The 121896-nt window shown below is 33.6% G+C and overlaps 5 protein-coding genes across 15 annotated transcripts in view; 3 read left to right on the plus strand and 2 right to left on the minus strand.

Annotated features, from left to right (window-relative positions):
- LOC140447388 (cyclic GMP-AMP synthase-like receptor) overlaps positions 1-6484 on the minus strand; it is a 73823-nt gene extending 67339 nt beyond the window's left edge. Inside the window, exon 1 of one of the 2 annotated variants that reach the window (XM_072540003.1) lies at positions 6314-6484. The gene's annotated coding sequence lies outside the window, so the exon portion shown is untranslated. The remainder of the gene's footprint in view (positions 1-6313) is intronic. The other variant, XM_072540004.1, reaches the window with a different exon arrangement.
- Positions 6485-33047: 26563 nt separating this feature from the next.
- Positions 33048-72956, plus strand: LOC140447389 (dehydrogenase/reductase SDR family member 7-like). Of its 3 annotated transcripts, XR_011951592.1 has the most exons (8): positions 33054-33271; positions 43305-43454; positions 53931-54283; positions 54567-54686; positions 58649-58815; positions 61492-61549; positions 61694-61839; positions 72560-72683. XR_011951592.1 is itself a non-coding variant. In XM_072540005.1 (7 exons), the coding sequence occupies exons 1-7, from the start codon at positions 33151-33153 to the stop codon at positions 72761-72763; spliced, it is 1173 nt and encodes a 390-aa protein (XP_072396106.1). In that variant the 5' UTR covers positions 33048-33150; the 3' UTR covers positions 72764-72956. The 3 variants fall into 3 exon arrangements, 2 of the variants coding, with proteins under 2 accessions (XP_072396106.1, XP_072396107.1); XM_072540005.1 differs by lacking the exon at positions 61694-61839 and having other exon boundaries at positions 33048-33271; positions 72560-72956; XM_072540006.1 differs by lacking the exon at positions 72560-72683 and having other exon boundaries at positions 61694-64372.
- Positions 72957-73094: 138 nt separating this feature from the next.
- Positions 73095-74029, minus strand: LOC140447391 (small ribosomal subunit protein uS2m-like). Its single transcript, XM_072540009.1, has 2 exons — positions 73859-74029; positions 73095-73805 (listed from the first exon to the last, which is right to left on the minus strand). Exons 1-2 carry the CDS (start codon positions 73953-73955, stop codon positions 73156-73158), a joined length of 747 nt encoding a protein of 248 aa, XP_072396110.1. The 5' UTR covers positions 73956-74029; the 3' UTR covers positions 73095-73155.
- A 224-nt stretch (positions 74030-74253) lies between these two features.
- Positions 74254-81864, plus strand: LOC140447390 (uncharacterized). 2 transcript variants are annotated; one of them, XM_072540008.1, is made up of 4 exons: positions 74254-74492; positions 77858-78053; positions 78331-78649; positions 80529-81864. In XM_072540008.1, the coding sequence occupies exons 1-4, from the start codon at positions 74361-74363 to the stop codon at positions 80641-80643; spliced, it is 762 nt and encodes a 253-aa protein (XP_072396109.1). In that variant the 5' UTR covers positions 74254-74360; the 3' UTR covers positions 80644-81864. The 2 variants fall into 2 exon arrangements, with proteins under 2 accessions (XP_072396109.1, XP_072396108.1); XM_072540007.1 differs by having other exon boundaries at positions 74263-74492; positions 80506-81864.
- A 1087-nt stretch (positions 81865-82951) lies between these two features.
- LOC140447392 (uncharacterized) lies at positions 82952-121689 on the plus strand. 7 transcript variants are annotated; one of them, XR_011951593.1, is made up of 11 exons: positions 82952-83242; positions 83346-83435; positions 83489-83611; positions 88739-88909; positions 100747-101240; positions 112585-113028; positions 115670-115864; positions 115983-117287; positions 117480-117618; positions 119284-119412; positions 119545-121689. XR_011951593.1 is itself a non-coding variant. In XM_072540013.1 (10 exons), the coding sequence occupies exons 1-10, from the start codon at positions 83231-83233 to the stop codon at positions 119285-119287; spliced, it is 2982 nt and encodes a 993-aa protein (XP_072396114.1). In that variant the 5' UTR covers positions 82952-83230; the 3' UTR covers positions 119288-121689. The 7 variants fall into 7 exon arrangements, 5 of the variants coding, with proteins under 5 accessions (XP_072396114.1, XP_072396111.1, XP_072396113.1 ...); XM_072540013.1 differs by having other exon boundaries at positions 117480-117623; positions 119284-121689; XM_072540010.1 differs by having other exon boundaries at positions 119284-121689.
- The last annotated feature ends 207 nt before the right edge of the window (positions 121690-121896 follow it).

Genomic DNA, 121896 nt, shown 5'->3' on the forward strand with positions numbered 1-121896 from the left:
GTTCTTGATATTTTGTATAAAGTACTAGTTAATAATTAATCACATTTTTGTTTTGGCCATTCTTTAAATATGTACTATTTGCCATTTTTCTTGATGTAACAACAGCAGTTTTTTGCGTTTAAAAATATGATTTATGCTTTTTTTATAATAAAGCTACTTTATTTGTATACAAAATGAAGTTTCAGTCAGCTTATAAAAAAATTTTGGTGCATGTTGAACTGAATAAATTTAGTGGTAACTGCTTTCCTTTAGAAGATTTAAATATTTTAAAATGCAATCCCACCGATCACATTAATATCACTTCCAGAGAATATAGATTGAGTAATAGTTGTGATACTGATGTGTCAGTAGATATAATTCATGATCACAGCTATATCAATCCTTTCTCTCAATACTCTAAAAGCATAACTACATACATTGCTGGTTATGTTGTGTTTTACTTACAAAAAAGATTAGTATGTAGTGAATGTTTAAGCGCCTCAGTAAGTGTCACTCGGAACAACTTTTTATTTTCATTTATTGATAAAAAGAATAAAAAAGGATTGCAATATCCATCTGAAAGTGTAATTGATATATGCTTTATGGCTGAGACAATTTTAAAAGAAATCCCTTCTCCAACTTGTATGAGTACCAACGATTTAGTTACAAAAGTTTTACGGAGGTACATAAACAAAGACATCTTTTTAAATTTACTTAGTCATAGCATTGATCAACAATTCTCAGATAATCACAGAATACTTCTAATAAAGGCTGTAGCAAGCCGCTATATTGATATTAGGATGTTCTATATGTGCAAGAGTAAGACTGACAAATCTCTCAGTATGAGACCTCTTATTAATAAAGTGGTATTATTTAGTGGACACTTTAGTGGAATTCAAATTGTTAAAAAAAAAAAAAAAAAAAAAAAAAAAAAAAAAAAAAAAAAAAAAAAAAAAAAAAAAAATATTTGTTTAAAAATTCTTGTAAACATTGTTAACATCAATATAATAAAGCTCTTTCATTTTTCTAATTTTTATTCGAGGGCTCGATATACCATCATATTGTGAGCTAGTTTTTGTACCAGCTTTATACATAGGATGAGTGTCTCAAACTTTATATGTTACGGAAAATAAACGAAAAGCCGGTGAATATCGACAATCGCCTGTTGAGTTAGTTATTGTTGACAGTTGCAACAGCTAAAAAGTAGTATTTTCAACCGTTTAAAATATCCCGCGACTTTGACACTAGCTATAATATCCCTTATCATAGGCTCGCATTACTGGAAAAGGGATCTTTATATGCAGATATAACAATTCCATAGAAACCACAATAAGTTAAAAAAGGATAAAGAACACGGCATATTTTTTATATAAATTTATAAAATAATTATATATAAATATATAATTTATATTAATAGTACATGGAACTAACATATCTAAATGTATATAAACTTATGTAAGTGCACTTGCTAATTGTTGTTTTTTACTTGTATGTAAATGTTATAATTTTAAAACCATATCATTGACTGGTTTTGTACATTTTTTTAAACTTTATGTATGTAATAAATTTTATAATTAATATTAAAGTGTACTTGAAGAGTACTAAAAATGAAAGTAATTTTATTCCAAATAACTATTATTAATCTAACTCAATGCTTATTCCCAAACTAAACAGTAAATCGTAAATACAGTTTGAATTAATTTGAATCAGGACCTGCCCGTCGCCATATTGGAGAGTACATCCTGTCAAATTAAGTGGTCCCATTTAGTAGATACAGAAATATCGTTTGTGTCATATCCCCTCTCTTACATATCTCTGGGTACAGTTATTACTAATATTTGTTAAACTACACCACTGTTTTTTATCTTGTCATTCTTACATCGATTACGGAATGTTTGAAATCAGTAAAACTGACCCACATTTGTTTTTTGATATTGCAAATATGTCATTGGCCCTTTTATAATATAAAAAAAAGAGAACGATTTCCGAAGTGGAAATTGAAACGTCAATAAACGTATTTTAACCTTTAATTGTGGCTTATTCCCATTTAAATAGTAATGAATAAAAAAAAAATAAACGAACATGTGACTTTGGCGCAATTAAGGAATAATAAAACTGCAATAATTTGAAGGGATTCATTTTTATTTTATAAAAACATGGTCGCAATTAGTAGGATTACAATGCTAATATTATATCTCACCATGATCTTGATCGTACTCGTTATCTGTTGCAGTTGGTGATTAGTCAAAGTATTGAGAAACTGAAGGTAATACGGACAACTACTACTCATTAACGTAAGGTAACATGTCTTTGAGATGTTGTGATTTATTCGCTGGTATGTCCAATGGTTTATAGGAAATTGGTAAAAAAGGAGTAGTTCCAGTATTTCTAGTTCTTGTTCTTAATAAGCTCAATGTTTTGTAAGACTCATCGTCGGTAAAGGAGTTTTTGTATTTCATCACGCCAAGATTTTCACTTGAATAGTAAATAAGCCTTGTTTTAGACCACACTACCGGTTGTCCTTGACTATTGGTTTTTGCATGCTGAAATTTGCCAGATAATAGTGATTTAAAACAAAGAAATTCCTCTTGCTTCATTTCATGAACAAAAATTGGTGGTTTTCTGGGTATTAGACGAATAAAGTTAGCATAGTCTCTAGGAATATATATCCTTGCAGCAGTAGAATTTTTAGTTTTTTCTATTGCAGCATGTATAGTGTCATGCTTCCATGTGAGTGTGTCCGAGGACAAGAAATTTGTAATAAATATCAATCTCCCTTTCTTGGTGTTTGAAATGTTCAATAACGGTTCAAGAAGCGTAACTGATATAAAATATTTCGATTTTGCCCTTGGCAGCAGTCGCTATACATAACGATTTTATTTATATGAGAGGGAATACTATTTAGGTAGGTCTATAGACAAAAAGGAATTTCTTGCCAGCCTCTTTGAGCTATAGTTTCTTTCCGTAGATAGCATTTAGCCGAGTTTGTAGTTCCTTGCGTCTTAAAAATGGTAAGGTTCAGAGTCCACAATCTTCTTTTATAGAATTAAATGCTGCTTTTTAAGTAGGGAGTGGGTAAACATTTTTGTAGGTTAAAAGTGAAACTACCAAATTTGGATTAAGTTTGTAAGCCAGTTTATCTTTCTTTTTCTGATCATAAGCGAACTCTGCTAATTGTTAATTTTCGAGTTTTTCACTTTCAAGGTGGACTCTTTCATTTTCATCTGTAACAGATTTAAGGAGTAATGAAAGCTTATCGCAAGTAGTACACGTATCATTATACGGTTTTTTTTAAACACAAGTTAAATTCTTCTACGAAAATTTGTCTGTACAGTGATTCGTTTCTAGGTGTTATGTTGTTTTTTATTGTCTTGTATTGTATTGTCTTGGCAATACTCACAATATAGCATATACATTTTTGAAATATAAAGATCGGGAGACAAATATTTCTTTGCAGTTTTCTCTCGAGAGTTATGACTTTGAAATGAAAGAAACATAAGAATTTGTTGCCTTATTATATCTGTCTGCTCTTTCTTTATTTTTGGATAGTTCATACGTTTTCCACGATCGTTGCTTGAGCAAATATTTGATGTTGAGGAACGTTTTTTGTTAACTATTACCCGAACTTTTTTTAAGGTTACATCTAACGTTGGTAAAAACATAACTTGGCAAACTTCAATTCTTGGTCAGTTACAATCTAAATAATATTGTCTGGTATACTTTCTTCTACTGGTTTCATTACGGCCTCTTATTCTTTGTAAGGCTTTGTATTCTCTCTTTCTTAGATGTGACTGATTTTGAGCTTCTGTTGTTGAATGTTCTGCCTTTTTTCATTTGATAATTTCTCAAAACATTTCTTTCTGCATTGACATGGACTTTTTAATGATTTCTCTGAAACCTTTTTATCTTTAATTGTAACATATTCTTTTCCAAGTGTTTTTAAGCACTTCCTTTTATTCTTTTCCCAATTATTTAGAAATTAGAAAAAGGAAACGTCACCTTTTTCTAATTTTTTCTCCGTCCAGAACATTTTTCCTCCTCTTCTATAAGAAGTTTCATTCCAGGCATCCATTGTATTTGCTAATTCTGCAGTAATATAATTGTCTTTTTGTATTTTACTAGGTTCTGAATTATCTGAGTCAGAAGGGTCACTATAATAAGGTTGAAATTCATCACTTGAACTTCCATCAAAAATATTAAATCATTTTGAGTTATCATCTGCTTCTTTATACGTCACAGAAGATTTCGATCTCAGTTTACTCTTTGTTGTATTTTGGTCTAACTTACACAAGTTAACAAGTTTCTTGCCACGGTATAACTGCTCCATCACTTTTTGTATTTTAAAACACACACTCAGAGGCACTGTTGATTTTGTAATACAAAGATTACTATTCTGTATCTGTAGATTATTGCAGTCACAATAATGTACACACAGAAATCTAACCTAGAAATCATGGACCAATGTCAAATCAAATCGAAGGAAGTTCTGTTAAAAAAGGTTAAAGAAGGGGCCAATGTCAACATTGGCCTCTATAGAAATAAAAGTTTTTACAAGCATTGGGGCTGAAGTTTACATTGGTCCTTTTTGCTTTAAAAATTAGTGTTCTTTAGACATAAACATTGGCCAAAAGTAATGCTGTAAGTCTGTTGATACTCAATCTGGACATTAGCCACTTTTACACAGTATTGTTTATTTGAAATCTAAGACAAAAATGCACATAAGCCCAAACAGTCTAAAACTGACACTGGCCCTTTTAGAACCAAGCTCCTGAATTAATCACCTGTTAAATTCAACTCAGAAGACATTGTCTGTGGTGTAACAGTCAATATAGACAGAGGTCGTCCAGAAAATCTCCTTGTTGCATCCGCAGCTTTTGTTGTGATGAGCTCTGCTTATTTAATTAAATTTAAAAAAAAAAAGAAGAAAATATCAGGTGCTTTTCTGAACTGCCATAACAGATGTCAATGGACCCGTATTATTTTTTTCCAAATTGAAATAATTTTCGACATTCAGAACTAAACGCCGTTCTTCTGACGGTAACACTCTACGTTTCGACTGTATTTTATTTTCTTCCAAATTACTCATTTTACTTTAAAGTACCGCTTCACTACACTACTATAAAAAAAATAGGTACTTATATACAACTACTACACCCCAAAAAGGTGGAGGGTGGTACAACAGACGAAACAATCGAACACAAATTATTTAACAGCCAATGCTAAACAAGCATAAACGCTGCATTGATTGTGGTTGCAAAAACTGTTCGCATGTTTTAAAAAGATTTTTGCTGATTATGTATTTTGCTATTCACTGTTTAAATAAATATTCCGTACTCGTACTATTGCAATAAAATATTAAAACCAATAAACGATAACTTGTTGAGCAGTGCTGATTGAAACAAAAAAGCAGTAAAATGTTATTCATAAAGGTAGTGTACAATATATCGCCGCTTATCTGGCTCGCTAGTAATAAAGTTACCAGCATTTAATTGCAAAGCGGTCTTCTTAGGTGGAAAATACTTTATATAGTAAATATAGTAGTTATGAATAAAAATTGTATTTTATTTATTTTTTACAGGTTGTGTTCACGAATAAGTCACGTGAAAATTCACGTTTTACGGATAATCAGCCTTAAAACATTGTGGAGGAATATTATCAGATTATTAATGTAGCAGTAGTAACAAAAATATGGCAAATTTGTCATAAAAAAACTGTGTACTTTGCAACTACTTGTGTCAAACAAATCTTCTGCAAGTTTGGTATATCAACATTGTATATTCTTTATAAAAACAAACTTCAGCAAGTTTGTCTCATTGCAACTATTAGTAAGTTTGATTTAAACTTGCTGCAAGTGTGCACAGTTGACATGGCAAACTTCTTTTTTGATATCAAACTTGTTGCAAGTCTGAATCAAGATCAAGTTTATATTTTTATTTGGGATATGACAAATTTGATAGGGAGTTTTTGAATGAAGGTATTAACTGATCGCCGCGTCATATGAACACAGTTATATTTTTTGTTGCTACATATATTATTTTGCAATATTTTGACCTGTTATGTCTTTATTTATTACTGATAAAAACCCTTTTGGTATTACGTCAAAAATTATTTAAAACAAAAATGTATCGATTAATATTTTCATAAACATTAAACAATCAATACCTTTATAGTATTTAAAAAATTTTACAATAATCAAAACATCCCATATTTATAGCTTTGTTTATAAACAGTTTTTTAATACCACACATTGAAATAACTGTTCCAAGAAGAAATATGTTTATTGAAGAAGAAAGCAATAAGTACCTATATTATATTAAAATAATTTAAAACTTACCTATTATCCACTTTAAACAAAAACAATGGCAATCGAATATGTCTGTATTATGTGCAACAATCAAGATCTGACGTTAATATAATATCTAAAGTTATTACACACTTATATAGGATAAAAAAATCAAACGATAAGAGGGAACCACTTCCAATGTTCCAATAGATAATTTGAATTTGATGTACGAGTACGAACGGAACGGCGACCGGCGACGGCGGGTGGTAATGCAACATGCAACCGCAGCGTATTCTAAAAATACGTATTGGCGTATTTGTTATTGGATCATTGGATGTGTTAGTACTTCCCAGAGACATTGTAGCAAAATGTGCAGGACTGTCTTTAGCCGGTTGAGAATTTTAATGTACGATACGCGTTGGGTTATTAAAAATAAGGCAGCTATAGAGCTATAATATGTAATAAAATGAAATAGAACTAAAAGCCTTTTTGGGATTGCTTTTATACTCATCAGCTTTCAAATCCAATGACGAAGATATAAATTCTATATTTGCTACAGATGGCACTGGTAGAGATATATTCAGATGTGTTATGTCAAAAGAAAGATTTGCAATATTTCTAAAATGTTTACGTTTTGATAACCCTCTGGATAGAGAAGAAAGAAAAAAGATAGATCCAACAGCAGCCATTAGTAACATATTTAATATATTCATATCAAATTGTCAAAAACTGTATTCCGTAGGCACATGTGTTTGTATTGATGAAATGTTGGTCGGCTTTAGGGGAAGGTGTAGGTTTAAAATGTATATGCCTAATAAGCCTGTGAAATATGGCATTAAAATAATGTGCCTGACTGATGCACGAACAAGTTACTTATACAATGCCTATATATATGGAGGCAAGGACACTGACGGAACTGGGTTATCTGAGGAAGAAAAGAAGATGAATAAACCAACTCAATCTGTTAACTTAAAGAAGTTAACGTATGTAGGAACCCTCAAGAAAAATAAACGGGAAATCCCTCCGGAATTCCAGCCACACCGATGTAGGCAAGTAAATTCAACTACTTACGGATTTACGAAAAGTTTATCCCTAATTTCCCATGTGCCAAAAAAATCGAGGGCTGTTTTACTTATTTCTTCGATGCACCATTCAATAGGCACGGATCAGATTACTGGAAAACCAGAAATTATAGCTCATTATAATCGTACGAAAGGCGGTGTCGATACTTTAGATGCCAAGTGTACCAAATATTCTGTAAAACGTCGTTCTCGCCGATGGCCACTTACTATTTTTTACCGCATCATTGATATAGCTGCTGTTAATTCGCATGTTGTGTACCAATCACTACAAGAAGATAATATGGAAAGGCTAAACTACACAAAGGAGTTGGCGAAACAATTAGTTTTACCTCATCTACAAAGAAGACTCGAAAATCCCAGAATCCCGAGAGAATTATTATGTGGCATTGAACGAATACTAGGACAAAAACGCCAAAAAGAAGCAGATTTTGAAGAAAGGCTTGAGAAAAAGAAGACATGTTACTTATGCCCAAGTGCATTAAAGCGAAAGACTTTTTATGTGTGCTTTTCTTGTGGAAAACCAGTGTGCTTACAGTGTACAAAGAAAAATTGCGGACCTTGCGCGCAAAATGACTAGTTATTTTATTGTAATTTTTGGTTATTGTCAGAATTTTGTATTTTAGTTTCTCATTAAATTTAAATCATTAGTCTGTTTCTTTTAACATTATTTTACCATTTGTTAGTCACAAGTAATCAATTTTTCTTCTAATTTAGTTTATAGACGATTTTGTAGTAACGTCCACCATTTTTTTAAATATTATGCATGCATTCATAATATTCTTGAAAAAGTAAAGTTTATTTTACTTGTAGCAGTATATTATGCTACAGCAATGTGATGAATCATTCCGTAGTTGATATAAAAAACAAATACAGTGATATAAGATAAATTCATATTAAAAACAAAGGAGAATAGGTAACGGTATGACATACCGCATGTCAGAGTCTACGTCCTAAAACATCCACGTCAGTAGTTAAGGGTAAAGAACGAAATTTAAGTAATTTTGTCAATCACGAACAAGTTTTTTAAGCATTAAGGTATTCATAAATATAGACGTAGTGCTCTCGGCTGTGGATATCAATAATAGTAAAGAAAAAAATATAATCCACAAGTAAAATGAAATTCCTGTAGTTGGCTGTATACCATGAATCATAAAAACTTTTATTTAAAAAATCCTTTATGAAGTGTAAACTTAAATAAAAAATTAAACAGCCAAGTGAAAGACACTCTGACGAAAACGTGACATTGGACGTTACAACCATTCGAATATTGAGTCGTTAGAAGATGATAAAAAATCAAATATAATTCAGAGAAGAATATATGAGTCCGCCAGATGCAAAACTTTGTATTTACCGTATATCCGTATAAGTCAAACTGAGTTATTTGCAAAAAACTGATAATTTTGCAAAAAATCCCTTACGATTTATTAAATGGCACTTTTTTGTGATAGATAAATGCTTTATTAGGTAAAATATAATATTTTTTTCCTAGAAAGGTATTGTGTTTACTAGGAAAGAAAGAAAAATTTTAAAATACCGATTTTTGCAAGTGAACTAACTATGTAAATACAGATTTCTGCAACCATTTGCAAATTCATTATAATAGTCACCCATTAAAGATATTAGTGGTTCTTGGATTAGTCTGTTTTCCAAACCTAGTGTGTTACAAATAAGGAAGAAAGCACGTGGAAGTAAATTTTTAGTCAACAGTTTATTGTTATCCAAAGTACAAAAGGTCTTACAAATTATGTGTATATATTTATACTAATTCCTAAACTCTAAGTTCCTCTGAGTCCTTATCATCAATATGATCATTTTCTGCAGCACTGGTTATTATTTGTCTGTACGCCAGTACAGACCGGACAGAATGTGAGATCCGGCTGGTCTCTCCAATTTTCATCAAAATGTTTTCTATGGACGATTTATCTCCTTTCAATGAACATCCACTATGTTGTAACTTAGGTTTCAATAAAGAAATATTTTTCCCTTTTCATATTATAAACTTGCTGAACCCTATGTCAGAACGATCAAATATTTCCCCCCTTACCGTGGCCATATGATCTTTGTCCTTAGAAAATATAAATCTTCTCGATGCATTACATTTAAAAAAATGCCACTGGGAAGGTTTTTTAACAACAACGTCACTCGTCTTTCTCCAGTCTGATATCTGCCAGTCTTTACAAGTCTCAGCACCTTTGAGTATTTTCCAATTATGTCTTCATATTCTTTTTTGTTTATTACAACGTTCTTTTTTTATCTCTCTTTCTATCATACCGAAAATCCTATCTGGTGTCAAAAAGGAATGACCAACAACAGGAAACGTAACTCCACTTCCTTGATGTATCCGGGTGCTTCATAAACCAACCAGAAGATTATCATAGACATCATTGTGCTATTTTTGTTCTGTCCACTACATCCATAATATGCAAATAGGTGAACATTTTCGATTTGATTTTTAAAGTTGACTTTTATGAGAGTATCATGTACAGCAGAGGCAACAGCATTTAAATCTTTTAGATGTTCATACTCCAGCTATACATATGATGTCACATTTGCAGAAGAAAGATGTGATTTCGAATTTCCAGCCACGATTATAAAAGTATAAAAATTATATTATAAAAATTTATATACTGCGTGAAATAAGCCGCCTGGTCGGGAAGCTTTGTTAAGAAAAGATTTTTTTGACAATCAAAAGAAAATGTTTGTATATTATGATATTATTCGTTTTTTAACAAAGAATAAAAAGCTTTAGCTCTTAACGTATGAACTCTCTGCTCTGTTATAACCTTTAACTTTTCTTCTTCTGAATTTTCTTTTCTCAAACTTTAATTCTTTTTGAGACACGCAGAACAAGCCTCTATTAACCCTCCATCGCTCGCACCGTTAGAAAATAACATTTTTAAATATTTCGCCATAATTTTCGAAATATTGCTTCTTTTGGGTTCTGCAACCAGGAGTACTCCTATGAAGACTCGTATAAGATTATATTAAATAATGGTGGGAGTACCTATTATCTTATAGCCGACTGCAGTTGTTTTTGTTAGTTCAAATCTAACACGCGAGCGATCGCGTTCGTCGGAGCGTTAGAAAAAATCTAACTACGCGAGTGTTGGCGTGTGTTGATTTTTAGAGAGATCACTTAAGAAAAGTTATAATATTATCATAAAAGGTAAGATTTTTTAGTGAAATACCTATAGATTGTTGAACATCCGTTATTATAAGCGATATTTTGGTTTATTGCAGGTAAATATGGACAATAAAATGGAAAACCAGTTACTAAAATGGTATGAAGAGATAGACAGCGATGTGGAACCACTAGATTCTGATAAGGACTTAAGTGATGTTCGTTTTGAACACAGTATCCACAATACAGATTCTGAGCAGTCCACACAAGATCTACCCAGTGATCCTGAAGATGCCATGGAAGAAAGCGGCCAAGACGATGGTTATCAAAGATTTTAAGTCAAAGATAAAACACCATGGTTGAAACATAAGAAACACACTCCCAAAGGTAAGACCAAAGCTTGTAATATTGTTACGAACTTACCTGGGGTAAAAGCAAAAGCAAAAGGCGCCAAAATCATATTAGAATGCTGGAAATTGTTTTTCTCGGATGGTATGAACGATAATATTGTAAAATATACAAATCAAAAACTGGATATGATGAGAGTGTTTTATACTCGCCCTAGGGTTTGTCCTGCTGTTGACTATGAGGAAATGCAAACATTTATCGGACTTTTGTTCCTTGCTGGGGTAAAGAGAGCGCAACATTTAAATACTGATGAACTCTGGAAATTATCACTAACTGTTTATTTGCATACACTCCTGGATTCTATGTGACCATAGATGAAATGTTGGAACGTTCCATGGTCGATGCAAATTTAGGCAGTATATAGCCAATAAGCCAGCGAAATACAGAATCAAGATTTATGCCTTGGTGGACGCTAGAACATTTTTCACACAAAATCTCGAAATTTACCCCTGCAAACAACCTGAAGGACCATATCAACTACCCAACGATGCATCTAGTGTAGTAAAAAGACTTATACGACCAATAAGTGGAACCCGTCCAAATGTAACTACGGATAATTACTTTTCCTCTGTACCCTTAGCCAACTCTTTATTGAACGATCATTGCTTGACAACGATAGGTACTTTGCGTAAAAACAAACAACAAATTCCCTCTGATTTGACAAACGTAAAAGGAAGACCCATGTTTGCATATGGTGACGATGGAAACAAGTGTGTACTGGTATCATATGTGCCAAAAAAAATAAGAATGTACTGATACTTTCAACACTACACAGCGATGGTTTCATTGATCAAAACACCAAAGAGCATACCATGAAGCTAGAGATTATTACTGATTACAACCTCACAAAAGGCGGAGTGGGTGTTGTTGATAAAATGAAGGCAGAATACTCGGTGATTCGATTTAGCAATCGCTGGCCGTTTACTGTTTTTTGCAGCCTATTAAATATTTCAACTATAAACAGCCAAATCATTTACAACAATAACACTAATATTGTAACATCTCGAAGAAGCTACATTGCGGAGCTTGGCAAGCAACTTTTAATGTCCCATCTTCAACGAAGTTCCAATATCCCAAATCTACCTTTTCAGTTGAGATTCAGAATCCGAAATGTAACCGGAGAAAAGGCATCAGTTTCTCAAGGGGCAACTCCAACTATAAAACCAAAATGTTCTTTTTGCCCTGTAAGGAAGAACAGGTTTACCCAATATTATTGTACTAACTGTAAGTTGCCGATATGTAAAGAGCACACTGGTTTAACAAATTTTACTTGCCACCACTGCCTAGAAGAGGAGGAAATCTAATTTTATACGTAATGGGTACATTTTTTTTGGAATAAATCCCCTTATTTGTTTTGTTCTAGGGTAATGTGTATATTTTTTTAGTTTACCTAGTAGTTTTTTTGCAGTTTTGTTTTAAAAAAATATGAGTTTATCGTTTTTTGTGAGTTAATAGCCAATAAACTTAACCAATAAGTACTAATGACTCATTTATTCGACCTATACCCATATGTTAGATAAAATCTAACAAGCGAGTGATGGCGTAATTTTTTAAGGTGCGAATGATGGAGGGTTAAGGGAGTGCCTAATGATAATGATATGTTGTAGTGTTCATTAACATATTCTCGTAAATATGATAACTTTACGGAATAATGTTGATAACGTTGACAGTACATTCTGTAAAGCTTAGTAAACTTTCGATCACATAGTAAATACAATCTAGTTGATCGTCCTCTATTATAATGACTCTTGGCACAGTTCATACGCCCCATAAATGATTGGATAGATAATTTTATTGGATCAAATCTACCTTTTGTTGTATCTCCCCCTCTTCTCTCTTTTGGTATGTCACTCCGGATAATAAACCTTCTTACAACACGCTCTATTCTGTCAGAACTTAAATGAGTTATTCCAAGAAATGCTAACTTTCATACTCTTAAAAGTTCATCCTCTACTGTAGGAACAAAATATTTAATTTAAATTCCATATAGGTTTGTATTTGATCTCTTGGGATTTTGACCTTCACAATATCCAGCAAAAAAATATCTTGTTTTATTTTGTCAGTGGTTGAATACATATTATTATGGAACAGCTGAATGTCTCGCATCTTAAAATCATTACAATAATACACTTTCTTTGTATGATTATAGGTGGGAAACCTGGGTAAATCCTTAGGTTTATGCTTAAAAATATTGACAATAAGTCCCGAACCTATCTAGTTAATTGTAGACACCTCTTACTTCTTAAGTTTTATTACATTTCGTTTCCATTTTTCTGTTTGTACAACTCGTTCTCTCCCTTTTGCTTTTTCACAATGTCTAATATGCACATGAAGATCCATAATCTCAATTATTTGCAATATATTATGAGAGTATATATATATATATATATATATATATATATATATATATATATATATATATATATATATATATATATATATATATATATATATATATTCAGGGATTCTACAGCATTCACTGCCTTCCCTCGCTCAACCGTTTCCATCTCTCTCTGTTGTCCCATTCTTCATGGTTTAGGCCTCTGTTACGATAAATATGAGTCATAAAACTGTAAACATATTATTTCTAATTCTATTCTATTCTAGCAAGTTCGCCGCTCAGCTGAAAAACCTGTTTGCCAACCTGACTTTTCGGGAAGGTCGCCGTCTGAATTCGAAGCGATTCTCGATTAATTGTATTTTATATTTAAGAAGGGAATTTTGTTGAAAACCGTTAGTTCTAGTTCTAGTTTTGAATATCGGGTTTAAATTGTAAGCCGGAAATAAATATAAATAAATATTGTGAAATAAATTAGTGAATATTGTAATAAAGACTTTAATAAACTTGTAAGTGTTATAAATGTAGAACCTTTGATAATAAATAAAGACAATAAATTATATTTAATAAAAATACTACACCTCTCTTACTCATGACGTCGTCTACTTCGTTCCTCCAGAATTTTCGGGGTCGTCCTCTTTTCCTCCTTCCTATGGGGCTCCATTCGGTTATTCTCTTTATCCATCTACTCTCGCTAGTTCTTCTTACATGTCCATACCACTTTAGTCTTTTTTGTTCTATATATGTTAGTATGTCTGTTTCTATTGATGTTCTTTGCTTTATTTCGTCATTACTTCTCCTATCCATTCTTGTTACTCTGCAGCATCTTCGCAGGCATTCCATCTCTGTTGCTACTATCTTACTGCTGTTTTTCTTGTTTATGATCCAATTTTCAGCCCCATATGTCATAATACTTCGCACTAATGTTTTATAAATCTGTGTTTTTGTCTTCATATTTAGGTGTCTATCCCACCATACTGAGTTAAGTTGTCGGATTGCTGTTCTTGTTTGTCCTAATCTTTTTGTAATTTCTTCCTCTCTTGTTGCCTTTTTCGTGATTATAAACCCCAAGTATTTGAATTTATCCTTTCCTTTGATTGTTACGTTGTCATCAATCTGTAGATCTTCTATGTCTTCTTAACTTGTAGATAGGTACTCTGTTTTCGCGAGGTTAATATAAAGGCCAGCCTTGGTATATTCTTCTTGTAGTTTCTTCATCATGTAGCTGAGGTCGTCTTGGTCTTGTGCAATTACTACTTGATCGTCTGCAAAGCTTAACCTATATAGGTATTCGTTCCGTACCGGTACTTCCATGCCTTCGCATTTTCTTTTCCATGTAGTCAAGGCTTTCTCTAAGTATATTTTGAATAGGGTTAGAGATTTGGAACAACCCTGCAGGAGCCCTTTTGTTGTGGTGAAGACTCCTATGATTCTTGTTCCCATTTTAATGGACACTTTATTTTCTTTATACAAAGCTTTTGTAGCTTCTATGAGTTCCGTCTGTATTTCTAATTTGTACATTGCCTCCCATAGTTCTGATCTTATATATAATCCCCCATATATTCTTCCTATTGATGATATTACGCTTATTCCTCTGTAGTTTTCGCATCGTTTTCTATCTCCTTTCTTAAATATAGATCTCATATATGCCTCCGTCTATTGCTTTGGGAGCTGTTCTCCATTTATGGCTTTCCGAAATATCCATTGTATCATCCGGTGTAATTTTTTTTGATCCATATTTTATAAGCTCAGGTGAGATGCCTCCAGGTCCCGGTGCTTTCTTATTTTTGATTGCTGTTATGGCCGTTTTCATTTCCCTATCTGTTATTTCTATTTCTTGTTGTGGGATCTGCTTCGTCTTCGCCTGTTTTCTTTTCCAATGAATTGTGGTCTTTGTTCTGTTAATAGTTCCTTGTAATAGTCCTTCCATTCTCTGTCCTGTATATTTCCCAATTTAATTTTTTCTTTTGAGTTTTGTTTCAATCCTCTCAGTACTTTCCATGACTCCGCAGTTCTTGTACCTCCTATGTATGTTTCAATATTTAAGCAGGTTCTTTCCCATTCTTCATTTTTTTTGTTGTGTTATTTGTTTTTTCACCTCTCTATCTTTTTCTCTATATTCTTTATAAACTTCATCGTTGTTTGTAATCAGCCATTTTCTGTATCGTTGCTTTTTTTCTTCAATTATTCTTTTTGTTGGTTCATTTATTTCATAATAGTGCTGTTTATTTGTTATATGTTCTTTTTCTCCAAGGGCTTCGAATGCTGCTTGCTTTATACTCGCCTTTATATGCTCGTATATTTCTTCGACGTTGCCGTATCTAAATTCTATTAATTTTTGGTCTACACGTTGTTGGTATAGTTCTCTTATTGATTGTTCTTGGAGTAGTTCTATATTGTATTGTTTTTCTCTTATAGTGTTCAACGGTTCTTCTGTAGAGAGGGTCTTGTTATGTTTCCAATTAATGCTCATTTTTGCTGTCAGTAGTCTATGGTCCGTTCCACATTCTGCTCCTCTTCTAACTCGCACATCTTTGATCTTTATTGTGGTATCTTGTTTGATTATTATGTAGTCTATTATCGATTTCAGCTTTCCTGTTTCTTGCGTCCACGTATATTTATGAATATTTTTATGTCTGAAGAATCTGTTGGTGATTTTTAGGTTGTTTAGTTCGCATAATTCAATCAGACGTTCTCCGTTATCGTTTTGTTCATATATATATATATATATATATATATATATATATATATATATATATATATATATATATATATATATATATATATATTATAACACTTATTATTTTTACGTGAGATATCCAAATAGACGAAAAAAATGATTAAATAAGGCAGATAACAGTATCAATATAACTTGTTTTTGTCCGTCTAATCTACATCAAAAATGATTGTGATAAATAAATATACATTTTTAATGAAAACAAAGTAAGTATGAAAAAGACGAATTTTTCAACGCTTGAAGCGACCAGTGGTAATTTTAAATGTCGGTTACCCGCGAAAAATCAATTTTTTAAATAAAATTTGTATCAATTCGACGGTAAAAATTCCATATCTTTTGATTAGAGTGTCCAATCGACATGTATTTTAAATGTGAAGAAAGCAACTTTCGTATGGAATCTTTGTAGTTTGCCGCAAATGAAGTCAGTTTCTATAAAGGTGTTAAATAAATAATCGTTTAGCGATTTTTATTATTTTTTATGATTCTCATGAAATCAATAAAATTTACCACTGCCATTGTCGGGTTGCAATGGAATTTCCATTGTTAGAGCTTCAAAACCTATAACATTTTATTTGGATTTTGAGTTTTGAAAACAAATATGAGAAATTTGAAATATGGCTAAAACCGAAGATTTTGTGTAATCGAAAAGCAGCAGTTTTAAACGCTTTCAGGCTTTTAATCTTAAATAATGGAAATTCCTTAGTGTCCCTTTATTTATTTAACAGTTTTATATAAACTGACTTCATTTGCAGCAAAATTCAAAAATTGCATATGAAAGCGACATTCTTCATATTGTTTTGAAGCTATTTTCTTGTGACATTTTAAAGTAATTACTATTTAAATGGGAATAAGCCACAATTAAAGGATAAAGTAAGTTTATTGACGTTTCAATTTCCGCTTCGGAAATCGTTCTTTCTTTCGGAAATTCGGAGAACGATTCCCATTTAAATAGTTATTACTGCATTATTCACTTTTAAAACCCATTTTGATTTTTGTCGATTGGATACTCTGATCAAGAGATATCGAATTTTTAATGCGCGTCAATAGTCAATCAAAATAGCCGGTCACCAAAAGCGTTTTTTCGAATAGAACGGAAGTAGCAAACTTTTTGCATCTTACAAATATGACATTCTCAGCAAAATTCGGCCTGTTCGAATGATTTTTAACCCTTAAGTACTACCATCTTAAATCAATGGCGTAAACACTAACTAACCGCCTGACAGACGGGTTTAACATTTTAGTAGATAGTTTTTTTTGTTAAATATTTTAAAGCAAAAAATATTGCGATGACTTACTGAAAGTATTAATTATCCAAAACCACAGCAGTTAATATAGTTAATCTGTATTTATTAAAATAAAAAACATTATATCAAGAATGGATCGATTTTTTTTGTACATTTTTACGCCTAAAAAAAAGTGTGATAAAAAAACCGGTGTGGCAGTCCAGTGGGACTGCCGGTAGAAGTTATACTTCTATACACGCTTTTGTCTTTACAAATTTATATGGGAGTCAATCTGCACAATCATTACATATGTAATGGTATAGGTAAGAGAGAGCAGAAAGAGAAAAAGAATTAGGAATACAGGTATATGGTGCATCGTTTGCTGTATATAAACATTTGACCTGTAATGGGAGTATAGTAACTAAATGAAGGATTGAATCAATATTTTAATGAAAATATATATTTTTATTTGCATATATGCGTTTCTAAAAGGAGTTGAATGCAAAAAAAAAATTTTACACATACTCTGCAGTAAAATTCATTGTTCATTTTGTTATAAATATAAAAATACAATACAATACACTGCTACATAATTCTATATTATAATACAATACAAATTAATATGCAATATTCATAAGTATTTAAAAATGACAATATACATAACTTACGCATATGTTTAATTTACCATGATAATAATATTAATAAAAAAATAATAATATTAATAAATATTAAATATGTTTACAAAAAGAACATTTTTATTCTCGAGAGAGAAAGGGAGAGAAAATATATCTTCTGTCTCTCTCTTACCTTTATCCTACATATGTAATGATTTTGCCGATTCACTCAATATATATGAATACACACAAATTTCCAACGTCGTACGCGCGTATAGAAGTATAACTTCAAAAAACGTTTGTGGAAGATAAAAATAAAAAACCAACAACTCGGATTATGTTGTAAATTTTCATTTTATTTTAAAATTTAGCATTTTTGCGTATATTACATATATTTAATAAGACTAACGTGGGGTTGTTTAAATATTTCAAAAATAAAAAAGGAAATTCATATTGGGATTCGAACTCACGTACACCAGCGTATGAACCAAACACGTAAAATATTTGCCAATTATAGACATGACACAAACGTATTTCAAAATTGACAGTTCTCGGTCATACAGTGATTTATTGAGATTATTATTTTGAAATACAAAAGACTAAAATAATTATGAACATTTAATAAATAATACAAAACATATCACATAAATAATAATAATAAATATTACATTATATATATAATATATATAATATTATATATAATATATATATATATATATATATATATATATATATATAATATTAAATATATATACAAAAGGAAAATTTTTATTCTCGAGGGAGGAAGAGAGAGAAAATATACCTTCTGTCTCTCTTTTACTCATTATCTTACATATGTAATGATTTCACGGATTCACTCCCGTACAAATTTCCAACATGGAGCGCGCGTATAGAAGTATAACTTCAATTAAACAAATTAAAGAAAAGATAAAAATGTATAATCGGGTTAAGCAAAGAGCAAGAAACATTAAAATAATAAGATTTTTAAAAAATGTTAACACAAAAAAAAACTGACAGTCACTAAAGTTGGTAGAGTGTAGCGCACTCCAAACAAATCTTTTTCACACTTTCCAAGCAAATTGGTTTTTGACAATGAAAGCATACATAAGCTGTTCTTCTTTTCTTTTTATAGTGACAGTAAGAACAGTCCTTTCTTCTGTCTAATTTTCCACTCTTACTTCTGGACGCCGTTAAGGTTCATCTATACCCAGTATCTCGCATATGCTCAACTTTAGTTTGCTAGGTAAAGAGGAACTTTCTAGTCTTCTGTTTACCTGAGGTTGGATAAGTTGAAATGCCAGTTTTTCAATAAAATTGGTCCTTTCTAAATAAGTATTATTTTTAAAAGACTCATAAAGAATATAAGCATTTACTGTACTTATATCAAACATTCTGAAAAATATAGCCATAGGCCAACGGAGAGTTCGACAACTACTGCTTGTAAATTTGGCACATTTTTCGTCCATTGAATCGACACCACACTTTGTTGAATTATAGTCCATTATTATGTGTGGTTTTTTAGTGTCTGTATCCTCAGTAGCTGAGTGATGAGATGATGATACCAAAATTACGGCTTTATTTTATGTGTTATGTGTGAAAGTAAACTAATGTGTTTTGTAAAACCGTAAATTGCCGTTCCCACTTCTCATCGTCTGGTGAGTAAGAAGATAGCAGGAATTTCTTTATGATTCTTGAAGAGAGTTCCAATGCAAGTTCGACCTTTACTTCTCAATACCTCTACTAGCTCTATAGATGTAAACCAGTTGTTAAAGGTTATAGATCTGTTGGTCCCATAGAGAGTAGTTAAGCGCATAACAGCCTGTGTCGGCTTACTGTATCTTTTCTGTTCCTCTGTAAGTCCAGTACCGTCAGAATTTTTTAAGAGTAAGAAAAAAGAAGTACTTGTGACTCGTTTGGAACAAATACATAAATGTTTTGGATGGGTTGGAGGCAATAAAATGGGCAATTGGTTAACTATTTATTATCTCGAGCTTTCAATTGTGTTTACAATTATTATCAAGAGCTGCTAAAAAAGACAAAATATCTTACAAAGTTGAACTAGAAAGAAAAAATTTTTTTGTTAACTCACCAAATAAAATTAGTTTGGTTAATAAAATTGCTGCTAATACATTTCAAAAAGAATTACTACAAAAATGTCCTTATCTAATTGTTTCTACTTAATTTTTCTCTGAAATTTTAATATAATTTTGAAAACATTTTCTTAACACAAAAACAATTGAATTTATAAATTAGTTAAAATAGCGACCAATTACAAATAAGCCTCAATGCCATAAATGCCAACTTAAAAATTTTTATTTTTGACAATTATATTGCCAAAAATAAAATAAAGATATATGTAAAATTAAATCAAGATGTGATATTTTACAAGTTTCATATATAAATTATAAAGAAATAATATAATTATAAATTTTGCTTAGATTTTGAATTTCTGATCTTTTGTTTAAATTATTATCACTTTTGCTAATACAAACCATTTCCAAGAAAGTCCTTTAGAATTTATTACTTTCACTACATAAAATTTTAATGTTATCAAAATCCACAATATGGTCTTTATCAATTACATGCTCTGCCAAAGCACAAGCTGGTTTTTTAATTCTGCAATCACTTTTGTGAGAAATAATGTGATTTGAAAGATTTCTTCCGGTCTCACCAACATACTCAGCTTCACACTGAGTACAACTAATGTCTATAGGATATAATTATCTATAGGATATTTAGTTTTGGAATATAAAGATGAAATAGTTTTGATGTTCTTTGTTGCTATTTTTATATTGTCAATAACCTTTAGTGTTTGTATTAATTTAGGTGTTAATGATGGTATAAAAGGTAGTGAATGATAATAGATGTTCTGATTGTTAGATACAATGTTTTGAGATTTGGCAAAAAATGGTGTTAAGTTATTTATATTAACAATATTAGAAAAAAGCTTCCTATGTAGCATATCTGGAGGATAAGAGTTTTCAATTAAAATATTTTTTTGACAATTGAACATCTTCTTGTAGATAATCTGGATGAGAAAGCTTTAAAACATGTTCTTTTAATCCTGTTATAAGGTTCATTTTCATCTTATTTGGATGATGAGAGTAATAGCTTATAAATCTATTACTACATATGGGTTTTCTGAACCATCTGGTTTTCAACATATTGTCTGTATTTCTTACCATTTCATGTCAAGGAATGGTAGAGAATTATCTACCTCTTCCACAACTGTAAATTGTATATGTTGATTATGATTGTTGAAAATGTTGACTGTTTCAGGAATTTTGTGTTTAGTAAGTGCTAAAACTAAATCATCTACATATCTTTTAATAAAAGGAATGAAAAAAGTGCAATTGTTGATACAATCACTGATAACATCATCCATGACATAGCTACCAATAGCTACTTAGAATGGGTGAAAGACTAGATCCCATAGGACTACCAAAAATTTGTTTATAAAAGACACCATTAAATATAAAAATATTAGAATCAAAAACAAAGTTGATAAGTGTTTTGAAATGTAATAAGTCAATATTAGTGTGTTGCGAAATCTCATTCCAATGTTTTTCAACACTACTTATGATTAAATCTAAAGGTAAATTGGTAAAAAGAGATGTTACATCAAAACTAACTAAAACATGATTTTGTGGTAATTGGAAATTATTAATGAAAGAACTAAAATCAAATGAATCTTTAATGTAAAAATTGTTGTTTAAATTATAAGCATTAGTTAAGATGTCAGTGAGGAGCTGTGCTATTGGTCCATAAGAGGGCATCATTTTCATCTTTATGTGTTCGTAGTTCTCTGCCATATAGTATAGTTTAAATAGGATCTTATTGTGCTATCCCGTGGGAACTTTGTTGCTAAAATGTAAAACCCATTTTTTTTTGTTTCTAATATTTTTGTAAGACAAAATCACTTGGTCGTCCAAAAATCGTAGTGGGAGGGGAGCGGTGGGGAGCCTTACAAAAAAAAAATTTTTTTTTTTCATCGTTTTTCGAATGTACAATATCCGAAAATTCATTCGTCAAATTTGCATACCCATCAGGACATTAGAAATATTTTTTTTTTATTTTTAAAAATACGTCATACCATTATTGTATACGGAGCGCCTTCATACAAAATCACTTGCCCTGAAAACCCATATTTTTAAAATCGTTTACCTCGCTCTACCTCGAAAAATATTGGGTTTAGCAAAAAATTGCTTTTTATAAACGTTATAGGCCAAAAATCAGAGAACATGCTGGTTTTTTTAGAATCTTGATTGGATAATTAGTTTAAGAAAAAATTAAATAAATCGAACGGCATGTCACGACGGACAGTGCTGAACGCAGAGATGCGAGGAAGGGCGAGATTCCTATGCCATAGTCAACCGCAAATCGACTCTACTGATGGCGACGTTGTTATGGTCGTTTTTTCATTGTGATGCTGATTTTAAGGAGGATGAATAATACTCTTCTTAGCGTAAATAGTGACTTCTTTGGCTCGTTTTGTTGTCAGATTATTAACAGTTTTAAAATACTGTATTTGTTAAGTGATAGTAGTATTTATATTATCATAATAGGTATTGTTGTATATCTTTAAGGTTGTATACTTATTATTATTAAATTATTAATATTATCCAGATTTAGCCATACGGCTCGCACTCCCTCAAAGGGGAAAATTCACTCATCTCAGATACTTACGATATTAAAAGGATTGAGCTCTGGTGGGACTCTTTCCGTGTTATCGAGCCCTAGGTGACTTGATATGTAGGAGTATCCCGTATCCCCAAAAATGTTCTTACAGATTATTGTTATTATTATAAAGCTTACTAAGGACGTAGTAAAGTGGTTAAATTTCAAAAGCTTGGGATATACATATCTAAAATGGCAAATTCTAATAGAATATCTACCATTTCCAAGTATGCATTCCAGTATTTGCCTGTGGCAGTTTGAGCTGCAATGAATTCTGGAAACTCTGTCAAAAGTTCACGAGTTAAAGTTGAGATTTTATCGGAGAGTTGCATAACGTCTTCTTTTCTCCTGAAAGTATCGATGATTTCCGATGTACAAAGATGAATTAAGTACAGAATGTACTGTGTTACAATATAATGTACAATATAATGTACAGAAGAAGTGCCACACTCTAAAAGCCACTTCTTATAAAGATTTATTAATAATCTTGACAGAGCTTCGTACGTCAACTTATGGGCTCGTATAGCTTTATTGTATTTTTTGCCAGATAAAATACCATCAATTGTGGACTGAGGATAGAGACCACTGTCCAACCATACATCAGCAAGTCCAGAATCTGTCATGAACTGACCAATTATTTTGAGGAAGTTCATAACCATGTGAAATCCACCTAGACGAATGACTACGTTTTTTGTGTCTTCTGACTGGGACCATTGGAGCTCTTTAGCTTTATAATAGATCGCTTGATCAAACGTCAGTACGGTGTATCTGTTATTTAGCTTCTTAGCAATTTCATTGCACTTTATGATAACAGTCCAAACGGTATCATATTCTGACGAGACATGGAGTAGCACAGGTAAGTAGCCATAGGTCGTTACATGTGATTTATCCTCTACAGTCCGTTTATGAAATCCTGACCACTGTGGATAACGGTTTCATCCCTAACAGAGTCCCTCATTTTGCAAATGCACCATGCCATGTTACGATATCTTATGTTATTATTAAGATTCTGACCCTTTTCAATGAAGCTCAGTTTATTTTCCTCAGATTGTACTTTTCTTTTTGATTTGTCAAAATAAATTTTGTGAAGGGAATGAAAATCATTCGGTATTACCAGCTTCTGATTATACGGCAAAAATTTAAATTGTCCAGGTATATTTTCATTAAATGGTTCTCTCTGGAAGGCGGCAATTTGGGTTCCGTGAAAAGTAGGTGTTTTGTCCAAAGTCTCTTCCAAAATGTCAATGTTGTCAGCAGCAAATTGAACGAATCGATTGGGTACCAATTGTCTCGGTATGGTCACATGATTATTCTCCAAGTAAAGTTCCTAAGAGTACCGATGTATGAAATTGAATGACCGCAAGCGTGTATTGCTTCAATGAGTTTTTTCGACCTTGTTTCCTGGTGAACTAAAAGTCCTAGTCCAATATGCTTTGGAGTTTTTATTTTTCCATTCGAACAGGCAAAAATAATGTCTTGGAAAATGCTTACAGTTTCAATTTTCTTTTCATTATCGCTTTCATTGCGGACAATAAGATTAACAAGAGAATACAAGCTTTCAGGAATAGACTTTTTGTAGTCTCTAACAATCATTCTTTTTTAAATCGGACTCAGTTGACATCTTGTTTATCTTGCTTCGGATAGTTTGGCACATTTTGACTAGAATGTGTTGCTCCGATGCCCCGAAACTAAAACTGTCAGATTCGTCGTGGTTATTTTTTCTTGCATATTATTAGTCATAACTTGGCATAGTTTTTGATTCGGTGAGTGCTTTTGACAAAAGCTGCACTTTTGTAAATTAAAGGGCTGTTCAAGGGCCGTTTTTGAAAAATATCGTCTCTACGAAAATCAAATGGCAGTTTAGTATTTTTTGACTTGTACGAGGCAATGTTCTTTGAGCTTGTATAAGATTTATAACAGTTTTTGTGCAATTTTAAAAAATCTTGATTTTTTAGATCATCAAACTTTGAGAATATATGCCGCATGTATTTATTCTCATGACAATTTTTCATACGTTCGCTCGTGCATTCAATAAAAGTTTTTTTTGATCTTTCTTGAGAGTAAACCAGCCTTCCTCCTTCCAAACAAATAAGACACACATTTTGAATAAAAACGTCTTGTTCGGCATCAGATTTATGGAAAGAAACATGCCTTAATCTGATTTTTGACTCAAGTTACTCAAAAATACTAACTGTAATAATAAGTAAGTACTAAAATATTGTTAACTTACCAATAAGTTTAATTAATCACTGTTAATAATATAATTAACACATAAGAACTTTATTATGTCTCACTTATAATAATCTTAGTGGATTTCGCGCTAAAAACAAAGCTTATGAAAAAGAATGCACATATGCAAAACAATACACTTGTTGCGCTAGAATATATTATACAACCATATAACACAACAGCGTCTCGAGGTAAAAACGACCGTAACAACATCACCTTCAGTAGAGTCGATTTGCGGTTGACTATGGCATAGGAATCTCGCCCTCCCTCGCATATCTGCGTTCGCCTCTGTCCGTCGTGACATAACATTCGATTTATTTAATTTTTTTTTTAAACTAATTATCCAATCAACATTTTAAAAAAACCCACATGTTCTCTGATGTTTGGTCTATAACGTTTATAGGAAGCCATTTTTTGCTAAACCCAATATTTTTCGAGGTAGAGCGAGGTAAACGATTTTAAAAATATGGGTTTTCAGGGCAAGTGATTTTGTATGAAGGCGCTCCGTATACAACAATGGTTTAACGTATTTTTATAAATAAAAAAACAATATTTCTAATGTCCGGATAGGTATGCAAATTTGAGGACTGAATTTTCGGATATTGTTCATCCGAAAAATGATGAAAAAAAAAATTGCATTTTTTTTTGTAAGGCTCGCCACCACTCTCCTCCCACTACGATTTTTGGACGACCAAGTGATTTTGCATTACAAAAATATTAGAAACCAAAAAAAATGGGTTTTACATTTTAGCAACAAAGTGCCCACGAAAATCTATTCTAGAAGCCTTTTGCCAGTCTAGTTACTCTACTAATAGGTAATATCCCACTTTCGACAAGCGATGCCGTCTGAGAGACGGGAGACGGGGCGTTGGTACTTAGGGCTAGGGTTAAGTTAAAGGTTAAGCAAAGTTCAAGGGCATTTTAGTGTCTGACGACTGGACTATTTGTGGGACTATTTAGTAAAGAATTTTTTGGGTTTGCTATCAGTTTGTCACAGCATATTAACGTTTCTGTTTGTTTGCTTGGTATAATTCTGGCATTGCGCCTCAAACTTGATACATGAAACACGGTCGGAAAGCAGATCACAATGACGAAACATCATAGAACTAGAAATAATCAAAACTCACAAAGAATTGTCGAGCTAATGGTGATGATAAGCCACCACTGAAAAGAACTAAATTAAACTACAAAACCAATTTCTAAAAAGGCGAAAAGTATTATTTTCCAACACAAACATTTTGAATTCGATAATACAATTATTAACATTATCAAACAAGCAATTATTCCAATTGTTTTTTATTTTTATTCTTGTGTTATTAACTTTATAATCTCATAGGAAAACTATCCCCTACGAATAATAGATTTTTATTGTATGTCACGTCAAAAAACTTTATCGGCAAAAATAAAACTATATAGGATGACGGATGAAAGGATTTTAGAGATAAACCCACTGCTAATATACAATCATTTATTTTATGACTAACCCAGTTTATTGTATATGTTAAAAAAAGTATGTAATATGATACCAGATAATATAACCCAGACTGTACAGGCCCGGATTAGAATTTTTAACCACATTTATTCCCGTAACAGTATCACAAAAGAGAAAAATATTTTAAACACTGTATGTGTCTCCAAGAGCAAAATAAAAAAATATTAATGCATGATTTTTTTTTTAAATAAATTGCTATTAAGATATTTATTAATAATATATTCTGATCTCATTCTTGTCCCAATGAGAAAATAGAGCACGACTTCGAGAATAGGGATTACAAAATTCTAGCAGCTTCTAGCTAAAATACAAAAACAAACACGCATTAAATATATTCATGCTGACGTTTAGACAATACGAAGATGTCAATAAAATATTTAGCATTACAGACATTATGGAAATGAGAGTGCTAAATTATTGTTCCTCGAAAGAATAATAAATTAATCCCCCAATGTAAAAATTGCCAAGCCTATGCGAAGCAACTTCGATGCGAGATTTGTACGGAAACCCAAAGCAACAGAGATTGTGATAAGAAAAAAATGCCACTCTAAAATGCGTCCACTTTATGCGTTTATTTCATAACTCGTTAAATACCCTGTATAGTAGTGTCAAACTCCACATTGCAAGAACAGGGAACTAAATATGAGAAAATATACAGGGTGTTCTATTTAAAAAATTGTATGCTTATTTTACCACGTAGTTATTAATCTCTCTTCTTCTTAATGTGCCATCTCCTTTCGAAGGTTCTTCTTCTTCTTCTTAAAGTGCCCTCTCCTCAATGGAGGTTGGCTACTACAATTTTAAACTCTTCTCTATCTTCAGCTGTTCTTATTAGCTGTTCAAAATTTAGTCCTGTCCATTTTCGGATGTTTCTGAGCCACGATAGTCTTTTCCTTCCTAGGCCTCTCTTTCCCTCGATTTTTCCTCTTTCACTATAAGTTGGGCATATTGGTACTTATTATTTCTCAGTATGTGGCCTAGGTATGATGTTTTTCTAACTTTTACTGTGCTAAAAAGTTCTCTTTCCTTGCCTATTCTATGCAGCACTTCTTCGTTTGAGGTGTGCGATGTGATCTTTCGAAGGTTAGTGATACAAATTGCAATTGTAGCTTCGGAAACTGCTGCACGAAAGATTTCTGCGGACGAGCGGTCAAATCATCTCCCCAGGTCTTTCAACCACGAATTCTGGCGTCTTTCAACTGATCTTTTGCACTGCACTTTAGCTTCCAATATGATAAGGAATAATTCATATCTTTCACCTCTCAACACAATTAAGTATTGTATTTTGTTGTCTTTGATTATGCTTAGTTATTAATCACCCTGTGGGGGATAAAGGGGTAGAATGCGAATACATGGAGTTGATTCCAGTTTACTCCAACTAGCCTCTTCTACTCAAATCCGACTCTCACCTTCACGCTGGTGTCCCCTGTTAACCGAGCAACCCAGCTGGAGATCTGGTATCCAACCCGGGTGGAAAGTTGGGTCGGGAACTGACGAGAGTGGGTGAAATGGCCCTCCGAAAAGGGGGTTTGGCGTTGGGTTAACTACCCAACCCGGTAAAACCCTATAGTTACGAAATCGAAAGTCAAAAATGCCGGACGGAAATCTCGACGACGACCTATGCAACGAAATAAGGACCTGAATAATGGAAATAATGATCTTAAAGTATTTACCTGGAACGTTCGCACACTTAACGAACCTGGAAACATTCGCAAACTGTGTGACATATTAGCACAATATAATGCTGATATTACTGCAATACAAGAAGTACGATGGACAGGTCATGGCATAAACCAAAAAGCAAACTACAATATATACTATAGTTGCCATAGAACCAGACATGAATTTGGGACAGCCTTTATAGTCAATAATAAAGTCAAGCACTTGGTTATAGATTTTAAGCCGATAAATCCGCGAATGAGCTGCTTAAGGATCAGGGGCAAGTTTTTTAATATTAGCCTTATTAATGTACATGCCCCAACAGAGGACAAGCAAGACGAAGAAAAAGACAATTTCTATGATGAATTAGAAAGAACATATGACAATTGTCCCAGAAATGACATTAAAATAATAATCGGTGATCTGAACGCAAAAATCGGAAGGGAAGAAATATATCTACCGCACATTGGTAAATATAGTCTCCATAATAATACTAATTCGAATGGACACCGAGCAGTCACCTTCGCAGCCTCAAAGAACATGATCGTAGGAAGCACATGTTTTCTACACAAAAAAATACATATGGGGACTTGGACCTCGCCTGATGGATTAACGAACAACCAAATTGATCATGTGATCATAGATGCTAGACACTTCTCCAACCTTATGGATGTCCGCACCTATCGAGGCGCCAATATTGATTCAGATCATTTTCTAGTTGGCACAAGAATTCGGGCTAGAATCTCAAATGCGAAGAAGGAGAGAAGTACCAAAACAAGGCGCCTTAATATTGAACTCCTCAAAAACCCGCAAACGGTAGAAAGGTTTCAAAACTATATCGAAACTAAATACATAACTAAAGAGAATCTAACAATTAGTGAACAATGGGAAATGTGTAAAAATTACATTAAAGACGCAACAAATAACATTCTAGGGCCGCAAAGACCACCACCACGCAATGAGTGGTTCGATGCTGAGTGCGAGGACATTACAAGAAGAAAGAACAATGCATATAAACTGATGCAGCAAAGAAGAACCCGAGAAAAAGAACAAAAATATAAAGATCTCAGAAGAGAAGAGAAGTACATCCATCGGAGAAAAAAGCGAACTTATGAAAATAGAATATTGGAAGAACTTGAGGCATTAAAAAAGGAAAATCAAACAATAAAATTCTATAAAAATCTAAATAAGGCAAGAAAAGAATTTAAACCAAGGATCGGACTATGTAAGGATAAGGAGGGTCATATACTCAATACAAAAGAAGAAGTATTGAAAAGGTGGGTGGAACACTATAAAGAACTGCTTACTATCGAAGTAGAAGATCCAAATCAACCACCCCCAGGAACAAACAACAATACACCATTGGAGCCTCCATCAATTCAGGAAGTACGGGATGCAATAAAACACCTAAAAAATAATAAATCTCCAGGAAGTGATGGTATACCCGCGGAACTTATTAAATGTGGAGGTGCTACTCTCACTAATCATATATATATATATATATATATATATATATATATATATATATATATATATATATATATATATATATATATATATATATATATATAAAATTATACTGAGAGCCTGGAATGAGGAACAAATCCCAGAAGAGTGGTGTATTGGGATCGTTTGCCCGCTACACAAAAAGGGCGATGAATTAGAATGTAGAAACTATAGGGGAATAACCCTCCTTAATACAGCATACAAAATATTTTCGAGTATCTTATATGGTCGCCTGAGTGAATATTCAGAGGAGCTTCTTGGCGAATATCAAAGTGGTTTTAGGCCTGGTCGATCAACAACAGACCAGATCTTTGTGCTAAGGCAAATACTGGAAAAAACCAATGAATTTAATATCGACACATACCATCTTTTCGTAGATTTTAAATCGGCCTATGATAGTGTCCTAAGAAATAAATTGTATGAAGCCATAGATGAATTCCACATCCCCGATAAACTGATAAGATTGGTTAAGGCTACAATGCGTAAAGTTGTTTGCAAAGTCCAAATACAGGGCGAACAATCACAGGCATTTGAAACGCATGTTGGGCTGCGACAGGGAGATGCGCTGGCGTGTCTCCTATTCAACATAGCTTTGGAAAAGGCGGTCAGGGATGCCCAAATAGACAGCAGAGGAAACATTTTTAATAAATCATCCCAAATTTTGGCATATGCAGATGATGTTGATCTAGTTGCCCGCACAACACGCAAGCTAGAAGAAATGTATACCACCTTGTCACACGCCTCAAAAAATATGGGCCTGCAAGTAAATGAAAATAAAACTAAGATAATGGCATCAACACCCAACAATAGATCCAGAAACATCGGCCACCAACTCACGGTTGATAATTCTACCTTTGAAGTGGTGGACAAATTCACATACTTAGGCTCCCTGATCACCAAGGAGAACGTCATGACGGAAGAAATCAAGCGAAGAATAATCCTAGCAAACAAATGCTATTTTGGACTGAGTAGACATATGAGAAGCAGAAACTTAAGCCAAAAAACAAAAATAACCATATACAAAACCCTTATACAACCAGTGTTGACATATGGGTCAGAGGCATGGACCATTTCCAAGGCAGATGAAAATCCCCTGCTTATATTTGAACGAAGGATCCTGAGAAGAATATTTGGTGGCATCTGTGAAAATGGTGTTTGGAGAAGGAGGTACAACTAAGAGATATATCACAGATATAAACATATATTTGGTGGTAAAGACGTAGTATCCTTTATAAAAATAGGAAGGCTAAGATGGGCAGGACATCTGGCAAGATCACAGCAGAACAACCCTCCTAGAAGAATCCTTATGTCACAACCTGTGGGAAGTAGAAAAAGGGGTAGACCAAAACTCAGATGGAGGGATGGTGTAGATGAGGATGGTAGACAAATAGGCGCAGCAAACTGGCAACAGTTGGCAATGGATAGAACTGACTGGCGTAGTAGACTTGGGAAGGTCGAGGCTCTTTTATAGGGCTGTAGCACCAATGATGATGATGATTAATCACCCTGTAGAATTCCGCAAATTATCCAAGCATGGAGAATAACATTTCCTACGTTTTTTATAAATAACTTCTTTGAATAATCTGTACCATAAGTGAATTATCGACAGTCGCACTATAGCCTAAAGAATACGATAATCAAAATTAATATTAAACTCACTAGTCTTCCGGATTGAACCGCGTTGATTTTCAAGCGCCGAGCTTTCGACATCCTCTCCGATGTCTTCTTTAGGGTTTCCGAGGTCTCAGTCTCCCGAGCCCTAAGACACTACCACATTGATCACTAACCAATGCATTAGTGGTACTGGGAACAGAAGACGGTTCATATATACCGTCGATGGTGACGTGGTTTGGGTGTAGGTTGGCGTATTGGTTAACGTGGGGATTGGCGCGGGAGTTGATACGAACACATCTGACAGAAAAATTTTGATTGGCGGGTGGAGCGGACGATACTTTCTTTATAAGAGGTCTTCACGTCGAAGATAACCGTATGCCGTCATCTCTTTTATTGAGACAATTTGCCGTTTTTCAATTTCTATGACTTCTCGAATAAATTCTTGGTTTATAGAAGCGGGTAGGGGCTATGGTTCTGGAGTTTTGAAAATCAATTTTGTGACCTGTATGAAGATGGTGTTGACCTAGAGCTGAATCGGGATTGCGAATAGGAATGGAATGTTCATAAATCCTATTTTGGATTTAACGATTTCTTTGGCCTATATAGGATCGGGGGCAGTCTGCACAAGGAATTTCATAAACTCCGTGTTGTTCATTTATAATGTTGTCTGTTATTGATCGGGCAAGAGATGAAAGATTTTGTTGGGGGATAAAAATTGTCTTTATTCCGTTTAATTTAAGAATTTTGTCGATTTTGTCAGTGACACCTTTGATTATTAGCAACCAGAACGATGCCGTCTGCAAATCTTAGATGGCTCAGGTATTCTTCATCAATGGATAGGCCTTTGTTCTGCCAGTTCATTTTGCTGAATATATTTTCTAGAGTTGCAGTAAAGAGCTTTGGCTTTGGTGATATCGCGTCTCCTTGTCGAACACCTCTGCTAGTGAGAAATTGTGGAGCGTTTTATTAAATTTTTAACCTTAGCTTTTGCTTGTCTGTATATATTTGCTAAAGTCTCTATGTACTATTTGTCAAAGCCTTGGTCGGTCAAAGCTTCCATTACTGCCTTGGGATATATAGAATAGAAAGCCTTCTCGAAATTTATGAAGGATAATGATCACGTTATTTCATATTCTTTAGCTCTATTCATTAGTTCTCGAAGCTTATGGATATGATCCAGGGTACTGAATCCACTTCTGAAACTTGCTTGCTCTCTTGGCTGCGCGGCATCTAATGCATTTGTTAACCTGTTGTTGATGATCTTTGTGAAGATCTTGTATATGATTGGTAGTAGACTTATAGGTCTGTAATTTTTGATATCCTCTTTGCTACCTTTCTTATGAATGAGAATTATGTTCTTGCCGTATTCCAGTGGTCTGGTATGCATCTTGATCTTAAGCAGTTCGTAAATATGCCTGCTAAGATTTTCCAGCCTTTTTTTGCCAGCGTATTTAAGCAGATTGCTTCTTTAAGTGTTTCAGGGGCTTTGTATAGTTCGCTGTAGAATTTAGTCACGAGTTGTATTATTTTATTTCTGTCTGTAATTCTGATGTGTTCGTTTGTTAGAGCAACGATTTGCTTCTTTCCAATGATTAATGCTTTTATTATTTTCTTATAGTTTTTTCTGTTTTCGATTACATTTTCTACCAGCTTTCATTTTCTTATGTCTTCCTTAATAATTATTTTCCTTATTGTCTTACAATTATATATATTTAATATATATATATATATATATATATATATATATATATATAAATATATATATATATATATATATATATATATATATATATATATATATATATTTAAGATATATTTCCAATATTTAAGAGTTTACTATATATATATATATATATATATATATATATATATATATATATATATATATATATATATATATATATATATATATATATATATATATATATATATATATATATATATATATATATATATATATATATATATATATATATATATATTATTAATATACATATCAATATACATACCTGTATATTGTAACGTTTTTTATATAACCTGTTGCCCCTCTAATTGATCCGTATATGAACTATGAACCGCCATCGCCTTGCTAACCTAACTTTTCTGTTTATTTTTTCGGTCATCTGTTGTACTAAACAGTATTTACACTTTTATCAAGACAGTTAAGTGAATGTTCTCATAATAAAATATGTTTTTTACTCTATTGGGAGCCGGATATTTAATATATCTAGGACTTTATACAATTTTATTGTGCGTTAGTGATTGTGATGTGCAATTATTCTTCTTGGATAAGTTAGGAAAATCACCAAGTAAGTAAATTTATGTAAAAAATCAAAGACGTCTAAAAATAGTAACGTAATTCATTAAAAAGCTATTTTAGATACGTACTTACAAATTCACTCAACTGTAACTAATTTGTGCAAATAATAATAAAAATGATGTTTCAAATTTCAAAAATATTGGTGCTGGCCTCAGGATACTGTTGCATTTATTCCAGTGGCGTTTTTAATGGGAACGATTCCGAAAAGTAGGTAACTGTGTCGACGAATCTTTTAAGCATTTTTAATGAGTGACTGATTTCTAATTTTAGTGTGTATTATTTAAAATATATACATTCATATCTAAATTACCCATTTTTATATTGATTGGAACTCTTTTTATTTTATTTTTGTTTATTATTATTCTGAAATGTTTGTTAGATGTCGCAGACACAGTTTAACCACAAAGTTTCTTTTTTATACTAGTATGTCGCAGATATTAAAGTCACTACCTTGTGCATATTTTCCGATAATTTATATACGGTGTAAGTACCCAGAATGATGAAGTTTTGAAATCAGGCATACGTCTTTTTAGGTCGGATTTGTCTTTATATTATTTGACTAAAAAATGACGTCCAAGGCACTTCAATTTTCTGACGTTTTATCGACGATAAAATCAATAATATGTATAAATATTATTGGTTTAGATAAAGGCCATCACAGTAGGATCAGGAAAAGGAAACGTGGTATGTAATGATAGACGTGGCAAAAGTACTTAAAAGGATATCTTTTTGCAGCAGATAAATGTTATTAATTTAATCCAAAAGATAATTTTTTTCAGCATAGCGGTGTTATCAGTAATGATTAATAAAACTCGAATCGTGTTTATACAAATTTGTTTACCAGTTTTAGTTTTATCAGTCGATTGGCTTTTAGATATAAGTGTTTTCGAATTGTCTTTTCTTTCTTATCAATACAATTTTTAATCGATACATTCTACTACAATGTTTTTAATTTTATTATCACGGATTAATTGTTAATGATATAATGGTCGCCACATTTAACCTTTCTGGGAAACCCATTAAAAATATCAAAGATTTCTTATCAAAAACACGTCAGTCTGTAATGACTAGAAATCAAAATGTTTGCTAAGATTTATTTGAGTGATTTAGGTTCGTTTTTGGTGCAACGTTCATGTTGTTTCTTTCAGTAAATGCTATCCCATATCATAGTCCAGTAGTCAGAGGCGAAAATGCCACTGAACCTCTAAAAATCATACGAACTAGCTGAATTTTGCTGAGGATGTCAATTATGAGACCCAAAAAAAAATGAAAAAAATGTTGCCACTCGTATCCATGGAATTCTCCTTACAACCCTCTCGTAGGGGGTGGAGAAACGGAAAACATCGATTTACTAAGAATCTGTACGCCATAGAAAAAATGTTTCAAATGTAGCTGAGATGATTTTAAACAAAAATATTTATTAACCCTCCATCACTCGCACCTCAAAAAATTACGCCATCACTCTCGTGTTAGATTTTATCTAACATATGGGTATAGGTCAAATAAATGAGACATTAGTACTTATTGGTTAAGTTTATTAGCTATTAACTCACAAAAAACGATAAACTTATATTTTTTTAAAACAAAACCGCAAAAAACTACTAGGTAAACTAAAAAATATATACACATTACCCTAGAACAAAACAAATAAGGGTATTTATTCCAAAAAAAATGTACCCATTGCGCATAAAATTAGATTTCTTTCTAGGCAGTGGTGGCAAGTAAAATTAGTTAAACCAGTGTGTTCTTTACATATCGGCGACTTACAGTTAGTACAATAATGCTAGGTAAACCTGTTCTTCCTTACAGGGCAAAAAGAACATCTTGGTTTTATAATTGGAGTTGCCCCTTGAGAAACTGATGGCTTTTCTCCGGTTATATTTCGGATCCTGAGTCTCAACTGAAAAGGCAGATTTGGGATATTGGAACGTCGTTGAAGATGGGACATTAAAAGTTGCTTGCCAAGCTCCGCAATGTAGCTTCTTCGAGATGTTACATGTTATTGTTGTAAATTATTTGGCTGATTATAGTTGAAATATTTAGTAGGCTGCAAAAAACAGTAAACGTCCAGCGATTGCTAAATCGGGTCAGCGAGTATTCTGCCTTCATTTTATCAGCAATATCCACTCTGCCTTTTGTGAGGTTGTAATCAGTAATAATTTCTGGCTTCATGGTATGCTCTTTGGTGTTTTCATCAATGAAACCATCGCTGTGTAGTGTTGAAAGTAGTAGTACATTCTTATTTTTTTTTGGCAAATATGATACAAGTAAACACTTGTTTCCATCGTCTCCATATGCAAACATGCTACTACATAAATTATACTTTTTGTTTTATACCACCTTTTGTTTTATACTTCCTTTTACGTTTGTCAACTGAGGGGGTTTGTTGTTTGATTTTACGCAAAATACTTATCGTTGTCAAGCAATGATGGTTCAATAAAGAGTTGGCTAAGGGTACAGAGGAAAAGTAATTATCCGTAGTTACATTTCGACCGGTTCCACTTATGGGTTGTATAAGTCTTTTTACTACACTAGATGCATCGTTGGGTAGTTGATATGGTCCTTCAGGTTGTTTGCCGGGGTAAATTTCGAGATTTTGTGTGAAAAATGTTCTAGCATCCACCAAGGCATAAATCTTTATTGCGTATTTCGCTGGCTTATTGGCTATATACTGCCTAAATTTACATCGACAACGGAACGCTTCCAACATTTCATCTATGGTCATATATAATCCAGGAGTGTATGCAGATAAACAGTTAGTGACAAACATTTCATATATTTCTCGAATGGGTGCAAGATTATCATCTGCCGAATTTTCTTGCCTCTTAGTGGCGTCGTCAAATCTTACAGCTTGAATTATTTGGTGAAATCTTTTCTTGGACATAGTAGTGCAAAAATGCAAAAATATCTGGAGCTGTGCCATCTAATTTCCAGAGTTCATCAGTATTTAAATATTGCGCTCTTTTTACCCCAGCAAGAAACAAAAGTTCGATAAATGCTTGCATTTCCTCGTAGTCAACAGCAGAACAAACCCTAGGGCGAGTATAAAACACTCTCATCATATCCAGTTTTTGATTTGTATATTTTACAATATTATCGTTCATAGCATCCGAGAAAAACAATTTCCAGCATTCTAATATGGTTTTGGCGCCTCTTGCTTTTGCTTTTACCCCAGGTAAGTTCGTAACAATATTACAAGCTTTGGTTTACCTCTGGGAGTGTGTTTCTTATGTTTTAACCATGGTGTTTTATCTTTGCCATAAAATCTTGGATAACCATCATCTTGGCCGCTTTCTTCCATGGAATCTTCAGGATCACTGGGCAGATCTTGTGTGGACTCCTCAGAATCTGTATTGTGGATACTGTGTTCAGAACGAACATCACTTAAGTCATTATCAGAATCTAGTGGTTCCACATACCATTTTAGTAACTGGTTTTCCATTTTCTTGTCCATATTTACCTGCAATAAACCAAAACAGCGCTTATAATAACGGATGTTCAACAATCTATAGGTATTTCACAAAAAATCTTACCTTTTATGATAATATTATAACTTTTCTTAAGTGATCTCTCTAAAAATCAACACACGGCAACACTAACGTAGCTAGATTTTTTCTAACGCTCCGACGAACGCGATCGCTTGCGTGTTAGATTTGAACTAACAACAACTGCTGTCGAGTGTCGGCTATAAGATAATAGGTACTCCCACCATTATTTAACCTAGTCTTATACGAGTCTACATAGGAGTATTCTTGGTTGCAGAACCCAAAAGAAGCAATATTTCGAAAATTATGGCGAAATATTTGAAAATGTTAGATTGTTTTTAACGGTGCGAGTGATGGAGGGTTAACACTTTTTCTGAAGACTGAACCGTTCTCTCAGAAACAACGCTTGAAGCGACGGGCGATTTTAAATGTTAGTTACGCGCGCGAAATCAATTTTTTAAATAAAATTTGTATCAACTCGACGGTAAAAATTAGATATCTTTTGATCATAGTGACTTAGCTTTCATACGCAATTATTGCTTTTTATCTCAAACGAAGTCAGTTTCTATAAAACTGTTAAATAAATAAACGTTGCGTGATTTTTGCAATTTTTACGATTCTCATGAGATCAATAAAATTTATCACTGACGTGGACCGGTCGCTCTGGAATTTTCATAGTTAGAGACCAATCTTCAAAACCTGTAGCATAAAATTTCGATTTTGAGTTTTGGCAAAAACTTTGAGGATTTGAAATATGCTTAAAAAACGCTGAACTTTTACATTACAAACCATCGAAAACATTTAAAACTGCTTCTTTTCGATTCTTCAAGTAGGTACTTTTTAGAAATTATAAGTTCAGCTATAAATTTCTAACCAATGACGTCTTCGTGAAAGCATTTTCCATGACATGAGTTGGTTTGTTAATTGTTTTTTTCATCAATTTGCATAATTATCCGGTTTTTAAGGTTAGATTAGATTAGATTATGTGAGGTCGTTAAGGCCATGCGGCCTCACCGCACTTATCGTATGCACACATCTTTTGTGCATACCTTAATCTAGTTAAACTCTAGAATGCCAATACTTCTGATAAAGTTGATTAGCTTTCTAGGTGACTTGTTTCCTATGTCAGAGGACGCCAGACTGACCTCTCCTAGGAATTTTAGTCTTTTGCAGAACAGTGCTACGCAGTTGCATAGTATGTGTTCTGCCGTTTCTTTTTCATTGTGACAGAAACGACAGTTCTCACTATCTGATTTGCGCATCTTCTTGAGCCTTTTGCTTGCCTTTGTCCTGGTGTGTTAGATCAATATGATCCTAGTTGATTGAGTTCCCAGGTATGGAGTTCCTCTCTGATGTGGCTTTTCGATAGTCCACAAAAGGGTTCCGGACCCTGGAATGGGGTATTAGCTCCTTCTTTTGCGAGGCTGTCAGCTTCCTCATTTCCTGCAATTCCCTTGTGACCTGGCACCCACATGCGTTCCGCCAGCTTCTTGAGAGATTGTTTACAATCCCAAACCAACTTTGACTCACATGTAAATGACTTTAGAGCCTTTAAGGCGGCTTGGCTGTATGATAAAATAAAGACTTTTGCCCTACGGGTGTCTTGGTTGAGACATTCTTGGGCACTTATGTCTATAGCATGTATTTCTGCCTGGAAGATAGTTAGATAGGTTTTTAAGGTTATTAGGTCTTTTACTAATTTTTGACATTTATTTATTTGGACAATTATTTTAGTGGTCGATCCTTATGAAAGAAAAATTCAACGTCTAATTACTCTATATGAAGGAGTAACTTCTGATGTAGAAAATGATTCCTATAGTTCTATTACCGACGATGATAGAAGAGTTTAGCGATCATGACACAGAATCTGAGCAAGAGGATATCCCGGAAGCAACACCCAACGATTGAAGAACAAACAATTAATGAAAAACAATCTGACAGGAGATAATATTATTATGCGAAGGATGAAATTAATTGGAGGAAATTTGCCTCACCTACAAATATTCTCACACTACTGGAGAATATAGTTTCTCACTTACCAGGAACTATTAGAGAAGCAAAAAAATGCAATAAGTCCCATTGAATCCTGGAATCTTCTAATGTAAAATGTTATTGAACTTGTAGTAAAATACACAAATATTTATATTAGAGAGATATCTGGAAGATACAAAAATCAAAACGACGTCAAACTTACATCTGTTCCGGAAATGAGAGCTTTTATTGGTTTCTTATATTTAACAGTTTCGGATCACGGCTCTCAAAAAAAAATTAGAAGAATTTTGGGCAGACGATGGCATGGGATCAGAAATATTTGTAGCGACCACGGCACAAAGACGATTTAGATTTTTGTTAAAAGTGTTACGTTTTGATAATAAACAAACCAGAGACGAAAGACTCAAAATCGATAAACTAGCTCCGATAAGAGACATTTTTGAAACATTTATAAAAAAGGGTCAATCTTGTTATACCGTTGCTGACTATGTAACTCTCGATGAGATGCTTTTTGCTTTTCGTGGAAGGTGTACAAAGGCTTTTTGCTTCCGCATGTACATTCCAAAAAAACCTAAAAAACATGGTATCAAAGTATTTAGTACAGTCAAAATCGTTTACAACGACACCGGCTATAACGTACAATCACGTACCGGATATAACAAACAAAATAGTAGGTCCCATAACATGACATACAAAAAACGCATTTACAGTAGACTCTCTTTTAACCGGTCCCCCATTAACCGGCCGTCGTATTAACCGGCCACTCCCCCTTCCTATTGTTTTTCGTACGAGACGATCAATCGCCGCTTGATGATCGTCTCTGGCCTCTGGCCCCCGGGCCGGTTGTCAGTTCTGTTTTGCTTTCGAGGAGGATTGAATTCGTGTTGTGCGAAAATGAGTGAGAAGCGTAAACGTGTGGTTGTGACGAAAGAAAAACGTCTAAGTGTGCTGAAACGTATGGACAAAGGTGAATGGGTAAAAAAAATTGTTCAGAGTTGAATGTGGCGAAAAGTACAGTGAATGACTGGCAAAGGGATCGGCGTTCAATCGAGGATTTCTGCGCCCAAATGGAATCAGATAAAAATCTAAAAACTAGATTCACTAAAAAAAAAACGAAATTCGAGATAGTAGATGAAGCTCTTTGGTTGTGGTTCCTTCAAGAACGGCGAAGGGGCACACCTATTAGCGGCACGATTCTAAGGGAAAATACTTTATGTATACACAGCAAAATTATAGACGGAGGCAAATTTATTGCAAGTGAAGGTTGGCTGACTCGCTGGAAGGCACGTCACAGAGTTAATTATTCACACGTAAGTGGAGAAACAATGTCCGCGGACGCTTCAGTTGCAACTGATTTTACAATATAAGTTTATAAAAATTCTAAAAATGGAAAAATTAAAACCCGAACAAGTATATAACATGGATGAGACGGGTCTCAATTTTAAAATGCTTCCAGAAAAAACATTTTTGGGAAGTTATGAAAAATTGGCTTCTGGATTTAAAAAGAATAAAGAGCGCATTATAGTTGCTGTTTAAATGCAGCAGGAACACACAAAATTCCTCTTTTCGTTGTTGGTAAGTCCGCTAAACCGCGTGCATTTAAAAATTTACATCCATCGTCCCTCCCCGTATTCTACAGATCACAAAAATCATCATGTATGAGCGCTGATCTATTCAAAGAATGGTTTGAGCGTGAATTTGTTCCGAGAGTAACGCGCCATCTTAAGAGCGTAAATCTTCTCACTAAAGCAGTGCTACTTCTGGATAATGCTACAAGTCATCCTGGAAACTTAACATGTGAGACAGATGACATAAAAATTATCTTTCTTCTTCCTAATGTGACAAGATGGGTGCAACCGATGGATCAAGGGGTGATTGAAAGCTTGAAAAGACGATACAGACGTAAATTACTATCCGAAATTTTACAATGCGCAGAAAGTGAAGATCTCAATCTTATTGATATTATCAAAAAATTTAACTTAAAGGACGTAATTTACATGTTACCTTCCGCCTTCCAAAAATTCCTGCTTCTACTTTCGTTAAGTCTTTGCGAAAACTTTGGGCCAACATTGAGGAACTTGTTGAGTGTCAATCGGTGTCGCTCTTAATCGCCTACCAAGGATATCCTAGAGATTTTCAATCGGATTTAAATCCGGACTATGTGCTGGCCATTCCATAGTGTTAATTTCTACCTCTTCTAAATAATTTCTGACGATCTGTGCAGCGTGAGGTCTGGCATTATCTTGCATTAGTAAGAAATTTTCACCGATATAAGGAGCGAATGGTACTACATGTTGCTCCAGGATCTCCAATATGCACCTTTCAGCTGTAACAGTTCCATTTTGTATGACCACTAGGTCCGTACGTGCGGTCAAAGAAATACCACCCCACACCATAACGGATCCTCCACCAAAAAATGTGGTGTGAGAAGTTACTCTCAGCATATCGTTCGTTGGGTCGTCGCAACACACGAACACGTCTGTCGTTTTTGTACAAACAAAATCGGGATTCATCAGTAAATAGCACTCGTTCCCAGTCAGCCTCTAGCCAATTAACGTGTTCTCTGGCAAAATGTAGTCTCCCCCTTCGATGTTCTGCAGTTAATAGAGGACCTCGGGCAGCAATCCTAGGTGTTAAGTTGTATTCTTTAAGTCGCTGGCGACAAGTTTCAGTACTAATTTGTATAGCATGTACGTCTGGAAGCTGAATTTGCAGACTTCGATGTGTTACAAAACGTTGTCGAAGAGCAGAAATTCTGAAAAATCGATCTTGAATAGGGGTAGTTAACCGGTTTCGTCCTTGCCCTGGTCTGCCACTATGATCCCCTGTTTCGAGGAATCTTTCTAAGACCCGTGAGACGGATGTGTGGGACACATTAAACCGACGACCAACCTTCTTCCGACCGTATCACTATTTGGGCACATTCATCTCGGGTTAAATTACGTGATGGACGCTCCATAATTAACACAATTAACAATAATCAACAATTAAACAGTAGCCGAATAAAATTCGTGAACACTTGGAAATTAGTACATTTATAGAAATAGTACATTTTTTGCTTCTTTTTGTTTTGTTGCAAAAAAAAAAACTATAGCGATAAAACACAGTCAATAAATATAGAGTGTACGAATAGCATATACAAGGGGCTTGCAAAATATAACATTACAATGGAAATTTTTATTAACGCTAATAAAATATTTTAATATTTCAAAGTGGTACGTTAATTTCTTGGAGAAGTGTATATCCATCAGATGAAAGAAAATACCTTATAAATACAAATAAAATATTGTGTTTCAAAAATACTAATTAAAAGAAAATAAAAATATAGCCTTATTTGTGGTCCCAATAGACCACCGTCGTGCGGTCTTGTTATTATTTAGACGTCGTCGATCGGAGTGTTAATAAACAATTTTCAAAACATTTAAAACGGCATACAGATTATTAGAGAGATATTGCAGAGTCAATTTTGCACTTGCTGTATTACAGCACGCGTTATTTTGACAGTAGAGCATGCGCAGATGTGATATTTGGCTTACGCTGCGTTATTGAAAATACGGCCTGTCGTTATTAGGGGAGCCGTTACGCTGTGCGGAATTCGTTGCGCTATTTTCTTTCTCAGGTTATGTATGTTATTTGTCTTTCATCTAAACCAAGTTTATTAGTAATAATTTTAGTAGTATAATGCAACAATATAATTAATAATTTGAGATAATGATTGAGGTGATAAATTGAATAAAAGCTGAAGATCTTTAAGCCTGCTGAGATATGCGAGCCTTCTCATCACTCAAGTAATGCAGAATGCAAATGCATTTACCACTAACAGAGTTTCTAGTATTGGTACGAATAAAATCTGGTAGGCGTAAAGCTCTTGCAAATGTAGGAATATCTTGTCTGCTAAACCTAAAATTTATTTTTACATCTGCTTACAACATGTTTTCTAAAGTAAATTTTTGATTTTGTGGATGTAATACATGTTCTCCCACAATGTTATTTAAAATGATGAACTCTTACATCATCATCATGATCCATTTTCAGTATTTTGCGAACAAATGAAAAGAAAACATAAATAACGTAAATAACGCAACAAAGTATGCATAAGCTCTCTATTTGTGATGTGTCAGCCGTATGTCAAAACTGTCGAAATAGCGCGGTGTAAATAGTGCAACGCAGGCACTGTTAACTTTGCAATAACTCTCTATTTTTAAATCGGTGTTTTCCGTTGTCCCCCCCCCCCCACGACTGCTGGTTTTAGGGGGAAGCCCGGAACTTTTTGCACCTTTTTTGGGGTCCCAACATTGATATTCTCAGAAAAATTCAGCTTGTCGGTCTCGGTTTTAGAAATCAAATCTCTGACGACTAGACTACTAGAGAAAAGCGCTTTGAATGATGCACATCTAGACCAACCTAAAAAGTTTGGTCCTTAATACTATGAAGAGTTTTTTTGTTGATACTTCGTTCATTTAAATAGGGCCTTTGAGTGTTCATATCAACTTAAATGTTACAAGCAATAGTAAATTTATTGCATTCAGTATATTTCGGTTTTAGGGCGCCTTAAAGGCCAAGTTGTGTTTATAACAGGAGCATCGAGTGGAATTGGCGAATTCACAGCTTATGCTTTGGCGAAATATGGAGTTAAGTTGGTGCTGACAGCACGAAGACCCTACGAGCTCGAAAGAGTCAAAAATAAATGCATTGGTAAGTGATTTTTTTTTTCATTTTTTTCTCATCGGCGCTTTAGTCAGAGTGGCTACCTCTATACCGCATAGGAGGATACTACATATCGCACACTTATTGCAAAAGTGACACAACTCAAAACTGGTTTTATGTATTTGAGTTAGTGATGTACTGTTCGTTGCAAGATATTTCGGATTTAATCTTCTAGGTATAGTTTTATACAGGGTCGGACTTATATACTGATACATTTTATCAAAATTACGGCAATCCCACAAAGTAAAAGAAAAATACATAATAAGTAATACTTTTATATTAAAATATATATTTAACATGGTGAAAAAATACAAAAAAAATAATTTTAAACTTAACTATCGTCTACATTTTTTCTTCTAGTTTTTTGACATGCTCTATACATTTTTTTCCAATTATCTGCTGTTATATTATTACATTCGGTCTTAATTAATTCTACAACATGACTGTCGAAATAGCGCGGTGAAAATGACTTAATAAGTCTTAAGTACACAATAGTAAGGAGGTAATATTAATACTTTATGGCCATAATTCTCAGCTAGCCTGTCGATAACATAATTTTTGTCGCGTAATTTTACTAATTTTAATAGTTCTACAAGTTGTTTTTTTGTGTAAGAATCTATAAAATATATTTCATGTTTTGATAAAAATTCTTGAACTTTGTTTGAATTAGTGTTTGGAATTTTATTCTTTAGTCTACAATGATACGGAGCATTATCTAAAATAATAACGCTATTTCTTTTTAATTTAGATAGTAATTGCTGCTCAAACCACTTCTCAAACAAAGTACTGTCCATATCTTGATGAAAATCTAAGCAACAATCACTTACACTCTTAGCAGAGAGTAATAAAGCATCTTCTTCCCATCCTGATTCTCCCCCACAATGTAAAATAAAAATTCTCTTCCCTCTAGACTCTAGAGGAACGTTGGTTGGTGAAGCAATTTTTACTACCATCGGTCCATCATTTTTTTACTATATCATGGATGTCGAACCAAGTTTCATCCAAATAATACAAGTTCTTCCCTTCACTCCTAAAAGACCTTAGACTCTCCAAATAATCGAACCTCCACTTTATTAAACAGCTGGATCCCATAATTGCCTGCCGTTTATTGCCTTTTTTAAACATAAAACCATTGGATATTAAAAACCTCCAAAAAATAGTTTTATGACACTCGGGGATTATTTCTTTGTTTCTTAATTCACCGAAAAGTTTATTTAAAGTTGGTAAGTTATTCACTGAATACATATGATATGTTGTTTCCCGTATAGCTGATAAATGAAAATTCGGTAATACTCGATCGGCACCAGAATCCTTTTTTTTTCGCAACACTGGACAGTCTTTTATAAGTTCGTACACGGTGGATCGTGTCACTTGTGTCAAAAAAACCGTCTTTTTGATCGCTTCTGATTTAACCATCGTCGAAAGAAGACCTAAGAAAAAATATGTAATTTTACTTTTTAAGGAATTCTTCTCGGAATTCTATATTTTTTATGAATTAATCGCTAAATATGCTTAACCCTCCCAATCCGGGTGGAGCGAATTCTCGCCCCAGGTCTAAAGTTTTTATTAATATCTGTAATTAAGTTTAATCAATCGCTTTGACGGATTAGGACATTGGTAGTTGATGTATTAAGAGCACAAAGAAGTAGGAAAACCCAAAATATCGCGAACAGAAAATTAAATATTCTCGTCGGATTTCGCGAAAATGTATGTGGGGCGAGAATTCGCCCCACGTGGTATCGAGTGTTTTCACGTTCTACAAATCTGATTTTATCAGTTTAGATGAATGTTTTGGAAAATGGTTACTAATGAGCAACATACAGTAGGAAGGCTAGACATCGAGGGAAAACAAGTAGAAAGAGTAAATAACTACAAATATCTGGGAATCTGGGTAAATGAAAACAATGACCAAGTTAGAGAAATAAGGATACGCATTGAAATTGCAAGACAAGCATTTGAGATACATAGAAGCCTTGCGCTTAAAAGTGAACCAAACTATATGTGAGATGAATATAACGAGAACGTTTTTCAGGTTCAGACTAGTCTTCAATTCCTGAAATAGTGGCAGGAATGTACAGGACATCGTCACTAATCATTTCTATATCACTCATATTTATAGTTATTACACTTCTGTTCTAAATAAACGACAAAAGAAAAACGAAGTTCTTTTCAAATAAACTTTCTTCTCACAGAAGCCCATTTAGTGATAATTTGATATTAAGTAAACATTATCCTTTTACCTGAATAAAATTCCAAGAAATTTTCTAATCTCTTATAAACACTGGCTTTACGTACCTACAAATTTGTAATTCTAAATTCCAAGTACAAATGCAATTAACTGATTAAATTTAAATAGGTATAGAAACTTATGCTTAAATTTTTATGTACCATCGTTAACAACTCAAAATTGAAATGCGTACCTGGCTACACCTACTTTGTATCGTTTATTAAAGTACCTTTAAACTTTGGATAGAATTTAAAAGAACCTAATGTAACGAAAGACTAAGGGTGTCTATTCGTTACAGCATTAAGGGAGTACAGTCATTTTGTGCTTGATATCGGCCCAGTCTCTTAATCTGGGGAATTCCATCCGAATGATCTTGCAAGGGATAGTACGCATCAATCACCGAAATTGTTTTAAATTCATCTATTGGACGCGAGGTGGCAATAGTGTCACTTTTCATGTTACAAATGGGTATAATATTATTCTACTATAAAGGGTTACAATGATAGTTTTGCCTTGATAGTTATTGGCGTACAATTATACAAAATTAGTATTTCGAGTTATGTCGTTTATAAAGAGAAAATTTCACCTGTCTGGATTATTTATTTCGTGTTGTGTCAGTTTTGTAGCTTAAATATCAACTACAATTTTTTTTAATTTGCCTTTTCTCGTTTTAGCTGTTTACGGTAAATATACCTGTTGATTATTATATCATCAAAAATGTCATATTTTTGCTTAAAAAATCATCAAAAATGTCACAATTCAAAATACTTCAATTATGTGAGAATCGAAAGATCAAAAACGTCACAAGTCAAAACAGTGGTTTTTTATGGTTTAAAAGCTAGTTAAATCTAAATAATGCTAAAGTCGTTTACTTTGAGACATCATTAAATCAGCTGCTTTTGAATATTCTAAAACATTCTGGTATGTCAGAACTAGTTTATCGCAATTTCTAAAAAACCATTTTTTTTTTCAGTTGTGTCACTTTTGCAGGAAGGGTGCGATATATAACTTATAAGCATATTCATCTCATTTTCATAAATGATTTTTAATTTTTCATTTGATTCAAAATCAAAATACAAGGAGAACGATGGAAAAAGTATATAGAACAGCTTTACAACGACGAGTATAGAGAGATCGATGAAGAAGATGGAGAGGCAGAAGACGAACTGGTAACAATAACGGAAGAAGAGGTGATAAAGAATATATTAAAATTAAAAAACCGAAAAACCCGAAGTCCGGATACGATTACGAATGAACTACCAAAATATGGAGGAGGAGTATTAACAGAAAATATTACGAAACTACTACGAAAGATCCTTGAAATGAAATGCATACCAAAGGAATGGAAATCAAATATAACTATCCCTATAAACAAAAAAGGGTACAAAAATAACCCATCCAGCTATCGAACTATTACGTTGCTTGACACCAGTTTGAAATTATATTCTTATTGACTAAGATACTTGCTGAGAAAATAATTGAAAAGTATCAAATATGCGAAGAGCAACAAGGGTTTCGGTGTAACAGATCAACTGTCGATACCATATTAATAATAAGACAAATAGGAGAGAAAGCAGTAGAATTTAATACACCTGCATTCATGTGTTTTATCGACGTCACTAAGCCTTTAATTGTATTAGATTACAAGATGTGATTGAACTTTTACACAGAGAGACTATAACAGCCACTATAAGACATACAATAAAGGATATTAACTCTGATCACAAAACAAGAAAAACGGAGGAAGTCAACATTTAATCAGGTATAAGACAGGGTGATAGCTTGAGACCGTATCAACAAGTAATTCAACTGTTTGGGAACGCAAATTCGATATCTCCGAAGGAACCCGCATACAAGCTAATAAAGTCAATAATACGAGTCAGGAAGGCTACGAGAAGTGATATGGAGAAATAAGAACATAAGGATAAAGAAAAAACGTGCATATATAGGACTTGTGTACGACCAATGTTAACCTATGTTATAGAAACAAGAGCAGAAACAACAATTACAAAGAAAATCTTAAGAACACAGAGATGGAAATACTGAGGGCGATAGCAGATAAAACTTTAAGAGACAAAATCTCTAATACACAAATCAGAGACATGTGTAAAGCACATGATATCGTCAGATGGGGATGCCAAAGAAGATGAGAATGGAACCAACACTTTAACAGAATGGGAAGAGAGAGACTTGCCCGAATAGTAAGAGATGGAAAACCAGAAGGTAAAAGACCACAAGGCAGACCTCCAAACAGATGGAGAGATAGCTGGCAGTCAACATCACAAATATTGCTAAATCAGATCAGAAACAACAGGCCTTAAGGCCTAACATACGAGGAAGAAGAAGAAGCAGTAATGTTTTTCTTAGGAATTGCAATGAAAGTAGAAGTCAGTCAATCATCCGGTATTTCTTCTGTTTCATAGACTGTATTTAAAAAATTGGCACGTGTACATTGTTTTCGTTTATCAACTTTAATAGATCAACAAATATCTCGTCGGACCAGTGCCTTTCTGTTTTTCATATTTTTGAACACATACAGTACCTCTTCATTTATAATCATTGGTCAGCTGTCTGGTTCTTCCGTCGATCAACATAACTGTCAGCAAATTGTTTACCATGAATTTTTTGATTAAATTGAATTAAAATCAGTATTATTATAATTAATTATAATTAATTTATACTGACATATTTAGTCATTAGGAATATTTTATCAAGTAGCAGTTTGCTTTGTATTTAAATTATGAACAGAATTTTTTTATCGTATTAAAATATTTTTGGTTGTTGTTATCACCAACAGAATTATTTATAAATGGGGCCCATCTATCTTTTGTAATACGTGTATTAGAGAAAAATTGTTTATAGATAAGTACTAATTTTGAACATTTTACTAACAACTGAATGACTATATATGTACGTATTTTATTAATATATTGTAGCGTGTTTAAATAAAACGAGCGGTTCTAATTTATGTAAATATATTTATTTATAAGTCTACAGTAAGATAGTATCTTAACCACTAAACTTATCTAATATCAGCGCTACAAGTTAATATGTACTAGAATATTCTGGAATAGTCCACCTCTATTCGTTTGCATTAGCGCTTCGATTTCCATCCCGGTAGATACATGCGGAGGGTTCCCGAACACAGATTATCGTCGTCTCGAGATGCAACCGTTATATGGACTACGTCGAATGCATGTTCGTAACACTTCTTCCCTCTTAGATCTGAGCGTCCCGATCAGCAACTCTATATGTAGGCCCAGGATGGCGGAATCTACAGGACTCTCCTCTGCATGAACCCCTCAAGAAGAAATAACAGTCTACTGACTTTAAAAGACACGATCTCTTCAGGTTAATGCAACGCACAGTAATTCGTACGCCGGTTTCTCGGAAGATCACTTCAAGCATGCTTCTGACAATCTTCCATACCAGATTTTCAAGTGGTCTATCTTGAGTAAGGCCAAATTTTTGATGTTATAATTATACACGATTTTCTTCAAATTATATATCTTCGTAGCTTGCCTTGTCTGTATCCGAGTTCGTGGTCACCATATATACAGCAAAGATCGAGGACCATCTTCTAATCTCAGTACTCTTCCAATCTTAGGCTGCTGATTTTTTAACTCTTCGTAACGACCGAACTTATTATAGAGTACGGACGAGATTCCTTCAGTCATCTCAAGATCTTTGGCAACACAGTGGGCTAGAGAGACGTTATGCGGAACACTAAAAAGATCCTGCTGAACTTCTGGGGTCACGCCGAATCTAGCGCTCTTTCTCTCTGCGTAATTTGACATAAATTCATTAAAGCTTGGTCGCCTGTCATCTTTGACTTCATGTTGAAGGGTTCGTGCTTCTTTGTTTCATTTGAGCCAGCATAATGTGCAAGACGATTTATGTGAACTACTTTGGGTTTACCTTTCGGCAACTTCTTTATTCGGTATATTACGTCATTTATTCTCTTTTTAATTTCATACGGACCTTCCCATTGTCTTTGCAGTTTAGGAGACAAGCCTCGACGACTTTGTGGATTATAAAGCCAAACAAGATCATCTAATTCATAGCTTTCATTCTTGCATCGAGAATCATATTGATCTTTCATTCTGTCGCTGGCTAACTGGATGTGTTGTCGGGCAAGTTCATGAATGTTGTTCATTCCTAACTTCAGGCTCTCGACATATTCTTCACTTGCAACATGTTCTTCGGAAGGTCTGCAGTCAAACTCTAGGTCGCAGGGCAAACGAACTTCACGACCTAACATCAGTCAGGTTGAAGTCTGGTCTGTAGTTTCATTTACAGCCGAACGGTAGGCCATTAGGAATAAATGAATGTGCTAGTTATATGTGTGGTGTGCTGGAATAAATGATTGAGGATGCAGGGGTGTCGTTCTGGTCTTATTAACAGATATCAATTTACAAACGCTTTGGAAGAAGATTGACTCAAAGTTTCGCCCTTATCGCATAGGCCTCAGTCCATTTCGTAAAATAATCCATGCCTACCAGGATATATTTATTTCCATCATTCGTCTCTGGGAATGGACCTGCAATGTTGATTGCTACTCTTCCCTAGGACTACCAACATTATACTGTTTCATGGGTGCCCTCTTTTTACCAACTGGACCATTACTTCACACAGTTCACATTTCCGGCACCATCTTCTTACATCATCTTTACAGTTCACCCAATAGAACCGTTCTCGAACCTTTTGCAGAGTCTTCGTAATATCAAAGTGTCCACCTGATGCACCGTCATGCAACTGACGCAATACTTCTTACACTTTACTTTTAGGTACAATCAACTGAAGCTTAGATTCTGTACCATCATCGTTCTCAAAAGTTCTATACAGAAGATCATCTTATAGTACTAGGCAGTTCCATTAGCTCCAGTAACACTTGACTCCTGGACTACATGCACTATTGTCTTGCCATAAGGTCTTTCTCTTCGACGCATCCAATCCAATACTCTTTTTATACATGGATTATTTGCTTGAGCGTCGTGTAACTGTTGAGGCCGCCATTGATCATTAATGACGGTGGTTCGTCTCACGGGGCAAAATCGTTCTCCTAATTTAAGACAGTGAATATAATTTTCGTGACGGTTTTGTATGACGGTCTTGACTAAACATCAGCATTTGAATGACTTTTTCCAGCCCGGTGTTCGATTTGTTCTAGCTTTCTGACTGTTGTAATATTTTCTTGCAATTTACGGCGAATGTGACCTACGTTGCCACCATTCCAATATCTTGTTTCACGTCTCTTCGGCATCGTGTTACGAACTACTTTCCGTGCGATTTCATCCAGATGTTTATCGTTTTGTTCGTCGCTCTCTTCAGAGATTCATACTCGATAGCTCCGTGAAGCTCGACTAGCTGTTTCGTGTTCCAAAGCAATGGTGAGCGCTTTCGGTCTAGGTCGTCGTAAAGCTTTCTGTAGATCACTGTCTCTCAACCCATTGATGAAGGTATCCACAGCAATTTCTTCCAAAATGTTGTCTGGTGCATCCGGATAAGTCAAACGCGCTATACGAACAACATCTGCCTCAAATTCTTGCAAATTCTCACTTACTCGTCGAATTGTACTTCTTATTTGTACTTTGTAGACTTGTTGTAGTTGGGCATCTCCGTACCGTTTGTCTAGTCGAGTGAACAAGATCTGGTAACATTTTTCTTTACCCTTAGGAATCGATCTTAGGATATCCACAGCGTCACTGTAAAGCAGCAGTCAAGGAAACAGCCTTTTCTTGTTCTGTCCAATGATTTGCTGTCGCAACAGCTTCAAATTACTTAAGGTATATAGACCAAGAATATTTTCCATCAAATTGTGGCAATTTGAATCTCATATGATGTGTCGTTTCATCCCTAGGTGATTCTTCTTGCACTACAGGATCTAAAACTACTGCATTAACTGGTGGTAGCACTTTTGTATTTTTTATCATGGTCTCTAATTGTTTTATCTTCTCTTCTACGTTGTTTACATTTTTCTGTATCTTATTGAATGTTCTATAAACTTCTTCAAATTTCTCATTGTTCTGACTACATACTTCTTTAATCATTTGAGAAGTCTCGTTGAATCTTCTAGAAACATTTTCGAATTTCTCGTCATTTTGTCTAGCTGCATCTTTAATAATTTGAGACGTTTCATCGAATCTTTTGGAAACATTCTCATCATTCTTTCTAGAACTCTCTTAGATCATTTGAGAAACATTTTCGAATTTTCCATCAATTATATTCGTTAAAACTGCTTCTTCTGTTGATTTAAACTGGAATGTCTCTGGGTCATCTCAATTCTTGTTGAGAACAGTCTTCAGTCGTTCTTGGAGGATCTTTCTTCACGTTCTTCTAGTTACTCACGCAACTGTTTTATTGAAAGTTCTACTAGCAGCGTATTTAGCCAGGCACACACGTTTTTTTTTAAATGTTCTTTCTTACAAAGATCACTACCGAACTACGCGGATGTTCCCGATGAACAATACTTTTCAAAAGTGCAAAAGTCTTTTTCAAAAGTCATCAATGAGATAATTAGTTTTTTTTTCTGGTTCAAATTTTCAACATTTTGTGTAAATAGACTTATAAAAACTGAATAAAAGGATCCAAGTTTGTTTTATAAGAATAAAATCCAAATAGACAAGACAAAAAAGCTCGAGTTCGTTCGGAAAAATATTCCCATGAGATTTTTTGCATAATCACTTTCATGAGATACTCCAAAATAAGGTTTAAGAGGTCGCCTTTTAAAATTTAAAATTTGTTTTAAAACAAATTTTAAAATAAATATTTTATAATCTGTTGGATTTGATCTCGTCAGAGCGGTTCATCTTCACTTAGCCCTTCCAGTGGCGGACTAAGGCTATAGCGGGTCCTAGGCAACATTATAATTCCGAGCCTATTTTTCAGTTATGACACATACTACATTCATTGGTAAACTACATTCATTTTACAAATTCCCAACTGTCAACAAACGCACATGAAAGTCAAACAGGGTCGTACTGAGGTGTATCATATGATTTTTAAAAATATTTACTTTTGAAACTATTAGTGTAAGAATTTCTTTGAAATTTAATCATTGTGAGCAAATTTTAATGTTCCATTGAAGAAAAATGTGCTAAAATAAAATATTCATTAACTGAGAGATACATAACAAAGTGAACATTTTGAATAAAGTAGCATTGTCATAAGTTTATCAAAGCATAAAAACGTACCATTTAAATTACTCAGAGTCTGAGGAGCAACTTTTCGACCTTTTGTTGAACGTGTTGCACACATTTCTGCCACGTAGTTGGACTGATTTTTCATATTTGCAAATTTAAAAGTAGTGTTTTTGGCTGCTACATAATTTTTTACTTCTGCCCAGATGAGCTCAATCGGATTGAGCTCACAATGGTATGGGGGCACTACTTTGTTTTGGCTTTTTGCCATCTCATCAATGATATATTTATTATATTGTCCCTTATGTTCCTCAACGATAGCCAGCAGTTGCACTTTTAATATGAAGTCCTTAAACCCTATATTTTTTTATTTCAGCAACGTTTGGATGTCAGCTTTTCTAGAAGCAGTAGTTGGAATTTTTTCCAATTTTCTGGAATAATAAGACGCGTTGTCAATACGATAATGGAGTTGTCTTCTAATCGGGGCAGTATATTTTTGAACCAATTTTCTAAAGATTTCCCGAAGATCTCTTCATGATAGTCCCCACTTTTTTTCTATTCAAATACCCACAGCCCTTCTGAAACAAACCCATCTTCACTGCCAACGTGACAGATTATTAGTCTTTTTCCTTTTCCTGAAAATTTTATTATTTTTAAAATTTACTTGAAGTGAAAAAGCGCATAAACATTTACCTGCAAGATAATTTAACTATGTATATGCAAAATTTCTTGTCAATCCAAGCGGTTCTTTATGTAATATTTACAGCAAAAATCGTGAATAAATGGACCAAAAAGGAAATAAAACTTTTCAAAACATCAATAAATTAAAATATTGGTTTCTCTTATCTTTATTAAAGTGGTTACCGCAAGCTATTTTTACTTTTGATTAACAAATACTTTGTTTTTGGATACTAAAAGTTCACTACACACTATAAAACTTAATACTAAACACTTTAACTAAACTCTAAAAAATAACACTACCAGTAAATAACCTAACAATAACTATAACATATAACACACAATATATTAACTTAAAAACCACGTATTTTCTTTTTGTCTATTGTTACTTTGTAAACAGTAAACAGTGTTTTTTTTTAGAATTATCCAAAGGTTCTCTGCAACACAACGATGTACTCATTATACCAATGGACGTCACCGACTTCGTATCACACAAAAGACATTTCCAACATGCCATAAATCATTTCGGCCGGGTGGACATATTGCTCAACAATGCAGGACGTTCGCAAAGAGCCGCTTGGGAATCAATCGAACTAGAGGTTGATCGGCAGATGTTCGACCTGAACGTGTTTGGGGTAATCAATCTTACCAGAGTCGCCTTGGAACACTTCGAGAAGGTCGGCAAAGGACATGTCGCTGTGGTTTCTAGCCTTGCAGGAGTTATTGGTGCTCCGTATTCGGGAACTTATACTGCCACCAAACACGCTATTCATGTAAGTAACGATTTTTATAAGATCTCGTGTGCCTAGTGTTGCCAAAAAGCAGTTTGTAACACAGTGAATAGCAAAGTACTTTTTTACTTACTTACCTTATATATTGTTCTGTATAATATATTTATTGTTATATATATATATATATATATATATATATATATATATATATATATATATATATATATATAAATATCTTTATAACTAAAGAAAATGCCGTTTAAGTAGTTTTCCCCGTTTATTCTCACTAGTAATTAAATAAATAACAAACTTGTTTAAATTTTAGGGCTACTACAATTCATTAAGAAACGAAAAAATGGGAAAGAATCTTCATGTCACACTGCTGTGTCCAGGACCAACGTTTACAAATTTCTTGCAGGAGTGTTTTACAGACAAGAACGGTCAGGTACATTAATTGATTAAATCAATTTAGTTACATATTTCTTTTTTTTTGAAGAATATGGCGGTAGTGTTCAAATAAAATATTATGGACATCATTAATAAGAAGTCAACCAGAATATAGCCGGAAATGTCAACCACGGAACAAAACATTTGGGTTTGGTAGTGTTGCCATCTCCTTATAATCAATCGGGAAAGAAGATGGGATATATATTAATTAATTAAACATGTAACACAAACATAAAGTGGTAAAATAATGGGAAAAATTATTACTTTAGACATATTATCATTATTTAGCACGTAACAAATTAGATAAATTTACATCTACTTACATTCAAAAGCAATAAAGTAAATAATTTTAAAACTAATAAATGTAGCCATTTTTTTAAATAAAAATTAAGTTTTAAGTCAAATTACTGAGGAAATTAAGTGGACAAACACACTGCACAATTTCAAGTAAAGTCGACTTTACATGATGCAATTTTTATGCTATGCAAGACAGATTATGCAACTGCGCTTGTCCACGCGATATTTCCATGAAATATCTGTGCTAGATGAAAAATTAGAACGTGTTCTATATTTCATGCTATTTTGATGCAATTTATCGTCAAAATTGCTGTTGCCAATATTATCAAAATTTATAGTTTAGAATCATCCATGCTCCAACGGAAGAAAAAGAGGATAATGAAAAAGACATGTTCTATGAGGCACTAGACCGAGAGTACGATCAGTGCCCAAAAAATGACATCAAAATAATAGCAGGAGACTTTAATGCCAAAGTCGGAAGAGAGAATATATTTTCGCCCACCATCGGAAAAGAGAGCCTACACGTAGAATCTAATGATAACGGTCTCAGAATCATAAACTTTGCGATGTCTAAGAACATGGTTATAGCTGGGACAAGATTTCCCCATAAAGATATACATAAGGGAACTTGGAAATCTCCTGATAATGAAACGATTAACCAAATAGATCATATAATCATCGATGCAAGACACTGCTCTAACTTATTAGATGTTAGGTCTTTTAGAGGAGCAAACATAGATAGTGATCATTATCTAGTTAAAACACGATTTAAAGAGAGAATATCCAATTTAAAAAAGGAGATGGGAAGAAGGAGAAAAAAAATCGACATTAATAAACTAAAAGATCCCGACATTGCAAATGTATACAGACAGCAAATAGAAGACCAAATAAGGACAAAAAACTTAGAAGAAGAAGAAGATATTAACCAACTATGGGCAAATATACGAGATATTGTGTTACAGAAATCCGTTGAAATATTGGGCAAAACCAAGTCAGAAAAAAGAAATCATTGGTTTGATCATGAGTGCGAAATGGCCACAAATAGAAAGAACGCAGCATATCAAAAAACCATTGACGCAGGTTGTACACGGAGAAAAAAAGAAGAGTATAGACGTCTTAGAAGAGAGGAAAAACGTATCCATCGACGTAAGAAGAGGGAATACGAACAGAACACTCTCAGTGAGATACAAAGTTTATTCGATAAAAATGAAACGAGGAAATACTACAAATCCTTAAATATTAGCCGTCGAGAATTTAAACCACGATTAAAAATTTGTAAAGACACTAACGGTGAAATTCTACATGATAAAAACTCAGTTCTTAACAGATGGGCACAACATTTCAGCGAACATCTAAATATAAACGATATTGAAGGAGAGTACAATATAGAAAATGAACAAAATATACAACGTCAACTACACAGTGAAGACCCAACAAGAAGAGAAGTGTCAGATGCGATCCTAAAACTCAAAGACAATAAAGCCCCAGGAATCGATGACATCTGTTCGGAAATGTATAAAAAAGGTGGTGATCAACTTTTTGCAGCAATCCATAAACTAATAGTACTTATATGGCAGAATGAATGGATACCAGAAGAGTGGCTGAAGGGAATAATATGTCCATTGCATAAAAAGGGGGATCAACTGGAGTGTAAGAACTATAGAGGCATTACTCTGTTAGCATCTGCGTATAAGATCTTCGGCAATGTATTATCTGAAAGACTTAAACATTTTACAAAGGATATTGTTGGTCAATATCAATGCGGATTTACTGCTGGAAAGTCAACTACACATCAAATTCAAGCACATAGGCAGATTCTAGAAAAGTCATTAGAATATAACATAGAAACACACCATCTCTTCATTGACTTCAAAGCAGCCTATGACAGTGTGAAAAGAACTGCATTATATAATGCAATGATAGACTTTGGGATCCCACCTAAGTTAGTTAAGTTGTCCCAACTAACAATGCAAAACGTAAGCTCATGCGTTAGAATTGAAGGAGAAAACTCTACGTTCTTTGACATTAATAATGGTCTAAGACAGGGGGACGCGTTGGCGTGTCTCCTCTTTAATATTGCCTTGGAAAAGGCAATCAGACAATTAAATATTAGAATGAATGGAACTATTTTTAATAGATCGACGCAAATTCTCGCATTCGCTGACGATATAGTTATAGTGGGCAGAAGTATGAGAGACATGGTGCAGTGTTTTACAAGGCTTGCGGACGCAGCAAGTGAATTAGGACTTGTGGTAAACGAGGAAAAAACCAAATATATGTTGGTTTCTAAAAACCCTCGAAATATCCAACAAAGAATTCAAATTAACAACCATACCTTTGAGCAAGTCAAAGAATTTACATATCTTGGATCGCTAGTAAACGCAACAAACACGACAAGCGACGAAATAAAAAGACGCATAGCAATAGCAAACAGAACTGTTCACGGCCTCCAGAGACATTTAAAAAATAAAAATATAAAACGTGCACTAAAGCTTAATATATACAGGACCTTAATAAGACCAGTTTTGATATATGGGGCTGAAACGTGGATCTTATCTCAAAATGATAAAAGACTTCTTGGTATTTTTGAGAGAAAAATTCTTAGAAAGATTTTTGGGGCCGTAAATGAAAATGGGCTATGGCGTCGAAGATACAACTTTGAACTGTATCAGTTATACACCGATCCAGATATTGTGAAATTCGTTAAAGTGCAGAGACTTAGATGGGCTGGACACATTGCTAGGATGTCAGATCACGAATACACGAAGAGATTAACATTTTCAAAACCAGAGGGCACAAGAAGCAGAGGACGACCACGAATGAGATGGATTGATGATGTGGAAGAAGACCTACAGATTCTAGGGGTTAGAAGATGGAGGGAAGTTGCCAGGAATCGACAGGAGTGGCGACTTCTTTGTGAGCAGGCCAAGATCCACAACGGATTGTCGAGCCACTTATGATGATGATAGTTTAGAATAAAACTTAACCTTATTGTGTAAGTGTATGGTAAATGTTAACTATTGGATGTAATAATTTGTGATTTATATTTTAATATGTTTAATGCTGGACTGAAATTTCTAAGTGAAATATCCAAAGTTAATGTTTTGATATCATTTCCTCTATTGGTAACAGTGAGTGGTGTCTCAAAATTGCACGAAAATAGCTCTGATGTAAACAGATCAGGCTAGGCAAGAGATATGCTATGCAAGAGTGACTTGCATAGCATGAGACTTTCATGGCCTAGATGTAAAGCTATCTTAAGAAAACCGTACAAGTCAGGTACATTTCAAAATGATAAAGAATGGTCTTAAAATTTACATTTACAAAAAAAATTTCTAATAATTAACTGCAGTTAATCTCGAAAGAAACAAATATTTACTCTTTCTTGTTTTATATAAATTAAAAAATTGCAGAATTCATAAAATAATATAATCAAAAAGTACTCTTTAAAAGCCTTCTCTCTTTATATTTGAATTATACAACATATACGTTATAAAAACATGGCAACACTGTGAAAACCAAATATTTTGTTCCATGGTGACATTTGCGACTATATTCTGGTTATCTTCTTATTAACGATGTCCAATATTCTATATAAGTTTGCTTCAATATTAACGAGATATGCAAATTGTATTGTTAATTCTTTATTTAATTTTTCCGTAGAAATTGAATTCATCGGTCCAGCCAACAGATAAAAGAATGACTGCCGAACGATGTGGATATCTCAACGCAGTTGCCCTGGTCAACAAAACAAGAGAGTCGTGGATGGCAATTTTCCCTGTTACATTATTCACATACTTTGCTGTCTATTGTCCCATGCTATTTTATTGGTAAGATAACTTTGATATAGTTTATCCAACCCTAGAACTAAGAAAGTTATGAATTTCCATATCATTCATTTACGAGCCACGCGAAAATAATTTATTTTATTGTAGCAGTATGATTTGCTCGCTTCCTATTGTTGTCAGTTGACTATTACGTCACCTGACAATTGTCAGCTATCGTGTCATCTTGTTTCTATTACGTATGTTTAGTTAAAAACTCATTCACACTGTTTTGCGACTAGCTGTTTACTTTTACATATACTTATAGAAGTAATCTTCGTTCATAATAACTGTCTTAAAACACGATTTTTGATTTTCCCAATTTTCGTTGGTTAAACACTTAGACCATTATAAGTTTTAATGGTCTACGGTTAAACATATAGTCACGTGATTTTACATGGTGACTATATTGACATGTGATATTGAAATATTGATATGTGGCTATATGACAATATTTATGTGATTCCACGGCCTGTTTATCCGGTTCATCCTGCACTGTTCCAAGCAAGCTTTTCCGGGATTTTAGTCGCTTTCGAGGTGTTCGAGCTTTATATAGGGCATACCGCTCGTCCGCGATCTGTTTAATTTTCTCTATGTGCTCTGCAACACCTCTGCGTGTTGAGGCTTCTGCAAAACCCGCTGTTTTATAAAGATTTGATAGTGGCGTTGGTTTCATGCACCTCGTTACAATCCTGCATGTCTCATTTAGCGCAGTATCAACTTGTTTGGCGTGGGCAGATCTGCTCCAAACGGGGCACGCATATTCAGCAGTTGAGAAACACAGTAAATGTGCCGTTGTTCTTAAAACGCTATTTCCCGTTAGCTTTCTGAGTATGTTATTCCTAGTTGTTACTTTCCCCTCTCGTTTTTATGCAATGTTGTCTGTAGGTGAGGGACCGGTCGTCCAGAGTTACTCCAAGATATGTAGGTTGGTTTGTGTGCTCTAATGTATTACCATTCCACGCAATTTGGAGTTTTCACTTGGCTTCCTTTGCGCGAAGGTTGAAAGCGCAGACTTGAATTTAAGAGGGATTGGGTCTCAGGGAATTCTGCAAATAGTAAGCTGTCATTGGTTTTAAGGCAGTTTCCAGTTTCTCCTCCACTTCTCCAAAACAATTTCCTTGAGCACATATTGCAAGATCGTCAGCATAGAGGAAGTGCTTGGCTTCGGTCGGCATAGGTTCGTCGTTTGTGTATATATTAAACAGCATTGGTGCTAAAACACTTCCCTGTGGGATGTCATTTTTTTGAACTCTCCACCTACTTACTTTACCCTCTAGCATAAGAAAAAAAACGTCTGTTTTGCAGTAAAGAATATAAGACCTTACCCAGATGGTGGTCATTTAGTGTCGTATAATTTGCGGAGCAATGTTTTGTGCCTTACTGTGTCATAGGCTGCTGTTAAATCTACGAAAGCAACCCCTGTTATAAGTTTTTCTTCAAAGCCCTCTTCAATGTGTTCTGTTAGTGCGAGGACTTGACTGGTGCAAGATTTGCCTGGTCTGAATCCTCCTTGTTGTTGGATGAAATGCTTGTCGACATTTTTTTCTATTCTGGCGAGTATGAGTCTCTCGTATAGTTTGAAAAAGTGACACAACAGCAAAATAGGCCTGTAGCTACTGGGATTTTCTGGGTCCTTTCCTAGTTTTAACAATGCTATTACTTTAGATTTCTTCCATAATTTTGGAATTTCGCAGGCTTTGCAGCACGTGTTATAAAGTTGCAAGATCCAGTTTTTTGCTCCTTAGCCTAGATGCTTTATTTGTTCACTGCATATATCATCCACACTTGTAGCTTTCCCGTTTTTTAACCTGTTCATACCGTCGTGGAATCCAATCTTCTTCTAGTGTTTGGATCCTTATATCGGTTCATAGTTCTTCCATTCATAAGGAGTTGAGCAGCGACTTGGTTTGCAAGGTGGTTTATGTTTTTTTGGATCACCGCTAAGTTTTTTACAAGGTTCCATGCTATTTTGCTACTATTTGTCATGTCCATTTTTTCCAGGGTCTCAATCCACTTTTCCTGTCTGGCTTGACTTAGCTGTTGGAATAGTACTGCTCCGCAGTCAACCGTTTCTTGACTAAAAGGGTCAGTTGAATAGAGGGTTTCGTATGTTCTCATTAGTTCTTTGAACTCGCTGGACATCCCGGGAACATATTGTTGTCTACATCCTCTGGGGATAGCTTTTCTAGACACATTTTTGAGTACCTCTACAAATTTTTCGTAGTTCTCTACTTTTGGTTCAAGACGTAGCAGCTCAGAATCTAGCAAGTCTGTATACTTTTCTCAGTTTGCCTTTTTGAAGTTAAATCTCCTTCTGAATGGAATAGCTTGTGTTCTGACAATTGGAAAGATATTTATACCAATTGGTCTATGCTGAGTTTTTGGTATGGGGCCATAAACTACTTTGGTACATCGGTATTCGAGGTTATTACTTGAAAAACAGATATCCGGGTTATATCTTTTTTTCCAAACTTTGCTCTGAAAAGATGGTGGAAGTTTAGGATCATGGATTAACGTGAGGCCACTCGTTTCTGTAAATGCTTCTACTGCGTCTCCATTTCCGTCCGAATCTGTAGTCCCAGAGTAAAGTACTTGTGACACATCTAGCGGATGGACTGTATATTGTTTAGATTTGACTAAGAGTTAAATATATATTAATATATGTACTATATTTTTCAGGGGTGTGAAGATGATCGGGCCTGAAATAATTTTCAAACTGAGAGAGGGTAGAAAAGAGGTAGATGTAGTTTAGTATACAATTAGTTATTATTTCTTGCTTTTTTTTTGTAAAAAAATATATTTATTAATACAAAACTGTTGTATATTGAATTTATTATGCATGCCTACAATTTACTATTACTAACACTCTTTTGTTTTGCAGGCTATGCACAGAGACTGAAGGTGGAGGGTGTAGAAGTAGATACTCTAATATTTCTGTAGAATTAATTATTTTATATATGCACATAACCCACTTCATCTGTTAATGGTACTATTTCTTCTAAGGGTTTTTCATTTAGGTGGTTAAAGGTAAATGATTAGATTTTAACTTTCCTTTTTTAATAATGTATGTATAGATTCATTTCATCATTCATTATCAATTCACTCATTTCAGAGTTTATACCACAATTTCTAGATCAAAAAGAGCAATAAAAAGTAAAAGAAAAATTTCTGTCCAATAATTCTTCTTTATACATGGTTTTGCCGATTTGGAACAATGCTACAATGGTTTAAAACTGCACTAATAGGTATACTATTTGCTACTAATATCGATAATGCAGGATCAGGCTATTTCGTAATAATGATAATTTATAAAGGAGTCTATATTAGAGTGTATCCGGTTCGAAGGACGATGAAAGTGATCAGCAGACGAAATCTTGCAGCTGTTCAGCTCAAAGAATGCAGCTATCCTGAAGATGTGAAATGTCACAATGTGACAGCAAGTATCCAGAACATCAGCAGTTTGCATAAAATAATAAGTAATTAGTGTTAATAAAAAATAATAGTAATAAATTGGAAGCACCTGGCGGAAAGGTATAAATTGGTAGAAGGAAAATCGTGGCTGATTTTCGGATAATTTGTATATGAGCATTTAAAAATTACTTGAGAACAATGTGTAGCCCGTGAACGGCGGTCTGTGCATTTTAGCTTTATAGCAAATAAATTTCATAAGCAATTCATCCATTTTAGATTTTATTCAATAATTTCTAGATCAAAAAGCATTAAAAAGTGAAAACCATTTGAGTCCAATCATTTTTCTTTATAGATGATTTGCCGGCTTGAAACAAGGCTGCAATTATTTAGAACTGTATTGTAATACTGTAAAACTGTAATAGTTATTCTGTTTGTTAATAATATCAATGATGCAGTAGCAATACATAAGGGGGTCTACTAAAGTGTATCTGGTTTAAAGGACCATATAAATGGTCATCATATAAAGAAGTAAACTGAAAGGAAGGAAAGTCGTGGCAGCGACCTAACAGGATTAACTTGAAGATTTGACGGTTTGAAATAAGAGTACAATGTTTTCAAATTGTATGAATAGTATATTTGATACTAATATTGATAAAGCAGAACCGATAGATAAATGAGTTTACTAACTAGCATATATCCGGCTCGAAGGACCATATAACCAATCCGTTACATGAAACTTTGCAACTATTTGGCTCGTAGAATACAGCTATCTGAAACAAGAGTATCGTGCTGATGATTACAAGTCATCAGGGAGTCACCATTCTACAAAACCTGGACGGAAACTAGTAAATTGGAAAAAAGAAAAATTTGGCTGAAAATTAACCAGGATAAAACCGATCTCAATGTATCTGGGTTCCACGCTGCAAAATACAGAAAACGTAGTCAGCAATATTCGTTTTAAAATAAGATATGGAAGAGATTAGTGCATAAATAAAAGAAAATTGGATTCAAATATTTTTCTTTATATATGTATTTACTTTTCTTTTTACTTTTGCTGTTCTTATTGGGTAGATAGATTCTAAGGAGATTTTAGAACGATCCAAAGCTATATTATTGTTTTACATAAATAAAATGAAACTCCTTCGTGTCTGTTTACCTATTGGTATCTTTGTAGATTTTTATAGAGCTTTTTTCTTTCTGCTTTATAGATATTTTTTGGCAATAAATAATATTCATTGTATTCCTTATCCCGACAACTATGAGTGTATATATTATTTTTGGGTTAACTTTAACGAAAGTACAAGCTGAATTTTGCCGCAAATGTCAACCATGGAACAAAATATTTTGGTTTGGCAGTGTTGGGATGTTTTTATAATGCATGTTGTATGCTTCAAATATTAAGCGAGAAAGCTTTTAGAAAGTACATTTTGATTATATTATCTTATAAATTCTGCAATTTTTAATTTATATAAAACAATAACGAGTAAATATTTGTCTCTTTCGAGATTAATTGCACCAATTAGGCAACTGGTGGTTTGACGATTGCCAAATCTATCCGCTAAACCCTATTCATTTTACAAATTCCCAATCGTCAATAGAACCACGTGTAAGCCAAACAGGGTCGTACTGATGTACGACCTATGTATCATATGACTTTTAAAACTATTTACTTTTGAAACTGTTAGTGTAAGAATTTCTTGAAATTTAATCATTATATCACCATTAAACTAAACTCTAAAAAATAACACGACCAGTAAATAACTTAACAATAACTATAACAAATATAACACAATATATTAACTTAAAAAATCAACAATATACAATTTGAATTTAAAATGCTGGCAAGTTGGGATCTGTAAATTGCAGAATTCATAATAGACTATTTGTAATCAAAATTAACTTTTCTAAAGCTTTCTCTCTTTATATTTAATGCATACAACATATGCATTATAAAAACATCCCAACACTGCCAAGCCGAAATATTTATTTCCATGGTTGACATTTGGAGCTTTTTTTCAGCTTGTACTTTCGTTAAAGTTAACATATTTTTATGTAAGTAAAGACTGATTTTTTAAAATAGAAGTGTTTCTATTGTATTAAGTACCAATTGTAATTTATATGTACAGCAATAAAATCAAGGCTATTTCTGATACACCTATTCTTGTCTAATTATCTAGTCCTAAGCAATCCTATTCGCTATGTATATGTATATTATGTATATATATATATATATATATATATATATATATATATATATATATATATATATATGTTCTCTCAGAAAAAATGCTTGAAGCAACTGGCGTTTTTGAATATCAGTTACGCGCGAAATCAATTTTAAATAAAATTTTTATCGACTCCACGGTAAAAATTCGATATCTTTTGATCAGAGTGTCCTGTCGACAAAATTTAAATTGCATTTTAAAGGTGAAGAGTACAGCTTTCGTATGTAATTTTTGTATTTTGCCGCAAAAGATGTGAATATCTATAAATCTGTTCAATAAATAAACATTGCGCAATTTTTGTATGTTTTACGAATCTCATGAGATCAATAAAATTTGTCACTTTCATTGACCGGTCCTAGTGGAATTTCCATTGCTAGAGCCTAATCTTAAGAACCTATAACATAAAATTTCGATTTTGAGTTCTGGCAGCAAATATGAGGCATTTGAAGTATGCCTAAAAAATGCAGAATTTAAACATTTACATTACAGAACCAAAATTTCATGTTATAAGTTTGAAAGATTAGGTTCTGGATATCGAATGGTTCTGGATACACTCTGATCAAAGGATACCGAATTTTTACCGTCTAGTTGATACAAATTTTATTTAAAATTGACTTCGCACTCGTAACTGACATTCAAAATCGCCGGTCGCTTCAAGCGTTGTCTCTAAGAGAACGGTTCATTCTACACAAAAAGTGCTAATACACATTCTTGTTGAAAATTTTTTTCTACGGTGTACAAATTCTAGGCAAATCGATGTTTTCCATTTTCCCCCCTATGATGGGGCGTTTTAGGGGGAAGCCGGGGAGTAGTAATACATTTTTTATTTGAAACATTTTTTTACGGTGTACAGATTCTTGGTATACTGCAACAAACTTAAGTTTGGGAATATGACTCATACCTCGACGATGCGCAATGAATCGTGTTTACTAGTGTTACCATGGAAACGACCAGTGTGCTGCTTGGCAGTGTCGTAGTCTGAGCAGTACGGACGTATCAGTACGAATCGCAGAGAGTATTTGACTTGTCTTGTCGATTTGGTTTTGTCGGATATTTAATTATTTTTTTCTAGATTAGTGCTTAGTATAGTAGTAGTGCTTGGTAGTAGTAATTAGTGTATTATAAAGTAATTTAGTGTGTTTAGATCAATTAATAATAATAGTTATTTAACGATGTGGTTCCTAAAAAGATAACAACAAAATTAAACCATCATACTTTTGAAAAGATAATCTTCAAATCATCTGGAACAAATTGTAGGTGGCGAATAACCGGATACAATAGGTGTATCCTAATGGAAAGTTAAGATATTCGTTTAAAACGAATAGAATATTTAAAACAGCTAATTTAATTTCAATCTCATGGTACATCCATAATTTATACCGACGAAACATATATACATAGCAGCCATACTGCACCATACCAATGGGCAGATCAAAGTGGAAAAACTTTAAAGAAACCGATTTCTAAGGGCAAAAGGCAGATTATTGTTCATACTGTAAGAAAGACTGGATTTGTACCTAACGATGTGTTAATTTTTAAATCAGGTGCGTGTTTATAATTAAAAAGAAAATTTTAATAATAATAATAGTAATGTAAGCCATAATTATTTTTAAAGTTTCATAATAAATCAAATTCTATTTTTGCGAAAAAATTCGTAAAAAGCTTATTAAAAACTGTCTATGAAACTAAGAACGAGCCAAAGGTCGTTCGGCAAAAAGTTTTTGATAAACCTTTGGTAAAAATAATAATATACATTCTATCATAATGTGCTAATAGAAAAAACGTGAACGTGACGTCTGCTAGGCGGAGGGATATTATGGGAAAGTGGTTACAGGAAAATAGTATTCCTTTTCAACTAACACTAACCAAAGCGGAGTTATATAAAATTATACAAGTCCATAAACCACGTTTTCTACCTGTTTATGTATTATATTATGAGCTTGATCAACATGAACATAAAGTACTTCGTTTACCTCCCTATTATCCGGAGTTTAACGCTATCGAAAAAATATGGGCTTTGGTAAAAGGTAGAGTGGCAACTGATTCATCCGAAGAAAGCCTTGCTGATGATGAAGATAGTGATTCAAATTCAGGAATAGAGATCTTAGACTCGTGCGAGGAATCATAACTAAGGCATTCTTGTTTAGATAAATACATATATTATTTAATTAGTTAAAATAAACTACTTAATTATTTTTTTTGTAATGTTGAAACCTCTAATTCGTGATAATTTAATAAATTGTAAGTATTGAGGAATTTGTTATTTATTAAAGTACTTCTAATATTTTACTCATTATTTTATCGAGTGCAACTGACTATAAACTTCATAATGATTAAAAACTATGAAAATAAAAATTATCAAATTCATTTTTCACTTTAATTTAATATACTTCAGAAAAATTATTTTAAATCTACCTGTTTCCGCCTGCCACTGGTAGAAACAGTCCGCCCACCGTTGCTAAACACTACGTCACAATCCCAAACTTAAATTTGTTGCACTCTAAATCGATTTTTTCCGTTTTTCTCCCATACGATGGGCTTTAGGGGCAAACCGGAGGGTGGTAAACTTTTTGAAATCCCAAAATTGAAATTCTCAGCAAAATTTAGCTTGTTCGTATGATTTGTAGAGGTTCAGTGTCATTTTCGTCTCTGACAACTGGTATATGGGGTAATTGAAGGCTATAAGTAAGTGAATCAATGGCACTTATCAAATAAAAATCTATAAAAAGCAAAATTTGTTTTCTTTGTATAAAGAAAACTTTAAAAGACTTCACTGATCAGAAGTAGATACCTATAGTTTCAGTTGTCTACTATTTTGAAGGAAAATGTTCGGAAGACTACGGCAATTTGCCTGTAACAGCTCCTCTACACTTAGTCGTTCGGAATCGATTTTAAACTATAGATTTTGTTACTTTTTTGTAATTAATGATACACAACAAGAAGGTTCAGAAAGATTTTCGGATTTGTAGAAAGCTCTTAACGAGAGAACTGAAATATTTCTTCAAGAGTCCACCAATAGAGATTATGAGCCGGAAGAAAGAAGGTCACTGACCTGAAGACATAAAGATAGGTGGTGTAAGAGAATGAAATTTAACGGAATCAGGTTGTGGGTGAGCCTCGGGTCCTTTAGGTACTGTAAATATGAGGGTAGATAACTAACCAATCCTTTAAACTTTCTACAGGATAAAGTCTAGCATGTTAAGTTTTTAATTTTTCTGACATCAAAAACATTGATTGGATATTTTATGTGAAATGGTAAAATTCATATCATATACGAGGATGTATTGAAAAATTCTTAGCAACCTGTTATACATATGGGGATCTGAGGACCCATTTTGAAAAACTTTTTCTCATGTCCAAATGGATGCAATCATATGGAATATTCAGTGCTTCAGATATTCTTCTTCTTAAAGTGCCCTCTCCTCAATGGAGGTTGGCTACTACAATTTTAAAATCTTCTCTATCTTCAGCTGTTCTTATTAGCTGTTCAAAATTTAGCCCTGTCCATTGTCGGATGTTTCTGAGCCACGATAGTCTTTTCCTTCCTAGGCCTCTCTTTCCCTCGATTTTTCCTTTCACTATAAGTTGGGCATATTGGTACTTATTATTTCTCAGTATGTGGCCTAGGTATGATGTTTTTCTAACTTTTACTGTGTTAAAAAGTTCTCTTTCCTTGCCTATTCTATGCAGCACTTCTTCGTTTGAGGTATGCGATGTCCATGAAATTTTGAGCATTCTCCGGTAGATCCACATTTCAAAGGCCTCCAATTTATTAACGGTTGATGTTTTTAGGGTCCACGTTTCAACTGCATATAGAAGAGTCGACCAGACGTAGCATTTTGATAAACGTAGTCGAATTTCGAGTTTTATTCGAGAATCACAAAGCGTTCAGATATTCGTTTTATCCTAATTCTTCGATCCGATAAAATCACCTCATGAACTGCATCGATATTTACGAGGTAGACACAGAAACTGGTCTTCTCAATCGGTCTTCATCTTCAATGGAAAATTTATTTATTTTGAAATTTGTAATTCAATTTTTGACGGTTTCATACGAAGGACATTTATAGCCAAGGATATTAATAGTCTAAGATCCCACTGCAAAATTACTACTTTCATGATGTAGTTAAATAAAGTCACCTTTTTACATACATTTAAAATTAGGACAATACATTGATAATCGGTTGCCAGTCAAAAAGAGGCCGCATATAGTTATTCAATTAATAGTAATTAATTGTTGAACAAACATTTTATTTTGTACAGGTATGCATATTTTTTATAGCAAATTAAAGCAAATTTTTTTAATATGATATAACGTTGACACGTAACGACACTGGTTTGACAATGATGGCTAGTGTCAGATTATTCTGAACAAACTTTAAAGCGCGTTATACTGTTATTACGTTGATTAAAATAAAGTTTGTTTTTTAGAAAAATAAAAAGGTGTATTTTTAATTATATGTTTACAATGTGTATATTATTAATATTGGGTGCGTTTAGATGACCTCAGCGGCTGGAAAGCTGACTAAGCGGTAGCGTTCAGAAGCCTCCAACGCAAGCCGCTGTCAAATTTACTATCTATCTCTACGAACGAAGACACTAAAATCCACGAACTAGAGGAAGAACTGACTAAAATACAGTGGGATATTATCGGCATATCCGAAGTAAGAATCTGGCATAGATATCTGTTCCAGGGTACGTTTTTACTCCTTGCAATACATTTCTGTATCTCCGATTAACTGCCAGGTGTAGAGTCTCCTAGGTGGCAGTTTGTACCAGGTATTCGCAATAACTAATTTTTCTTCTTGACAGAACTAAATCTCCCATGATTATAAGTGTCTGGTTCTTCTTGATCAATTTCATTAACTCCTTAATCTCTCTGTACAATTGTTTTACTTCATTTTCAGGCTTGTCCAAGGTTGGTGCATAGATTTGTATAATGTTAAGGTCAACAGGATCGGCTTGGACTTGTAGTAGTGCTGCCCTATCTGAGTATGCCATGAAGTTCCTTACTGATTTGTTTGAGGCTGTGTTAACTAGAAATCCAACTCCGTTATAGTGATGGGGTAGGTTATTTCCTTAATAATATAGTGTCGCTTTTTCTTTAGTACATTTACCACTGTTAGGCCATCTGATTTCGCTAAGTCCTATGATGTCTAGGTCGCATCGTTCCATTTCTTGTATTATGTTGTCTAGTTTACCGGCGGTGTAAAGACTTTTAACGTTCCAAGTACCCAGTTTTAGCTTTGGAGTTTTTCTCACTTTCGGGTGGTTCCAAGTATTGTTTTTCTTCGCCGTAGATTCTTAGCACCCCTTGGCCACTTCAGGCCTGCTACAGACTAAGGGCCGTTGCTTGCAATGTCTTTTCCATCCTTATCTTTCTTGGGATATCCTTGGGGAACTTTAATACGGTGGTTTCCCATTGCCTTCCGTATTCTTATGCCGTTGACATCCTTTGTTCATCCGCCTTTTAGAGACAGTTTCCCCCCTAAGGACAAAAGAGTGTCCTTTCTCACGTATGCTGATCCGCCCTTTATCTAGAGACCGTTGGCAAGGTGAGTGGAATCGCTTATACCGGCGATCGTTCGGTCAAAATTGACTTTATATTAGCCCTAAAATCTGGGGTCGCCACTTCCGCCATTCTCGTCGTACCGAAGGTATCCTTCTCCGCCGTGATTGCCGTTGTGGTCTTCATCCGTAACCCTGGACAAGGAACAGTAAACCTAGTTCCCCGGATCAGGGACCACCTGGAATCTGTGGAGAGCAGGGACTGATTCATTTTCCCTGATAGGAAAGGTAATCTTGTCCAAGGTAATCCAAGGAGTTGGCCAGCTGGTCCAAACCAGTGGCATTATTCGCCAGCTCTCTTTTAGTTTATCTGATACCTTTTTTAACAGCTGGCAACCCTAATCTGCAACCAATCTTTCTCAGGTAACCTTATATCATCATATTAAAAAAAATAACTTTAATTTGATATAAGAACCATGCACATACGTCATGAGCAGCATATTCTACTTCAAAAATAAATAAACTAATTTTTTATTCAAAAATTAATTACCATTAAGTAACTATTTGCGACCACTTTTTGACTGGCCACCTATTATCAATGTATTCTCCTATTATATTACTATAAGCATGTTTTTGTAAATCTGCTTACCTTTTAACACCTTCAAATATAGCTACTTAATGATGCCTCAACACAATTTTTCAATTTCGGTCTCATTTTTTATTGTGCATCTCTGGTTTGACTTTTTGACATCATGTAACTTTACACAGATACGTTTAATAAGTCATTCTTCGTTGCTATGGTAACAATAAAGTATATTTATCCACGGAACCGTTATATGCTGACTGATCAGCACAGCACTGTGGTACCAACGTTGGTGGTACTTTTGGGCACTGCTTTGCACGAAAAAAAAAAAATCCAACAAACCCTAAAGAGTATGAAGACTCCTAAACAGGGACTCGATATCATATTCAAACCTTAATAAAGTACCCTACCCCTTTTTCTAATGATGAACACTGGCAGCAGCCGCTGTGCTGACTACATATCAATAGATCCTTGTATAGTAGTGACCATCGATATTAATATGTTAATATGTCTATGGTCTATGTCTATGGTAATAGCACAGTTTAATGCATAATTTAAGCAATATTCTGTGGTAATAGTGACATGAAAAGGGGGTTATACTGCAAATCGATTTGTAATTATTTTATAATAGAGACCAATCTTCTTCTTCTTTAAGTTCCATCTTCTATCGAAGGTTTGAAATCATCATAACTATGCGGACTCTTCACTACTGCATTCAAACCATTCCCTTAAGTTCTTAAGCCAGGATATTCTTCGTCTTCCCACATTTCGCTTTCCTCAGATTTTGCCTTGCATAATAAGTTGTAATAATGCATGTTTTTGCCCTCTCATCACATGTCCTAAGTACTCAAGTAACCAATCTTCATTATAGTTCAAAAATAAACTGTGCAAATTTTTAGCCCCACTGGTCAATATTTTCTGCTGCTACCAGTCAAAAAAATGCCACTTTTTCCACTTTATAAAGAAATTTGGATTTGTTCTTTTTGAATATGAAATAAACTTTCTAAATTTTTTCCTGCATATAGGTTTCATGAAAAACACTTTCATAAACACATTCTAAAAAATACTTAAGAGTGAAAATAAAAGATGGAGTAGGTATATTTTAATTCAAATTTCAACCATGTTTCGAACAGTTTTCTTTTATGTATTAAATACTGTAAAATTCATTTCACATCCAAATCGATTCTAAAACACCTCATTCTTCCTTTTAATATTTATTAAAATGGATCTACTAAAAAAACTCAAGAGATAGAGTAAGTGCCTTTGTGAATATAAGTATAAAAGCAATTGAATTAGCATTTAAACTTTTTTTGGTTGGTAGCAGCAGAAGATATTAACCGATAGGACTGAAATTTTGCACAGGTTATTTGTTTTCAATATAATAAAAATTGGTCTCTATTACAAATGGATTTGTAACATAAGCACTTTTTGAAAATGCTCTATTGTATAGTCTGAGTAATAACATTTTGTTTTAATTAAACACTTTTGAGAGACCTTATCAGTAAATCTCATTTTAAATAACTATAATAATTATCGACAATCCTCTCACAACAAAAGCTATTAAACTGTCTTGAAATAAATATATCATATAATGCAATGTGAAAAGTTTTCGACATACCATTGATGACGCAGCTACAAATGATATTGCTTTTATGTTTACATGCTTTTTGTGACAGTAAATATCAAATGTGAAATAATATTTATTCAATATCAAAATATCTGCAAAACGCTTTGGGTAACAGATTTTAATTTGCTCCTAAATCTTGACAAAGGCACATTTGAACAGTGTTTAGACTCAACTAAATAATGATACCAGATTTTCACTTTAGAGAGACTGATTATTAAAAAACATGGGTAAAAGTTTATTTAACTAAATGATTTGGTGGAGTACAATTTACATTGAAAAATAAATTCTTTTTTTATATAAAAAAAACTCATTTTTCACTACTAGTCCGAGAACTTTTCACATTGATGTTTGTACTTATTCTCTATCCTTTACTCCTTTTCTACCACTCATTAGCTGTATACTGTATGGATCCGAAAATGGTACCGTCATCAACTGAGATTAGTGTCCTACTACTTTAAGCATCTGGTTTCCCAAAAATATACTAAACAACTGCTCAAGACTCAATCTTCGATTCGTCAACAAGTAGGTAACTACAGGAAGCTAATTACAAGCTGGTATTACTTTGGAGGAATAGTACCACAAATACCAATTTTCTGATTTGCTACTAAGATGGCTTTATTCAGTACTGAATGTTACTAATTTATTTGTTAAAGGTTATATAAAATAAATTGATTGTATCACTGTCCATTATTTTCCTATCTATCCCTTTTAAATTCACACATGATTGCCTCACTATTGCCTTGTATATTCACCTCAGAAATTTCATGTTATATCACCAACTTTAAGAGATTAGGACTTTTGTGACCTTTCCAATCTTTTTTTTTAATACTTGCCCCAGATGGGTTTATTATCTAGAATGAGGCCTGTGTTCAGAATTATATGGATTTATTACTTCAGAACTACATTGGTAAAATAAATACTGTATAAAAAAAATCAACACTTTTAATGTCACTTTATATTTTAAAAGCTAAACTTATACATAAATTATTTTAATAAATCCCTTGCTCTATATGCTCCTTCCTCTTTTCTTTGCCTCTTAAAATGGCATGTTTAAAAACTTTACAATATAACTCGACAGCTGAAGGAGAATCGTCATTGCCAGGTACAGGGTAAGTTATTAAATTGGGATTACAATTAGAATCTACAACACCAATAGTGGTTATTAACATTTTAGCAGAATCTTTAACTGCAGTGTGTTCTACTAAGACATTGTTCAGTGTACTGAAGAAAATACATAGATCTGGTAGTCTAGTAATAGAACCGAACTGTTTTGTGGAATTTGTAAATATTCCTCCTCTCCAAAACCTTGTGTGTGCAAATTCTTTACATTCTAATGCTGTTCTCTCTACTAAGTGGGCATTCTGTGCTCCTTTGTAGAAAAATAGAATAACTCCATCTTTATAAGCTATATGGGCTGCGACATTCAATGCCCTCCTTAAATATTCAGCTGTTTGATCTAAATCGAAAATAATATGTCCCAATCTACTGCCATATATGTAGGGAAGCATTCTTTCATCTAAAGATCCATCTTTGTGGCCATAATGAACTCTTGCGTCAAACAAATCCTTAACAGTAAACAAATTGTGTACATTGAAATAATCTGGATATTTCAACACTTCTTCCCTCATACATTTTGTTGCTGAAACAAAATTTTAGGTGGGTTAAAGTAATTTTACAAGAGATTCAACTTACTATTTTCTTCCGGTACAATTTGTTGTTGTTTGACTTGCGTTGAGCTACAAAGTTTCCTTAAATTTACATACGTTGATTTTGGAATTCGATTTAACATTTTTTTTAACTTAAATAATAAATTTACTAAAAAAAAGAGGTTAAATGTGGTTAATTTTAATTGACTTGACTAATTTTGTGTACAGCCACCTTTTAGGTGGCTGTGGTACATCCCAAAATTTGTCCTTGAGGATAAACTTTCCTTCTTTTATAAGTATAGTATAATATTGAAGCAATTTCTGACTAAATTACATAAAGGAATAAAATATAAAGTTATAATTTATCAGTAAGTAGTAAAATAATAATTAAAAAGTGTTATAACAAGGAAAAGTAATTTTAACACGAGGTGTCAGTTTTATAATAAAAAAGAAGAACGTATTTCAGTATGTCAAGAGAAATGCGCTCAAAATTTTTGTTAATCAAAACATTACAAAAGAAGTCGTTGTTTATATGAGAGTTTTTCACAATGTCCGTTTTAAATTCTTGCATAATTAAACAACCATTCAAAATAATTGAGGTGCCCCTAGCCAAATTTTCTGAAGAGATCATCCCCCATCATCAAAATGTGTATGAACAATACAAAGGAACTATTAAAAAAGTAAGTACCATCATACTTAATCATTCCTGCACTCTTTTAAAATAGTGATAAGGCCAAAGATTATTCTCACATTAATAAATATTTATATGTTTAAATATAGAGTGTCATTTTGCAAAAAAAAACAAAGTAGATAAAATAATAATTAGTCAAATGATATATTACAGCTCTTAAAAATATAATTATTTTGATTTTTGTGTATACTTATACGGACTTGTAACTTATTCAGTTGTATTAAGATTACTTATACCTCTCAGAGCACTGTTATACAGAAGTCTCTCAGTACTCTTTTTCTTTCCTGTTAATTTGGTGCTGTGTGCATACAATTTTAAATTTGACTGTTTACAGCCTTTAGCAAGCCTTTGTACCCTTCATTTAAATTTTTATTTGCTACTATTTTAATGGTGTCTCAAAAATTGAGTTTTTCAACAATCAACACTGTTTTCTTAGGTTTGTTTTTGTTATTTGAATAAAAGCAACCAGTATAGATGAATATATTCATATATTCATTAATAAAAGTAAATTTTTCTCATTAGAAGAAGAACCTGGTTAAATATATACTCTGGAGTAGATACTATTTCAAAAATATTGGAGCTAACCCTAATAAAAACCATTTTCTTTAAAGGAAAAAGAGACTTTGAGCATGTGGTCTTTTAGCTAGAGGCTCTTGTCAGGCTGTCATAAATCATGTACTTAAATCTTGAGAGGGTTCTAGGGTTTATTTTTTAACTCATATTATTAGATTAATATGCTAGATTATACATATCTAAAAAGTGTCAAAATTTTTCATTTATTTAAAGTTGAATGATGAAATATGCTTCAATTAAAGCCAGCAATTTTTTGTGGGGACAGATGTTCCATCAGACCATAATCTTTTACTAGGACGTTTCAAACTCCACATGAAAAAAGTCCATAAAAGAAAAGCACAAAAATGTCCGGACATCCAGAAGTTGAAAGATAAAACCACAAGAGAAGTCAAAGAGGAGATCAACAACAAAATAAACAGCATGGTAATCTCAGATATTAATCAAGAAAACATAAGTGTGGATGATATGTGGAATAAAATCAAAAATATCTGTAATCCAGTGGTAGATAATAAACCAGAAAACAATATAAAGAAACAGCCATGGAGGAGACAAGAAATATTAGAGCTAATGGAAGAACGAAGAAAATACAGAAATAAGAATGAGGCTAATAAGAATCATGGCTACAAGATCAATACATAGAAATAGAATCCCTAGAACAGAAGCATGACACTTTTAACCTACATAAAAAGATTAAAAACTTAACAGGAAGAAACGGGTCACAAAGTCATATCTTAATACTAGACGAGCACAACAATCTGCTCTACGAAAATGGGAGAATACTTGAGAGATGGTGGCAATACATGGAAGAATTATTCAAGGAAGAGCAAGAGACAGAAGTCAGTGTTTCTGGATGTTCGGGACCAGAAATAACGATCAGTAAAGTAACATGCAATAAAAAGACTAAAAACCAACAAAGCACCTGGACCTGATAACATACAAGCTGAAATATTGAAACTATTTGAAAACAACCAACTCAAACTCTTAACGAGTCTACTGAACAAAATCTATGAAACTGCAGAATTTTCTACAGATTGGCTAGTTTCCACCTTCATTCCTCTCCCCAAAAAGGCAAATGCCACCAGATGCTCTGATTACAGAACTTTAAGCTTAATGAGCCATGCACTCAAAATCCTTTTTTCTGTTATTCACTCTCACATATATAAAAAACTTGAAGAAAACATTAGCAGTGTTCAGTTTGGGTTTAGAAGCGGACTGAGAACGCGAGGGGCCCTATTTTCCATACAAGTATTGATACAAAGAGCTCGAGACGTAAATTGCGAAGTCTACGCATGCTTATAGACTTTGAAAAAGCATTTTACAAGGTGCAACATCCAAAATTATTTCAGATACTGAAAGAATCTAGTATTGATGACAAAAATTTGCGCCTAATTAAAAGTTTATACTTACAGCAAAGGGCAACTGTACGAGTAGACAACGAAACCTTACAAGAATTCACGATAAAACGGGGAGTATGTCAGGGCTGCATTTTATCACCGACGTTGTTTAATACTTACTCGGAAATGCTGTTCAGGGTAGCTACAGATGGTTTAAGAGAAGGTATAAAAATCAATGGTGAAATCATAAATAATTTAAAATATGCGGACGATACGGTTCTGATTGCTGATAATGCGGAGGATCTTCAAATATTATTTGACAGTGTAGTGGAAGCCTGTGACAGATACGGCATGAAATTAATGCATGCAGCCTAAATAAGGAATGGGACCACTCACAGGAAATAAGATGTTGTATAGAAAAGGTGAGAGCTATCTTCAATCGCCTCAGGAAGATTTTATGTAATGAACATTGACCAATGTAATGTAATGAATGAATGAATGACAATGTAATGAACATTATGAACATTGATATAAGAACAAGAGTCTTGAGATGCTATGTATATTCTACCCTTTTATATGGAGTCGAAGCCGGGACCTTGACAGAGGCAACATCCAAATGATTAGAAGCCTTCGAAATGTGGTGCTACCGCCCCATGCTCAGAATTTCCTATATCCATCATGTTACAAACAACACCGTGATCCAATGTATGAATAAAGATCTGGAAATTATGCGTATAGTGAAAATCAGAAAGATGACATACTTAGGGCATGTGATGCGCAATGAGAAGTATCAACTAATTTTACAAGGCAAGATAGAAGGCAAAAGATCTCAAGGGCGCAGAAGGACATCGTGGTTGAAGAACATCAGACAGTGGGCAGGAATGACTACCATGCATCTATTTAGAGCAGCTGTCAACAAAGTTGTATGGACCAACGTGATTGCCAACATCCACAGAGGATAGGCACCAAAAGAAAAAGAATTTTTTGTGCTTCTAATACTCTAAGTTAAATCCATTAAATGTAACATATGGATGTTTTTTTTCTATTATATTATTTTCTTCACATTTTATTTAGATATTTTGAAGTCAGAATTAATGTTCGATAATTAGGTGGCTGCAGCTTCAGAATATAAGCAATCAATTGGAGTATATCTTAAAGCCCCTACACATAGCCTCAAATACTTTTTTACCATAATATATTTTATATTAATATTATTATTAATATTTCTGAAGTGGAAATAAAAACACCAAAATAAACATAATTTAAAATGAAATTTTAAAATTTTTGAGCCTAACACAGAATTTTAAGACCTATTTTATTTTTTTTCAATGTTACATGTAAAGATAATTTGAATAAAGAATTATTTTGCAATTTATTCTCCTCCAGTGTCCTTATCACAAAAAAAGAACTGTTATTCTATATAATATTTATACAATTTATTTTGTAGCTTATGTCAGCAAGTGATCATGCTCACTTGAAGAAAGAAATCAAAGAGAAAAAGAGAAATGTTAGACAATTGAGAGATCTTATGTACGAATTAGACACGTTAAGGACACAAGTAGAGGATGAAGACTTAGATAAATTTGATATGAAGACATTATCATTAAGAAAAATTATTTTAAATTTAATTAGCGGATATTCAGGTAAGTTAGAAGGGTAATACAGTGATTCTATGTTTTTATTTTCAGGCAGTTTTTTTTCTGTCTATTCTTATCTTTAATCCTATTTTGTTCTACTCTACAACTAGGTCAAGTGCTGCTTTACCTCCCTTGAATGTTGTAGTCTAAAAATATTCACTGAAAATCTTCTCCCTTGAAAACTAAATTGACCTGCCTTTCGAGATTATCCATATTATTTACGGGAATGAAAATATTAACTGCGAAAAAAGTGTCACTCTGTATCTTATTTGATATTTTCTAGAGTTAGAAAAGGCAGTTAATCAAATCATATCTAGTCAATCAAGTGAAGAATCAGAAAAAGAAAATGCAGGACCTTTCGATGGAGCTTCCCAGATACAGATCCAAGAAAATATGGATGAACTTAGGTTGAAACAGAAAGCAGAACAGATGAATAGAGTGGAAAGTATCAACAAAGATGTTGAAGACCTGCATGAAATTTACAAAAATCTCAACGAAATGGTAGATAATCAAGCTGATCTTGTTAATCAGATCGCTAATGATGTGGACAGTGCACAGGAAAACGTGGAATCTGGATCGAAAGAGTTAGCCAAAGCCCACAAGTAAGTTTTTGTTACAATTCAGTTTTTCATACTATGTAGTACTAAGTCATTCTAAATTTATCATCAGCTCAACAATTATTTGTGTTCTTTTTCCTTCTTTAGCTGCCTATACTTTTTTCAGCTTTTCATCAAACCATGGTTATTTAGTTTTTTTTTACCTTTTTCTGTATGCCAATTTTTCTGTTTACATGTTTTTGTTGCTTTTTCAGTTTTCTTTTTATACTTTCTGTATATTATTTGCTCTTTTTTTTATTTTGTTTTATTTTTCATTTATGGAAGCCTTTTTTGATGTATGAGATTCTTTCTCTTTTACTTACTACCACCAGGTAGTGATCTGAGTTTACATCTGCTACTCAAAGCATTATATCTATTATTTCTCTTACACAGTGCAAGATTGCATGAATGTCTGCCTATGTTTGAATTTTCACTATTACTAAATATTCCTGTACCCAATCCTTTTGCAGTTTAATACTCATCTGGGTACCAGGTGTAACCCTGCAGTCTGGGAATAATGTTTCCTCTGTCCTATCCCTCTCCGCTAAAGAAAGTACTTTAGGCCTGTATTTGGGTCAGTAGTTATCATCCTTCATTTATGTTGATATATGTTATATATTATGTTGTTGATATATGGGTACAATAGAATTTCTTAGAATAGTATCTAGTTTTATTACAAATTTTCAATCCCATTGCTAAAATTCATCATAAACTTAAGCTAAAACAAAACAAATATCATAACATGTCATATTTTACCTGTAGTTCAAAAAATATTAAGTTATAAAATTTGATAATGACAATTTCAAACATCAATATCTTTAATATTGTTCTGAAGCTATTTTCTTGTGGCATTTTAAATTAATTACTATTTAAATGGGAATAAGCCACAATTAAAGGTTAAAATACGTTTATTGACGTTTCAATTTCCACTTCGGAAATCGTTCTCAAAATACAAACATTAATAAATTAATTAAATAATTTACTAATGTTTGTATTTTGAGAACGATTTCCGAAGTGGAAATTGAAACGTCAATAAACGTATTTTAACCTTTAATTGTGGCTTATTCCCATTTAAATAGTAATCAATATCTTTGTTTGATATTCATAAAAGACGAAGACCAAGAGTATATACAACAAAATAAATGTTATAAGAGATATCTAAATATTTTTTTTGCAACAGTGCTTATTTGCAGAACTTCAGAACGATTGCACCAAATTAGATAATTCTTTTTTTGTTGTATTTGTTATTATCGGAGATGGTTTGCAACAGTTGAATGAACGGAGATGAAAACAGTTTTTCTGTCATTTTAAATCGCAATATAACTAAGTAACAGACGGCGCCATACTATGACTAACAAAGGAAGCATCGATTAATAAAATAAATGTCAGTATTGATAGATTGACATAATGACATAGCTGTAAGTATTTGGTATTGCGGCTCCAAATAATAACAATGAAGTTTCAACATATCAGATGAAAATTATGACAATGACGTTATTCCTCAATTAATTGCAGTGGACAAACTGAACGCATGCCTAACATCATCCAATTTGTGGCGGCAAGTAAAGTCGCTATTAACAGCTCGACCTGATTTATTTCATTAGCCAGAGATTTTTGTTACTTCAGACTCGAAACAGGAGCTTATTGCACTTTGATACATTATTTAATTTTGAGGCGATACGAAGTTTGGCGGGTTAGCTAGTATTAAATAAATCATTTGCATATAACTCCATGGAATATATGACATGCAACGATAATTATTTTGTTATTACTGCATCAACTAATCTCCACTTCCATTAACACACTAAATCATAACCTCTGGGTTAAATCTAACCCTGACGAGAGGCTTTTTAAATTTGTAGATTAAAAGCAGTGGCGTATCCAGTTACAGGGGCGTTTCTAGGTGGCATGATTGGTGGGCCCATTGGCCTCGTCGCAGGTCTCAAGATAGGCGGCGTAGCTGCAGTGACATGCGCAATAGCTGGCTACACTGGTGGTAGGTGGTTCAAAAAGAAGAATCTCGAAGAGATCGTACAAGAAACCGAGCCAGTGACGGAACAAGACGGCGAGGGTGATAAAAAGGACATTTGACGGTGTTATTTATGTTAGGTTTTTATTTATTTTGTATTTGGCGAAGGTTTTATATGAAATATGCGTAGGAAAATGACTGAATCATGTTATATCGATGCTTTTAGCATTTTGCGACAGTGTTCTGAGGTTGACTTTTAAGCATGAAATATTGTATTATATAGGTGTATATAAAAACAATGTTTTGCTTTATAATATAAAGATTATTAGTTAAATTTATTTCGAGTACTTGTTCCTTACAAATTGTTTTTTTGCCCTTCCATTTCTCTTACTATTCCTTATAACATTATGTTCTGATCATTTGATATCCTTTTTCATGTGAAAAATTGAACACATTTTTTTCTCATTGTCCGTTTGGTGTTTTATAGCGAAGACCAAATGCTTATACAATTTGCCTTAAAAATGCTTAAATAACACAAAAAAGGAGATTTCTAAACTGTAGATTATTTCTAACATGACATCAAAAATTTTGAATTCCTAATAAGTTTCTCATTACTGTTTTTTCCCTTGTCTATTTAACATTTCCAGTAGCAGATTACTTAACTCTTAACCATTTTAATTGTACACGTAACCCTAATTCTTACAGCCGCAGTAATATTTTTTATATAAGTACATGTATTGACTTTTAGATGTCATCAGTCATATTATTTTTAATATTTTTTTCCGTGCATGGAATTACCGGATATAGCGATTGCAGAAGCTACATTTTTTCATTAATAAACGAAATCTGATTTTTACTTGTCTTATGTTCGTTTTTAGTGATACTAAAAATATATATAAATTGTTCCTTTGTGCCCCTTCCTTTAATATAATAAGTAAATGTAAACATATAATATACCATCACTTAACTAGTTTTATTATTAAATGCATATTCTGACTTAATGGTGTAGTAAGAACGATTCGTTGGAGACGAAAAGTAATATTTGTAATATAAGATATGTATATATAGGTACACATAAATTTTGTACTAAATAATACCTTTCTGACTACGCCACTGCGTGACTTTATTTTTTTAATGTATAATTTTATATAAGGCCTTTTTACTGCTAATATTTAGTGGTAACGTTCTTTTATTTATGGGTTAGTTTAGATATATAGCTGTAATTATTCAAAATAAACTGTTTCAAAAATTCTCTGTTCAAGTATTATATAAGTTCATACAATTATTTTTTCTTGATTTATGAACCGGGAGTGTAGAACAATAAGGAACATTGGTTGAATAAGAAGGTTTCTGATTCAGGAAATAAAGTCGACTTTACACTACATGATTTTGTCATAAGCACTGTCATGCGGCTCGTCATAGCTTGTCACAGGAGAATAGGACGGTAAATAGGAATAGGACTACCTATTCCACATGATAAAATCATATGATTTTCGGTAATAATACCGGTAACACCAACATATTTAAATATCGCGCCTTATTCTTATGTCAATTCAGCGACATTTCCTTACCGATAGACAACATCCTTTATTTATTTATTTATGTTTTGTTTGTTGCATTGCTATTGAGCCTATTGTCTAATCTGTGCTATTGTGTCGTATTTTTCTTTTATTATTTATTTAGTTTATTTTATTCTTAGTTTAGTATTTTATAGTCTTCTTAGTCATAATTTTAGTTTAGTTTCTTTATTAATAATTTTTAATTTGGTATAATATAGACACTAAATTTGATATGCCCTGTCCACTATTTCTTCGTAAGAGCCACCTGCGAGCCCAAAGGCGTCTGATCTTTTTCTTATTATTAGCTGTAAATGCAAGCAAAGATGTATTTTCCAACCTAATAGTTATTAATACTGTGTCTTATATCTCTATGACCATAAACATAAAGAAAAATCAATAAAACCTCATTTTCACTTATATCATAAGTCATTAAAGTCATAACTTATTATTCAGTGTAAACACGATTTTTTAAAACATAGAAACGAGGAATCATAACAAATCTCATATGATATTGTCATAATGATAAAATCATGTAGTGTAAAGTCGACTTCAGGGATGAATAAAAGAGCCACTATTTGAGATGAGAACGGACTACAATGAGGCCTAAAATTGTACGTTCAACGTTAAATGGATGAAATGAAAAGAAAAAAAAAGAATGCGTGGTGGCTTGAAGATTATGTATAAAATCAAAATAGATCCCAGTGGCTGTTTTATACTCTGATAAGTCTTAATTGTCAAATGTCATCTGTCAATTTGACTTCAGGAAGGAAAGAACAAAGAACGCAATACGCAAGTGTCATAGCGCCATTTTGTTTAATATTCGCGTCTGTAAGGAGTGAGACTGTTTTCTTTGTAAACTGATCGAACAATACAATATTATCAATAAATATCTCACCGAAAAAGTGTAGATATGATCATATTTAGACTAAATTTAAAGAAGATTTAATTTTCATTTAAAAATAATATGTAAGATTGTAATAAACACCCATGCGATTTTACCACACATTGTAGATATTTGTATTGTTATATTGAAATTTAATTACACACAACATCGTTTAAATGATGTATACGGTAAGTATAAATGTTTGAAAATAAAATTCAACTAAGGTAGTTGCAAGTTTTGTTAATGTTATCCAACATTGTATGCCTTAAATGAATGGATATTTTTATACAGGGTACGAACACCGATCAGGACAACCGATTCAGTGACAAGGAGAAGAAGCTTCTAAAGCAGATGAAATTTCACCCCTGCCTGAGTCAGCAGGTAAGTAATTATAACTCTATTGTAACTTATGATATTAATAAGGTATATTACAGGTGGATATGACGAAAGTACAGTTGGACGTTATCAAGCCTTGGATTTCCGATAAACTAACTGAAATGCTGAAAATGGATGATGATGTTGTGGTTAATTTCGTCTATAATCAATTGGAAGTTAAGGTATGTCTGTTTTTTCTTGTCATTAATTATAAATTTACCAGTTGATACTTCATTCCAACTTCCTTCAGACTTTCTGGTGTGTAAAGGTTCGCAGGACTATGTTAACTATTTTAGGATCTGTCCAGAAACATAGTATAGAAATAGAGCATAGAAACAAGTATTTTCTAAATTGATTTAAAAGAATGGCTCAAACTTACTTTTCATTATTATCTTCAAATAAAGCTCTGAATACAACATACTAATCCATGGTCTATTTGTTAACTTTTAGTTGTTTATCTCCACTATAATATATAAATAATAAACCAATAATCATATAAACATAATCAAAAAGGGACTGCTAAAAATAAGAGAAGACATCCTCCACAATTTCTGTTTATAGTGGAAGTTTTAATGGGTTAGGTTATTATTTCAATGGATGCATAATTTACAGAATACATACAAAAATATTTTTAGTGGATGCTAAATTAGGCTTAAAAGTATACTCCATTATCAGTTAAAACCATATTTTTGCTTGTCTTTGACAGTCCTTCAAATATTGGGAGAAGTTTCTCAGCACAGTGGACTGTTTCATCCAAAATAGTCACAAATTAACATAATCATACATTAGAGTACAAATTTTCTCATATAGACAGGATACCACATTATTCTTTTTTAGATTTTTATGTATTGGTGTCGAATAATATAATTGGAGATAATCATCAAATAATAATATTTGAAATATAAACTATCAAATTACAAATAATTAAAAGAGCTAGTTGAACATTAATGATAAAATGGAATTAGATGTATAGCCGTTTTCAGACCCTTTTTTCAGTGCATCATTAATTGTGAAGTCATATACTGTATTGAATGTGTCGAGAATTATTTCATGTAATTATTGAGAATTCTGATAGATGCCAGAACCGTACTTACTTTTATTGCAAGGTGGATCAAATAATAGTAAACAAAATTGTTTATTAAATTTATAAATATGGAAACATTTAAAAATGACAACACAACAATCCATTTATTGTTTATTTTATAATAGTATATAATATAAGCGTAGTTAGTTCATTTTCTAGTTCTACAATTAAATATTTGCCGCCATTTTTTATAAAAGCAATTTACCTGTTGTAACGATTTTTTCCACACATTTAATACTGTGGCTTCGTTTGTAATACCAGCATTTATATGCATCATAATACCTTTTGCAGTCATACCAAACATTCTCTATTGGATTGAATTGACAGTGATGGCCATATTGAGGCAGTCTCAAGACATGATGGCCATATTGAAGGGCCAGTACTATCCAATCTGTAAAACAAAATATATAAAAATGCCACTTACTAAATAAATTCTAATACACACTTAAATACTTTATCTGGTAGTCGCTTCTTTACAATATCCATCAACTCAAACTTCATCATAGTCATTGAACAATTAATATGTCGGTTTTTCAACCATTCTAATAAAGAATGTTTTGCCCAACTAGCATTTGGTATTTTTTCCAATAAAGTTGAATGGTATGATGCATTATCCATTATAATTAATAATGGTTCTTCTAAATTTGGTAAAAGCTGATGCTCAAACCATTTTTCAAAATTCTCAGAATTCATTGAATCATGGTAGTCACCAGATTTACTTCCACTTTTTAAAATTAATTCACAGTTATCAATGAACCCATTTTCAGAACTTGCATTAAGAATAATGTATCATACACCTTCTCCATTCTTCTTTCTGACTGCATCAACACTGCCATCTTGCCAGATCTTGAGGAATCCTCCTTTACTGAATTTCCAGGTCTCATCCAAGAAAACTGGTTTTAAAGGGTATAAATTGCTTTCATTGTCCTTATAGGCTTCTAAAAACTGAAGTCTTTTTAAAGCCACATGTGATTGTTCCATTAAATACTTTCTGTTAGCAACACTACAATTTACCCATCTGAATTTTAATTCTTTTAAAGCTCTGCTAAGTGCAGCAATAGAAATATTAATCTCATCCACTTCCTCTAGTTTTTGCTTCAGGGTATAGAGAGTCACATGCTCACCTAAAATGATCAAAAATTAAAGACACTATAGTGATTCTTCAAGGAAAAATATTAAGAATGTAAAGTAACACGTTAGTTTTGATATTAGGAATTTGTCTATTTAAATGATATATGCAACAGTACTCCTTTCATAAATTGTAATACCATATTTGAATAATCCAAAGTATAAGAGTTATAAAAATATATCTATATATTTTACCAAACTGCACAAGGTAAATGCATAAACTTCAGCAAAAAGGTAAAGAGGACTCTTAAATCTTTATTACAATACTTGGTACTTAATTCAGTAGTATTCTTTTTATAATCACTTTTCATTTCTAATAATGTCGGTTTACGACTCTTGGCTACTGATTGGCTCATTGTGATTGAATAATCAGAATCTTTTTGGACACCTTCATTTACCGTCTTATTGTTGGCAAAGAAATTCCTAACGCCTCAGCAACACGCTGAAATAAACAGTAGATAAAAATAAAACAATTTTATTTTCAGTATAATTTTTAACTTACTTCACGGCAGAAATTGGTAATAAAGTTTGTTCAGCTTCTTTTTCTAATTCAAAATATTTAAGTAATTTAAATATCAGAACTTGTTCCTTATCTGTAAATCTTGGCATTTTAAAAATATTTTAATGAAAACCAAAACAAAATAAAAATATAGGTAAACACAAATAATGCATAACAACGCTATGAAATACTGACCTGAACCGACAAGAATCACTTCACTCTTTGACACTTCGAAAGGATGGCCAACATGAATGAAGTTTTACATCAAATGTTTGTGACTCACGTAACAGATTGGCTAGGGAAGGTGCGCATTTCAAATATCAACAAATCAAACGTAGGTTAAGAATAGACTGGTTATGTATGCAACGCTGTAATATTTTCGTGTTTTCATCACGGAACTGCCGCTTTTTTCATCACATCCAACTTAATGCTTTAGAAAGAAATCGAAAAACTGTGACGCACTGAAAGAAGGCTCTGAGAAGAACTATAGCTTAAATGTGACAAGATTACCCTGTAAGGCAAGCAATTTATTTATAAACTATATGAAGCTCTAAATATAATATGTGTAAAAGAATTAAGATTTTTGAGATTTGGGCTTACTAATGAATTTTATGAATATTTTGGATGGACAAAGGGACAAAAAAAGTATATTTACAAACTATAAGCAAAGGAAGAGAGGTTCTAGTTCGACCACGTGATAAGAAATCCTAAATATGAATTTACTACATTATTCAGGAGAAAACAATGAAAATGTGGCTGGTAAGACTTAGAATATTCTGGTTCAAGAGCCTCTTCATGTGGTATAGAGTCAGTACCACTACATTATTTAGGTGTGCTGTGTGTGTAGACAATGTAAAGTTCATAAGACTGGTCAACAATGTTCTTGGAGGAAAAAGCACAAAGAAGAAAAAGTAAAGGCCTACAAACAAAATCATGCAAGAATTGTGGTATTTATGGGCTTAAAACCTCTTTGGAATATTTGTAATAAAACACTCTGTATCTCAGTAAGGAGGAATATTTAGGTTAAATCTTCCTTTTTTTGTGCTAAGGTTTTTCCAGTTACTATATGGGCAATTCTTAATGAAACACCCTGTATATTTTGTTAGTATCACCCATTTTTCAACTTCATATAGAACAAAATATTGCTATCTGTTAGTAGAATGCCAAACACCAAGAAGAAGATCCAACAAAATGGACAGACCAAATGAACACTTTGGTGGGAAAATAGGTAAAACTGCCCATCTGGCACAGGATTGCAGCCAATGGAGGAAGTTAGCTAACAATATTTGTCCAATAACTTGTTTTAATTTTGAAGTTTCAATAATCACAAATAAATGATTCACTGAACTCAATAATGAAGAGTTAGTTTGTTGTAGAAATCAGTTAAACTGTAAATTTTTGATTTTTCATAGAAATGAGTAAGAGTTATGTTAACCACCCGCTGTGGAAGCCGCCATATGGCGTCTTTTTATTTCTCAGTCTATTTGGATGATAGCATTTGACATCTGCATATTGCATTGTGCTACTAAAAAAGTTGGTTCCACAGAGGTGCCTAAATTCTGAAATAAAGTGCTGCAGCAAAAATGAATTATCTTCCAGTACACAGTAGTGATGGGAAGCCCTGGTTCGTTTCGGTGACCCCAGTCTTCCAGATCATTCATTAAAATGAGCCGTTCATATGAATGACTCATTAAATTTGTTGTGTAAAGGTCAAGTGTGTAGAGTTTAATATTGATATGTTTACGAATCTTTCTCTGGGAGTATATGAATTAATGATATTGCAGGACCCGTTTATAGAGATTCTTTCATTAGAACAACTTTAATTATATTGTTGTTTGTAGAATTCGATATTGTTATTATAAATTTAAGAATGAAATATAGTTTAAGGCCGACATTAAGTTTTGTATTTCTCAAATCATCTTCAGAAATCATTAACATAAAAAAAATACCTGAAAAAGTTAAGTAAAATTACAAATTCCATATTGTTATGTTCATGGATGAATGATAATGCAACATTTAAAATGGATTTTATTTCCTATAAATTTATAAATAGAACATACTACGGGACTATTGACTCGACAATTCGAATGTTTATAATTTTACAGTTTTGCAGCTTAAGGGTTTTGCCGTTCTGGGAAACTGAAATCAGCGTTTGAACGATCCTTTGCGGTTCGCGGTTCGTGCATTAATTTGACAGAGCAACGTGTCGCGATCACACAGTTCGTTTCGTAAACACTACACAGCGTCATTCATAGGCATGATTCAGAGGATCATTCGAACGATAGGGTCACAGAATGTGATCGTATCAATCACGGTCTTCGAAAAGATCAGATCTTTGTGAACGGATCGTTCGTGACCTTCTCATCACTAGTACACAGCAGTGTAGTTAATGTCTTATTAATCAGTAGGATCTTGTCTTTAACACATGAGTAATTTAGGGCAAGAAATTTTGTATCAAATGAAAAATGGCCATTGTGCTGATAATTTAAAAATGTACACAAATCACGTATTGGATGTGAATATGGCTTATAGTTTAGTAAACATCCACATCCAAACCTTTTTCATGTCAATTTGTTAGTTTATTAATTCAAACTTTAGTTTCCAGATCCTAAGAAGATGCAGATCAACTTGACTGGATTCTTACAAAGCAAAAATTCAATGGAATTCATGACGGAACTATGGCAACTTCTAATATCAGCTCAGGAAAATCCCAAAGGAATTCCATTTTCATTCATCAATCTAAAAAGAGAAGAATTAGCCATAAAAAAGGTAAAAAGATTTTTTTTGTTTCACAGTTCATCGAAACTACATTTTTACTGATTACATTGATTCAGTTTAGATTCCTACTGTTTTCTATAGTGTATACATGTTTTTTTTTTAAACTCATTAAACTCAGAATCTGATTCGGAGTCATTATCTGAATTATATAAAAAAAAAGACGAGAGGGTAATTACTTGGAAAAAAGAAAGACTTGGGAACAATTTGTTTAAGAAATAACTTTGTGATGAAAAGACAAAAATTATTATTGAATAGTCCAAAATCAGAATTTCCTCCCATTAATGCTGTTCCAATTTGGTTTTCATGTAACTTTCTATGTATTTTACTATACATAAGATAAACAATTCATCTTAGAAACCCTACTAAAACATAAATAATGTAGAATGTACTTCAACACACATAGCCTCACATAAATTTCTTAGCGTTTAAAGGTAAGGAAAATCCATGTCATAGGCTCAAGTATAGGGGGTGACTTTACAAACTAACTATCCGGCTTGTAAAGCTTTGTAAGCCACAATTTTCTACTTACTTAGTAGCCAACTATAAAAAACTTCTGTGAACATCTTCTGTTATTAAATAAGGTGTGTGTGAGTCACTGATTGTCATTAATTATCGAATGTTTTTGCGCACTTACAATTAGGCAAAATTAAAAATAGCTTTGTCAGTTTATAAACATAATATGGAATTTCTATGGAATAATAACATAGGAATTTCTAAAGTGCTTATAGAACAAGGTGGATCTGTTTTGAGGTGGATTATTGCAGAAAAAGCTGTGTGACTACTTTAATAATAATAATTGACTTTTCCTCCCTCTCAAATATTAATAAAAAATTAATATATTTAAAAATTACTAAATACATCTTTTTTTCTAGTTTCTTTTTTTATAACTTAAACAATTTTGGAACAAAGCCGTAATGAAATAAAATAGCGATAATTGAACTTTCTATAAGATACATATGGCAATAAATACAAAAAAGAGAGGAGACAAGCCTTTACTCATTCACTGTTTTTCAACCAGATTGCACTTAGGACCTTCATAATTCGCCTAGAAAATCTTTGTAATATAATTAAACCATAGGACCTTCATAATTCACCTAGAAAATCTTTGTAATATAATTAAACCATCTACCAATTTTTATTAAAGTTGATTTAATAGATTTCACATAATTTTGCAATCTAATTTTTTTTAATTGAAATTTAAAATCTGACACAATTTTTTACATATATAAAAAAGCACTCCACCTACTAAACATACTTTATAGAATTTAAATTTTGTGTTTGTATATGTAATTGAGTAGAAGGTACTGGATTTTTTTTTCTGGTGCTAGAAATACTAATTTCAGGGCTTTCATATGTAGTTTCTGATTCAAAATTTTATTTATTGTTTGTTCCTTGTACCCATTGTTTACTGCTATTAGCTTAATGATATTTATATAGTTCCCGGACTGAACGAGAAGGGGAAGCATAGCTTTCTTATGCACGGTGCGATGGTGTTTAATTTATTTATTTAATTTTTTTATTTTACTTTACTTTATTTTGTTTTAATTTATTTTATTTTATTTCAATTTTCATCATCATCATCATGGCTTATTCACTCCCGGCGGAGTGTTTGCCGCCCTTTTGGGCTCTCTGATTTATTTATTGTGGAGAATCAGTCCGCTGTTGTTTTTTTTTATTATTATAGCAGCGTGTGTGACTTGGCCCTGTCTACAATTTTCCTCCATTCTTTCCGGTCCTTACAGCGCTCCTTCCAATTGTAGGTTCTCAGCTTCTTTATGTCTCCTAAGACTTGATCTCTCCATCTTGTTTTGGGTCTCCCCTTTGGTCTCTTTGTTGTTGGTCTCCATCCAGTTATTCGCTTTAGGGTAGAGTCTCGGTTAGCTCTTTCTGTGTGTCCCAGCCACCTGAGCCTTTGCGTCTTCACGAACTTGATTATGTCTTCACCCTCGATGACTTCTTTAATTTCTTCATTGGTTAATCTTCTAAATTCGCCTACACTTATTCCCACCGGTCCCATTATTCGTCGAATTATCTTTCTCTCTAGGATTTCCAACCTCATTTCATCTTTTTGTGTTAGGCACATCGTCTCTGCACCATAGGTGATCACTGGCCTGATTGCAGTCTTGTAAATTTTTAATTTGGTTTTCTTACTAATGTACTTTTCTTTCAGGAATTTTTGGTAATTCCAGTAGGTTGTATTACCCAGTAGGATGCGTTCATTTATTTCATCCTTTCTATCATTTCTGTCATTCACCATCACTCCCAGGTATTTGAAACGGTGTACTCTTTCAAATGTATATGCACCAAGCTTAATTTCTTTCTCTATGTTCGTATTCTCTCTTGAACACTTGAGGTATTTCGTTTTGCTTTGGTTTATTACTAGCCCTCTCTTCTTTGCTTCTTTATCTAGTATTAATATTATGTTCTGCATGGTTTATAAATCTCTAGTAACCAGTGCAATATCGTCTGCATACGCTATCAGTTGGGCTGAAGATTCGATAATCGTTCCCATAATTTTGGCTGCTCTTACTGCCCCCTCTATGGCAATGTTAAATAATGTTGTTGACAGGGAGTCTCCCTGTCTGACACCTACCTCCATGTGTACTTCATCTGACGGGCCTTCCCTTGTTAAGATTCGTGCCTTGGATTCCTTCATCGTCATTTTCGTGAGACTTATTAGTTTTTCTTGGATGCCTAATTGATTCATATCCTTAATTAGCTCCTCCCTTATTACACTGTCAAAAGCTTGCTTGTAGTCAATAAACAGTATATGTAGATCTATTCCGTGCTCGTAACTTTTTTCGACGATTTGCGTTACAATGTGTATTGCATCTATTGTTGACTTACCTTCCCTGAATCCATGTTGGTATTCACCTATTTTTGTTCTAGTTTCTCTTTCTATTCTTTGTCTGATCAAATTAGTTAATATTTTGTACATTGTATTTAATAACGTGATTCCCCTGTAGTTAGTGCATTTCGTCTTGTCGCCTTTTTTAGGGATTGGTGTTATCAGACCACAATTCCAGTCGTTCGGCATGCGTTCTTCTTCCCATATTCGTTCTATTAGGTTGTGCATTCTGTGGTCTAGTTCCTCTCCCCCTTTCTTGGAGAACTCATTTATAATGTCGTCTGGTCCTGCTGCTTTCCTTGTCTTTAATCTGTTTATGGTCGCCAATACTTCGCTGTATGAGGGAGGCTCTGATTGTTCTCCATTTCTATTTTCTGTTTGTTCTTCATTTTCTGCATTTTCAGCCTCGTCTTTCTTTTTAAACAGTTCTCTATAGTGTGTTTCCCATTCCATTTTTCCAATATTTGCCGGTATCTCTTTTTTTCTCTGTGATTTTATGTATTTGTATAGTCTTGCATTGTCATTACTATTGGCTTCGAGTTCCTGCAGTAATTCTTCGATCCATTTCTTCTTTTTTGTTTTGTTTTATTTCAATTTTATTACATTTTATTTTATTTTAATTTGATTTTATTATGCTTGATTTTGGTTTATTATTTTATTATATTTTATTTCATTTTATTTAAATTTTATTTTAGTTTATTTTATTTTATTGTATTTCATTAAAGAAACATGCATGGGATTGAGTTAACTGTGTCAGGTAGTATGTGGTCGCGTGATCTTTCGTTACAATTCTTATCGTTGCGTTTCATCGCGAATTTATTTTTTCACATCTCTGCGTGACAAGAAAGCTATCCTTCCAAAAAACTAAAAGAGTGGCTGTGGAACTGATGCTATTTATGTGCGAAAGTTGAGTGAGCAACAGGAAGCAATACATCAAATTTGGTAAGTAAATTTAATGAATTTATAATTCAATACAAATGTATACTAAGCTTTTAAAAATTGCTTATGCCCTTTAAAGTACAAGTTTCTTCCCTTACCATAGCAGAGTATTTTGTTCCATGAAGTATGTGATGTATGCTTGTCTGATTCCTTTGGCAATTTGGCTTGCATTGTTACTGCCTATACTAAACTTCAATAACCTATGCAGGAGACGTAAACATTAGCAGATAGGCCTTTAACTTTCTGGTGTAATTTATGAAATTTAATTGTAAAATAGATCTTTGGCATCTGAAAATTTGAAGATGATATTTTTTCCTGCAATATCATTTTTAATATTTGCCCAGATGAGTTCTATGAGGTTTAACTCACAGTGATACCGAGGAAGTTTCAATACCAGTTTATTCTGGGATTTTGCCATTTTATCAATTACGTATTTATCATAAAATTTTTTGTTTGTTTACAATTGAAAGAAGCTGTACTTTAAGCATATGTTAATCTAATTTTATATTGTTGGAATGGAGCCAATTCTGGATATTGCTTTTTTTAGATGCACTTGTTGGTATTTTCTCTATTTTATGAAAATGGTATGTTGTATTATCAAGAACAATGACCAATTTGTCTTCTATATATATTTAGGGATTCTACAGTATTCACTGCCTTCCCTCGCTCAACCGTTTCCATCTCTCTCTGTTGTTCCATTCTCCATCGTTTAGTCCTCTCTTACTCATGGCGTCGTCTACTTCGTTCCTCCAGGATTTTCGGGGTCGTCCTCTTTTCCTCCTTCCTATGGGGCTCCAGTCGGTTATTCTCTTTATCCATCTGCTGTCGCTAGTTCTTCTTACATGTCCATACCACTTTAATTTTTTTTGTTCTATATATGTTAGTATGTCTGTTTCTATTGATGTTCTTTGCTTTATTTCGTCATTACTTCTCCTATCCATTCTTGTTACTCTGCAGCATCTTCGCAGGCATTCCATCTCTGTTGCTACTATCTTACTGCTGTTTTTCTTGTTTATGATCCAATTTTCAGTCCCATATGTCATAATACTTCGCACTAATGTTTTATAAATCTGCGTTTTTGTCTTCATATTTAGGTGTCTATCCCACCATACTGAGTTAAGTTGTCGGATTGCTGTTCTTGTTTGTCCTAATCTTTCTGTAATTTCTTCCTCTGTTGTTGCCTTTTTCGTGATTATAAACCCCAGGTATTTGAATTTATCCTTTCCTTTGATTGTTACGTTGTCATCAATCTGTAGATCTTCTATGTCTTCTTCACTTGTAGATAGGTACTCTGTTTTCGCGAGGTTAATATCTAGGCCAGCCTTGGTATATTCTTCTTGTAGTTTCTTCATCATGTAGCTGAGGTCGTCTTGGTCTTGTGCAATCACTACTTGATCGTCTGCAAAACTTAACGTATATAGGTATTCGTTCCGTACCGGTACTCCCATGCCTTCGCATTTTCTTTTCCATGTAGTCAAGGCTTTTTCTAAGTATATTTTGAATAGGGTTGGAGATGTGGAACAACCCTGCAGGAGCCCTTTTGTTGTGGTGAAGTCTCCTATGATTCTTGTTCCCATTTTAATGGACACTTTATTTTCTTTATACAGAGCTTTTGTAGCTTCTATGAGCTCCGTCTGTATTTCTAATTTGTACATTGTCTCCCATAGTTCTGACCTTGGTACAGAGGTTTTGTCTTCTTGTTTTGACCCAATTTGTCTTCTAATATTAGTAAGACATTGGAAAGCAAATTATCAAAAGGTTGACCTGTCATCTCTTCATGGTAATCACCAGACTTATTTGACTCAATTGCTCAGAGGGCATTTGGAACAAATCCATTGTCGCTGCCAATATGACAAATAATCAAAGTCTTTTACCTTCTCCTAAAAATTTAAAGTATTTGTAAGTTTTAAGATTTGAAATATGTAGAGTATAATAAATTAACTGAAGGATTTCTTTATGCCGTTGTTAATCCGTCCAAAAAAGTTTGTTTAGATAATTTGACTGTAGTGTCTACCCATATTTTATATTTTGTAAGCGCAGCGTTTAACCATGTCTCATCCAGATAATAAAGTTTGCGCTCCTCTTCTCAAAATGGCGTTTCTTCCCCTGCATTGACATTGAAAATAAAATTTTTTAAATATTCTATAAAATTTGACAAATCTGGGTCACCGCTTACCTCCTTTAAATCTCTATCCACGATGGGTATTTCGTTTCTCATAAAAAAATTATTAACCTGTCTTCTAATTGCATTTTTGTCAACATCAACAAACTTTTATTTTCTCTGTCAAACAAACTTTTGGTCCAGCGAATTGATAATTAGTTTTATATTCCTTAATCATCGTAAATACACTTCGATCGCAAACTCCAACTTTACTCACCACTTTTTGTAGAATATCTTCAACTACTAATCTGGGATTTTCTATTGTTTCATATTTAAACACATTTAAAATTATTTCTTTCACTTCAGCGCTAAGAGGACTTCTTGTATATAGTTTTCGAGGAGGACTTCATGTATTTTCAACTAATTCATCAGCAGAATCAGTGGACGACATTTTAGTTTTTAACAACAGTAATCACGTATACTGTTTAAAGTCGTTATACAGATAAAACTAAATACATACTTAAATAGTTTTAAAAGGCTCAACAAATAATAATTATTACTAGTTCAATATTAACAGCATAAACATAAATTGTCCTTTAACCATCAAAACGACAAAACATTACCAACAAATCGATTCAAAACAATACTTCAATATCAAAATAGTAAAGCCGACGAACCAGTATAAGTTGCCGACGACGTCGAGTAGCAATTTTTTCAGCAAAGTAGAGATGGCTATTTCGTTTAGTTTTTGAATATTCTTGGATAATCGTTACTTGCATAATCGTTTAAATTATTCATTAATTTAATTAATATGATTATTTTTTCACCAACTATGTATTCATTGATTACAATAATTTATATACTTTGCAATAAAAACTAATTTGAATAATGTACTTTTACTATCGGAACGAGTAGATAAATTTTGAACATCTTTAACAGTTAAAAATAATTATATTGTTTACACGCCCTGTCTCCATCGCTTATTGAAATTTAGTTTAGCCTCGTCACTGGATGTAGGATGTTGATATTTTGTCTCCATTCACCCAGTATTGTATCTCCTGTGTTAAAATCTTCTCTGTCCACTGCTTGTTATGTATAGTGACTTGGGGCTTGGGACAGCCAAACAACTATCGATAGTATCAGGTTTCAACTCTATGGGCCTTGAAAACAATCTAAATCACCAGGCATGTGTGTCAAAAGCATTCTCTGACACCGGTCTGGCGCGATAAAGACGATAATTGAATATTTTTTCTTAATCACTTAGTCAATGGTTACTGAATGGCTTTATAAGACCTAGTCTTAGAGGAAAAGCGTCGTCTCAGATAATAACAGAATTTTTTTTTTGAAAATTATTTTTCATTGCAATGTTCAGATTGCTATCCCTAAAGACTGCACCGTCACTTGCTCGACCATTTCTTCCTACGTCAATATACCTGAAGCAATAATTTGCATCAACCATAGCAAATAGTATGTTACTGTAGGTTTTCTTGTAATTTTAGTAAAATGAACCTGAACAGGGACGTCTCTTGATTACAACGTAATTACCATACATCGTACCAAAGCTTACAGGGACATTCCAGCGCTGGAGGAGTAACTTTTCAGTTTCTTTCATTATCATCATCATCATCAGTAGCTTGACAACCCTTTCTGGGTCCTGGCTTGTTCTAGTATTTTCCGCCATTCTATTCTGTTCCTTGCTTTGTTTTTGAAGTTGGTAATCTTAAGTGTTTTCAGATCTTGTTCTACTTGTTCCATGTATCTAAGTTTGGGTCTTCCCTTTGACCTTCTCCCTACTGGTGTTTGCCTCATTATATGTTTTGGTGTTTCAGTCTCCAACATCCGTTCAACGCGTCCAGCGCGGTCGTCCTATCTTTATGGATGTTATGACCTCGGGTTCATTGTATGCTGTGTATAGTTCAAAATTATATCTTCTGCGCCATATGCCATTTTCTTTCACCCCCTTATATATGTGTCTAAGGATTTTTCGTTCAAACGTACCTAATAGGTTCTCATCGCTTTTCGACAGTGTCGATATCTCTGATCCATATACAATGACCAGTTTTATCAGGGTCTTGTATATTTTGCATTTGGTTTTTCTTGTGATGTTGTTAAATCTGAGATTTTTAATTAGTCCATTATATGTTTTATTAGCGATATGGATTCTTCTCTTAACTTCTTCACTGACATTGTTATCTGCGGTAACTAGTGAACCTAGATTTGTAAAATTTTTCACGCTTTCGATGTTATAGTCTCCTATTGTCAGATTCTGTAGGTTTCTTTGGCTGTCGATTTGCTGGCCTTCATATATTTGGTTTTTATTTCGTTAATGTTTAGGCCACTGTTTTGTGCCGCTCTTTCTATCGCATTAAATGCTTCTTGCTCTTTCAGTTTCTTTCCAATCTTCAATATTGTTTTTAGTACCTGAAAGGACAATAATGTTTTTAAGTACTTATGTTGTACATTATGTTTTAATGAATAAATTAAAATCTAATGTATTATCAATTTTGTTCTTTTTTCAGGAACTAAACCAAACTCAAAATTCAGCCGACACCATTGACCTCGCTATGTCTGGCATTCCCAACTCCACTTTTAAAGTAAATACCGCTCACTCGTCTGGATTTATTGAGCAACCTGAGCCGTTAAGAAAAAATGTAGAAATTGATAAATTCGACAATGAGGAGATACCCCAACTAATTAAGAAGTTGGACGACATTGTAAAAAATACTGTTGTGGATAAGCCACTTGATCTCTTTGGCAAGTATGTAGCAAGTGAACTCCGTCAGTTACCAAAGCGAGCAGCCATCTTGCTGCAGCAGGATATTCAAAATTGTATTACTCGTGCTAAGTTGGACATATTGGATGATGCGTCAGTCAAACAGTCTCCTCAATCAATGGCTTCCGCAGCTGGTTCTTCAAAACGACGAAGGAGCGATGACTAATACGTTTTCACAGATTATGTAAAAGATTTCATAAAATAAATTCTTTGAAATAAACTACAATAAATTATTTTACTCCTCTTGTGCACAAGCTACTGTGAGTACACATGGCTAGTTTACAAGCTAGCTCGCTCAGAAGCCGGCAGTTCAACTTCGTCGCCGACGCGGTTTTTTTACAAGCAGCTAACGGAACGAGTACACTGGACTTCAACTAGTTGACGAGCTGCTTTTGAAAAAGAGGGCGAGTAGCTTGTAAATTCACCAGCGTAGTTGAGCCTTAATACGCACTGATGCTAGTTTTATATTTTGCCATTTCCAAGTTCCCGAAAAACATAATTCATCGACCAACAAAGTCAGAACAAATTTTGTGTCTTCAATGATTTGATAAAAGAAACAGGCAATGGTATCTATCAGAAAAAAGGAAGAACTATGCAAAGTTGTTCAAGCGACCCCTCTAGAATTGACTTAAATTTTTTACAGGCGTATTCTATGCTATGAAATATGATATACCAAGTTTCAACCCTCCAGATCCAAAATAACATGGGTAATTCCAAAAAAAATTTGGTATTTTATCACTTTTTCTTGCATAGCGGGATCTAGATACTCAAAAAAAACCCAAAACTACATTTTCGATGTAAAAATTTTCGTAGAACACGATTCCGGTATTAAACTTAACTTAACTATTAAGAGAAATGTAAAAAACCTTTTTCTTAAAAAAAAAACATTTTAAGGTATATACTTAAAGGTAAACGTAAGCACAGCTCTTACATCAGAGGATGAGATGGTATAACATTCACTTGAATGGCCAAATTCTCATTTTTTCCGAAATTTAAACTCTTGACAGTTTTCTGCAATTTCTCCTTATTAAACGAATAAACAGACGTTATTTTGACAGATTAAAAATTATTAATCTGTCAGTGTAAATATAGTGGTAATTTAAATACAGATAAATAAAATGAGTTCATCGACTAGTGAAGATGAATTTAGTAGCACACCACCCAATATTATGCAGTTAGCTGCGAACACTACCGAGAACCTATTACCAGAAAAATCTAGAGGAAGATATGAAAAGGTATATCAGCAATTTATGGATTGGCGTACAACAAATAATGTAAATTCATTTTCTGAAAACGTACTCTTGGCTTATTTTGGAGAAATCGCTAAGAAATTTAAACCATCCTCATTATGGGCAATATATTCTATGCTAAGAAGTGTTATAACTTTGAAAAATAATGTTAATATTGAAAATTACCCGAAATTGCGAGCTTATCTAAAAAGGCAATCAGAAGGTTTTAAAAACAAACAATCTAAAATTTTACATCCTGATGAAATAAAACTTTTTTTAAATGGAGCTCCTGATGTACAGTACTTGTTAATAAAGGTATGTTATTAACATAAATGTGCCTACTTATAATACTTTTATTTTAAGGTTATTGCAATTATTGGAATATGTGGAGCTTGTAGGAAACAAGAATTAAAAAATCTTAAAATTTGTGACATTGATGATTTAAATACCATGTTATTGATTAAAATTCCTGATACGAAAACCAAAATATGTAGATCTTTCGTTTTTCTGCAAATTTCTATAAAATCTGCAAACAATATATAGAAATTCGACTACAGATTAGCGATCCGCAAATAAATCAATTTTTTCTTAATTATCAAAGAGTTAAATGTACGAAACAGGTGGTAGGATTAAACAATATAGGCGGTGTTCCTAAACAAATAGCCGAATATTTAAAGTTACCAGATCCCAAAATGTACACAGGTCAGTGTTTAAGACGAACTTCTACCACTATTGTGGTAGATGCTGGTGGTGATTTAATGGCTCTTAAACGACATGGCGAATGAAAATCTTCAACAACGGCCGAAGGATATGTCGATAAGTCAATAAATAATAAGACGTCAACAGCCAATAGAGTTATAAATTCAATTGAAAGTAATTTACAGACCTTTACATATACTGAAAATACCAATGTTCAAAAGGAACACACCGTACAGTTTACGTCATCTCACCATTCACCACGTATTATTGAACAACCGCCAAACTCGGATAAGGGTATAGTTATAAATAATTGCCAAAATTTTACTATTAATTATTATAAATAAATGTTCCGAATTTTATTAAATAAATTAAAGTTACTTTTTATTTTTATAAATGAAAATAATCGTAGAAAAAGTATAGTACACAACTTGAGTTGTAAGCTTATTACATGCTTGTAAAATTTCTGTGCTCGTCGCTACGCGGCTCGCGCGCAACTTCTTTACTCACATGTAATAAGCTTCTTACAACTCTCGTTATGTAATATACTATTATTCTTGCTTGAAAAATAATAAATAATTATGAAAAATTATTTGCGAGTAGGAAAATTTTAAATAACTCACTCAATGGCTCACTGTTTCACTGCACATGACAAGTTGGCATTTGGGTTGAGAAAAGAATGAGAAATTGCAGAAAACTGTCAAAAAAAAGAGTTAAAATTTCGGAAAAATTGGTAATTTGGCCATTCAAGTGAATGTAATACCATTTCATCCTCTGATATAAGAGCTGTGAATATTTTAAAGTGCCTAAAGTATATACCTTATAACAACTTTTACTAAGTTTTGAAATAAAAAAAGATGTTTTTAAGTACATGTTTTTTTTTTAAGAAAAAAAGGTTTTTCAAATTTTCCGAATTTTCCTTGATAGCTGGACTAATTTTAACACCGGGATCGTGTTCAGCCGAAACCTTTACATCGAAAATGTAGTTTTGGATAGTTTTTTGAGCATCTAGAACCCGCTATGAAAGAAAAAGTGATAAAATACGGAAAAAAATTATATTATATTTTATAGTATCTATAGAATACGTTTGTAAGCTTAAGCCAAATGAAGAGGGGTCACCTGACCAACTTTGGATAGTTGACGTGGAATTACCATTGAGCGTTACTCAAACATTTGATTTCATATTTATTTTATTAACTAAATTGATATATTTTGTTGTTTATACGATTATCTGCAATATAGGAAAAAGAAGATAAAGAACGGGAGCAGCGAGAAAAATCAGACAAGGAACGTAAGTATCGAGATCGAGATAGATCCCGATCCAGACGTTCCAGGTCCAGATCTAGGAACCGGAAGTCTTCTAGAGACCGCTCAAGTCGAAACAAAAAATCTAAAAGCAGGGATCGAAATTCCAGAAGCCGCGACAGGAAATCCAGAAGTAGGGATAGAAAATCGAGAAGCGTGGACAAAAAATCCAGGAGTCGGGATAGGAAATCCGGCAGCCGAGATAGAAATTCACATAGCAGGGATAGAAAGTCAAGAAGTAGGAGCAGGGAGAAGAAATCAGCGAGCAGATCTAGGGATAGGGTAAGCAAATCTAGGAGCAGGGAGAGGGATAGAACCAGGAGTAGATCTGCATCAAAACCAAAGGAAGACGTTCCCAGAAATGGTGATGTTAGTCCAAAAGCTGCAGTTAATGGTGGGAGGGAAGATTCTGAAACAGAAAAGCAGTCGAGGTAAGTTTTTTATGAAAAAAATGCATCTTTTAATTTTAGGATTCTGTCTTCAAATTGTTTTGTTTGTGAGTCTTCCTATATTTTGGTGGCCTTGTGCTGTTCTGTTTCTAGTGAAATTTTCTCTAAATATTGTATTCTCCAGTTGTCCAATTGTTTTCAAAATTACAGGAGCTAGAACTATACCGATGATTTCAGTATGGTCAATATATAAAAATCGTTTTGATCTGATCATCATATATAAAAATCGTTTTGATCTGATCATATACAAGCCACATTTGCTAGTTCAATTATTATTGGAAAAAGTCGTAATTTAAGGTCATGTTTTTAAAATACATACTTAAATCTTACAACACACAGACAAATACGACCTCGTTTATGAGTTTTATTACATTCTTGACAAATAGATCACCTGTATATGTTACAAAAGTAACAAAAAGAACTTCATTATGTTTCAGATTAATTTTTGTTCTTTAAATTTGTATTATAAATAAATAAATCAGACAATTTTGTATACAGTAGACTCGCGATTATCCGAGGTAATTGGGACCGTCACTACCTCGGATACGGAAAAAACTCGGTTAACACTGAGAGTGGTTGTACTGATAGAAAAACACGTAAATAACAATAACTGTGGTTATTTTAATGAAGATAAAAACATTTAGCTTATCAATATCACTGTTTAAAAAAGTCGTTGCTTCATTCTTCTTTTTAAAGCAGCGATGTTGCGTCAACGTTGAAAATGAAGTACATCTACTACTGGCGTCGTTTTAAGAGGTGCTTCAAGGGCCTTAAACCCATCGGAAGTTCTTCATGGTTGATGTTTAGAACTAGATCGGCAATTGCGTCAACTGTCAGTTTCATTTCTTCATCTCCGTTCATCCAATCGATGACGTCTTTGTTTCCGATTGGCTAGGTTAACTACAGTATCAACTTTATAGTCATCAGTTTTTTTTAAGGTTCAGTGCTGAAATAATTTTTTCAATGATTTTTGAATATTAGACACTTTTACGGCGTCCAATGCAGATGCAATCCAATAGCAAACATCTTTAATAATCGTGATCTTCTTAATGCGTCAATTAAAGTCAGCCCATCATTCAGCCTGTTTAGCAGTACTTGAAGCCTCCGCCGATCATTCCTATTCATTGCTTCTATAACGCCTTGTTCTAGGAGTTGGATGAAAGACGTTTTTATAGGTTGCAGGTAAGCAATTCACTTAAATATTTTTGAATGCCATTGGCTTTTTGGATTTTCCTATTAAAAGAGATATTAATTTTAATGAATCAGAAGCAATTTTGCAGATCATGATTGTGACACTCTCTTTGCTTTTCTTGTAACCTGGTGCAGTTCCTTCATTTTTAGCAGCTAGTGTTTTCCAAGGAAGCATTTTAAAATTAAGGCGTGCCTCATCACAGTTAAATATTTGGTCTGAAGTCAGTCCATCTCTTAGGATAATGTCTTGTAATTTTTAATAAAATGTTCCAATTTCAATTCATCTTCTTCGCGCGACTAGGATTACTCCTGTTTGTCTGCCTCTTATTCTGTTTCAGTCGTTGTTGACTGTACATTACCTTTCCACCTTCTTCTGGCGGCCTTCTAACGGGTCTTCTGCTATACAGCTTGTTGTTTTTACAGATGTTCGCTAATCTATCTGGTCCCATTCGGTTTACATTTTCGTGCCAGTTTTTTTTTTCTTGTTTTTATCCACCTGTTAATATTTTGAATTTTGCATTGTTCGCGTATACTTCTGTTGGTTTGTCTGTCTCTTAATGATATGCCCGCTATTGATCTTAATACTTTCATTTCGATATTGTTGATTTGTTGTTTCGTCTTTCTTGTATCGGTCCTTGTCGTCTCCGCTGCATATGTTAGGATTGGTCTTACTGTTGTCTTGTATACTTTCATTTTGCTTTCCGTGGTCAGATATTTGTTTCTCCATATGGTTTCTCAGAGGCAACCACCTACTCTTGCCGCTTTTGATGCTTGCCTTGTGGTATCTGTTCTCATATCCCTGTCACTAGTGATCTCTACTCCTAGGTAATTGAATTTCATTACTTGTTCTACAATTTTGCCGTCTATTTCTAGTTTGCATCTACGGGGCTCTTTACTGATCACTATACATTTAGTTTTTTCTACTGATATTCTCATATTAAGTTTGTTTGCTGTGATATTGAAGGTGTGGAGCTGCCTTTGTCGGTCATCTTCGTTATCAGCAATTAGTACTGCATCATCAGCATAGCGTAGTATCGTGATTTTATGCGCTCTCATGTGGTATCCGTGTCGTTTTCTTACTTCGTGAATTATTTGTTTCATTACCATATTGAATAACAATGGGCTGAGCGAGTCTCCTTGGCGGATTCCTCCTTTTAGTTCTATGCATTCTGTTTCTACTGTTGGCATTATAACTCTGGTCTTGTTGTTCTTGTTAATTTCATTAATTGTCCTTATTATCTGATGGTCTATTTGTTCTGCTTGTAATAAATTTAAGATGTCATTTCGCTTCACCCTGTCAAAAGTACTTTTTAAATCTACAAAGCACATGCATGCTGGTTTTCAATATTCAATAGACTTCTGTATTATTTTTCTTATAATAAAAATTGCGTCTATTGTGCTGCGGTTCTTCCGGAAGCCTTGTTGTTCCTCTGCCGTTAACAATTTTAATGTACTATTCACCAGACTAATGCCTCCATAATTTTCAGGATTTCTCGAGTCTCCCTTTTTAAGTATCGGTAGCAGGAGACTTTCCTTCCATTCCGCTGGTACTACTCCGGTATTTATTATATCGACGAATAATTTTCGTCAATCCATCCCTCACTAGCACAAAAGTTTTCTCCTCCATCCATAAACTTCTTGTGTGGAATTCAATAGCTTTTGCTTGGAGTATTGGACTACTCATCGGGTTGCCCAATCCTCTTATTTGTGAAAACCACAAGAACAATGCCTCAGAATTTTGTTCATGATCTTCCGCGGTTGACCCACTTTGACTAACCGAAAGAAGGAAAGAAGGGATGCATATTCTATGACCTATCTCAATTACGATTTTTTTCAATGGCTCGTTACATAGGGTTAAATTAAATCGGTACCATATGGAAAACTTTTTTATTTTTAGTTTTATGGAAAAAAGTTATTCTTTAAGTTCTCCATGTTCTGAAATCTAAAATTCAATCATCAAATACAGGGTGTTTCATGTTTTTAACAGCCTATAATTCAGGAACTAATGAATATTATTATTTGAAAATTGGAAAATGTCGATTGGATATACAAAACTATTAATTGACGTAATACATGAGATCTGTGATGTCATCACGAGCGCTGTGACGTCATTACTATGGGGAAACCTAAATGGATCATGGGGATGAAGGTTAGGTCAAACGAAAGGCATTTTTATTCCCAATTCATCGATGTATCACAATGAGGGTGTTAATGTTAATAAATACGCTAAATTTTCAATTTAATCGCGCATTTATCATCTAATACGTGCATTCTAATTTTAAAACAGAATTTTGAAATATTCTGAGTTCATGTAGTAATAAAAATATATATATATACTAGGATTTCCACAGTTTTCACTGTATTCCTTCACTCAACCGTTTTCTCCAATTTTTCCTGTTTAGCCAGTCCCCTTCCTGTAGGTTTCTTCTACTCATTGCTTCGTCCACTTCATCTCTGAAAGATCTTCGGGGTCTGCCTCTCTTTCTTCTTCCTATCGGGCTCCACTCTTATTCTATTTATCCACCGATTTTGGTCTGCTCTTCTGACATGTCCGTACCAGGTTAACCTCTTCTGTTCGATGTGGTCTATTATGTCGGAGTTCATTCCCATTCTCCTCTTAATCTCCATGTTATTTATTCTATCTCTTCTTGTTACTCTGCAGCTTCTCCTTAGGAATTCCATCTCTGTTTTGTTTTTGGTTTTCTTATTTATTGTCCAATTTTCACACCCATAAGTGAGGATACTTCTTGTCATGGTATTATATATTTTTTTCTTTGTTTTCATGCTGATGTTCTTATCCCATAGTACCGGATTCAATTTTCGTATGCAGTCTCTTGTTTGTCCTAGTCTATTTTTTATATCTTCCTCCGACGGAGGAAGTAATAAAAATGCCTTTCCTATTCACACCTATTGAGTATTATTTTGTTGATTTATGCTGAATGTAGGAAAAAAACTTAAACCCTGTACACGGAACGCTCTCTCGAAAGAAGAACAGAAGTTTGTGCTATAGTTGAAGAGAAGATGCGGCAAGGTTTATTTCCGAACGGTAAACATTAAAGTTTATGTCAAACCAATACAGGCCGAACAAATCTTGGTGAATGTTTTAGCATATGTAACGGTTAATCCACATGTGCTCATAGGGTTCATTTCTGCAGAAACTGGAGTGTCTTCAACTGCAGTTCAAAGGATTTTAAAAAGCCACCATTACCATCCATTTAAACTGACACTCATGACTTTTTAACTAGAATTTTGTGGAGTGATGAAACTCGTTTTTATAATAATGGGATTGTAAATCGCCATAACTCCCATTATTGGTCAGTGAAAAATCCGCATGGGTTAAGGGAAACTCTCTTTCAAACTGTCAATGATGAATGGTATATAAAGGGTGAATTAATGCTTGGTGTAGGTTATTTAATGGGCGTTTAATAGGTTAATATATTTTTGAAGAATATTAATCTAACGAAAGAACTGAAGGTTCTAAAGAATCTACAGCTGAAGACGATTTAAAAACTAAAATTAGACAAGCGCGTATCCTGATTATGCAAGAGATGATACATGCGGCATGTACACGTGAACTGCTTGGATGGTTTGAAGCTTGCTGTGTTGGAGCAGGTCACTTTAAACACTTCTTAAAATTATTTCACATTTTGAGTGTGATTAATTATTGTTGAAAATAAACATTAAATTGAAAATTTACTGTATTTACACTTATTGTGTTACACAGTTTAACCTTTACCCCCTAATCCATTCAATTTTTTTCCATTGTAATGACGTCACAGCGCCCGTGATGACATCACAGATTTCATGTATACATCGATTGATATTATTTTAGGTTCAATTGACATTTCGCAATTTTTGAGTAAAAATCTTCACTACTTCCTGAATTTTAATCTGTTAAAACATCTTGCAACACCCTGTATTAATTTTTTCAGTAATAAGTATACTCAGTTTGTCAAAAAATATGAATTTTATGTAAGAGTTAACAATATGCACAGTTCATATTTTTCGACAAGCCGCGTATATGACTGAAACAATTTAATATTTGATTGAATTTTAGGTTTCAGAACATGCAGAACTTTTTATAAAGAATAAATTTTTTTTTATAAAACTAATTAGACACCCAGTATATTATTACATTTGGAACACTTGATGACATCTGGTGGTCAAAAGTAGAAATAGTAGTAGAACACTTTATCGCTAACAGATGGCGCTAGTAGTAATTTCGGAATTACACTTGTTTCGAGAAAGGTCTAATCTGATCTATTCTATTTCCACTTCCACATTCCACTCTCAGATGCCGGCGAAGCTAGTGGTCAATGTGCCTACAAATGGCGAAAAAAAATTATGTGTTTGTTGTGATGTAGTGCAGTTGCCGCTTAAAAGACTTTTCAAACCGACCAGGTAACGGTATATTCATAGTAAATACAGAACATTCAAGTATTAGGTATCAATATTTTCAATGAACGTAATGAAACCCGTGTTGCTACTATTCCCAAAATTATACTCTTACCAAAATTCTACATAAGGATCCTATCCTTATTTGAAGTAAATATTCAAAGCTTAGCGAAAATATATTTTAGGAAATAATTTTAGCATTGGTAAAATATAAATGTGAACATGAAGATTAGCATTTGTCTATTCAGCAGTTCAATTCAAGCGGTCTCAAGGACAAATTCATTTGGGTTCCAGATATTATGCTGACAAAAGATAAACACAAATTTATGGACACAAGCATTATTATAATATACAATTTTTCTGTTAATATAAACAATCCAATAAATTCCAGAAGATAACCAATAGGTTAACTATAGCGAAAGTACAAGCTGAGCATAGCCGCAAATGTCAACCATGGCCATGAAATAAAATATTTCGGTTTGGCAGTGTCGGCATGAATGCATGTGTTATATGCTTCAAATAAGCTTTTAAAAAGTATATTTTGATTATATTATTTTATGAATTCTGCATACAGAATTTTAATTCATATACAACAATAACGAGTAAATATTTGTCTCATTCGAGATTAATTGCAGCAATCTGGCAACTGGTGATTCGAGGATTGCCAAATTCTAATAATTAACAGCATTTATCCATGGTTAACATTTGCGGCTATACTCAGCTTGTACTTTCGTGAAACTTAACCAAAAAATATATAGTTTACCCATCTGTTTAAAATACAAGGAAGTGTGTGATGATTTAAAAAATTAACACTGTTAAAACATTTGGCTTTTAAAATAAATATATTTTAAATGGAAAATACATCAAAGTTAACATTAAGCACCCAATAAATTCTATTATACATTAATCACTAACTGATCATAATTCTTTTCTTGGCGCTACAACCCTTTGGGAGTTTTGGTCTACCTGTTACATCTACTTTCCTTCTTCACTGACTGATATTCATAACTTTAAAGTCGTCTTTATAGTCCATCCATATTTTAAGGGTCTTTTGTGGTGGGATTTTTCTCTTGTTCTTTTTCTTTGCGGATTATTCATCCATCTTTGCATTACAATTATCCTACATTTTTTGTAAATTACAGAGCCAGTTGAGTTTTTATGACTTTACAAATCTATAAACGTCTGTGCTCTGCATTAATTTGTTTAGCTCATGGTTCATTGTAATTCTTCACGTACTAGGTTGTTGATCCAAATATCTTTCTTATTATTTTGCACTTTCTCAGTTGATTTAAAGCAGTGCTTGAAAGATTGAGAGTTTTACATTCAATATGACTACTGGCCTAATAACTGTTTTGTACATTCTTATCTTACTCTCCATTTGGCAATTTGCTTTTCATTAAGTTTTTGTATGTATAAAAGCATGTATTGCCTCTAAGAATAAGTGGCATTTCTTGACTGTTGTTCCTGTCATTTATCAATTGAGCCCAGGTAGGGAAAGCTGAAGGCATATTCATAGGTCTTAAATTTTAGGTCTCATGTCAATCAGGTTTAGTGCCCTTCATATATTTTGTAAATATTTAGATCAAGTACATTTAACTATCGTTTTGGGTATTCCTAGTATAGATAATTGCTTTAGCTTTTTTGTCTATTCACTTCATTAAACGCCTGTTGGAAATTGATATATACTCAAAACATTTTTCTTGTGTATCTCTTGTATATTTGATGTATAGTTGATCTATTTGGTCTGAAACTATATTGGTATTTACCTATTATTTCATTTGAAAAAGGTGTCAATCGACGGTGTATAATTCCTGATAATATCTTATAGATGACATGTGACATTTAAAAAGTATTATGGTCATTTGTCTCCCTTCTTGTATATAAGAAGTAAGATTCCTGATTTGCAGTCCTATTGGATGACTTCTAATGTTTCCATATGACAGATTAATTTATGGATACACTTACATATCCATTATTTTTTTGTCGCTTTATGGCATACATAATTTCAGAATGTCTAATTTTGTAAAATATATTTTTGTTTGTATATTTCATTGCCTTTAGATCAACTACCTGGGAATCTCCTACTTTTTTTCCTAGTCGTATTGATGAGATAAAATTTATTTTATCTTCAATGTTTTTAAAAAAATCTTGCGATAAGCACTCTACTCTGTAGTTTGAGTAGTCTGAGTTTTCAAACATGCTTTTTTGCATATTATGGCATAATCAGCAGCTACATTAATTGTGGATTTTCGAATCAATCTTTCTATCATAGAATGCATGCTGTCTGTCCCCATCTGGGTATGTCTTTTCTGGAGATACTTTTGTATTAATAGTTAAATCTTTTTATATTGCTAAGTTAAAGATGGCGTTTGCTAACACAGAATTTCTGTTTTGAGCAGCGCAACCATCGCTATGCAACATATTAGTTTTCTTATCGCGAGGATTGGCTTCTACTTTCTTTTCTTTACATCTTTTCTTTACATCTTTCATTACTCATAAATTCTTCAAAACCGCTACCTATATCTTCTTCCATCTCTGCTTCCATGGTTATGAAGTCCGGTTCTTTGGACATTTCATTGTCTTGGCGGTTCGTGTTTTGCATGCACGAGATGCCTTCTTCTGATCTTTCTGTGCCATTAGTGACCTTGTTTGTAATATTAAAATCACCCAAATTCATTATGATGTACCTACGTACAGGGTACATCATTATGATGTACCCTGATGGTATTTTGTTTCATGGATGAAGCAAGAGTAAAGTTGTCTAAATCAGCCTCTTTAACTTGAAAAGGGTCCTTTTTTTTCAGTGTCCTCTAACTTTGACGGCACTCGTAGGTTTATAATCCTGTCTGCTCTTTTAGCCATTTCTGTAACAAAACTAAAATGTGCAGTCTTATTTTACTTTTTCCTTTAATATGAAAAAAAAAAGAAACTAACTTGACACAGAATTGTTTTTATTTAACTAGATTTCAACGAAAATCATTCCCTACTAAATACTGAAGCATTCAAACATAAATAAATTTGAAAGAGAATAATTACTGACTTCTAAAATAGTTATTCGTATTATTAAATGCTAAATATGTACAATTGTTTTTTGCTTCGTTAGTTTGCCATACTGCCAGCTACATGATCTTTTAATCTCATTAGGAGCAGTAAAAAGTTTTTGAATTATTTGCAATCGAATAGACTAAAATAGATAAATTTAAAGTTTCAACAGTAAGGGAAACAGTAAGGGTTTCAACTGGGAAATCAGTACAACAATTAATGAAAAAAAGAGAATATATATATATATATATATATATATATATATACAAACAACACAGTTTATTAGGGTTGCAGTCAGAAAATTGGCCGGGATGTTAATGAAACACTCTTATGACTTTTTGTCTAGCTTTCGGAATGGTTTTATTCCTTTTTCAAGACACTGTAATAAGAAAAAAAATGTAAATATTTATAAAATATCACAAATCTTCAGTGCAACTTACTAGTCGTTGAGATTATTTGTAAAAGCATAGACACTCAACATTAATAACACACACATAAAATATAAAATAGTGGACAAAATACATTTTAAAATTCTTTAAAATTTAGGTACAGATAGTAAAAATTGTGTTTGTCATCTTTTGCTGGTGTGTTTATATATATATATATATATATATATATATATATATATATATATATATATATATATATATATATATATATATATATATATATATATATATATATATATATATATATATATATATATATATATATATATATATATATATATATATATATATATATATATATATATATATATATATATATATATATATATATATATATATATATATATATATACATACAGAATGATTCTGTCTCCTGTTGCCGACAAGAATGTAGCGTAGAATAATTTTTATATAATTTTAAACTGTTTGTCCTTGTTTTAGTGTAGTGTTCTGTACAATTTATGTTTAATTTTATGTTTATCACATTCTGCGCTTGCTGGATAGCCCAAATTTGACGAAATGCCCCTGATGATGCTGTAGAAAGCGAAAGTACTTGGGCAAGATTTGATTTTTAAAATTGTGCTCGATATTTGCCTTTAATTTTTCAAAGTTCATTTATTCGAGCATTCAACCTTATATCAAATTATGAATTTGTTAAATAAGAGGATTTTTGAGACGTCTGTGAGTTTTTAGATGTGTCAGAGATGTACTCATCATCAGTTGTTTCGTGTGAGAAGTCAAGATTGGATAATTTTGTAGAATCACCCATTAAGAGTTCGGTTTTGTCCTTAAATGTTTTTATAAGACGAGTTAGTCTATTTTTGGTTGATTTCTCATGAAGGTTGGGATAGATTTGGTATAACGTATGTTATAGATGTGGCGGAAACACATAAACTTAAAGTGTCTCTTAAAGCTAAGAATATGTGAGAATTCCTCCCCCGGAATGCCTGCTTTAAGAAATGATACTGGAGAAGCAATTTGTAGACCTAAACTTTTAACAGCGGTTTCGATAATTTCATGTGGGATACATGGGGGAGACATTGGATATTAAGATTCTCTTTGTAGGAGAAACGAGTTTACATATGTTTAAAGTTAGGGAGCCGATTTGTATGGTAGGATGAGATTTTACTAGTTGATCTACTATGTTTTTATTAGTTAAATATATACAGACCCTATTGTTGGAGATTCTGGAGGCAGATGTTCTTTGGTTCAATAATATCACCAATTGCTTTTACATAATCAAATAATTTGAGGCTGTCTTTGGCATGGAGTATGATTGCTTGTTCTTTCTTTGGGTAGGTTGTTTTCGGTGTTGTTTTTGCTGCTGTTACATATGGCATTGTAGAAATGTTGTTTGGTGTATCTTGTTTGTTGCGGATTGTTCAATCTTGTTGTGACATTGTTGTGGAAGGATCAGTTGGTTTGTTGGTATTTCCTGTGCTGCTCATGTACACATAAGCTGCACGTCAATTGTTGGTGTTAACTGACAATTTAATTTTTGATGAACTCAATGCCTGGCTTATAGGGCCGGCAAATTATTTGTATTAACTATTTTTATACAATTAAGTTTTAAATCACTTTCTGATAAAAAAGTATTAATTGTTCTTATCGTACAAAAACCACATCGGGCACACTACACCAGTTTTTAAACGATATATTCGATGCTGAGGCTCAGCATCACTCTTAAAATTGTTTAATAACAGTAAAAAGTAGTAATATTTATTGTGGAAATATTCATATCTCCGTCTTGTGTTATCTTTTCAGTTTGGCGTATAGTGCGTATCTCCAAACGTAAATAAATAGTGATTTATATTAGTCATTCTTAAACTTTTTCGATTATTGCATAAATAATAATAAAAAATAGACTTGCCTTTCTTATGATATATGAAACAACACACAGAGTTTAAGCAAAAATTGAAGATTTTTACGATAAAGTCCAAGAACAACTACTGACTTGGGTCAAGTAATACAAATGGCGTTAGATAAGCATTCTGCTTGTCAAACATTTGATGCCTGGAGTTGGGCAATTTTCTGTGATGGCTTTTATTGCGAAACGGTAAATGCTGCGGAGATAAGTATTTTTCAGGCTAAAGATATTATGGTATCGTGTACCAGGTGGCGCAAAAAGTCATATTTAAACAAAATGTAACGCACTATGCGAATTACACTAACTATATGCATTTTACAAAACATTTATTCCGCTAAATTTTAAAGTATTCTAATTTTTTATTTCTTATGAACTTCCACAGTAATTCAGCACCAGCACTCCCAGTCTCCAAGCTTCAAGCGAAGTTGATGTCTCTGGCAGAGAACAAGAAGGTCTCGAGATCACGTTCCCGTACTAGGTCCCATACCCGTTCGAAATCACGAGGGCCTCGATCAAAATCCAGGTCCAAATCCCGATCGTCGAGCCGTTCTTTTAAAGGAAGGAGATCGGCTTCAAAGGAGGCGAAGGTCAAAAGGAGATCGAGATCGTCTTCTGGCTCGAAGGAGAATTTCGAAATTCGCAAGAAAGAAGACAGCGTGCAGAAAAAGCGACATTATAGATCTAATAAGGACAGTTCCGACAGCGAGGCAGACGTGAAAAGAAAAAGGTCGAGGTCGAAATCAGCTAGACGTAAAGACAGTCCGAGAAAGAAGAGGAGTACATCTAGGAGACGTTCTGATAGCAGGCGGAGAAGTGCATCGAGAAGGTGGGATTTTTATTTATATTTATTATTGACAGTTTGAAAAAACATGAAAGCTACATTTTAATTTTTTTATTTCAAAGGCTAGTAAAACGGTTTTTCTAATATTTGGTATTTGTCAAATCGTACAATGTACTAAATAATCTATTTAAGTTTGTAAGTTATGTTATTTGTTGTAATTCGTCTTTTCTTCGTGCTTGGAAGACACGAAGCTAGTTTTTCATTTCGCCAGGCCATTTGTTTCCCTTTATTGTTTTTCTTGCTTATCCCGCATACTTCTTTAGCTGTATTTATGATAATTTCCTTGAAAAAGTTCCATAACAGCTCTAGATTATCCTCATCTGTTCTTTCATTTGAAATTTCTAATTTTTCCGTTATTGCTATCTCATTCTTCTATACAATTTCTCTATTTGTTAGTCTATGGAACTTAATATAATAGATTTCCGGTAGAACATCTAAGGGATTATAGAAGAATATTATTACGGTAAGAATTAAATGGACGTAACATATCGGAATTTTAACACATTACAATATGAGTGGGTCCTTTCACTCAATCTAAGAGGCCTATCGTGGTTCATCCCTAGGTTAAAGTTGTCCTTTGATGACACTCCTACGAAGTTGTAGGGCTCGTAGTCGTAGGGAAGAATGAAATATTTTAACCAAGGTTTATAGAAAGATATTTCCAAATTCTAACAAAGAGTAAAGTGAGGGCATCTCTCTTTGACAAGCTGATAAGTCTCAACAATTTTACCTATCGTTAAAAGACACTATTTACAATGGTATTGAAGATCCTACCGCAAGATCCGTTGGCGTGGAGTTACTGTGCAGCAATTATCTTTTCTCTTCTTGCATTTTTTATGCCCTTTTCTTCCGGTCTTGTGTCACTTCCCTTAACTGTTAAAATGTTTTCCCTCGAGTAATTTATGATATTTTTGTTTCTCTCTCTAGCTTCACTTTCCCAGCGATGTTTTATGTCAGTGTTTTGATTAATTTGTCTTTATTCTTTTCCCTTATTCTTGACGCTTATCTTTTCTTTCTATATGTTCTTTTTTATCCATATTTATTGTCGTATCACATTCCTTTTTGTTTTTTTTTTGTTTGTCTTGTCATCATTGTCTTCACAGTTCCCCATTGGTTGTCTCGTTAGTTTTTGGAGAATATTTCGTTTACTTTATTTCATCTCCATTCGTCCCCATTTGAGTGCTGATTTTCTCAAGATTTCGAATTTGTCTCTGTGTTTTCCTCTCTTGTTTCGTCATTAATGAATGCCCTGAAATCAAAGAAGATTGACTACAACAACCTCAGGATCATATCAAAATTATACTAAACAGCGAGCAAAAGTACGTGTTAACGAACAGCTGTCAAAAGAAATTGAAATTAGGCGTGGAGTGAGACAGGGATGCGTATTCTCGCCAAGTCTTTTTAATGTCTACTCAGAAGAGATCCTGAAAAAAGCTGTTGAGGGTGAAACAGCTGAAATAAAGGTAAATGGAGTTCCCATTAAATGCGAACGACACTGTGATCTTAGCCGAAAATATTGAAGATCTTCAGAGACTGGTGACCAGAATAGCGGAGTATGGAAAAGAGTACGGTCTAACAATGAACGCCAAGAAGATGAAATTTATGAGAATATCGAAAACTCAAAGAAATAACGAGAATCTTCTAATAAACGGAACCAACGTCGAACAAGTGGACAAATATGCATATCTGGGAACAATGATTAACTCCACAAATGATTACATTCAGGAGATCAAAATCAAAATAGAAAAGGCTAGAGTAAATTTCAACAAAATGAGAAGAGTGCTATGTACAAAGGATTTAAAATTGGAACTAAGAGTTAGGTTGGCGAGGTGCTATGTTTTTTCGACTTTGTTTTATGGAATGGAATCTTGGACCTTGAATGCGACATTAATGAAAAAACTGGAATCATTCGAGCTGTGGGTGTATAGAAGAATTCTGAAAATATCGTGGACAGAACAGTCACAAACAAAGAGGTTCTGAGAAGGATGAATAAAGAAATAGAAATTTTAAATACAATTCAAACAAGAAAATTGGAATATCTCGGACATATTACACCTTGCTCCAACTGATTATGTAGGGAATCCAAAGAAAGAGAAGCATAGGGAGACGTAGAATGTCATGGCTGCGCAACCTGAGAGAGTGGTACGGATGTACATCAAATGAACTTTTCAGAGCAGCCGTCTCAAAAATCCGAATAGCTATGATGATTGCCAACCTCCGCCGCGAAGATGGCACTTGAAGAAGAAGTTTCGTCCATGTCATTTTTAGATAGATTTTCTCTGTATTGCGTATAATTATTGCGATATCCACCTTTTCGATTCTCCATTTTAAATGCGCTCTTTAATTTATATCATATAATAGCTCCAAATATTTCAAAGTTTCTATGTCTTCGAAACTCTTATTGTTTCCCACTTTGTTTTTTTTTGTTTGTTTTTCGTTAATTTGTGGTCTTCGTAACACATACATTTTTAATGACTACTGATTATTATATTGTTATATATCATTAGCTGATTTTCTACAACCCCAGTTGAAGGAGGCCACGTTATTGGTTAACGTCAATATCCGTGGAAGTTTTGTAAGGATTTTTAATATCTTCTTCAAATTACAGATAGATTTTTACTTCCAGACGAAGCCCATCCAGGGGAAGGAGAAGCCCTAGCAGAGATAGGAGACGACGCAGCATGTCGAGACGTCAAAGTCCGAGGAGAGGGCCTGGACCTAGAGGAAGCTACGGCCGCAGAAGTAGGAGTCGTAGGAGAGGAAATAGTAGACAGAGACGCAGCAGTCCCAGACGACGTTCCAGAAGCCATAGTAGAAATAGGTAAGATAATACATATTTTTTTAATATATAGACTCTTTAGATTTTGACATTACATTATTTAGTATACTAAAAAAAGTACGCACTAAAAAAGCATGAATGAAATGGTTTTTATTTTCAGGTTCCGCCGTAGTAGAAGCCGCAATAGGAATTCCTATAGGAGACCCTCCCCCTCTCGTGATAGAAGGATGTCGAGAGAGCGTGATCGTCGATCGAGATCCAGGAGACGTTCCCGAGAAAGGGGCAGCGCAAGGAGACGCTCACCACCACGAGACAGATCACGCCCCAGGAGACCTAGCCCCAGTCCACAGAAGAGAGACAATCGAAACCAACGGCCAAGGAAGGATGATCGTCATCCCGAACCACCTCCGAAGAAAGTCGAGGAAGCCAGGCGAAGAATAGAAGAGGAGATTAATCGTCACGAGAAGAAAGAAAGAGAAGAGGGCGAGCGGAAGAAGAAGGCCGAAGCTGCAGCAGCCGAGGAAAAATCAAGAAAGGAGAAGGAACGGGAGAAGGAAAAGAAGAAATCTAGAAGTATCAGTCCCGAGGAGAGTTACCCGATACCGCCACATGGTCCTCCTAGGTATTCTAGGAGTTTGTCGAGAACTCCATCGCCATTCATCAAGGCCCACGAGTTCCCTCCGAAGCCCTCTAAGGCGACGAGCGTGAAGGATGATAAGAAGAAAGCTAGCAAGGAGAAGCCGGAAGTAAAACCGAAGAAGGTTACCAAGAAGCCACCCAAGAGCGAGTCAGAGTCCTCCAGCGAGTCCGAAAGTGACGAAGATACCAGAAAAGACAAGCGCAAAGTCCGAACGAAGAAGAAGCCGAAGAAACGGGACTCCAGCAGCAGCGAGAGCGAGGACGAGAGGTCTTCGAGAGAAGTAGAAGTCAAAAAGAAGAAAGAGAAGAAGAAGAGGGACAGCAGCGAGGAAAAGTCTTCAAAGAAGCGCCACCAAAGTTCCGATTCAGAAGAGGATAAGAAGAAAAAGAAGCGGCGATCGAAGAGTTCAGAAAAATCAAAGAAATCCAAGAGGGATACCAGCGAGAGCGACGTGCCCACCAAGAAGAAGAAGCGACAAGACAGCTCTGATGAGTCCGAAAAGGAAAAGTCCAGGAAACACAAGAAGGAGAAGGATAGTTCATCCGAGAGCGACGACGATTCATCGAAGAAGAGGAAACACAAGAAAAAAGCTACGAAATCTGTCAGTGACTCCGACGACGAACAAGAGGTTAAGAAGAAGAAGAGGGATAAGAAGCACAAAAAGAAGAGGAAGCATACTAAGAAACACAAGAAGCATAAGAAGAAGAAGCAGGACAGCGATGACTCGGACAATAGCGAATCTGAAGTGGTAAATGAGGACGAGAAGAAGCTTAGAGAAAAAGCTTTGAAGTCAATGAAGAGGCAAAATTCTAGCGATAAGTCTGAGTAAGTTTCATTGAATCTAGCGTAAAATATGAAGTATTTCATTCACCTTTACATTTCTTATCAGTATATGATAATAAAACTGATTTTAATGACATGATGTTACTTTAGTCTATAATAACAATAAATAGTTGTGTATGTGGCAAGTTGTTTTTCTTGTTTTGGTTATCATTAATGTATGTATACAATAGACAGGTTCTTGGGTGAGAAATCACTATGGTGTATTCACTATGCCACCTCCAGGCTTGCCTGCTCAGCTGATTCCATATTCTTCTCTCCCTGTCTATTCCCACCCCAAAGGTCTCAACTCGGAGCCAGGAAACAATATCAGCTGGTAATGTATGCACTATCTCTACTGACTTGTAACTTGTGATATGTCAGCGACAATTACGCGATTTTAAAACAGAAATACTAAAAATATATAGTTTGCTTAAGCTGTATAGCTGTAATAGAACTGGATGAGTAAAATAAACTCAGTATGGCCCAGGAATTCTTCAAGTATATTTATTTTTCATTTTAATTCTAATTTACATTTTTTTTTTTGTATTAAAGATTACTTGATGGAAAGTTATGTTCAATAATAAAAACTATTAGTCGTAACATAGGAAGAGTTTCTAGATCTTTCTCAGTTTGATACCTTCTCTATCTAGGATGAGTGAATTTTTTCCTTAAAGGGAGCTGGAGCCGTGTGACAAATCTGTATTAATTGTCACCTTACACGTTATGTTTCATGTCAAATGTCATGTTTCAACGATCCTTCGAGCCGCACAAACGTGACCTCGAAAGAAGCGAAAAATTGTAAGAAAGGTCATAAATCGCTCGGTATCGCTGTGGCAATCGCCCGGATAAGTCTTCGCACAGGTTTTCTCGAAAAAAAAAAAATGCAATGTTCAATGAGTTAACTAAGTTTTTTTGTGAAACAGAGAAACTGACGAAGTTCATGTAATGTTAAAGCAAGTGAATCTTTATCACGTACACAACTTTATGAGTGGGTTTAAGGAGGGACATGTAGTTACCGAAGACTACCTTAACATTAAAAACAGACAACCTACAGAAAACTGGTACATTTATCCATATAAGTTGTCCGAGCTCTTGCTGAAATAAAGTATCAGATTTTCCAGCACATTGTCATTGCACATAAATTGTACCAAAACTTCTTTATCCAGAGCAAAAGGAGTGTTCCATCCACTGTATTCACCGACCTGGACATCTGTGACTTATTTTACTTCTTAAGGTAAAATCGGGGTATAGTGTTGAAGCAGTGAGAGAAAGGGGTATGAAGGTTCTCGAGGAACTGACGGACTAAGTTTTTCAACAATGAAAAATTCATGCGTTCAATACATTTTATAATAAAATTAGTGCTAAATATCAGTGGCGCACCCAGGGGGGGTTTTGAGGTTAAACCCCCTTCCCCCAGGGCACTATTCCGACACTGTTACTCACAAATTTTAAGGACTCAAAATGGAGGTAGCATCATAAAAAAATTCGGTGCCCAACCAAAACCCCTCCACAGGAAAATTCTAGGTGCGCCAGTGATAAATATTGATATTTAAAATATTTTGTAGCACCTGTCCGGTTATTTAATTGCCACCACACTTTCTTCGCACGTTCTAAAAGTAAAAAAATAGCTTGTTGCCATTAAAAAGAGGGTAAATTCTGAACTGAAGAAATGTGTAGTGTCAAAAGAGGTGAAGAAAAGATACAACTGCTGCTTATACATATAAATTTGTTTCCGTTGAACCTAATTTAGGAGTTAAACTTTCACAGTTGTGCTTTTTAACTCTCCAACAAAAATTTCTAAAGGTGAACATTATTTCCTTATGAAATTGAAAATGTCGGTTTCATACACAAAAAAGCTACATTTCTTTCATTTGGGGAATACTGACAACTGGGTTTTATGAGATAACACCAAAAAATACCGTTCGAATTGTCGCTGATATATTTTAATTTATTTATCATCAGAGTAGAGAGAAAAACATCACGATTTAAAAATTCACAGTTGAAAGGAGAATTCCATGCGTCGAGCAACCCAACGCAAATTTATCATCACGATCCACGTCATCTCATGGTCTTCTAATCACCACGAGATGTTTTCATTCTACAGAGGGCGTTGTTTACATCGCTTCAGGTAAAATATACCAATTAGGATAGATTATAATTTTTACTACGCGAGATTTTACTATAGAAGATTTTCATTTTACGAGTTTTAGAAGAGTAGTCAACAAAATTTCGTTTACTTAACAAGAATTATTTGTTTCAGGACATTAATATATGTATCTACGTTTTTGTGGTTAAACTGACAGGTCCCGTAACTGTAAAATGATCTTTTTAAAGTTCCACATTGGATATTCGTAAATCTTAAATAATCGTTTAGGTTCATCCATGAAAATGACTGAAAATTAAAATTCTTTTGAACATATGCCATCCATAGTGTTGTTTAATGTGCATACGAAATTTCGTATTAACCCGTCATTGGCTCTTTTTGACTGAATATATGTTACATGTAATTATCACTCAATTTTACATATACAGACAAAACGCAAGACGGAAAAATTGAGACCGTTACCGGTATGCGTGCCAAGGATGCATAAAAAATGCTTAATTGTATGTCAAACAATGTGTAATAACTAGTTCTTAAAACCCACCACCAGATTTCACTTCAATAAATAAATCATCAGTTTGTAAGAAAAATTTCAACACTGACATATTTTCATGCAGAATCATCCCCTGAAGATTGTTCGACTTGCATGACCAAAATGCAAAGTTTCGGTGAATTTAACTGAAACCACTTTTGCATAAGAAAAGTGCCGGGTTCTTTGTTCCAAGGTACCATGCGCCATATACATGATGACGTCACGAGGCATTTTTTTGCCGAGAATTCGAATTACTTTAAGCTATCGCAATTTCGATAGCTTATAGCAATCGTTTTAAGTTGTGAGTGTATTTGAATACATTATTGCAACAAATAGTGGCGGGATGCCCTAGTAGACTGAGGGCAAATACTGAAACAGAAAACTTACAAATATATACGAGGATACATAGAAAAAGTCTTAACCTACTATAGGCTTACTGAGAAAATTCAGAATGTTTTAGTCTACCGAATGTATGGGGGGGGGGGGGGGGATAATTCTAGAGCAGTTGTGAAAATATCATGCTCTGTGCATTTCGGGGGCAGTATCGGAAAGGAAAATAAAAATATCGTGAATTTTTGGATTTACGAGTAGATACTAGGCATACTTTTAGAAAATAAGGAACTTCATATTTGGATACTTTTTGTATCTCATTTAAAATTAAACAGTAAATTTAATTTTATTCCAGACATAATTGTTCTTAGCTGCGTATTCTACAGATCAGAATTTATTTAATCACGTTTGAGATATAATAAAAGTGATTATGCCTTAAAAACTAACCCTAAGCTACCGTTCGGAGAAAACTGCATTTGCATGCTCAAAGTGTGTATATATACCTATACCAAATATCAAATTTATCTAAAATATATATTAAATTATTTAATACATATTTGGTGCAATTTACTATTTTTAGTAAATATTTTTGCTTTCTAAACCTTTTCTATTGTATCAAAATATATTCCAGCATCTTCAAAAAGCGAAAACCTTAAAAGCAGTTATATTGTCAATCAGTGGCGGCTGGTGTGGTAAAATTTTGGGTAGGCCAAGCCAGCAAATTACATATAGCTATGTGTAATCAGTGGCGGATCCAGAGGGAGGGGTCATGACCATCCCCCTCCCGTTAAACATATTTGAAAACCCACTTATCCTATTGGTGGTAAGATTAAAAGTGACCTTGCATCAGAGAAAAGTAATCACCCTCAAGATCCACGACCTCCCCAAAAAAATTTCTGTAGCCGCCAGTGTATGTAATACATATTTTTTTTGTGTGAGTTGCAATTGTGTTGTTTGTTTCTAAGGTTCGTTTAAAAATATGTTACAATTATATATTATGTTACATATTTTTTATCATAATTTAAAAGGAAATTTATATTACAATTCGATAATTACGTTACAAGTGACAACGATGGTGGCCGTAGGCCCGATCGTCTGGTGCCTAAACAGCAAGCATAAACACGACAATATAAATCGTTGTCCGGCAAGCTGCTTAACTTCAAACGCTTTTTGTACGGGGATCGTATGTGAGCTGGGTCGGCCAGTTCCTATCGGGCCTATTAATGATATTTAAAATTCCTGAATGCGATTCGATGCTTTCTGTGGTAATATAATAACATAGTTGTTTTAACGGACGCTAATATATTGAGTGATTTAGTACATTTAAAAGTTATTTACATGCATTAACATAATTTTTGAATATATGTTTTTCAATTTTAAAGCTCTTAAAATTATTGGGTAGGCCCGGCCTATCATGCCTACCCCCAAAAGCCGCCACTGTTGTCAATAAAAAGACTTGTAAACAGAGTTTTGTGATTTCAGCAACCTGTATAATTACTTTATTGTTGTTTTCAATATTGGTATTTACATATTTTCGTTTTTATTTATTTTATTTACAATTTGGGATGGTTTTATACATTATACAATCACTTAGGCATTTTTGTGAAGCATTTTCTAGGAAAACGGCTGTTTAATGGAGTACTTCTGGT

This window comes from Diabrotica undecimpunctata, chromosome 8 (genome assembly GCF_040954645.1).
Source record: "Diabrotica undecimpunctata isolate CICGRU chromosome 8, icDiaUnde3, whole genome shotgun sequence".
Classification (NCBI taxonomy): Eukaryota; Metazoa; Arthropoda; class Insecta; order Coleoptera; family Chrysomelidae; genus Diabrotica; species Diabrotica undecimpunctata.

Coding starts and splice junctions, on each gene's coding strand:
- LOC140447390 (XM_072540007.1), top strand. CDS start 74,361: ATGTCCGTTTTAAATTCTTGCATAATTAAACAACCATTCAAAATAATT. Junction 78,054..78,330: donor TTTAATTAGCGGATATTCAG/GTAAGTTAGAAG, acceptor GATATTTTCTAG/AGTTAGAAAAGGCAGTTAAT. Junction 78,650..80,505: donor GAGTTAGCCAAAGCCCACAA/GTAAGTTTTTGT, acceptor TTAAATTTGTAG/ATTAAAAGCAGTGGCGTATC.
- LOC140447389 (XM_072540005.1), top strand. CDS start 33,151: ATGTTTTTTACTCTATTGGGAGCCGGATATTTAATATATCTAGGACTT. Junction 54,687..58,648: donor TTACAGACAAGAACGGTCAG/GTACATTAATTG, acceptor ATTTTTCCGTAG/AAATTGAATTCATCGGTCCA. Junction 61,550..72,559: donor TGAGAGAGGGTAGAAAAGAG/GTAGATGTAGTT, acceptor ACCACTCATTAG/CTGTATACTGTATGGATCCG.
- LOC140447392 (XM_072540010.1), top strand. Junction 88,910..100,746: donor AAGAATTAGCCATAAAAAAG/GTAAAAAGATTT, acceptor TCTGCAATATAG/GAAAAAGAAGATAAAGAACG. Junction 113,029..115,669: donor CGGAGAAGTGCATCGAGAAG/GTGGGATTTTTA, acceptor TTTTACTTCCAG/ACGAAGCCCATCCAGGGGAA.
- LOC140447391 (XM_072540009.1), bottom strand. CDS start 73,955: ATGTTAAATCGAATTCCAAAATCAACGTATGTAAATTTAAGGAAACTT. Junction 73,806..73,858: donor AATTGTACCGGAAGAAAATA/GTAAGTTGAATC, acceptor ATTTTGTTTCAG/CAACAAAATGTATGAGGGAA.